General features: G+C 38.2%; 4 protein-coding genes and 1 non-coding gene across 7 annotated transcripts; 3 read left to right on the forward strand and 2 right to left on the reverse strand.

Moving 5' to 3' along the window:
- Positions 1–10007: 10007 nt before the first annotated feature.
- TRNAA-UGC (transfer RNA alanine (anticodon UGC)) lies at positions 10008–10079 on the forward strand. Its single transcript has one exon. It is a non-coding gene; the product is annotated as a tRNA-Ala (tRNA).
- A 1610-nt stretch (positions 10080–11689) lies between these two features.
- On the reverse strand, positions 11690–27861 carry LOC143856751 (uncharacterized). 3 transcript variants are annotated; one of them, XM_077367026.1, is made up of 15 exons: positions 27708–27861; positions 25898–26096; positions 25760–25820; positions 24095–25601; positions 23952–23983; positions 22555–22687; positions 21646–21743; positions 21188–21232; positions 20336–20441; positions 18143–18269; positions 17849–17964; positions 17075–17151; positions 15199–15333; positions 14401–14469; positions 11690–12166 (listed from the first exon to the last, which is right to left on the reverse strand). In XM_077367026.1, the coding sequence occupies exons 2-15, from the start codon at positions 26038–26040 to the stop codon at positions 11894–11896; spliced, it is 2922 nt and encodes a 973-aa protein (XP_077223141.1). In that variant the 5' UTR covers positions 26041–26096; positions 27708–27861; the 3' UTR covers positions 11690–11893. The 3 variants fall into 3 exon arrangements, with proteins under 3 accessions (XP_077223141.1, XP_077223156.1, XP_077223149.1); XM_077367041.1 differs by having other exon boundaries at positions 25898–26041; positions 27708–27844; XM_077367034.1 differs by having other exon boundaries at positions 25898–26046; positions 27708–27839.
- An 18446-nt stretch (positions 27862–46307) lies between these two features.
- LOC143856774 (triose phosphate/phosphate translocator, chloroplastic-like) lies at positions 46308–53795 on the forward strand. Its single transcript, XM_077367047.1, has 12 exons — positions 46308–47060; positions 47159–47230; positions 47758–47823; positions 48010–48088; positions 48190–48310; positions 49707–49802; positions 49947–50059; positions 50908–50985; positions 51097–51213; positions 51424–51523; positions 52350–52450; positions 53513–53795. The coding sequence occupies exons 1-12, from the start codon at positions 46807–46809 to the stop codon at positions 53537–53539; spliced, it is 1224 nt and encodes a 407-aa protein (XP_077223162.1). The 5' UTR covers positions 46308–46806; the 3' UTR covers positions 53540–53795.
- Positions 53796–55660: 1865 nt separating this feature from the next.
- Positions 55661–63276, reverse strand: LOC143856782 (uncharacterized). Its single transcript, XM_077367058.1, has 8 exons — positions 62885–63276; positions 62699–62783; positions 61680–61721; positions 58073–58241; positions 57244–57296; positions 56791–57024; positions 56032–56078; positions 55661–55920 (listed from the first exon to the last, which is right to left on the reverse strand). Exons 1-8 carry the CDS (start codon positions 63190–63192, stop codon positions 55866–55868), a joined length of 993 nt encoding a protein of 330 aa, XP_077223173.1. The 5' UTR covers positions 63193–63276; the 3' UTR covers positions 55661–55865.
- Positions 63277–65642: 2366 nt separating this feature from the next.
- On the forward strand, positions 65643–78787 carry LOC143856787 (asterix-like protein). The gene is made up of 3 exons (XM_077367070.1): positions 65643–65846; positions 71810–71910; positions 78539–78787. The coding sequence occupies exons 1-3, from the start codon at positions 65694–65696 to the stop codon at positions 78600–78602; spliced, it is 318 nt and encodes a 105-aa protein (XP_077223185.1). The 5' UTR covers positions 65643–65693; the 3' UTR covers positions 78603–78787.
- Positions 78788–109624: the final 30837 nt, after the last annotated feature.

The raw sequence follows: 109624 nt of genomic DNA on the forward strand, positions 1-109624 counted from the left end.
AGCTCAGAGAAGAAGAAATTGACTCAAATCTTTTCAACAGAGAGAGAAGAAGATTCAAAAGCAAGATTAGAGGTGATAATTGTAGACTTTTGCTTAATCAGGTAATCTTTCTTCCTCCAATTTCTTGGTTCAATGATGCTATTGCTTGCATTTTCTATGTTTGAGATAGACAGACAACTTGCTTTTGGTATTTTGAGTATTCTTGAATAAAATAAAATAAAAATAAAAAGGCTGTCATATGTTTGATGATGGAAATTTTAGGATTTTTGAAATTCATGTCTTTTTCTTAGAGGAATAACGATTTTACAGAGAATGTAGTAAAATTTTAAGGATTTGGGAAATCTTGGCTGCTATAATAGAGAAGCTTTGTTGAAATTCACATGTTTTGGTAGACGCACATGTCCAGTTTAGTTTTCCATCTTTTATGTGCACTGTTTATGATAGTATTACTCTTTTGGAAATAATTGAAAGTGATTACTGTAGAAATTGTCTCATTAGAAGCTTAGAGTTGTTGTCTCACGGGTTTTTATACTCTACAGTTGTGACTTTTGTTTGGTTCAAAGCACCTAGCCGCTATTCTACAGGTGTATGCCCTATACCATTGTGATTTTTTTTTCTGGATAAAAACACCTAACTGCTGTTCTATAGGTGTGTACATTATCAATCATGATCTTTGTTTGGTTAAAAACATATAGTTGTTGTCCTACAACCCGTCACATTTTTTTATAGTGACAACCCTCACACTCATGATAATAACAGCCCCTAACCAATTTTAATATTGGTAGCCATTACTTCACTTTCTTTCTCCAGTAATTTTTTTTTATGTTTATGGTCATGTTTTGCCATGTCTGAAGTAAAATGATGATATTTCTTTGAGTATTACATTAGTTTTGAATGCGAAGTTGTTATATGAGGTAGTTCTGTCCATAGAATCTTGTAAGCTGCTCTAAGAAGCCAATTAAAGAAGAAAATACAAGCTGAGATTTTGCAATTATCAAAATTTGGTAACGCTAACCATGTCTTGATGATTACACAATCTCAGTTTCTGTTTCTTTCTAAATGGTTTGTAAAGGTTTTTTTTTAGAGCTGGAATAACCTCTTTACAAATGCTAAATAGTAGAAGCAAGTTATTGCAATTGGTAATATATAATGGTATTTGTATTAGTGGTCATAGGAGATTGAGAGGATGTTAGTCTTACACAATTTTGCAGAAAGCCATTTCCCAGCCCACTTTTGTAGGAGAGAACAATCATCTTAGATGAATTAAATGAAAAGGACAAAATCTGCTATGAAGTGGCTGTTATTGCCTACAAAAATGAGCCACGAAACGGCCTTCCACAAAATTGCCTAGCAAATCCCATTTCCACCTTTTTGTTGGAGTTATGTTTACCATTCAGTATCCATCATAGTGGGCCTTCCTCTTCTCTTTGGAAACTCAATTTGTACTCATCCAAGTCAAAATCTATAAGTTGCCATTGAATTTAATGTAGGACAAATATTCTAGTTCTATTTCCTGAGTACAGGAAGTGACTTAGAATAGACCTTGGATAATAAAATGCCTAGTTCTATTGAATCTAGTTCAAGGTCATGTTTTTTTTTATTTTTATCGAGGTTTTAAATAATAGTTTAGCATTGATCATTACCAATTTCTGTTCACTTTTCATGGTCTTATAATTGCCCCATGACATGAATTTGGATGGGCCCATAGTAGTTGTAGGATAAAAGAAGTGATTGCATTAGCACAATTAATCTACTAATGTTGGCCTGTTATGTGTTGATTATTACAAATGCAAAATCTTTTCCACTGCTCTTGTGAATGTTTGACAGAACAACAAAAAGAATACAATTGTTGGATCATTTTTCTAAGTTACTTAAAGTCTAAAATGATTGATGTAGCAAGTAGAAAAGGGTAATATTAGTTATTTGACAAGGGCTTTTCCTTATTTATTCCTTTGATAAATGGTGTCATTGTGAATTCATTTGATGGAGTCAAGTGAAATACAGTACTTGGTTGATTCGCATGAATCTTGAAAAATAAAATATTTCCGAAAAAAGATTATTGGTTGTTAAATGATAAGATGGACTTTTGGTGCTAGCTTGCTTAAATTTTGAAATTTAATGTAATTTAAGGATGTCTGTGGAATTAAAATCCTTGAATTAAACCTATTGTTTTTGTGGTTACTAGTTGATAAGTTTTCAATGAATTTGTTTATGAATTTTTCTGATTACTATAGAGATAAAGCTTGACTTCAATGTTATATTATAAGTGTCTATCCTCATTGCTAGGGCTATGAAGGAGTCATCCCGAGCCCATTATTTTAGAGGACTTGCATAGTCCTAGTAGTGTTTTCCCTTCTAATCTTTTCTTCATTTTATGAGACTGTTTAAGTCTTTCAGGTTTCTTTCCTTTATCATTTCAAGCCCATCTTTAGGGGACTCGCTCAATCCAAGTAGCATTCCCCTGTTTTGTTTAGTAGGCCTACCCAACCTACCCAGTCTCATTCTCTTGCTAAACCTCCTCTTTGTGCGTCGTTTAGTTTTGGGAGAACACCTTACTCGGCTTGGCAACATACCCCTACCCTTATGGGTATTGGGTTGCACATTTGTTGCACCCTAGGGCTAGGTAGCTGTCCGGCCCGGCTGGGTGTTTTTCCTTTGCCAAATATGCACAGGGTCTTTTTTTCCCTTATTACTTGTGAGCTTTATTTTGGTTTGATAGTCCACTAGCATAGGAATCCGTCCTTAGTCTAGAGAGTCAGTCCTCTTGTTCAGGAATCAAATTCTATCATCATAGGGGTTAGGATTTTATCCAACCTTTCATCAGATCATGTTCTTCTATCCGCTCTTGCAAGGTATAGGATGCTGTCCAACCCTTGCAGAGTCGTGTTTCTGTTCATTCCCCCGCAAAGCATAGGATGCTGTAGGATGCTGTCCGACCTTTGCGGGATATCAGGAGTCTGTTCTCCCCTTATGATGATAGGATTCAGTCCTCTCGTGTCAAAAACATCAAAAACATCTAAAAAACCAAAAATCTCAAAAATCTTGAGTCATTAGGAGAGTAGTTAGGAATTCTGTTCCGAACTACGTTGGCTTGATCCCTTTCAACAGGGTACGTAGTGCAGCTTGGGATTTTTATCCCAAGTTCAGCCAAACCTTTAAAAAATAAACATTTCAAACATTCAAAAAAATACAAAAATATTCAAACCTTTTTCAAAAAGATCTTCCCCTAGGGTTAGGAGTTTGTCCTGGATATTTGGGGTATTTTAGAGTTAGGGGGCTGTCTTGATTCATATTGATATGGTGTGTCCTGTCGTGTGAGTGTCCCTAGAGTTATGAGGCCTTGAGTCGATCGGTTAGACATTTAGTCGAACTGATGGCTAGACTAGGAAGCATATAGTCAGCCCGTGGTTTTCTTTAGGATGCACAGCTTAGTTACACATAGGATGTAGGGCCCACCTGCATTAGTTTAAGGCTAACCAACTTGCATTAGTTAGGGCATATAGAGAGTCCTAAAAACTACAATTAACTTGAATTTAAGCAATCGTTCAAAAAGCTTTAAAAATTAGTCGAGTATAGTGGATCGAGTCTAGGATAGCAGTTCTATATGGTTAGGCATTGTAGTTAGAATAGGCCATCGAACTACGTTGACTCCGATTCTTCCCGAGGCCGGGATACGTAGAGCAGCTAGGATGGACGGCCATCTTGGTCCGAGTTAAGTCGCATTAGAGTTAGGATTTGTCTTGTCCTGTCATATATATGATTGATTTGGGTTTTATGTTTTGATGTGTCTTCTTACTTTCTTGTACTGATACTATACCTTTAGCTGTAGCTTGCATGTGTATGTCCACCAGAACTTAGACACCCATTATGCATGTCACTCATAACCTAGCTTTGCTTAGGTGACACATTTTTCATTTCATTTTGTGTATGCTTATTTCTTTATCCTCAGGAAATGCATGCTTAGGTAGACGATTCCTGAGAATTGTTCCTATTTCATATGATTTTTACCCAAAATTCTTTGGATTTAATAATAAATGGCATAAGAGACCAAATGCTTGCACTCGGACGAATTGGATGCGCTTTTCGGACCTTCTCCATTCGTAATCAGGCACGAACCCATTCATTTCTGGTTATCCATGGTATACAGAGCATTTTTTTTTTAGGGATCCATGGCCGTATACCATGGATGGCGACTCTGAGTTTTATTTTTGTTTCGAGAGTTCCTTGGTAGAGCTCTCCTTCACGTGTGGATGATCCAAGAGGCCGCTGGGGGCTCGTTCCCTCACCTCTCTCCCGGATCGGGGTCCACAATATCGAATTTGTCATAAGAGAGGGGATGCAAATATGAAGTAGGGGGTTGCATTTTGCTTTTGACAGGGTAGGGGCAGTGGAGGGGAGGGCAGTGGCGGACCCAGAATTTATGCATAAGGGGGCAAGTTATATACATAAGGCTGGCCCAATTGAGTTGGGCCTATTAAGGAGTTTGGCCAATTCAACAGGAGCAACAGATGCCCCCTTATGTTACATTTAACTCCACCCCTCACGGAGGGTGTTGTTCCTGCTAAGATGGAATACAAGGAGTGTAGAGATCAAGATCAGGGGAGGGCATGAGTATCTAGTGAAAGAGGGGTACAATACAATTATCAATTTCTAGGGATGGCTGGGTTGGTGTTTTGAGTTTGCTTGGAACAATATTGTAATGAAAGTCAGTCACATCAAACCTTTCCATCATTTGATCACTCCCCCAAATTCCTTCCCACACAAAGCTGCAATGTCCTCTGCGTGATCGACTGCAGACAAATATGATCACAGAAGTCTTGGTCGATGTTCGTGACGAATGATTTGCTATGATACCATGAAAATGTCTAGGAATTATAAGAAAATAGGAAGAAAACCAGATACATTCCGGGGTGCTTCTGCACTATATGTATGGAGAAATTTTACAAGTAGTTCTCATGAAATACATTATTAACATGTAAGGATGTCAATTTTGGATCGGGCTAGGAAGCTCGCTCGAGCTCGGCTCGAATCCTTAACGAGCCGAGCCGAGCCGAGCCGGCTCACCAGGTTCGTTAAGCTTAACGAGCTGAGCCTGATTTAGGCCAGGCTCGGCTCGGCTCGTTAAGGCTCGTTAAGAATTTAATATATTTAAATATATATATTATATATTAATATACACACTAAAAGGGTTGTCCAGGGAGTGTGAAAGGGGGAGGCAAAATATGTCACTTCATTTTAGGAACCCCATTTGTTACTTGGACCACCCCCCATAGTGTAAAAAAAGTAGTGAAATTACACTATATAGGGCTGTCCAGGGAAGATGAGGGGTGTGAACTTAAGATAACCCAAGCTCGGTGGCTCGCGAGCCGAGCCGAGCCCGAGCCTGAGCCTGGTTCGAGCCCGAGCCAAGCTTTTGAGCTTAACGAGCCGAGCCGAGCCTGGCCAAGCTCGGCTCGGCTCGGCTCGTTTACACCCCTATGTGCTCAACTCATTGTAACTACTTGTGTTTGATGGCCAGGCTCGGCTCGGCTCGGCTCGTTTACACCCCTATGTGCTCTACTCATTGTAACTACTTGTGTTTGAAATTCAAAATAACTTCGTAAATCTACCACGATAATGATCCAACAATCGGATTCTAGATCTGATCCAAGACATTCTAACAAGCAGATTTTTGGCGCACAACCTATTTCCGTGTGGCCCAACAAATGAATGGTTTGGATCATCTCATAAGGTGGGTTGTACCATACTTTTTGAAAAACTACTAGACTATACTCCCACACACCATATCAAAACTCTTCTCTCAACATACCTCAAGATAACTATCATTCACTCACAATGATACTGGAAATGAGGCTTGATATTATGTGTAGGCGTGAAGTCCGGCAATTTCAAAAAGTACAGTGGGCCCACTTCATAGGATGATCCAAACCGCTCTTTTGTTGGTCTACAAAGTAAATTGAATGCACTTCAAAAATCATCTACACGGGATGATCCTAACTCTCCGATCCGTAGAGTGACTGCACATTATAGAAACCGCTATAGATCGGATGGTTAGGATCTTATGGAAATGTTTAACCGGTTACAACCTATTTACGTTTTAATCCAACAAGTGAATGGCTTAGATCAACCTATGAAGTGGGGCCCACTGTACTTTTTGAAAAATACTGGACTTCATTCCCACACACACCATAGAAAATCTCTTTGGAATGGGCACCATTGATAATAGGGAAAATGACCAAATGAAAGGGCTTTCTACTGACTATGACATTTGAAGAGGGGAGACTTGGAAATAACCAATATACAGTGATGGTGACTGGTTTGCATGGGTTTAGGACAAAAATACCCTCATTTTTAAAATACCGTCACCTCTCTCTCTCATGGGATGATCCCAACCATCAATTAGAGGGCCACAATTCCTCTCTTTCTCTCTCATGGGATGATCCCAACAGTCCATTAGAGGGCCACAATGCCCCCTCTCTCTCTCTCTCTCTCTCTCTCTCTCTCTCTCTCTCTCTCTCTCTCTCTTGTGGGATGATCCCAACCGTCCATTAGAGGGCCCCAATGCCCCCCTCTCTCTCTCATGGGATGATCCCAACCGTCCATTAAAGGGCCGCAATGCCCCCTCTCTCTCATGGGATGATCCCAACCATCAATTAAAGGGCCACAATTCATCTCTCTTTCTCTCTCATGGGATGATCCCAACAGTTCCATTAGAGGGCCACAATGCCCTCCCTCTCTCTCTCGTGGGATGATCCCAACCGTCCATTAGAGGGCCCCAATGCCCCCCCTCTCTCTCTCTCTCTCGGGATGATCCCAACCGTCCATTAGAGGGCCCCAATGCCCCCTCTCTCTCTCTCTCTCTCTCGGGATGATCCCAACCGTCCATTAAAGGGCCACAATGTCCCCTCTCTCTCTCATGGGATGATCCCAACCATCTATTATAGGGCCACAATGCCCCTCTCTCTCATGGGATGATCCCAACCGTCCATTAGAGGGCCACAATGCCCTCTTTCTCTCATGGGATGATCCCAACCGTTCATTAGAGGGTCACAATGCCCCGCAGGTTCGTGCACCTCTCTCCGGTATCCTCTAAACCACTGCTTACACTGTATAAGCAACTTATAAACACTCTAAACAACTGTTTACCCTATATAAACCACTTGTAAATACTCTAAACCACTGCTTACCCCTATATAAACCAGTGCTTACACTGTATAAACAACTTATAAACACTCTAAACTACTATTTACCCTATATGAACCACTTGTAAAAACTCTAAATCACTGCTTACCCCTATATAAACCACTTACAAACACTATAAACCATTGCTTACACTGTATAAACAACTTATAAACACTCTAAACCACTGTTAAGCCTATATAAACCACTTATAAACACTATAAACCACTGTTAGGCTTATATAAACAACTTATAAACACTCTAAACCGCTGCTAGGCTTACATGAACCACTTATAAACACTCTAACACAGTGCTTACACTGTATAAACAACTTATAAACACTCTAAACAACTGTTTACCCTATATAAACCACTTGTAAATACTCTAAACTACTGCTTACCCCTATATAAACCACTGCTTATACTGTATAAACAACTTATAAACACTCTAAACCACTGTTAAGCCTATATAAACCAGTTATAAACAATCTAAACCACTGTTAGGCTTATATAAACAACTTATAAATACTCTAAACCATTGTTTACCATATATTATACACTTATAAATCCTCTAAACCACTGCTACGATTATATAAAATACTTATGAGCGTTGTAAACCACTGTTTACCCTGTATTAACCATGTATAAACACTCTAAACCACTGATAAGCCTATATAAAAAACTTATAAACACTCTAAATCACTAATAGGCTTAGATAAACCACTGTTTACCCTATATAAACGAGTTGTAAACACTCTAAACCACTGATAAGCCTATATAAACCACTTATAAATACTATAAACTACTTCTTACCATGTATAAACACTCTAAACCACTGATAAACCTATATAAACCACTTATAAACACTCTAAATCATTGATACGCTTATATAAACCACTGTTTACCCTATATAAACCAATTGTAAACACTCTAAACCACTTATAAACCTATATAAACCACTTATAAACACTATAAACTACTTCTTACCCTGTATAAACCATGTATACACACTCTAAACCACTAATAAGCCAATATAAACCACTTATAAACACTCTAAACCACTGATAGTCTTAGATAAACCATTGTTTACCCTATATAAACGAGTTGTAAACACTCTAAACCACTGATAAGCCTATATAAACCACTTATAAACATTATAAACTACTTCTTACCCTGTATAAACCATGTATAAACACTCTAAACCACTGATAAGCCTATATAAACCACTTATAAACACTCTAAATCACTGATAGGCTTATATAAACCACTGTTTACCTTATATAAACGAGTTGTAAACACTCTAAACCATTGATAAGCCTGTATAAACCACTTATAAACACTATAAACTACTGCTTACCCTCTATAAATCACTTATAAACACTTTAAACCATTGTTAATCCTTATAAACCAATTACAAACACTCTAAACCACTAATAAACCTTAGTAAACCACTACTTAGGATTATAAACCACTACTGAGGATTCTTAACCAAAAAAGCTATATAAACCACTTATAAACACCCACTTCAGTAGTGGTTTATCATAGTGAAATAGTAGTTTAACTTAAGAAATTAGTGGTTTACAGTAAAATAACAATGATTATAAAGTGGAAAACAGTAGTTTAACATGGAAAACTTTCATTCAAGTTTATAAACATGCCTTATAATTGAAAGAGAAGGGAGAGGGCTAGAAATACACACATTTCCATTGAATGATGGCTTTGTGCAATGGAATGGTGGTTTCTAGTGAAGATTTTTGCGATTTCGGAATCTAATAACGTTTTTTTGCAATAGTTGTTGTAAATGGAGGCATTTTCCAATGCAAAGAAGGGTTAGGGAGGCTTTGACATCTAAAAATGAGGTTTTCAGCAATAGAATGGAGCTTTTGGCATCTAACAATGGAGGTTTTTGGGTTTCAAAAATGGAGGTTTTTGGGTTTTTCATACATATGTAGGTGGGAGGAAGAAGAAGAAGAGAGAAAAAGGTGGGTTTTGGGATTTGTATTCTAAATGTAATCATTTCAAAAAGGTGATTTGATAGGGAGAGAGAGAGAGAGAGAGAGAATCAAGGGCATTTTAGTCATATGCACTCTTGATTGGTGATTTACAAAACACCCCTCTTCAAATGTCATAGTCAGAAGAAACCCCTTCTATTTGGTCATTTTCCCTTGATAATATGAATTACTTGCAAATTAAAAGCATTTCTTCTATATAAGATCTGAAATAGGATCGATTCGTATTGGCTCTGGTTCACTTAGAAAACTTTATTAGAGGAAATTGGCAAACAAAGAGGGTAAAATAGATTTGTGATCAGTGATCAATTTCTAGGGATCTAAACTATGCATTGAAGATATTCTTCATTGGACAATCCTAATCATTCACACTTTCACTTCTCTTTACACTAGAGGGGTTGTCAAGAGTAACGGGAAGGGGTTATGTTTGTTTAATGGGAATTGCTAGCGTCCATCGCAAAAGGCATTTCGCGGCTGGTCTGTCGCATGTCAGACCAGCCACCTCATGAATGAAGACAACATCTTTTGTCACCATTAACAAGGTGGCTGGGGGGTTATGTTTGTTTAATGGGAATTGCTAGCATCCATCACAAAAGGCATTTCGCGGCTCGTCGGTCGCATGTCAGACCAGCCCCCTCGTGAATGAAGACAACAGCTTTTGTCCCCATTCACGAGGTGGCTGGTCTAACGTGCAATAGACCAGCCGCGAAATGCCTTTTGCGATGGACCCTAGCAAATCCCTTGTTTAATAATTAGGGATTTGTCTTTCTGCGAATTTCCCGAATTAATAATAATAATAAAAATGACATTTCTAATAAATGGGGATGTAGCTCAAATGGTAGAGCGCCCGCTTTGCATGCGGGAGGTACAGGGTTCGATCCCCGCATCTCCACTTCGTTCTTTTTTGTTGGTAAATCTTTATAAGGGAGATGGTTTTTTCACCCTACTGTAGGATTATGCGCCCCGTCTTAACGTGAGTTGTGGGCAGACTTAATAAGGAGATGATATTTTCACCCTAGTGTAGGATTATGCGCCCCTTTTTAACTTGAGTTGTGGGCAGACTTGATAATGGATGGTTTAGATGAAGCCAGATCACATTAAGTTGCCCTAAACGAGGATTCAGTAGGAAAGTTTGTATTACGTTACATTAATCAAGACTTGGTATTATGTACGTTTTAGGGTTTGTGAAAATGAATGGTCTGGATCAAGCCCATCACATCAAGATGGGTAAATAATATATTCACCGGTTTTTTTACTTGAGACATCCCGCCTAGTATAAAAGAGTAGTTATAACTCATAAATACTCTAGTAGTCTAGTGGGGCTGTCCCAAGTTAAAAAGGGGGGGAAATGTATCACTTCCCTTAATAAATATAAGAAAAATTGAGTGTCTGTAATGGGGCCCATGTACTTGAGAGTACAATACCATGGAGCCCAAATTATTGGATGATCCACACCATTCATTTATTGGTCGTTCGTTAGTGGCTCAGTACTGATTTTTGAAAATCACTTTTGAGTCTGATAATCAGTTTTGGACTCGATCGGTTCTCAAAATCCAAAACAAACTGGGCATCTGGGCGTTAATTCAGAGCCAAATAATCGATTTTGGACTAAACTCCGATTCTTCAAACAGGGCCTAAACTCTTTTTACCACTACTATATCATTATTGATTAAGGATTTTTGCTAGAGAAGGCCCTAATCTATGGAAATATCTCCTAATTAATCATTGAATAGTCTACGCCAGAATCTAGTTCTCTTCATGCTAGATATTTATCAAGGATAGAGGACCCTGAACCCTAAATTTACTGAAAACATACAAGGGTGTGAATCACAATGATACTCATTGAGTAAAAAAACTAATACTCAAATCAGAAATCAGTTATTTTTTATTTAATTTCTAATAAGATAAGAGTTCAGGTTGAGTAGTCAAAGCTAGGGCTGCAAATGAGCCGAGCCGAGCCAAGCGTTGGGGTGTTCGGGCTCGACTAGTTTAGTTTTTATAAAGGCTCGTGTTCGGCTCAGCTAGTTTAGTTTTCGAAAAAGCTCGGCTCGGCTCAGCTCAGCTCGTTAAGTGGAACGAACCGAGCTTAAGCTCAGCTCGTCTCAAGAATGATAAAAACATACATCTGTGGGATTTAAACCCAAGCCCCCTCTAAATCCAGAGCCTTAACCACTCGGCCAAACTTTCATTTATGATAAACAACCCACATTCTTTTATTTTATATATAAAAAACATTCATAATCCAAGCTTTAAAGCTCGGCTCGGCTCGTTTATGAACCGAGCCTAAAAAGCTCGCGAGCTTTTCCGAGCCGAACTATACAAAGCTCAAGTTCGGCTCATTTATTTGGCGAGCCTAATTTTTGGGCTCAGGTTCGGCTCGTTTAGTAAACAAACGAGCCAGAGCCGAGCTTTTAACGAGCCGAACCCAAACATGTTCGCTAGCCGGCTCGGTTCATTTGCAGCCCTAGTCAAAGCCCATCCAAACTGAGTCACTCGACCGAGTTCTGAGTCCAACAACAAGTTAATTTTTACAATTACTTCAAGTAATACAGCTTTTTCATGTACATATGTAATACACTGCAAGAACATAATACAAGATATATAACCAAGTGTACATTGCAGGGGGGCAGACCCAACACTGATCTCTATTACATAGATAAAATTTTTATCAGTTTTATTAAAATGGTTCCTGAAGGGTTAAAAAACTTACTGTCTCAACCACAACTGATAATCAGATCCCCTATCAACAAACTTCTGCCATGTCCCATCCAACTGAATCTCTTTGGAAGGGTTCCAGTCTAAGTGCCCAAGCTTCATTACAAGGCAATCGCCAATTTGTGCAACGTAGCCGTTGGTATTTGCGTGGTATATCTTGACAGAGCTCCGACAATGGATTCCGGCACGCCTTCGAGCCTCAATCAACTCCGTTATGGTGTCACGCAGGCCAAAATCATAGAAATGATCGTAGAATATCACAGGCTGCAAAATGCAAGAGCTTTGATATCGTTAGGAATAAATGATTTTGCAAAACTAATATGCAAGCGAAATTGAGTTCCAGACAAATTTCTGATAACCTCCTAATTTTGGGTGAGTATATATATATATAGGATCACGAGCTAGAAACTGATGGTGTTGGATCATCTTCAAATAACAATGAATAAGTGTCCTCACCAGAGATCAAAATTTGCTTTTCAGAATGATAGATAATTTTATTAAGGAGAAAGGGGAGGATCCCAGGGGAAAACCCCACGACAGGGATGGTTAATACAAAGGCAAACACATGATTCAGGAATCAGATCACGATTCCTGAATCATGTGTGACCCCGCACGAGCTAACCTATACAAGTAGCTAACCTTCTCACATGCTAGAAAGTGATCGGAAAGTGAGCTGCTCGGTCTCGAAGCTCGTCAATCATATGAGCAAATCTTCACGGATAAGGATGGTTCCCATCCATCTACCTGATGACATTAAGGGAATCTCCCTCAACCGCTTTACATGTTTATACGAGTTTTGGTTTGTTGCATAGCTTCTCATGTTTACAAAGAAACAAATCAAACAACTGAAGTTTGGGTGAGGACTGCTTTGTATACAATTGGTTGTAGAATATTACAGGCTACAAAGTGCAAGAAATTTGATATCGTTAGAAAGGAGTGATTTTGCAAATCTGAAATACAAGCTGATTGAGTTCCAAACAATTTCACAATGATCTCCCTGAGTTGGGTGAGCAGTGTTTATATGTATATATGAGAGTTTTGAATGTTTATATGTTTACATGAGAGTTTTAATATGTTGCACGGCATCTCATATTCACAAATGAACATATCAAGAGCTGAAGAAACTTGTTTATTTGGGTAACAATTATGTTCAGAACTACTGATGTACTGGAAATTCGGATTGTGAAACCAAAAGAGAACTTAAGGTTATTATCGTTTTTACAATATCAACAAAAATACAAATACTGGAATAAAACTTCAATTACTTTTTTACCTTCACTGATTTGTGGATAAATTAAGTGAATTTGAAAAATTCATATGATGACCAGATCAAATTTAATCCTAAGATTATTATGCTCTTGTAACATGAAAATATAAATTCAAAAATCAAATTAGTCTGAATTTGACAGTGCTTGCACATTCACAAAGAAGCAAATCAAAAGCGGATAAACTTCTAATTTGGGTAACAGTTGTTCAGAGATACCAGACCCAGCAATGGCGGGAGCCTCGTGCACTGGGCCGCCCGTTTTTTTTTTAGTTGTTCAGAGATACCAATGTCCTGAAAACTTTAAATGTAAATTTATATGATGACTAGTTGTTTTGCTACATTAAGTAAACGTCCACTTCATTATAAAAAAATGGAAATGATATATTCGCCCCCTTTTCTTCCCCGGTCCACCTCCTGGTAGTGTAAAAGGAGGACTTTTAAATATGGGATATGCTAGCGTCCATCGCAAAAGGCATTTCGCAGATGGTCTGTCACATGTCAGAGCAGCCACCTCGAGAATGAAGAAAAAATATGCTGAAAAGTGAGCCCGTGTGGCTGCTCTGACATGAGGCAAACCAAGGTTTAAAATTTCGATTTCGGTACCGGTTTCAGACTTCCAAAAAACCGAAATTTCGTACTCAAGTTCGAAATTCCGGTCAGAAATTTCGAAATTTCTGCTGAAATTTTGTTACATTTTTTTTATTTTTAAAAAAAGGCATTTTCTTGAAATTTTGGACCGAAATTCCGATGGCGAAATTTCTAATTTCGCCAAATTTCGGTTTCGGTTCCCTCCGAGGATGATTTCGGTCGGAATTTAAAATCATGAGGCAGAGACACAGATGGACGCTAGCAAATCCCTTTAAAAACACTAGGGTAGCCTAGGGAAGAAAAAGGGGTGAATATATCACTTCCCTAAAAAATATAAGCATCCAGACCAATTAGAAATAGGGAAAAAGGTCATCTCTAGCATGCTCTGTACAAATGGGTCATCTCTAGCTTGCTCTGTACAAATTTTTATTTACCATTCACTCCAATAGAGAAAATTAACCTGTAAGGCAATTAAGAGTAAGTGAAACATGATAGTAAACCATACAACTTAGAAGGTTTTCATAAAATAATTTAGTTGCCATTGGATTATCAAATTGTTAGATTTGGATCAGATATTGGGTACGATTGGCATGCTTAGGTATTGAAGATAAACATATATAAAGAATAAAGGGCGTTGGATTACCGTTCCGGGATGTGTGAGAATGTATGCATACCCTTGCGGAAGCTTATCCCTTGGAAATGGCCAATGACCCTGAAATTAAAATAAAGAAAGATTTGGAAATGAATTCAATATTAATTTGTCCAAGCTATTTCAGATGATGTAAACATTATTCTAGATTTTTTTGGGCTACAAAACAAGTAATGTTGGAGCTCTAATAGTTTATATTCCTCGAGACTGCATTTTGTATAAAATGTTGGAGAATACTAATAATTAGAAGCTTTTCCATCTCCATCTCAATTGGATGGAGAGAGAGAGAGAGAGAGAGAGATAATGGGGGGGGGGGGGGGGGTTTGTTAGTGTCAGAACCATGGTTTTAAATTTCGACCGAAATCCAACACCACCGACACCGAAACCACACAAAACCGAACTGGTCATTTATTTCGGCCGAAATTTCAGTTTTTCCGAAATTTGACATAAAAAATCTGTTTTTTAAAATATTAATTTAATATTTCACCGAAATTTAATAATGAATAAAAAAAAAAAATTGTACCAGATTTCGACCGAAATTTCGAAATTTCAAGGTCCGAAACCTGTACCGAAACTGAAATTTTAAACCTTGGTCAGAACTCATCTTTCACCTATTTTCAATGCCACCAATGTTTAACAAACTCCCTTTCCTTTTTTCATTTGCCTTTTTTTTCCTATTTTTCTTGAATATTGAATTAAAAATATAAAATGACTAATATGTCATATTGGCAAGTTGGACATTAATATAATCTAAACCATACATATACAAAATATATACATAAGCAGGCATACCTGAGTAGACCCTGTATCATGGTTCTCTAAAAATGTGACAGCGCGTGAGGGCCACCATCCCATCACTCCTGTTGGTTTACCCTGTGGATCTATCAACCTCCAATATTGGTCATGCAAAGCAGAATGCAGAATGCCCTGCACAAGAATAGTTACTAAACTTTTGGATTCATAAAAAAATATAACTACCAACTAACATGAAATTTATATCACGCCAATTGTGTACCAAAAATCAGCCAATGTTGCTATGTGCTACCAAAAGATGACTGATACTTTTTCTTGATGGGTTTTATTTGTAGCCATCTTAACAACCGTCAGATATATTTTCGGTCATCAGAGCTCATGGACATATGCGCATGTTAGATGCTTTCAGGATCTTTAGAGTTCTTGGATATATAAGCATGATAGATTGCTTTCAAGATGTGACCCCTAATTATAGTTGAAAGAACAAAATAAACCAAAAAAGATCTTGTAATGCAGACAACTGGGTAAATGTCAATCATGGACATGGAGTGAAGATGAATGAAGGTGGAAGTCTACTCCTGCAAATCGCTATGCAAACCCAAGAGCACCAATGATTGGATTCGACACAACATTTTATGTTCATGAGCATGATGAACAAGGTCCAATCGCCATAACATTTGGGCTTTCTGATTGTTTATTTTATTGAGAATTAGGTAATCTCAAGTTGAATTTAGGAGAAGTTTTAGTAGGAGTTCTGATGGAGGTTCATTTGTAATTACTATTTAACTATTTTGAAGATTTCTGTTTGAAATTGGGCTAAGTTCTAGTGTAAGTGAATAAATGTCTTGAATTTATCTTTTACAGTTTATTTCTGTTTACTTTGGATAAACTAGTTGTACAAACAGGTAAGGCCCCATTCCATCGGTTTTTTTCTCTTCTCTAATCCTATGTTTCTGGAATTTATCTTTCCCTGCAGGCCTGTATAATGGAACCCAATAACATAGGTAGAAGCTACTAAAGAAAGCTAGATACAAATGGTACAGATTTAGGAGTTCAGAAAAGAATTTAGGAAATTTGGAGCAACAGAGGGCCATGACACTTTATTCTTGAAACATATATTTTTATATCTAAAGTCAATTAATGAGTTCATCTAGAAGGAATATACTTTCTCCATGTTAAATGCATATATGTCTATACTTCTTCCCTCAGGGCATAACCTTGTAATCCTAACGTTATACTTTGGTATTCTCATGGAGTTAAACAAATTATGTATTTTGTCATTTTATTCTTTCGCATCTACAACCTACTCTTCTATTTCATATAAGTCTAGACAACTATAATGGCATAGATCAGGATAGAATCCATATAGAAAGTACCAAAACAAAATTCGAGATGATTATTGTTCCGTAGGGATTTGTATACTGTGGATCATTTTTGAAAGCCTAGACAGGCCTTAGAAATCAAAAGTTAATTTCCAAGTCGACTTGGAAAGCCAATGAAAAGCATATCGAGTTTTATAAAAATGCTGTCCAAGCCAATAATTCACTTGACCTATTTTTACAAAAAACAGACAGTACTCAGGACCCAACCAACCCCCAAGTCAACTACATCGTGTTCTTAGTAAATCAGTGAGATTTCGACATTGCTATGAAGATAATTGTAAGTCCTGTGCTTTTGACATCCCATACATTTCCCTACAAAACTTTGAGCAGGAATGGAGGTCTATCCACCACACCTATTAGTACAGTAGTAAAATTTTTACGTTTTCAACTTAGTAATAATAATATGATCAAATTAGTCAAAGTGGAGAATGAATGAATGATGAGCATTCCAAATTATTTTGGCATAAGAGTTCAATAATCTCTGTTCTGCGTGTCTTAGTCCCAAGAAAATGTAGATAGCCCAGAAAAAGTACCTTTGACGTTACATCAAATGCAGAGGAAGTACCACCAGTGGCATTGATCCAATCGACAATTCGCTGGCGATGAGCATCTAAGTAGGCAAACGAGTTTAGAGTATCAAGCAAGATGTATTCTCTGGCTCCACATGAAATGGAAACAATAGCATGGGAAAAACAAGCATCTTATGGATCAATTGAAGTTTAAAATCCCAGATGTCAGTTGATTTTTCAGCGGTTGACAAAACAATTCCAGACCTAGATCGTATATAATATATTTTAGAGTATAATTTGAACACAGTTTTGGATAATTGAAAATTTGAAACTGCCCGAGACTTCAATATAGTTGTATATGTATGTAGTGAGATTGAGATAAAAAGAATGAAATAAAAAGAGACGGAAAAATATACTTTTTATAATTTTATTTCTGTTTCAGGGTGAAAATTTTCAGTCAAGATTCCAATATTTTGGCCAAAATTTAACAGAGGGAAACCAACCATTGAAAACAACCAGCAAATTGTCAATGTGACGTGTCGTTAGTAAAAAACGATGCTAGTCCATAGTTGTTCCATGATAAAAGATGCAAGAAATTAGTGTAACCACAACTAAAGATTGATTTTGGGCCCTATTACATTGCAGAAGGCCATTTTGATATTATTACAATACTCAAAAGAATAAACACGCTGAAAAAAGAAACCCCAAAATAATAAAGGAACAAACAACCCACGGGTGAAAACTTGAAGATCAAGAATTATAAAAGTCAAGCTTCATTCATCAAACTAAAGTAGACACCTTGGTTGTAACACATATTTCCTCCTTCATATGCCAAACTATCCCAATATTCTCCAATGCAAAATGCAGGATTTGAAGCTTCAATATATTCTTTTACATATCCACCTGAGAAGCCTCTGCAAATAATAAAAAGGTACTAATATATTCCAGTAACGATTTAAGGAAAAGTTGGGAAAACATATAACTGGTGCCTAAACATTTAAACAATGAAGATGACAACGACGCTCAAGGGAAATGCATAAAATAAAAGAATCTAGAATCTAAATTTTAAGAAAATCCAAAAAACTTTCTCACTTTACAAAGTCAAGGCGCCATCCATCAAAACCAATATCATTCCGAAGCCAGTTTAACCACTCTTTGATATCTCTTCGTACGAACTGTTGGGAGTGATCAATGTTTGGTGCTGCATGAAAGATATCCCCTGCACATATAATAGAAATACAAATTTATAGCCAAAACTAAGAATATTCATTTCTAAATACATTTAAATGTCCTTGAAATACTATGAATTAGAATGAGAGAAATGTCTCATGTTTTGTAAATATTAATTACATAAGATGACCGAATACAACTTGCCAGCATTCGTTTCAATGGATTTTCAAATTAATAGGAATAAAATTCAAGCTTAGATAAGTTTAAAGAAAGCCAGCACAACTTTTCTTGAGTTCTACAGAAGGAATATTCCACATTGATTTCCCATCAATCTCAAAACATCATATTGGAAAGAACAGGTCCAAAAATGTAAAACAGGGGTGAAAGAATAACTAAGAGAACCAGTTTTCATCCACTCATGCAATGGCTCCTACAGTTATATTAGTATATAATTATCCGACAACTTACATTGATGCACAGATCACAGCAATTACAAAAGGATAGAATATCGAGTTATCAACATTAAATGACAATGGGGTTGAGCCTCTAGCTGAATTGGTTAAGGCTTTGTTCTTCAACCTAGAGGTCGGAAGTTCAATCCCAGCTTACCTACCAAAAAACGTTAAATGACGAGGATCAAATGCTTCAACAATTGCACCTGCTATTCTCTTAAGGTCATTGATACCTCAGCCTCTATTACTGTATCATGATTATTAAGTCATATATGAGAAGAAAAATTGGAAGTCATTAATTCCAAATTGAAAAGCACAGCATAAACTTCAATTAGTAGATGAAGAAGCAGAAGTTTAGGTTTGATATTATAATGGGGAGGAATGATAGACTGAAGGGCGCCCTTGCAAAAACCAGATACAAGCACGCCCACATTGGTCCATAGCAAGAAAGTGCATTTATTTGGGCACACAAAAAATATGGAAATGACGTTGACAACTGTAACCATAAATACACCTTGCTTATAACAACCAATAGGAGCACCCTTGTAGCTGGTTTTTTGCGAGGGCGCCCAACAGTCAATCATTCCTCTATAATGGGCACTTTCAAAGTACAGTGGATTAATGCAGTTTGAGACGAGGACACTGAACTCTTTGTTTGAAATTACTATTATTCAGTCTGACATATAAAACTTGCCAATTATATCTCTTCCAAGTTTCAAAGGGTCAGAAGAGATGAACTTCTCTTATCTAAAATCAAACTAAAAGGAGGGACCAGATGAAAGAAGTAAAATGAGACCAGCTGGAAATTACATGAAATTTGATTTGTCAGTGCAATTCCCCAGTGATATCATGGGTGCTACAGAGAATCTCCTCTGTGGGCATAGCAAAGAGAGGAATTCTGGTGGTGGTGGGGGGGTGACATTCATGAGCGAAAGGAGGATGATGTTAAGGACATTGCAGTTAATAGATTACCAATTTGGTATTTTCTGAACAGAGCTTGGATACTTCATTTTATTGGTCCAAGCCAAATATTCTCACACATTAAGAAACATGTAGCGTATCCAATAATACAAGAGAATATTAGCAAGTGCATTCCATTGATGATTTCAACAATAGTCATACAGCATAAAAACTATAAAATTGGGGATAGATTGATAGAATTTATGGGTCCTGATCATATAAAGATGAAACTCAAGCAATAATTCCAGAGACTAAGATAAAATATTGACCACCATGGTTAACAATGAAGATGAAACTCCAGAAATAATTCAGATGCAAAGAATAAATTTACCACCATGGTCATCATTTTTGTTTTTCTTAAGTGACTAAAAAGAAAGAAGATAGCCACTTAAAGAATATAAAATGTCAAGAAATAATATCAGCAGTCCCTTGTTTGGATATTTTCTTTTCTGCTAGGTAACGGATAGAATGAAAATTGAACCCACAACCTTCACAAGATCAGTAAATGACTTAGCCACCATACTACTTGTTTTGATATAGACAGCCCTCTCTTTATTTTATATGGATCTGATTGGCTGTTGATAGCATCTTGGGAAGTATAACAGCTAAAGGTAAGTGTAAGATAAAGAGAGAGATTCCAATATCAAAACAAGGCACTGTGGATATCTGCTCCAAAAATTGCCATATCAGATATGTTGCATACCATTTGAAGGATTCCCACGACCCTGGAAGTTCGGATCATCACAAACAATTGCTTCAGGTCCCCATGCAAGCTTGCCACCGAAAATATTCCAGACCCCATTTGGACTCTGGAATCAGTTCAATGAATTGTGATGAGTTATGACCTCCAAAAAATTTGGATCCATTTAAAGATGAAATTGATACTAAATTACATGCAAATAAATAAATGAGGAGTCCTTAAAAGAGAGAAGATAGTATTTTATGGATGAGAATAGGCCATAAAGATACCTAGCTAATATTAAATTCTCTAATACAAATCGGCAATGGTTGTGACAGTGGCAGCAATTATACTGTAATAAGAATCGTTTCATGATTATATTTTTGTACTTTTTTTCATGATCTTGATGGGAAAGTAGGATCACCCAATGGTAATGATTTTTAGGCATTGAACCATCTAAAATGAGGTCTATCACGTGAATGGATTAGATCAATCATGGTCAGCCCCAAATGTATGAATGAAATTAGGAACCACGGTAACACAATGCATCCAGGATGCGTGGGATAAATCGCATGGGAATGATGATTCCATCACCTGTCTCAGCATTTCCATCCCATTCATTTTTGTCATTTCAAGAAAATGACTTTATTTTGGGACAAAGGCTTAGTTGAGTGGAGTGGAAATATCATTTCCCTTTATACATACATACAAACATACATACATGATACATACGTACATATACATGTTTACATGAGCATTTTTAATTCGAAACATCATAAGATTTAGTACAAAACAAATGAATATGATATTTTTGAGTAGTACAGAGTAATGGTCTAGCTAGTGCCCATAATCATGGAATGAATGTAAAAAGCACACCTTCTTTTGTGCACATCGATGATTTAGCACAACATCTCCAAGGGCCTGTGGAAATGTACAATAAATTTAGAATGCCAGAATGTGCTTAGGAAAAATCATAAATTTCTCAAATACTAACAAGAGAATTTGATAGTCATAAGGGACATCTGCATAGAACAAAGCATACCGACCAAATCAGCACTACCAAAATCAATGGGCATAGTTTGGCCTTTAACACTTTGAGATTTAATATATGTTAATACAAATGTAAGATGGAATTTGATATGCAAATTGTTGTGTTAGCTCTGAAGAGTTAAATATTTAATCGTCAATTAGGAGAAATGAGGAAGAAGCTCCGGGAGAAAAAGAACCAAATATCGACATTCCAAAATTTCACCATAAATGTGCAATTAATAACCATCCATGCCTCCATTCTAAAATGCATATTAAACATGGAAAAATGAAGTTTGTAAAAGTACCAGAAGATCTTGAACATGCATTTCCTCTATACAATGTCTTAGATCTTCCTTAGAACCATAAGCTGAGTTTAGGTTGTAGAGATCAGAAGGCATATAACCTGCATCAAATTCCATAAAATGATTAATCAACTGGATAATTGTATCAATAACAACAAGACTTGCAACAATCTGTAACGGATTGAAAAACTTAGTAACTTGCATGCTTACATCAAAGAGCTCATCCAGAACACAAGCACAAAAAACAATGCACAGATATATGTCATTATCCCTCGCACATTCGGCTTCCTAAACTGCCCACGTACTGGCCGACAAGTTTTCTTTTTTTTTCTTTTCTTTGTGCGTGTGCGTGTGTGTGTGTGTGTGTGTGTGAGAGAGAGACAAGGCACCCCAAGAGGGCAAAGGGGAAAAAACAGACGTGAAAAACCCAAAAAACAAAGAAAATTGCAGAAGGCATCCGAAGAGGAGCAAAACAAAAAACAAACATGAAAAACCCAAAAACAAAGAAAACAGCAGCAATCCTTAACCATATATCCGCCATCTAGTCCAAAGGCTTGAACTAGAAAATGCAAGGGGTATGGAGTTAATGATAACTAGATCCTCCCTCTCCATCTCTTCTTTAGCCAATTTATCTACGAACTCGTTTGTCTATCTCGGAATATGAAGAATTTTTGGATTAAGAATGAGACAAAGATCTAGTATCTTCACAATAATATTGGCTAATTTCCATGGACCCACAGCTTTTCTATTCACCCATGAGATTACATTAGATTGTTGCCTTAAATAATTAAATGTCCTCCTAGTGAGAAAGCAAAAATTCTCAATTAACTAGGAAGAGCTCTTGCTAGAAGATGGACATTCATTTTGTAACAGCCGATTGAAATTGGAACGATTGAAAACCATAGAACAAACCTTGAGGGGCAACAGATTGTGTTGGAGGTGGAAGCCAAACTGCTGTTATCCCACACTGAGATAAATCAGTAGCTTTAGAAGCTATCTCTAGGTACCAACTCTTTCTCCAGCTTTCCCAATTAAAACCTTGAAACTTCACGTCAGAGTCAAGATATTAAATATCAGTGAAAAGTGAAAGGTTCCACATTAAAATCTAATCATTTAGGATGAATTATCCTCATAAGTATAGTACATCCACATGTAACAGAACTAAATATAGTAAAAAATTGCTGAGAGAGAAAATTCATTATGCATGATTGCCATGTAAATTCAAATCCAGAGCCTCCCTTCCCAGTTCCTCGGAAATGTAACCTCCACATAATTTCAATACCTGTCTCGTATCTTTTAACCGGGTATGCAACCTTTGAAATTCCACATGATTACAAAATTATAAAAGCTTATAAGAAATTTGACATGTTGATCTTAAATGCTTAATGATGTGCATTGAAGCAGAGACATCTAGAAGTACATAGTCAATTGAAATACAATCCAAGTCATAACCACGAATATGCACATATCTTCCCCATACAAGGTGAAACTAAAGCTCCCAATCCCCAAGTTTTCTGTGATTGAATTCCTTTTTCTAGATGAGCTGGTATTAGTTGTTAAGGAAACACACATCAGGAGATTTGGCATAGCACATGCAAAAGTCACAAACATTAACAATGCAAATGAATTTCAAGATGTTTATGACACAGAAATGGCATCTAATGTGCCATGGCAATACCATGTACAGCCTGTAAAATCTTGTAAAATGATATATCATGAAAAGAGAGAGAAGCGAAGAGTAAAGAAAATCGTGGGGAAGAGTTGTATGAGATCCGCATTCATATCATAAAAGAGCTACTACAGTGACTTATACACATAAATAGACAAGGACCAAAATATCCTTAAACGAGCAGTTCTAACTCTACGCCTCAAGCTGAAAGATTCCCTCAAAGATTCTCAACTTGTCAATCAAATGGACAGTGTAACTTTGAGTTAATGGAGTCATGCACAGGCACATAAAATTGGACACAGCCACTGTTTGTGGAAAGCATACATCCTATGTCCCAAGTAACATGAACAATTATCATAACATCAAAACAAGTTCTTAAGTAAAATGAATAAATTGCAGAGGAATATACCTGAAAACTTCATCAATATGTTTATATTGCATGTGATTTTCAATTCAAATGCAATATTGAAAATAAAAAAGAAGTATTATCCCTCTGTAACTTCAAAATCTTAAACGGTAACCAAGTTCAATTTCAGGAATAAAGATTGATTGCTTTTGATATTTAGTTTAAAATCAATAATGAAAAAGCAAAAGAAATATTACACCTTCTGAGCTTTAAACTCTTACAAGGAATACTAACCACAATCTCACGTCCTGTGCCGGTGCCGGGCTCTGCATTGAAGTCCATGAAAATTTGTATGGTTTAATTCAATAATCTTGTTTAGCAGATGCATCTTAATAAGAAAGTAAGCATGGGTTGTTTCTTGGTGCAAGCAAACTAACCTAATTTTGTATGTTCCGGAGTCCTTTGCCATTGTATAGTTTTCCGCTGCAAAGCACGTTCTAAAGTCTTCCGTTTCTTCTCTATGATCTCTTTCTCGAATACATGCTCAACAAGCATATCACCCTCCTTGGGCTTTTCTTGAGCAATAGACCATACTTCATCTGGTTTTGGCAAACTCAAAGAAACAGATTTCACTGCCAAAGCTTCAGAAACATCAATTTTCCTAGGAGGAAACTTCGGACAGACGGTTCTAATTCTGCGCGCCATCCATTCAGGTATCTCACGTCGAGGACCATCGGTCAGTAGTTTCCACTTTTGCGAATCATCATCGGTCAAAAGATCTATTCTCCCTCCACTAACCAAATAATTCTCTTCATTGTCTCCTTCCCCAAGTGTTCTTTCCCCCTGCAAAAGTGACTCCGCTACCTCCGCTCTCTGTCTCCAAACCTTTGAAGCATTTTCAGAGGCATTTAATGATCTCTGAAGAGCAGCACATCTCCTCGTGTAGGCTACATCTTTCAAGCGCGCAGTTTCTTTGGCCGCGTCCACAGCAGCCATAACACTCTCTAATTCAACCTTAAAAGCCTTGGTGGCAGCTTTTTCCCTTCTTGCTGCTTCCTTTTTCATTTTCTCCATCAATGACTTGGTTTCCTCTTCCATCTGTAATGATTTTTTCTGGGTTGTCCCTTGAAATTCAAGGAGATTTCTCTCGGCATCCCGGGCATGAAGTTCAGATGCCTCTGCTTGTGCACGTACGTGTTCCAATTCTGACTTCAATCTCTCCACCTCAGTTTTTGTAAGCAATAATTGAGATTCTAGATTCGTAACATTACATTGTAATTTGATATTATCAGATTGAACAGCAGCAATCTCATCAACCAAGTTAATCCCATCAGAGAGAATTACTGAAGTTTTTTTCGCACGATCACTTGCTTGTTCCGCTGCAGCCAAAGCCTTTTGTATTGTATCTTTTGACTGTTCAACAATAGAAAGTAGAGTACCCTCCGTAGTATTTCTTACTTGTTCTTCAATGTGATAAGCTGCCTCTGCAGCCGAAGTTTCTGCAGATGAAACTCTAAGCTGTGCATCTTCTAATATGTGAGAGGTTGCTTGCTGGAAAGCAATTTCCGCCAATTTCTCCACTTGCACTGCAAATTCGATGGCATCCTGTTTTGCAAGAACCAATTTGGATTCTAAAGAGAATTTCTCTCCGAGTGACTCTTGTAGCTTGCGATGAAACATGGATTTAGCTTCCTCGAGTTCTGCAATGGCTAACTCCTTATCATGCTTAATTGTAGAAGCATACTCCCGTTGTTTTGCTTCTGACCAAGCCAGCTCTTCAAGTAGCTGATCTCTCTCTTTCTCGATTGCTTCTTGTCTAGTTCTCACCTCCACCAAAGCAGTTCTTGTTGCAGAAAGTTCATCACGGATTGTCTCAAAAGTGTTTCCCGACGAAAAAGCATCCCCTCCTTCAATGGACTCTGTGAAAGTGTCGTTGGAATCTCCCTGTCATCACAATTCAAGATCAACTTTAAAACCTTTAGTTGCCGCCGGATTTAAAATGCAATTTAACTTTACCTAACAATAAATTACTCTAAAATAATAGTGCATCCACATATGTAATATGAGAAGAAAAACAAGGAATATATTTATTTCATCAATACCCTGCTCGCATGCACCGATATTTTGATAAAACCATGACTGTGCTCAATGGATGAACATTTCCTGCAAGAATTCCACGTCAGAATAAACTTCAGGGACTTGAGAAAAGAAAAATAAATGAATTAAGTTCTTGAAGCTACCTCTTGTTCCTGTAAGTACTTCTAAAGGCTAGAGGGGGCCATCTAAGACAGTCACGGGAACTATGGAGCCGGTTTTTGCCAGAAAGAATGGCATGATGTGGAAGACAATGCAGCGGCGCATCAGGCAAGACAATGATGGACATTCTTCCCTTCCAAGCAATTACAACTCTGTTATCTTGATAGGTGATATTTCATTTATCTAAAACAATCAGAGATACGAGGGATGCGTTTCAGAGGGGCTTCCAAAAACAAGAGTGATAAAAAACCTGGATTAAAGTAAAAATGAAGAAAAAAAAGAAAAGAAAGAAGCTTCTAGCCCCAAAAGGTTTTTTCTTTACTAATGAACCACTTTAGTATCCTTCAACAGACATTCACAAAACACATTTTTCTCAGTTCTACTTCCATTTCTTGACATGGACCCATCAAGTGATAAGAGACCCATCTATTGCATTTGACATTCTAAGCTCAATTCCACAAATGCATCACTTTTTAGATGATTACTGGCAAGTTTCAAGGAAAACAATGATTAAAGAGAATGAAGTTTGGAGGGGCAGAATGCCACAAATATCCCAACATGGGTCCACTTACATTACATTGATTTGATGAAACAAGCATATATTTCTGATCCTCAATTGTGTCCAAAAGAGTCCAGATACAACAGACACTTATATTCTCACTTAAAATGTCCAAGCAATAGAAATCAGAGATTAAAATGAACATCAAGTATGATGCAAAGTGAAGTATTGCCATAAAAGCAAAAATATACAGAATACACGCAATCCAGCACATAAGCACAGATTATACGACCTAAAAAGATTCCCCCAAAACATCAATGTGCAAATCAGAACTCCTGATAGAAACTTGCTGTTGATCCACACTAAATTATTCATTGAATGGCAAAATATCATGGGAAAAGTAACAGCAATCCCTTGTTTTACTAATACACTCCTTTCTTCAATTTACACTTTTATAATTACCTGCTATGGCTTTACAATTTCCAAACCCACAAAGTAGGCACTAATGGTCTTATATCAAAATTTCTCTCCTATGAATTGTAAGCTTTAACCTCAGCTAGGCAATCCCACATCCAAAGATGTTTTAAACTGGGCTTCTAACCATTCCACGATTCAAATGGAGTTTTTGGAACTGCCTTACTAGGAACCTTATTCAATGCATACATAGCTATCTTTAAAGCTTCAAATTTATGGAAGATAAGAGTAACTTATCCTACTTCTAACCATGTCCATTAAAGTACGGTTCTTTCTTTCTGCCATACCATTTTGTTATGGTGCAACCAGCATGGAATACTGGGCAACAACGCCCTCTTCCTTAAGGAAGTCCCTAAATGGCGCTGGACTCTATCCTAATTCAATATTATCCTCCTCTATAAGATCTAATGATCTTAATTTTCATTCCAGATTGTCTCTCTACTTCTGCTTTGTATTCTTTAAAATGGATACAAAAATTTTAAAATTTTGAGCAGCGCCATCGCGAATATCTAGTTCTTACATAAAACATGTATACTAGAATTAAAACCCAGCAGAAAGAAATATAAATATAAATAATATTGGAAGAGAAAAACTTGGAAAAGACTCCAAAATATACTAAAAAATGAGATGGATTTCAATTGGGCTAAAATAAAATTAGAAAACAGTAAGAAATATCAGAAGACATGGAGAATATAAGAGATCTAATACTAAGAAGAAAAGCAGGAATTAAAATGGTGGAATTGAATAAAACTGCCAAAAAAACGACATGAATGAAGAAATTCAATGTTGGAATTAAGAAAATTTAATGTGGGAAAGCTTACCTCAATCTGTGGATCAGATTATGAAGTTCAAATTTTTAAGGAAATTGATTGAGTTTTTTTTTCCTTCTTCTTCTTCCTTGGATTGGAAGATTTCTCTGATCTCTTATAAGAACTGTTCCTCAACTTGAAAATGGAACAGGAGCGTTGCAAGAGGAATTTTATACAGATAGAATTACAAAAATAACCTTAGTCACGTGTAAACTTTTAAATTTATCCAGATGAAAGGACAAAATTATCCTCCACTAATATAAAATTGCCCAAGTTAAAGGCTATGGTTTATGGAAATGAGCTTTTATATGGTGTAAAGAGTAAAGACCATAGGATGGCTTACAGCCTTACACCATAGGATGTTTGGATCATTTGATAAGGCCCCCGTTGTCACTGTGTGCACCATGTTAAAACAAATTTATTAGACACTCAACTAGAAGAGAGGAGTTCCATTATCAGACATAGGAATGCGAATATTGATTAAAGGATATACCTGATTTGAGATGAGCTGACCCGTCTGGGTCACTAAATTAGTGACCCGTTGAAACTTGACCCGGCCCGTACGGGTCCCATCAAAACTGGGCTGGGCGGGGTGTACCAGCAGGTGCCCATAAAAACTGAGGAATCATGTTTAGGCCCTATAAAAGAAGTTTTCACTTTGAAAGCTAATAGAAGAAGACAAAGTGTCACATCAATGTCGAAAACTAGAAACGTTTGGGCATGTGAAGAGCTGACAAATCTCACGGCAACTTTGATTACTGCACTCATCATTAATTAATCAACGAGATTGTTAGAAAATCATCCTATAGTGTGGGTATAAAAACAGCAAAAAAAAAAAAAAAACAAAAAAACTGGGTGAACCATGGGTCCACCCGTCCCACGCGAGTGGGGTTTGGGTCAGGTCATTTGTGACCTAGCCCGTATGGGTTGAGTGAAACCAGGCCCGGCCCACCCGTTTGCCAGCTCTATTGCTCGCTACTAACCATGTGGGATATCTTGGGCCCACCATCACATGGCGCATAATCACAGCCCTTGATCTTGTAATAGACCATCAGAGACTCTGGAATCCTAAACAAGGCTTGACGGATCAAGGGTGTAGGATCATCCAATCAAAGTGTTCTTAACGACATTTGGCCGGAGTTATGGTCTCCATTCAGATCAACGGATCCAATCACGTAGACGAGGCAAAAATAGGCAAATAGCTTAACACTAACAATCATGTCTTTTGAAAATTTTCTGTTTTTTATTGGGAAAATGACCAAATAGAAGGGATTTCTACTGACTATGACATTTGAAGAGGGGTGTTTTGTAAACCACCAATCAAGAGTGCATATGACTAAAATGCCCTTGATTCTCTCTCTCTCTCTCCCCCTATCAAATCACCTTTTTGAAATGATTACATTTAGAATACAAATCCCAAAACCCACCTTTTTCTCTCTTCTTCTTCTTCCTCCCACCTACGTACGTATGAAAAATCCAAAAACCTCCATTGTTAGATGCCAAAAGCTCAATTCTATTGAAAACCTCATTTTTAGATGTCAAAGCCTCTCTAACCCTTCATTGCATTGAAAAACGCCTCCATTTACAACAACTATTGCAAAAAAACGTTATTAGATTTCAAAATCACAAAAATCTTCATTAGAAACCATCATTCCATTGCACAAAGCCTCCATTCAATGGAAATGTGTGTATTTCTAGCCCTCCCTTATCTTTCAATTATAAGACATGTTTATAAACTTGAATGAAAGTTTTCCATGTTAAACTACTGTTTTCCACTTTATAATCATTGTTATTTTACTATAAACCACTAATTTCTTAAGTTAAACTACTATTTCACTACGATAAACCACTACTGAAGTGGGTGTTTATAAGTGGTTTATATAGCTTCTTTGGTTAAGAATCCTCAGTAGTGGTTTATAATCATAAGTAGTGGTTTATTAAGGCTTACCAGTGGTTTAGAGTTTTTATAATTGGTTTATAAGGATTAACAATGGTTTAAAGTGTTTATAAGTGATTTATACAGGGTGAGCAGTAGTTTATAGTGTTTATAAGTGGTTTATACAAGCTTATCAGTGGTTTAGAGTGTTTACAACTGGTTTATATAGGGTAAACAGTGGTTTATATAAGCCTATCAGTGATTTAGAGTGTTTATAAGTGGTTTATATAGGCTTATCAGTGGTTTAGAGTGTTTATACATGGTTTATACATGGTAAGAAGTAGTTTATAGTGTTTATAAGTGATTTATATAGGCTTATAAGTGGTTTAGAGTGTTTACAACTCGTTTATATATGGTAAACAGTGGTTTATCTAAGACTATCAGTGGTTTAGAGTGTTTATAAGTGGTTTATATTGGCTTATTAGTAGTTTAGAGTGTTTATACATGGTTTATACAGGGTAAGAAGTAGTTTATAGTGTTTATAAGTGGTTTATATAGGCTTAGCAATGGTTTAGAGTGTTTACAACTGGTTTATATAGGGTAAACAGTGGTTTATATAAGCGTATCAATGATTTAGAGTGTTTATAAGTGGTTTATATAGGTTTATCAGTGGTTTAGAGTGTTTATACATGGTTTATACAGGGTAAGAAGTAGTTTATAGTGTTTATAAGTGGTTTATATAGGCTTATCAGCGGTTTATATAGGCTTATCAGTGGTTTATAGTGTTTACAAGTGGTTTATATAGGGTAAACAGTGGTTTATCTAAGCCTATAAGTGGTTTAGAGTGTTTATAAGTGGTTTATATAGGCTTATCAGTGGTTTATAGGTTTATACATGGTTTATACAGGGTAAACAATGGTTTAGAGTGTTCATAAGTATTTTATATAAGCCTGACAGTGGTTTAGAGGATTTATAAGTGTATAATATATGGTAAACAATGGTTTAAAGTGTTTATAAGTTGTTTATATAAGCCTAACAGTGGTTTAGATTGTTTATAACTGGTTTATATAGTCTTAACAGTGGTTTAGAGTGTTTATAAGTTGTTTATACAGTATAAGCAGTGGTTTATATAGGGGTAAGCAGTAGTTTAAAGTATTTACAAGTGGTTTATATAGGGTAAACAGTTGTTTAGAGTGTTTATAAGTTGTTTATACAGTGTAAGCACTGGGTTAGAGTGTTTATAAGTGATTCATGTAAGCCTAGCAGTGGTTTAGAGTGTTTATAAGTTGTTTATATAAGCCTAACAGTGGTTTATAGCGTTTATAAGTGGTTTATATAGGCTTAACAGTGGTTTAGAGTGTTTATAAGTTGTTTATACAGTGTAAGCAATGATTTAGTGTTTGTAAGTGGTTTATATAGGGGTAAGCAGTGGTTTAGAGTTTTTACAAGTGGTTCATATAGAGTAAACAGTGGTTTAGAGTGTTTATAATTTGTTTATACAGTGTGAGCAATGGTTTATATAGGGGTAAGCAGTGGTTTAGAGTATTTACAAGTGGTTTATATAGGGTAAACAGTTGTTTAGAGTGTTTATAAGTTGTTTATACAGTGTAAGCAGTGGTTTAGAGTGTTTATAAATGGTTCATGTAAGCTTAAGAGCAGTTTAGAGTGTTTATAAGTGGTTTATATAGGGTAAGCAGTGGTTTGGAGTATTTACAAGTGGTTTATATAGGGTAAACAATGGTTTAGAGTGTTTATAAGTGTTTTATATAAACCTACGAGTGGTTTAGTGTATTTACAAGTGTTTAATATAGGGTAATCAGGGGCTTAAAGTGTTTATAAGTGGTTTATATAAGCCTATCAGTGGTTTAGAGTGTTTATAAGTGGTTTATATAGACTTAGCAGTGGTTTTAGAGTGTTTATAAGTTGTTTATTTAGGATTCCCAATGGTTTAAACAACTGAGAGGGAGAGACTACCAACCTGTGAGAGGAGGTTCATTCAGAATCAGAGGATACCGGAGAGAGGTACACGAACCTGCGGGGCATTGTGACCCTCTAATGGACGGTTGTGATCATCCCATGAGAGAAAGAGGGCATTGTGGCCCTCTAATGGACGATTGTGATCATCCCATGAGAGAAAGAGGGCATTGTGGCCCTCTAATGGACAGTTGGGATCATCCCATGAGAGAGAAAGGGGCATTGTGGCCCTCTAATGGAAGGTTGTGATCATCCCGTGAGAGAGAGGGGGGCATTGTGGCCCTTTAATGGACGGTTGGAATCATCCCATGAGAGAGAGAGGGGGGCATTGGGGCCCTCTAATGGACGGTTGGGATCATCCCATGAGAGAGAGAGGGGCATTGTGGCCCTCTAATGGAAGGTTGGGATCATCCCATGAGAGAGAGGGGGCATTGTGGCCCTTTAATGAACGGTTGGGATCATCCCATGAGAGAGAGAGGGGCATTGTGGCCCTCTAATGGAAGGTTGGGATCATCCCATGAGAGAGAGGGGGCATTGTGGCCCTTTAATGGACGGTTGGGATCATCCCACGAGAGAGAGAGGGGGCATTGTGGCCCTCTAATGGACTGTTGGGATCATCCCATGAGAGAGAAAGAGAGAGGAATTGTGGCCCTCTAATTGATGGTTGAGATCATCCCATGAGAGAGAGAGAGAGAGGTGACGGTATTTTAAAAATGAGGGTATTTTTGTCCTAAACCCTTGCAAACCAGTCACCATCACTCTAGATTGGTTATTTCCAAGTCTCCCCTCTTCAAATGTCATAGTCAGTAGAAAGCCCTTTCATTTGGTCATTTCCCCTTTTTTATTTTATGAAGAAACAATAATAAACAAAGCAATGTGAAAAAGATGGTATAAGTTACTGAGGTAGAGGGTATTTTGGTCAGAATGAAGATGAGCTTGAGATCAGAAACGTCTGAACGTGACGTTTATTTTTTAAAATAGGGGTATTTGGGTCATTTGGCTTGATTCATTGACGTTTGACCCTTAGTTTTTTTTTGCCTAGATTCACGATTCACGAGATCTGACTTTCTTTGCTCGCTTTTGGCCAAAAGGTTCCGCTCAAAAGGTGAATGAAAAGTATGGATTTAGGGTCCCACATGCGGACACGTTCCTGCAATCGAGACCGTTGAATTTATAGAACGAGTCGATCAATGCCGATCGGACATCACATGCAACCACATCATTAGTTGATAACTTACCCATTGGGATCAAAGCATGTATATGTGCTAATGGCCCTTTGTTTCAAGAAGAAGTCTAGACTGAAGGGAGCCCCTGCAAAAAAGAGGTGAAAGGACTCTCCCGAAGTCTAGACTGAAGGGAGCCCCTGCAAAAAAGAGGTGAAAGGACTCCTATTGGCTAATAGGAGAGTCCTTTCACCTCTTTTTTGTAGGGCTAATGGCCCTTTGTTTCAAGAAGAAGTCTAGACTGAAGGGAGCCCCTGCAAAAAAGAGGTGAAAGGACTCTCCCGAAGTCTAGACTGAAGGGAGCCCCTGCAAAAAAGAGGTGAAAGGACTCTCCTATTGGCTAATAGGAGAGTCCTTTCACCTCTTTTTTGTAGGGGCTCCCTTCAGTCTAGACTTCCTCTTGTTTCAAAAGATAGAAGCAACAGTTATTTTTGAACGATTTGAAGTTCAAAATTCAAAATGAAAGTTAGCAATTACATCAAATTCTCTCTCAAAGATACGAGGAAGTTACAAGCGGTTACAAATGAAAGCTATAAAAAGTAACATTTAGTAGTTGTGGTTTTCCGATCAAGAAATGGATTCATCGTCTCTCCGATGAGCATTTCTCTTTGATTCTCTATCCTTCGCACTGGCACTTGTTTGTGTTATTTTACTAAGAAGTTAATCGGATTCCTCATTTACATTTTCTATATCAACATTAATAGTAATCACTATGGGCTTGGGTCATTTAAAAGTCCTTTTGTGGAAAAAGTGATGTTCCTCTCTTCTTCTTAGTCACCTGAAATCCAATCACAGTGGACGGAATGTGATTAGCCCTAGAATTGAATTTTGGATCTTTTAATTCACAAAATGGCATACATGCTCATTCTTCACAAAATCACACACACGAATCAACCAATCGGTCATCAACTCGGGTAATCAAGCACCAAACAGAAGGAAAATGTGCCTTTCTGAAATCACTGGGGATTAGGCAGCAGGCTATTGCATGATTATGTACGTTGGGATCCAGCCTCCTTAGATAGACATCAAATCCTAGGGGTTGGAAATTCATATCTAAGTAGAATTAGAGTTTTAGAGCAATTATTTAAAATCTATTATAGACTGAGATCAATGGTTGGGATTGAAAATTGAGTTTTTGGTGATAAACTTTGAACAAGTTCTATCACATTGCTTAGCCTGAAGGATGCATGAATAAAAAAAAGAATTGGATTGAAACTCGTCCTTTTTTTATTTAATTGTATGCCTATTCAAAACTCTAAATTTTCTCTACTTGATCGATAATCGTGTCACATATCAGTTGGCCATGGTTTCTACTGAGTTTCCTAAGGACTCAAAGGTTTTATGGGGACTCTCAGGGTCTCTCTGGTTGCACAATTTCTGGGGGTTTACTAGGTGTTTTAGCTGGTCTCGTGGTGTCACATCATCTAGTGGTGGTGTTTGGTTGCATGTTTAAATTCGAACTAGTGGCGACTACCATAGTCTTGGGATTTAGCACTTTTTCTCTTTCTCTCTCCTCTCTTCTCTCCCTACAGTGGTAATGACACCCCTACTATCCTCTTTAGTTTGGTAAATGACAATGCGCCAAAACTACTTCAATTAACAACCAGAGACTACTTACGACTATCTTACGAGGATAATACAATTATACAGGGAGATTACTTCACTGCTATTACACCTGTCGACTACAAGTTCTAATTCACTACTACTCTACGAGGTAACTATGTGCAACCAAACTGACCCGTGGAGAATTATTTCTTGCGGACTGGGCTTATATTCTTCTTTCATCATTTCTTGTCACATGGATTCATATCTGCACTAGCCACTTTTGATAACGGCACTATTCTCTTTGTTTAATTGGTACAATTCTCAAAATGCTATCAATATCATGCATTAGCCTTTTCCATAATAATTGAGTTGTAAAAGCTGTGGGCTCTGGGATGTCCCCTTGTCCGTATGTTGCAGGTTGGGAGTTGGCTTCCAACCAACTTTCGTTTTTATAGAAGAGAGGACAAAAGGAAAAGCACTTTTAACACGGTTAGTGATGTTGGCGCTACCGTGTTTTGATAAATGCACTAATTCACCTTGTCTTTTCTTTTTTTAATCGGCAAGTTGAGTTAGTGCAATTATATAAACATGGTAGTGCGAATACCAGAATGGAAAATAAAACTATAGTGTGAAATGACCAGAATACCCTTGCATAAGGGTTAAAATCTTGAACAATAGATATGCCACAAACGTAGTTACCCTATTAAAAAAAGTGTTTTAACGTGTGCCGTTTAAAACTTTTACAACGAATAAAACTCCATTTTTTTTCTTTCATGCAAACGTTTTAAAAACATTTTTTTTTTCCAACTTTTCAAATTTTACCCCAACCATATTTTGTAAATGACAAAAATTCTAAACTCATTTTCTGGTGTTTCTGTTTCTCTTACTACGTTTTTTGAACCAATGCTGTATTAAACTCGAATTTTTGCCGTCCTGTTTTTTTGCCGAATCACGTTTTACTAACTATGGTCACAAAAGCTATCCCCGCCGGCCCAAGTCAAATAATGCCGAATTGAAACTTTCCGCCTTGCCATTACGAGGTAGGCAGGTTCCATTTCTTTCGAAATCTACGGAGGTAAAATTTACAAAATTAGGATTTTTCAGAGTAAATTTTTACCCTGAAAAATTTATCATTGTTTCTTGGCACACCGTAAAATCGAACGTAAAATTTTCATTGTGTTTCTTTCAACACAGATTTCATACTAAAACTTTCCGCCTGGCCATTACAAGCTAGAGACAGAGCCCGCGGAAGGTGGTTTGCCGGCCGCCGAAAATTGATCCAAAATATGAAAACTTTTACGGTTTTCAAAAAGGAAAACACTTTGAAAACAGGATTCCGTTTTGGAAATAAAAAAAGGCATGATGTGACCGTTGATTTGACTTTTATGGGGATTTGAGCTCCCTTCTTTTGTCATCTGGTGGACGTGGCTCCAATAGATGATGCCCGTTTTTTTCCCCAAAACTGAATCCCGTTTTCCTACCAGTGCTCTTTCAAAAATTATAGTCTCTACCATATTTTATCGAAAAAAAAAAAAAAACTGCATTTATGTGCGAACATCATATAAAACCTCAGAAAGCCTAAGAGCATGTGCATGTCATGTGTACATAATTAAATCAGTTGAAGGGGGAGGGCAATCACAAGTCTAGCCTAGTGCAATTGGTCTCGCTATAATTAGATGATCTTAGAATATTGATCAACTAAAATGTAGACTCATTCTTGTCATGGCCGGCAAAAAAAGAAAAGAAATGTAGATTCTGAGAAGCCCATCAAAACAAGGAAAACCCGTTGTCCACTAAATCAAGCAAGGGTCTTGATTACACATGTACACTATTAGGGATCCATGTTTGATCTTTAAGATCATGTCTTGACAATGATCGCTTAGGGTGGGTTAGTCGCGTGGGATTGTCGGTCACTCTGGGATTGGTTAGGACTATTGGTCATTCTAAGAAAGTCCAGCGGATTGCTGGTGTAAGAACCGGTAAAATATATATATATATATATATATGTTACATACAAATAAATAAATAAATAAAAAATGGCCTCATAGGTGGGTAATCATCGGCCATTACTCATTTTTCCCCGAGTTAATCGGGCATGAAGACATCTGGCATAATGGGGCATACGCGATTCGAACCCAACCCTAAGCTAGGATTGAACGGCTTCCTACCACTAAGCCACCGCCCCAGATGTCAACTAAAAAGGCTTAGATATTTACATATATTAAAAATTACCAATAGTCACTATTCGTAATTACTATTCACAACAGTCACTATGCAAGATTACTATGCAGAAATACTATGCAAGTTCACTATTGAGATGCACTATTTAAAACTACTATTCACAGTAGGACCCACCGAGTACTATTCACAAGCGGGTCCCACCAAAAGTGGGTCCCACATCAGCGGACCCCACACGGGTCCCACCAAAAGCGGGTCCCACACAAGCGGGTCCTACCACCAGCGGGTCCCACAACAAGCAGGACTCACAAATAAGGAGTAGTTGTTGAAGACGGTACGTAACATATTATTTTATTATTATTTTTTGATAATAATTGAAGACGTAGGTGAAAATAATAATTAACTAAAAATTAATTATTATTTTATTCGAGAATAGTCGAAATCGGTATCTATAAATAGAGGTTCAGAGGCAGAAGAAAAAAAATAAAGAAAGAGAAGGAAAAAGAGAGAAAGGAGAAGGAAAAGGAAATCCACTTCCTCAAGGTAAATCTTTCAATAGTTAAAGTATTTCTTTTATATGCAAGTTTTATTTGAACGGTGAAATGCTAGCATAGTAACCGTAAAGTAAATGGTTGATTCTACCACCTACGTAAAGCATGCATAAGAGGCGATAACTCGCTATAGATTATGCAAGTTTTACCATCTTATTTGAACGGTGAAATGCAAGCATAGTAACCGTAAAGTAAATGGTTGGTTCTACCACCTATGTAAATATCCACCTATGTAAATCAGGGTAAAGCATGCATAAGAGGCGATAACTCACTATAGATTATGCAAGTTTTACCATCTTATTTGAACGGTGAAATGCAAGCATAGTAACCGTAAAGTAAATGGTTGGTTCTACCACCTATGTAAATATCCACCTATGTAAATCAGGATAAAGCATGCATAAGAGGCGATAACTCGCTATAGATTATGCAAGTTTTACCATCTTATTTGAACGGTGAAATGCAAGCATAGTAACCGTAAGTAAACTTTCATCACAGAAAGGCAAACTGCTAAGCATAGGCGAACTGCTAAGCATAGTAGCCAAGAAATAAACTAAATCAAAGAATGGTAACCTGCTGAGCATAGTAACATGTGGGGTCCACATGTATAGTAACATGTGGGGTCCACATGAATAGTAACATGTGGGGTCCATATGAATAGTGCATGCTGGGCCCATGATCTTAAAACATGAATTTGATACAAATTAGAATATATTTACAGGTTATCCACTCCAAGGTGTAAGCTCAAACAAACCTGTGACCGAAAAGCTATATGTAAGGGTTTCAAGGGTTTCTTATCCATTGATTCTCTTTTATGTAAGGGTTGCCTATCTATTGATTCTCTTTTGCTGAAGTAAGGGTTTCAAGGGTTTCTTATCCATTGATTCTCTTTTATGTAAGGGTTGCCTATCTATTGATTCTCTTTTGCTGAAGTAAGGGTTTCAAGGGTTTCTTATCCATTGATTCTCTTTTATGTAAGGGTTGCCTATCTATTGATTCTCTTTTGCTGAAGTAAGGGTTTCAAGGGTTTCTTATCCATTGATTCTCTTTTATGTAAGGGTTGCCTATCTATTGATTCTCTTTTGTGTAAGGGTTGCCTATCTATTGATTCTCTTTTGCTGATGTAAGGGTTTTCTTCCCCGAAACTTGTTTCAATGAGATATGTTTATGTTTAGGGTTTATCTTGTGATACTCTAATTCTGAATATGGACTGAGTTATGATATGATGACGGATGGACGCGTTATAGTCCTCCATGTGCACGTGGGTAAAGACGACTCTAGAGAGTGTAAATCTAAAGGATTATGAACCGAGATATGGCTATGAATGAAAGCATCTATGCTTAATGAAGTCTATATATCTTGATATCAAGTTCTGAAAGTTTTCTCTATACGTTTGGAAAGCATGTTGTGCTTATGCTTTCTTTCCATGTTTATAATGTGAGATGTCCTATCTGCAAGATATCATGTTCTTATGAGCTTGACAATTCTACATCACTTGTTGTTTATACCCTACTGGGCTATTTGAGCTCACCCCCTTTTTCCCTTGTTTTATGGTTCCAAACCCCAGGTGAAGTATAGATGGAAGATGGGGAATGCTAGAGTTGAATGCAGAACTGTTCTAACGGACATTTATGTTTTAAATGTGTATCAACTATGTCTTGAATTACGATGTAAAAAGTTAGACCTAATTTCTGTAAATCCTCTAAATGTATTTGAGATCTTGGGAATAATGAAAGTTTTTTAGAAAGATGATGTCATATTCTTCTACGCACCGAGTTGGTATTTTCAAGAAAAAACCGGGGCGTTACAGCTGGTCACTCTGGGAATGCGTAGGACTCCTCAGACAGGGACTTCAGCAGGGATTTCAGAGTGATCGAGGCTTTCAAGTTTTGCGTTAGTTGCAAAGAAATATGGATTGTTAAGTCCGAAAAAAAATTACATTCTAATTTTTCACCATTACTATAGGGAGTTTGTGGGCCCCAATTGGGGACCCAAACAAATAAATATTGGCCCTACTAAAATGGGTCCAAAACCATTTGAAGTCATGGCATATTTAAATTTCATTTGCCGAGGAAAAAAAATAAAATTTATTTTGGATAATCAAAGGAAATGCTCATGAGTTGCGTTCTGGAGTCTTATTCCTCGAAGTGAATAGCTGTTTTTATCTGGAACATTTGATCTATGTTGAATAGCCCAACATTTATATAAATCTTTTGCTGAATTTTATTTTTACCTGGAAAAACTTTTACCTAAAAGTTGAAATAGCAATTTGGTTTTTGATTTTTTTTTTTTTGCGGAAAACATTTTTTAGGAAAAAAATTTAATGTAACCAACTATTATATATTATAAAATATAGTATATTACTAATAATGTATTTGGTATTATAAATTATATTATAATATAATATAATATAAATTATATTATATTATATTATATATTTTGAAGGGAGAAATCAAAATTTTGAGATTTGTGCAAGTTCCCTCCATTAATTTGAAGGGAAAAATCAAAGTCTTGAAAGTTGTGCAAAGTTCCCTCCATCTTTTTCATTTGGAATCTTTTCAAATGCTTTGATGGGAATTATTTGAAATTTGGTGAATCCCACATGGAGATTTAGGATTCAAACTCCTTCACTCCTTCATCTATAAATAGGAGATAGTTTCACTCATCTCATTTAAGTTCTTTGGAGCTCTTTCTCTTTGAGAGAGCACCATGAAAGAACTTCAAGTAATAATAATTATTAATATATATATAGAAGAAGAAGAAGAAGGAAGAAGAAGAAGCAGAATAAATAAAAAGACGGTTAAGGCCTAAACAAAGGAGTTTAAATTTTAAATGCTGAAACAGTTTTCTGTTAAACGACTATATTTGAAGAGTTGTGCCTCTTCTTTAGAAGGGTGCAAGTTTCTTCGTGAGAGGGTGCCTTTGCACCGACTCTGAGTCTCTTCGGAAGGGTGTCTTTCAACCTATTCGAAGTCTTTAAAAAGGGACTCAATCAGAGTTTGTAAAGATCTTCTTCTTCTGCCGTTCTCTTCTCACTATCATATTAGTTTAAAGTTTTCTGAGTGGGTTCTGATTCGTTAGAATACAGGAAGTGCAGTCCTGTTAAAATTCTTAGTGTTGGGCATTGTATCCTGGAGATAGAATTTCAAGAGTCCATCTGCATCTATACGTGAAAAATTACTATCTTAAAGATAGCTTCCTGGAAGTGCCTTACCCAACTATTTATACTATTTTGTTTTCTGCATTTTGTTCTTATTTTCTACAACACCAACAACATGCCATTGGTAAAATTCAGTGGACCAATGGCGCCATCTGACCATTTATCATATCCTAATTTCCATGTCCTGAAAATAGCCAAATCAATGGTACCATATGTGTAATCTAAGCATCTGGCACCCATGTTTGATATTTTCACCAACTCAATTTCTGTAACCCTAATCCCAAACCTAATAGAGAGTGAACCTTAATTCCAAACCAAATAGAATTGAATGTTTTGCATGAAGAGGGGGAGAGAAAGATGTAAAATGAGCATTGATGAATGCCAGAGAGAGAGAGAGAGAGAGAGAGAGAGAGAGAGAGAGAGAGAGAGAGAAGGGAGAGGCTAAGGTTGAGGGAGATTAGAAGAACCGAGGGAGAGAAAGGAGAGGCTAGGGTTGAGGGAAGATGGGAAGAAGCAAACTCACGCATGCCCGAGAACTCTCAAGTTCCACCCTCTTAAACGGAATTTGCTTCTCGCCCTTTTTGTGAAGCACGTGGAATTTGGGGGACTTTTTACCCTAAAATCCTCCCCGCCCGACTAACACCACACTTGAAAGTGGAGGGGAGAAATCTTCTTCGACTAAGGGGGTATTCTCCAAGTCCAACGGAGTGCGCCAAAGTTGCGAACAACTAACCCCCCCCCCACGCTACCTAAAAAGGGATTTGCAGGGCAAGTTCGGAGAAAGCGATTTCGTGACTCACTTGTGATGAATTAACTGACTAAGACAAATTTTGCTAAAAAATCATCCTGTGGCTGTTCTCTCCTGCAAAAGTGGCTGCGAAATGGCTTTATGCAAAATTGCCTAGCTAATCCCACTTAAAATTAATCATTTAACTGGAAACTCATTAATTTGAGGAATGCTAAATTGAAGGGGGTCCTTGAAAAAACCCACCGCAACGGCGCCCAATTTGATCCACGTCATCCAACCTCATTTAGCATCCCTTTAATGTCATATTTTTTAGTGTCCTTGTAAATATAGGTGACATGGATCCAATGGGGTGTTACGGTTGGTTTTTTGTAGGGGTGTCAATGGACCCAGACGGTCCAATGGATAGTCGGAATCCGAACCTTAATAGATAGGATCTAGGCACATTAGAAGGATCCATGGACATATTTTGGATCCTCTTTATAAGATCCGAAAATTTTCATATCGTGATCAAGAAATGGCAAAGAAATCCAATGGATAGTCACAATCCGAAGTCCTTTTACTAAAATGCTTTCAAAATATTTCTGATAATAAGTCTTAAAGGAGGGGTGTTTTCATAAAAATGAAGTAAATATTGCTAAGCTTATGACTTTCCACTTCCCTGCTTTTCCATACATATTTTTCTCTTCCTTTTCTTAATCCGTTTTTCTTTCTGTAAACTTGCCACTCACCCTCAACAGGGATTAGTTACCTGAAAGTTTCATGGTCACGTACCCTCGAACATTGGAGTTCTTTTCAAGAATAAATTCATAGTCTTCATCAAAATCATGTGTTGTTATTAGATATAGTGACTAATTCTTTTCTGAATTGAGGAAGTTTTAGAGTTCATTTCAAATGAAGCTAAGTCTTTTTGTTGTTTTGTAAGTAGGACACTCCGATGGACAGTCCGATTTGAAATGGATCGTGACCGGGACATAAGAAGTAGGATCCGAAGAACATTCCGAATCCGATCCGACCGATAAGGTATTTGAATGGATCATGACTAAGACATAGGTGGATCCAATCCGAAGTGGATCCGTTGACACCCCTAGTTCTTTGTAAGGGCGCCCTTCAATTTTGCATTCCTTCATTACATTTAGGGCATGTGTTGGGTATCATGAAATTTGTTCGACTGAGTGAGGAGAGGGCAAGAAAAGCCTGAAAAAATAAGAAACAAAAACTCTGATTGTTGGGGGTAAAATCAGGTGACTTGTGAGATGGTGAAACGTGGGCGAGGGACCCACAGAGAAATAAAGCAATCAGGCCGCCTCGCAGGTCTCACCGAGTGACTCCAACCATCCGGCCTTGCGAGCCAGAGAGCAAGCCCTTGACTGAGTGGAAACCCTCGGTGGGGGTAGGAACCTGTCACTGTCTTCTATCAAGTCACCGACATATCGCCACCTTGCAACACGTCTGACCCCCATCATCTGCCAACTCGTTGACACATGCTGTCTCTTGGGGCTGTACAAGGCTCCCGTTGCCCGCCAAATCAGTGGCGCACACCGACCCAGAGAACATGTCCGATCATCCGTATGCCCAAGGAAATGACACCGCCAAAAGCCTCCAATCATCTTCACTCCTTGGACCTGCCATCCTTGGTTGGATGTACAACACACTGCCTTTTGGTCGCTTGAAGTCCCATCATCCTTCTTCCTACTGGATCATCAACATTGGATGACTGTACCACACGTCTCATGGTCGCATGAAGTCTAATCACCTATCGTTTTACTATCCGACCAGCTCTAGCCAATCAAATAGCCAAACTCCAACGCCCATACTAGTGATTACATTGGCGCCACGTGCCATCGCATCTCTGGCCCGCGAACATGGAACCTCCACCTATAAAAGGGAACTCCCAACTCCATTTCAAAGGTAATGCACAAACCGCCAGTGCTTAGCTCTCATTTTGTTGCATTGGTCTGACTTGAGTGTCGAAGGGTTCCTCCGGAGTTCCAACTCTGAGTGTCCCTAACCATTTAACAGTAAACGCAGGTGACAGGCCAAGACAACCTCCCTTTCAACCAAACCCAGACAGGATGGCAAGACCCATTTCTACGCAACAACCCTTCATACACTTGGCCGGATTTGAGCAGTGTTACTGCTCAAAATACGGTCGACTTTTTCTTTTTTCTTTAGCCACTTCCCATGCTCAACTCATGGGGTACCCTCTCAACTCTCTCCTCCCACCCGCCCTACTCCTATCTCAGCACTTGTAAAAACTAATTTATCATGAAAAACAAAATTCTTGGCTGCCAGACATGGCCTTAAGCTCTCTAATCTGTTTTCTTTATTTTCACCTCGTAAAAACTTAGCTACAAAAGCACGTTTTTTTTTGTTTTTTTTTTTTGCATTAAACATATTCCCAGATACACGTAGGACTGTCAATCGGGATGGGCAAGCTCGAAGCCCTCCCGTACTGCCCGCTAAAAGCCCGCCCATAATTAAAATGAGAACAAGCCAAACCAAGCTTGGTCAAAAATTGAAGCCCGAACTCTAATTTGGGCTGAGCTTGATCAAGGGTCGTCCAGCCCGTTATAGGCCCGGGCCCGATAATATGTTTACTATATAATTTTTCAAGATTTTTTATGCCCTTAAAAATCAGTAGATATTAATTAAATAGGTTACTTAAAGATTAATATCCTATAGGCTATAGTTCGACATTAAATAGGTTTTTTTTCTTTCTTTATTTTGCCCCTCTTCAGCCCACTCCATATGAACGGTTTGGATCATCATATCCTATAGGCTATAGTTCGACCTCAGATTTATTAAATGAATAAGACAAAATCTGGCAAAAAATCAATTGGTGTAGCTTTTCTCACATGCCAAAGCCAACATGTTTAATGGCTTTCTATGAAATTGGCTTTTCTGTGCTTGGCTTAGTCTTTTCTCGTGCAGAAAATAAGAGGTGATGGGCAAGTCCGAACTCGGCCCGAAGCCCGTTGTGGAGTTTGGGCAAGCAAATTTCTAATTTAGTCAAGCCCGAACTCGGCCCGAAGCCCGTTGTATAGACATGGGCTGAGCTTGAGCACCTCAAGCCCGCCCAAGCTCGGCCTGATTGACAGTCCTAGATACACGTGTCGTTTCTTGTATAATATGAGCCGCTCGTGTTATCATTAATTAATGATGATCTAATTAAAAAAATAACTAAAGCTACAAGGTTTTTTATTAAATGAGGTTAATAGCTTTTCATGACAACTAGGAGAGAACTCTCTACAAGTGCCTCCAAAATAGTATCATCGTAATCTCCTCCCTCTATCCTAACCGTTTTCACACCCATCCAAAAGAGGAAAAACCAACATCTTATATGAATGAAGATGACTTCAAAGTTAGGTATATGATGATGTCTTTGGTCAGTTATTGCTATGCACCTCAAACATATTAAATTCTAAAGAAAATAGCTAATGGGTATGCTTCAAAACACTATTGCCACCCATAAATTCAGGCATTTCCAAACAATAAGATTTTTCTTATTTGATTTTCCTTGTGCATGTAGGATAAGATGACATGCGTAGCATGCCTAGTTTTAGTTTTAAGGGTGGCAATATCAACCCCCTATCTATTCAAGTGCTTTATCAGCTTTTTTCTAGAGTTAATTTTTTTCTTATTGTAATGAGTTGTGTCCTTATCACTTTATGCAGTATCAAAAAGCTCTTCCAAAGTTCCAATGGATCATTATTGAAAAAAGAAAAAAAATCTATGGTTTGGTGGGGTTGATTTTTTCTTAGAAAACATGAAATCTTTTTTATTTTTTCTGGGAAAACTTTTCATGCAAAATGATTTACCCAGACACTGGAAAACTCATTTTTTTATAAAATTTTTTGTTCCAAGATTTTTTTTTTTTTTTTTACCGTTGATCCAAATAGAGTAAATGAAAGACCACCCATTTGTATCCTTTGCAACTTGTACATGAAATATGCAAAATGCTCCTCGCTTGGCATTTCTAATTTAAACCCATTTTAATCTTGTAAAAGAGTAATGGAAACCTTAATATTAATCTGGGATTTTTTTATTTTTTTTTGGTGACGTAGGGTGTCCCCACCCCCTTTGGAAGCAGGACTATTCCCTACAGATGCGCCCAATAGCCCAGTAAACCACACGCATCGGGTAAGCCCGGGTGGGATTCGATCACACATCTCCAGAAACCTGAGACTTATGCCAAAGAGCCACACCCGTCCGGGCTCTATTAATCTGGGATTTGCTAGGCAATTTTGTGGAAAGCCATTTTACGGCTCACTAAATGAATGAGACAAATCCGCTAAAAAGTGAGCTTGTGGGGTATCTCTCTTAATTTGCCATTAATGATAACTAGCCTTTATTCTTTTCGTTTATTAATGTAACATTTGAAGTGTGAAACAATGCTAAATGCTAAACACAAGACTACATAAGTTGGTAGATGTGATTATTAATAGGGTTTCGCTAACACTTGTTAAGCACCATTGAATTACCCTTGGGATCTTGAATTAACACTTACTTTTAGGATTAAATCTCAAAACATGTGTAGAAAGTCTAAAAGTATGTGTAAATTCCACTTCCCAAAGGCAATTAAATGATGCTTAACAAGTACCCTACTCCTTAGCAAAACCATACTAATTATGGGAAGAGGGTTGCTACAAAAAGGGGGATCCCCTGCTGAAAAAACTTAGGGGTATTTTTGTAAAATTGATCAATAATGCTTAATTTAGTAATTTTTTAAAAAATGCCAAGGACAAGGTGTGGACCATAAAACCCTTTTCTAGTGTAACGGCTAGGATCATTTGCTAAGAATGGTGGCGCACCAGATCGACACAAGTAAAAGAATTGTGAAGGGTGCGAGTGTCGGTAGCAATGTAAATAAATGGCGGGAGATTAGGAAAAAGACAGAAACCCATCTGAATTAAAGATTCTGGTCTCCATTAAGACAATCATATTCCCCTTTCTATCTTCGTTACCTTTTGAATAATGATAAATTCGCACCCCCTGTGGGATAATTCGCACCCCTGTAAAAGTGGGAATGCGGCAGAGATTAACGCTTTTTAACGTTTAAAACGGTGCTAAACTGCTAATTATCCTAGGGGTGCGAATTATCCTATAGTGAGTGCGAATTTATCATCGCACTTTCTTTTTAGCTCAAATACATGAATAATACATTCTTAAAGGACAATGATCTTTTCACCCCCTGTAGGATTATACGCCCCCCTTATCACGTGATTTGACGTCAAAAAGTGTTAAAGTCTGCCACAATGCACGTGACAAGTTGGGCGGATAATCCTACAAGGGGGCGAAAAAATCATATCCCTTTCTTAAAATACAAACAGCATATAAAATGATTCCACGCTAAAATAGAAACCTCTCTCTCTCTCTCACTCTCTGCAACTTATACACCATTACAGCTTTATAGAAGCTCATTGCATTGAATTTCTAGGGTTTCGTCACTTGCATCAAGAGATCGCAGGTTTTTTTTTACTATTTTTCGGTTCTTTGAAGCTCGATTCTTGAATTATCGAGCTTGATTCTTGAATTCTTGAGTGAATTTTCGAGATCAGAGCTTGAAACTCTAATCCTTTGTAGGATTTTGTTTTTCTCTGAAATTTCAAGCTTTTTCTTGATTTCTCAAAGCTCGATTTCTGAATTCTAGGCTTTTTCACGATCATAACAGTTTTAGTCTCAGAATCTCTCTCTCTCTCTCTCTCTCTCTCTCTCTCTCTCTCTCTCTCTCTCTCTCTCTCTAGAATTCTAGGTTTTTTCTCCCGAAATCTATAGCTTCTTTGCTCGATTTCTGGATTTCTCGTTTTTATTTCATTTTTTAACCTTTTGACTCTCTCTCTCTCTCTCTCTGGTTTGGAGATGGCTTCAATTGGATTATCTTCGCTCTATTTATGTTCCCCCAAACCTCATCCAAAAGTTCTCCATCAGAAGAATCGTCCAATCTTATCTCGATTTTCGCCCCTAGCCTTTTCCCCTCTGCCGGAAAATCACACCTTTTCCGGTAATGTTTTGAGATTTTCCGGCTTGAATCCGGTCTCAAGGCGACACCGCTCTGTTGATTTTCCAATAGTTTCCGCCTCTGCCTCTGCCTCTGCTGATGCTGATAGTGAAGGGTTAGAAAATCCCCTTTCTTCTTTTTCTTCTAATTTTATTTATTTTTTTGAGTTTTTTTTTAAATTATTAGTTGAGTAACTGTTTGGATGATTTGCAGGCTTACCAAGCCTTCTAAGAGTTTTGCAGCAAAGTATCCGGCACTGATCACCGGTGGATTTTTCTTCTTGTGGTAAATAATATTGTCTCTGTTTAAGGTTTTAGATGTCAGTATTGGGTCACCACCCAAACCGAAATCATGTAATACCTTGACAAAAATTTCTTTTTTTTTTTAATTTCCCCTGAAATGTATAAAATTTCGGTGGAAACATTAAGCACACGTTTGGCTAGCATGAAAATTTTGTAAAAAGGGGAATTTTGGCAAAATTTCTCCAAAATCTTGTAAATAATGGATTTCGGGCAAAATGTTTCGGTTTCCACTGAAGTTATATGTAACCTATACATGCATATATGTGACAATGAACATGTATCAGCATGTGTATGCATGTGGGCCTGCTTTATGAATGTGTACTATGTATGTCTTAAGCATGCATGTCTTCCTGTACATGTGTGTAAGAACATAAAGGAATAATGCGATATATATGTTTGAATGTGTATGAATTTCCTCCTATGTATATATGTATGTGCTCTCTGATTCTGTTGTCATTGCTAGAATACGGCATGTGAATTTTGCTTTACTGATCCTCCTTCTGTTCACAGGTATTTCTTGAATGTAATTTTCAATATACTCAACAAGAAGGTCTATAATTATTTCCCATATCCATAGTAAGTCCTCCATCTAAATTATTCTTAAACCATCTTTGGGATTTTCTAGTTCATGTGAATGAATAATTCAGCTAAGGACTGTTACTGCTTCCATGTTTCTTTCTTTCTTGGCTTCAGTCTGTCAACTATATAAAATGGACTGTTATGGGTAAAACTATTATGAACACGGTTTATTCTTTTTTTCAGTTTTGTTTCTGTTGTCCATCTCCTGGTTGGAGTGGTATATTGCCTAGTTTCTTGGGCTGTTGGTTTACCAAAACGTGCAGTAAGTTTCAGCTTCAGAATTTTCTTCTGTTAGCCCCTGCACAGCTTAAGATGCATTAGCTTATAACTTGTCTTAATAGTTTCTCGTTTTAATGTGAGTAGCCACTTGATAAGGATTTGCTGGTACTCCTCACTCCAGTGGCATTTTGTCATGCACTCGGGCATGTGATGTCAAATGTTTCATTTGCGGCTGTTGCGGTGTCTTTTACGCACACCATCAAAGGTAAGTGTCCTTGTGCAGTCGGTCAGTTTCATATTTAATCTTTAAAAAAAAAAAAAAAATTGATATCCCAATAGATCTGTTGGAGCGTGCCTTTACACTTTATTTTCTATACTATACTTGAAAGAAATATATGCAGATTATCTTGTGTTAGTTCATAGCGAAAATGAAAGGAATTCAATTGTCTTAGAAAGGAATATCTTCCAAACTAGCAATTGACTTTTTTAGCTCACAATCAACAAAACTTTTGGTTTCAATTTTTTGTTCAAACTGGAAAATAGTTTCTTTGTAGATTTCAATATATATTTCCCCACCCAAACTTTCATTTCCACCTAAAGAATGGGACAAACCTGTCTTTTTGGGTATACTACCTCTTCCCAAGTCTCACTTGAACACTTGATCAAATATTATTTTTGTATCCATTTGTGCGAGTTTTTCTTTGCTGCGATTGGAAGATATTGTCCCATGGATATGCTGCTGGGAGTTACTTGCATATTGCATCTTGGCTTGGTCTGTTTCGTCCCATTTCAGATAGTATACTGGAGAAATTTCGTTCTTAGGAGTGTTGGGTACTTTGCATTGGTGTTATAGGACTTTGATTTCTTTTCAGGTTTTCTGATTTTTTTTTTCATCTTTAAGATATTCTATGCACTGTATAAATAGATTTGTCTCTGCAAGATATTTTATTTCTAGTGAGCAAGTAAAATCTTTTCAAAGGTTTTTTTTTTCTTGAAAAGTAAGTTGTTCAAAGATTTATCTCAGACTAGTTTCTCCCATTCAGTATGTACCAAGGTTCATAAGAAGCATGCTTTCTACTAGTAATCACCAAGTAACATACTAACATCTGAGATTCTCCATGCTACACCTTCATTGAAATATGCTAACGACATGCTTCAAGCATTATATGAAGGCACTCCATGATTTAACAATTTCAACCTGGTTATCAAGCCAACTAATTATAACTTAATCTCGTTAACTATTCCCAAAAAAAAAAAAAAAACAGTTTCAAGCTGGAATCAATTCTCAAGTTTTGAAAATCCAAACTCAGTTAATCATATGGGTTCCAACTTGACGGTCATGGGTATTATTATTTTGTTGGTTATTTCCAGAAAATGCTTTTAGAGACGGTTGTTTATCAGTTTGTTGCTGTTGCAATTCACATTATAGATTGGCTATATTAGAAATTTCTTTTGAAAAAACCAGATGTCTTTGTGCATCTGCTTTGTGTGATGGGCCCAATTGCACATGCATCTAACCTACCATGCTAGGTCCTTTACTTTGAGGATTGCATGCATATGCTCACTGATTTTGTGGATGGGAAAGTGCTAATTCCTATCAACTCTCTATGCTAAATTACTCTTCCCATTGAACTAATCATTATCTTGATGCTCTTAAATAGCCCTGGAGCCTTTCTTCAATGCTGCCGCTTCTCAATTTGTTTTGGGTCACCAAATTCCAGTAGCTCTGTGGTTGTCGTTGGCCCCTGTTGTTTTTGGTAAGTCGTGGGTAATTTTCCTTTTCATATATATTTGGTTCATTTACTTACTTTTGTTTCCATTTTATTTTAAATGAACATTAGAATCATATACATGGACACCACATTTTATTTTCTGATTTCTTCTTTGGCTTTGGATTCTAGGTGTATGTATGGCTTCATTGACTGAACTTTCATTCAACTGGACCGGTTTCATCAGTGCAATGATTTCAAATATTGCTTTTACATACAGAAGCATCTATTCAAAGAAAGCCATGGTATGAGTGTTTCGATGGCATTCACCATATTTGCAACACTAAGCTCAGTGCTTGCTGGCAGGCTCCAGCAAACTAATTGGCCTGGTCCCTGCAAGCAGGAGGTCTTGCAGAACTTGTGTGGTGTTTATTTGAATGACTATCCTTATAATCCTCTAGGTTTTATGTCATTAACATTTCCCCAGTGATTTTTCCAGATCCATTTTTCCTATTTTTACATGTCCTACAGCCCTCTTATCCACAGCAAGCCCCTATACCCCGGTGATCAAGTAATATCTAATACTTTATATCAAGAAAAACCACAAGTTTGTGTATTTTTGGTCTTATGGGAAATCAGCATAACTGTCGATCTTTACATGCACACACACATATGTAAATAGTAATACATAGCATATACAACCAGATAAGTTATTTTTTTATACACGCATATGAAACTAAAATACTAAATATAAATTACTACGTTAATCAAGCAGATGCCTGTTTTGTGATGTAGTAGTCTCTGTGGTACCTCCTCGGTCCGCACTTTAAGTGCATCTTTTTTTCACATTTGAATATATTCTCTTACGATTCCAAAATATAAATAGATAAATAATAAAAAACAAAAAAATATCAAGCAGGTGCCTAGCTTAAACTGGCAAGTTGAGCTTAGTATTGCAAAGAATGATATCTTCTTCATTCTCTTACGATTCCAAAAAATAAATAAATAAATAATAAAAAACAAAAAAATATCAAGCAGGTGCCTAGCTTAAACTGGCAAGTTGAGCTTAGTATTGCAAAGAATGATATCTTCTTCCTGTACCTACTGGTTCCTAGCATGTTTAACCATTTTTTTTCTTTTCATATTTCAACAGACTGACATGGACAGCACAAATGTTTATGCTTATATTTCAATAATTGCCCTCCTTTTTTGCATACCGCCTGCAATAATTGTAAGTTGGATTGCTATTTATAGCCGTTATTTGGAAGTTTGGAACTGTTTTTTCTTTAATTGGATTTTCTTTTGAGGGATTGATACCGTAGCTTGTTGAATTTCCTTCCAGATTGAGGGGCCAAAGTTAATGCAGTATGGTTTTGTCGATGCAATTGCTAAAGTTGGTCTTAATAAGTTCATCTCGGATCTGTTTTGGATAGGGATGTTTTACCATCTGTACAATCAGGTAATTGACATGCTTCACCTCTATGCCATACTCAGTATTCTCTTCTGATTGGTTTTCAGCAATAGTGTGAAGACTTGGTGATCTTCAGATTGGTTTCTAGAGTTTCTTATGCTGATATGTTGGTCACTCTTCTGCCTCCACTTTTCCGTTTATTAGATCACATTATTGTAGCTTCAATTTTCACCACTATTTATGATTTTGCTGTTGCAGATTGCCACAAACACTTTAGAACGAGTGGCACCCCTTACCCATGCTGTAGGAAATGTGTTGAAGCGAGTATTTGTGATTGGATTCTCCATCGTGGTGTTTGGTAATTCTTGATGCCTATCCCTTTTCCGAATTATGTATATCTGCAGACATCTTCAATTCTTTCACTTGGAAATTTTGAATCCCTTTTATGTTTATTGTTTGGTTTAAATATATAAATATTTTGTACAAGCAAAATGGGTGAGCACACTTTAACGATATAACCTTGAAAACTTGTGAATTTACTGACCTAATTTAACATCCATTAACCATCATTACATTCTTATTTATGTACAAACAGGTAAAGAACAACTAATTTTCAACTTAAGTTGTCAAGTGGCTGAGCCTGAACTATCCTTGGAAATGTACGGCGTGGACAGATATGTCCCCTTTTCTATTGGCTCACACTCGTAACAATCATGACATAAAAAGGGACAAGTTCTAGAGTTTCCTGAGGAGGAACTGAAAGGGTTCCGCTGTAAGAGATTCTATGAAGTAGTAGGCAAATAAGGTAGCTTATGCGTCATAGTTTAGTAATAATGTCACACAAAAATGGCGGCCACTTTCAATGTCTTTGGTCCCCAAATGGATCACATGTTATTGGCAATTTGTTGAGACTAATCTCAAGTAAACACATTTGCCAGGTTTATGCTTGATGTGTCTTAGATATTTGATTCTGGTAGACATAATGAACTATATAGCTAATATCTGTTTGAAAACTATAGCTTGTATTATTTCTATCCTGTGATTTCTGTACATTTCTAGATATAGTTTTCTTTGACAAGGATTCCATGTTTTCTGTTCTCGTACAGTACTTTTGAATGTCACATGTGATAAAGAATATATGCTATGAGTTTTTCTTTTCTGTTCTAATTTGCAAAGTTATGCAGGCAATAGGATCTCCATGCAGACTGGCATTGGCACGGTCATAGCAATAATTGGTGTAGCGATCTATTCTCTAATCAAGGCAAACATGGAAGAAAAAAAACGGGTAAGATTCTGTTGACTTGATTCTGCTTATTTTTAATTCCTAAAAAAAGGGGCACATACCATGCCTATGAGATTTTTATCTTGTTTGGTTAATATAGCAATTTCTGCTGTTACATGTATGCGAAAAATCCTTATGTGGTTTGGCTTTAGTCACCATGCAAACACGTACTTAAAAAACTAGACTGGAAAATTCGACCATACTTGGCAGGTTGAACAATTTGGTAATTTGGATTACCCACAAAACTGCTTCAGTGCTTTAGGGTGTTTCTCTTTTAATTTCTTTTATATTTAATCCTACTTTTTGAATTTAAGGGATGGTGTGGTAGAATCAGTGATAGTTTAAATTTTTCTAATTTCTAATGCATTAATTTTACTTAAAATATTTTATGATGTTTATCTATAATATTCCAACATGATACATCAATTGCGAACATAACTTTTCCCATCATTTCCTTTTCGAATCAGTTTAACCTATGATTTGGCCGACACTTTGAATTTATTGCCGACACCCGTGTCCACATTTGTCGACACTCCTATTGACACTATTAAATGTACTGCTAGAAGTGTCGATAACTTTACATGCATGTACGTGTATGAGTGTGCTACTATTCCTATATTTTTAGGGGTTGACGTGCCATATACCCCGTATCCATGTCAAAACTCGGGACACGAATTTGTGTCCACAAATCATGATTATATGTAATTCACGTGTCCCCGTTTCTAAATTTTGGGAGTTTCCCGTGTCAGACACTCCATGTCCGTGTCGACACACGACACTCATGTCCCTGTCCACAAACCATAGAGTTTAACCAATCTGTAACCCCAATTCAATCCTGTTTTGGAGAAACCATCTTGCCTAGTTGGCCTCCAATCTGTTTTTTTAGTCACTGATCCAAACACAACCTCCATGGTACTGAATTTCTCATTTTTTTTTACTTAGTTGATGAAAGATGCTCTAACCAATAAGATATCTGGCCTTTCTAATTGGGTGCAGAAATGTAATTGCATTGTTACTCTATAATTAGTGATTTGCTTACACATGTTTCTATCTTAATGCTTTCAGAAAGCTGCCGCTGCTGCTGCGTCATGATGCGAAAATCTCCAACTTGTTGACTGATTTTGTTCTCCCTTTCAATTGAGGGTAATAAGAAGAGGTATGATTCCATGGAATCTGTGAATTAGGGTTCATTTGAATTGCGGTTGTTTTTGTAAACTTCATTGCCTAAGTCATTTAAAACCTTTCATGGATATTCAAATGAGAATGCTCTTAAGAGGGAAGACAGGAAAGTTAAAAGTTGACTCACCATGCTTACTTGGAGTGAGTCTCTTCATCTTTTTCAGTAGTATTTCTGAGTATATGCTTGTTTGATTGGTTCTTGCTAAAGGAATAAATGCTTTAGTAGGGTGCGATCCAGACTGTCCATATGACGTCTTATGGTGAATCTCCAATGGCCGTAAGATCACGCAAATCAGATAACCCTATAAAATTATATTAGGGCCCGTTTGGATACCTCATATTTTGTATTTCGATTGGAATTGAGTTTTGAATACAAAATGAATAGATCCGCAAGCTCATGTTGAGGGAGACAGAGAGGGAAGGGGGTACTTCCTAGTGGAGGGGAGAGGTTGAGGAGCAAAGAGGGTGAAGGAAACTGCCCGATCTGTGGATTTCCAATTACTTATTTCCACAGCATATTTGGAAATCTGATTTTTTTTCACTGTCAGTCGGCGATTTGGAAATCAAAGGATTTGATCTGCAAATGTGAGAAATCCAAATCAAAATCTTTTCAGCATCCAAACGGGCCCTTATTGGATATTGGATTTTCCATTTGGCATTATTTTTGGGTCAATAGAGATTCAACATAGGACCTATCAGATGGTGGTTCAGATCAACCAAATGTGGGCCCATTACAATAAGGACATTTTCTGTTCATCGGGCACATCGATCAGGTGGAATGATTCGTTGAGTTTCTTTCGACGTAAAATGGGTGTAAAACCAAATTTACCTCCATTTTTTCACTTAAAAATGGCGTAAATTTTGATTTACGTCCATTTTATGTCAAAAGTGGAATACCCAAACGTGGTCGAGGCGTGACAGAAAAGAAAAGAAAAGAAATGAAATGGAGGTAAAAACACAGTCAGATATTCTAATCCTATAAAGGTGGAAAATGTGTATGGATCTTGGTTATTTCTCCAATTGAATCCCAGCTTACGAACTCAAAAATAAAATGAGCTACAATATGCACACCATAAAAATGGGTGTAAATTTAAGCTCAGACCCACTTGAACCAACCCGAGATAGCATTCCCTCAACCCTAACCCGACCCAACTCGAGCCTCAGGTTGAGGATGGGCAAAACTTACCCAACCCGCCTCTAATGCTCTCTACCCTTGCCCAACCCGTCTAACCTGTTTTTTCCACATCAGGTCGGGTTGGGCCAAAAAATAAAATAAGAAACAACATAACCCTAAGAAATCATGATAAAAGTAGAGGAGGGGAGAGTTGGGCCTGTAGTTCAATAGTTGATGCTTTGTTTCTCAACCTTGAGGTCGCAGGTTCAATCCCAACTTACCTACCTAAGAGGAAAGCCAAATCACACGTAAAGCAAGCCACTTGAAAAAATTGTTCTTGGCATCCATTTTGGGCCTTAATTTTAATAATGACACTCATTTTAGGCACAATTTTCTAGAAAAAGCTTGAAAAAAAAGTTTTACAAAATTTCTTGCTCTTCCATTGAATTGCAAATGAAAAAAGCAAAACTAGAACCACATCAGTCCAACGGTCCATGTTTTAACTATAGGAAGCTTAATTTATGATAATATCTCCCTAAATAAGCCATAACAGTATCACTTTCTTCTAAATTGTGGAGACAAAAAAAAAATTTAAGGAAAAAAATTTCACAAGTAATATTTTTCCTGCAATCCAAAGAAGCCCAACAAAATATCCCCACTTCCACCTCACTTCACTTCGCCTCAACTCCACTCCATTTCACTTCCACTCTAATTTCACTTCACTTCGCCTCATCTTATGTTCTAATTTAAGGAAATCACAACCAAATAGAACATAAGATGCTGTTCATCCATTGATCATGATCATTAAGAATATTCCCTACTTGAAAGTTGAAAGGAAGAACAAAAATACACTGTTTTTTTTTTTTTTGTGTATAACTTCCATCCAGGAAGAGTACAGCACAAATGCAAATGCAAAGTGATAATAGAAAAACTTTCAATAAATTACCAATAGCTTTTTACATAGCAAAGATAAACATGGCAACATAAAAAAATATTACAACTACTATCTTCCTCTTCTCTCATTCCCCTTTTGTTAACACTTAAGTTAACACTCAGTAGGAATAAGACACGACTTCCTCCTAATTCATTTTATTATTTTGATTTGTTTTTTGTTGAAAGGCAGCTTTATGAAAGGCTGACATGCATTTCTTCCCCAACAATGCTAAAGATTTGATCAACCCTGAAAAAACACTGGAAAATTTAGTCTGAAAAAAATAGATTACAAGAAAATGAATTAACATGAAATCTTTTCATAACAAATATTATGCAATACGATTTGTCCATTTTTTACCTGTACGTGTCGACATTCGCTTCCACAAGCCACGCTGTTAAATACACCTGCAGGCCGAATCAATCTTGAAGTTGAATTTTTTTATTTTTTTATTTAGGTAAGGTAACAATTTTATTGCAATGAAAGACTATTACAGCGGAGGGATAAGGTGTCCCACTAGTGTAACAGATTACATAAAGACCAACTACAGAACCGAGTGCCCCCAGCCAAAAAAGAAGACTGCAAAACCCTCTAGATGATCCTTGACTCAAAAACGTGATGATAGCATCTCTATCCGGAAAAATCTTATAGTTAAATTTATATAAACAAAAAAGAATGCAATTCAATTATTTGTATAACTATATGAGCTGAGCTAATCCAAATCCTACAACTGTAATAGCAACTAAGAATTCATGGACCCAAACACCCAATTTGATACAGCAAAAATCATAATGTGTGACCTTTCTTTAATGTTAAGGTAACTTCATTAGAACAGAAATAAAAGATTACAAAGGAGGCGAGATTGCCCCACATACAAAGAATCACTAATCACTCCCCTTTTGCATGACAGTCTGTACAAAGAATCACTAATCACTCCCCTTTTGCGTGACAGTCTCTATCCATTTTTAAAACTGACATACATATCCGTCTACATGTCACATAGGTTGCAATGGAAACAACAAGAGAAGTAGAGAAGAAAGGCCCGATGCCTGGGAGGAATTCAAAAGCATCTGCATACAAGGTATGGAACACTAGCATAAAGGCAAGTTTAGGCCATACCTGCAAAACCTCACGGTCTGGAGGATGCTTAGATTGCCCAGTCATAGAATTATCAAATTCCCAACCATTTATCCTTGGAGGGAGTGGCTCGCAAGTTTCTTCAGAATATAGCTCACTGATACTCAAGTCACCGAATTCTCCTGGATAAAGCTCATCTGCCCAACTTAATCTATTGGTTTGTCCTTTTGGAGTTTCTTCACAACTGATGGACAGTAGCTCAACCACAAGCAATCGCTGCTCATGCCAACCAATATCCCAGACAATAAACAAACAAGAATTACCAAACAGAGAAAGTTAAGTAGTTTCTAGAAAATAAAAATGGAATTATCTCAAAGTTATGCATGGATGATATAGCTGTAGGCCAGAGACTCTCCAGAAAAAGTCTTAAAGGAACGGCCATATAGGCAAATGGAAAGAGTAGTACTATGAAAAAACAAAGAATAAAGTTGTTACCTTCAAACTTAGCTCTAAGACAAACATTTGTGCAAGCTCTTGGGCCAAATTTTCTGAGATTGTTTAAAAATAAAAAACATCACTATATAGGCAATTGATAAAAATTTGAAAAAAACCCAAATTGTAAGGGAAAACATTTTTCAAGATATCATTAAGTAGCCTCTACATGTAACAGGATATTTTCAGGCATTGAAGGAAATGAATGAATGAAACTGCAAAATCATTTTTTTTTTTTTGGGTAGGCGCAAATCAAAAGTTAGTTGGAACACATTTACAAGAGGACGATTTCTGAAACAAGAAAAGTACTGCAAGTATATAAAGAGAGAAGAGGAAGCAAACTCAAATTCATAGTTAAAATGCCATGTTTTCAAAGATGCACATGTAATACAGGAAATATGAGGTTGTATAGTAAATTGGGTAGCCACATTACTTCTAAAATTATTGATCCATATCGAGTGATAAGCAAAATAGATTTGCATGATCAAGTATTGGAGAACTGAAATCAAGTTTTGGAGAACTAAAATCAAGCTCTCTACGCATACCAACAATCTATCCGTAAGTAATTCTGTTAACTTATAAGAAAATTTATTGAAAAGAGAAAGAACATACAGATAATGATTTAATGTGGACATAAAATCCCAAATAAAAAAATGTATTTATGAACAAGAGATGAGATATATGCATCAGATATAATGCTAATACAAATTAGAAACCTTAAAATAGGGTCCTGCATTATTCTCTCAGATGTAATTTCAGACTTCAAAGTTTCCCATTAGCTAGAACTTATAATGCATTAGGGAAGTGAATTTGCAAGGATAGAAATGCATACCAAAGCATGCGATTGACAAAGACGAGAAAACTGGAACTCCACCACCATCACCAGTGTCCTTGCTATCCCCAGGATGACTACAAAATTGTACAAGCGGACTACCAGCCGCTCCTTTAAGAAAACACCGCATAGAGCCGGATGTACTGATCATATCAGAAACAACACCTACCTGTAGATAAAATCCATGAGAAAAGATTTTGAATGGATTATTATCATTAGAAATGCATCTGAAGATGCATGCACTGTTTGGATGCTTAAGCATTCTTTAGGGAAGTAAAATCTATGGAAGGGGGCAGGATTTTGGATACCATGTAAACCTTGGTAAAGCCATGTGCTTTATTCTATTTGGATGCGAGTTAACCAGGAGAGAGAGAGAGAGAGAGAGAGAGAGAGAGAGAGAGAGAGAGAGAGAGAGAGGAGTATTACATAGAAATCTCTTCTTTTTTGGGATATTTCATATGTAAATGCTAGTGATGCCACGTCACTAGACATGCAATTATTGCTGATGTTTCTTCTCTGGTAATCTCTAAGGATTTGGTGTTACATTGGCAAACAAACACCACCAAGTAATCCAAATAGTGCATTTTTTTTTTTTTTGCTTAGGGATTGGTTAAGCATTTTTTTCCCCTACCAAGTTGAAGGGAAAGTTTTATAGGACAGCTGTAAGGCCAGCCATGCTGTATGGCTCAGAATGTTGGGCCACCAAGAAGCAGCATGTGCATAAGATGAGTGTAGCGGAGATGCGAATGCTTAGATAGATGTGCGGCCACGCAAGGTTAGATGGAATTAAAAATGAAGACATTCGTAAAAAGGTGGGGGTGGCACCAATTGAGGAGAAGATGAGAGAGCACCGCTTGAGATGGTTTGGACATATCCAACGTAGGCCCTTTGGATGCTCCGATGAGAAGAGGCGACTCATGCCAAATGGATGGAGTAAAAAGAGGTAGGGGCAGACCGAAAACAACTTGGGTAGAAACAATGAGGAAAGACTTGATAGCTAGGAACATAACAAAGAACATGACCTTGGATAGGATAGGATGGAAGAAAATGATGAACATAGAAGAACCAAAGTAGAGCCGCGTAGATTCCTTCCTTCTTCATGAAATTTTTCTAGCTCTGTTTGGTTGCCGGGTTTTTTTTGGTTCCTGGGATTTATGTGGGAGAAAAAAAATCCCAGGAAATTGGTGGGAAAAAAAAAGTCCTAGAAGTATCCCGGTAAAATAAAAATCCCATGTTTGGTTGATTGGACTATGGTGGGGAAAAAAAAACTTTGTTTGGTTGCTTGAACTGTTGGGAAGAAAAAAATCCTTCTCAAACTTATTTTTGGTTCCTGGGATTATTTTGGGATGGGATGAAAAGGCAATCATTACAAAAGTGGGATTAAAAAATTCACCACCCAAGCAATCATTACAAGAGTGGGATTAAAAAAAACCTAGCCAGTTAAATTTTTGTCCCAGGAAGTTTTAGTAAAATTTTGGTCCCATCCCATGTTTGGTTGCCTTTTAGCACTAGGTTTTTTTTAATTGTGGTGCACAATTTCGTGGAATGTGGGTAGTGGTTATGATCGATTCGATAGAAAAGAAGGGGTCGTGGGGCCCCTCGCGCGCCCTTATTAGTATGTCGCGCCTTCCACTCTTGTAATGATTGCTTGTGTGGTGAATTTTTTAATTCCACTTTTGTAATGATTGCCTTTTCATCCCATACCAAAATAATCCCAGGAACAAAAATAAACCCAGGAACCAAAAATAAGCTTGAGAAGAATTTTTTTCTTCCCAACAGTTCAAGCAACCAAACAAAGTTTTTTTTTTCCCAGCATAGTCCGGTCAACCAAACATGGGATTTTTATTTTATCAGGATACTTCTAGGACTTTTTTTTCTCCCACCAATCTCCTGGGATTTTTTTTCTCCCACATAAATCCCAGGAACCAAAAAAAACCCGGCAACCAAACAGAGCAGGATTCATTTAGCCGACCCCAACTAGTTTGGGACTGTTAACTTACCAACTTCTCCAAAAGCTTAAGCTGTTGGAGAAAGGCGTTATTATCTTCTATTCTTTAACACTCCCCCGCACGTGTGGCCCACTTGGCAAACACGTGGCACATGTGGTCCCACTTTGGGCTGACCATCGCATTTGGATTTTGCTATCCGGGAGGTTTGAACTCGAGACCTTTGGCTATGATACCATGTTAACTTACCAACTTCTCCAAAAGCTTAAGCTGTTGGAGAAAGGCGTTATTTATCTTTTATACTTTAACAAGGACAAAGGCTTTGTTGAGTTGAGTTGAGTTGAGGGATTGCTTGAGGATCCCTTGCATGTGGCATCCAAACAGAGCCATAATGGTTAGGAAACTCAGAAATATATGCACAACGGCATATAATAATTCTCAAGAAGTATAGCAACAAACAATTTGGGTGCTTAATCTACAACTGAAATGAAATTCATTACTTCCATGCAAGGCCATAATTACATTAAATACAGATCACATCTGCCTTTTCTGGTATAGAGAATAACCATTCTCTTTTAGTATTACTCATAGTTTCCAGGGTGGGAAACCGATAGAGGGAAAACGAGAAACTAGAAAACAATAAAAAATCGTACGAGACGTTAACGTCTTAAGAAACACATTAGAAACGTTTCAGAAACGAAAAAGAAACGTTAATGAAAAAGCATGTGAAACACAAGGAAAACAAGAAATATATGGTTTTGTAGATTTAAATTTTGTTAAGTTTAAATTTCTATTTCCCCGCAATGGAAGGAGCCTCGTGCACTGGGCCGCCTTTTTTTTAATTTCTATTTGGATATTTCTTACTTTTAGTTTTTATCACGGTATACACTGTTGTTTTCCTTTTTAATATCTATTCCACAATTATTTTGTGTGTTTTTAAAAAAAATTCATTTTCGTAAGTTTCACATATATTTTCCACACGTTTCACATATGTTTTCTAAAGGTTTTCCATACGTTTCTCAGATGTTTCATATAAGTTTCTTATATGTTTCTCATGCATTTCGGAAACGAGTTTCCCACCTGCCTAAGGAGTTCTGGCTACTATGGTATTGCTAATGCACAGGAATGTATAAAAAATGAAATATTAAATGTATGAACATTATTTAAAAACTAAGAAGAGAGAAGTATCGATTGCAGTTGATTGCAACTCAACGGCTGAATTGCTGACATCATCGGTAAAGGTTTATTTAGGCCCTTGAATTGACAATGCCATATCCACTTACAATACTATAACGATTTCTTTCCCAATTTTCAATAGGTATCTGAGATCAAACACATGAACTCAATCAGTGATAAGAGAACCACTAAATTATCTCCTGGTTCAACCCTTGGATCAGATTTTATTACTGATAAAAATGTAAATCTGCAGTTAGATATGTCCTGGCTACAAGTAATCCATCATTTGTCTCTCACAGAAACCAGAAAAAAGAACATATAATAAGCACCGCCATTTATCTCTTGGTTTTTTATTTTAGCTAATCATACAAGGATTGATTACAATCACATAATAACATTCTAAGATTTTGTTACCTTTGAAAATGTCCTATACAGTCAAATCCGCAAATTACGTTATGACAGCCCCTGGCATGTGAAAAACGTACCGTATCCTTGTAAGAAGATAAAAGGTTGCTCCGATAAAGCTCCTAAGCCACAACAAATCGACAAGTAAATACAATGTTAGAAATAAAATATGGAAGTGAATTCTGAGAATATCTAGCACTGATAAATAACTGCCTGTGTGGGAATTTGCTAATGCATTTTAAAAGTTGATTTGGTCAACCTTGCCATGTGACACAACCTACATATGTTTGCTCTAATGAAATACAAAAATGCACACAAATAATAATTGAAAGCAACCAAAGTATAATAATATACAAATTCGACCATGTTCCAAATAAGATGCAACAAAAGAAAAAAGAACATCAAGTAAATGTGATGATTTACATGGTAAGGTTGGGAATCAACTCAAAGCCTCGAACTTTGTAATATAAAAAAAATTCCATTTTTTAGGGACTCGAGTTAGATCCTAAACTATTTATAAGATATTCAAATTGCATGGTAGGTTTTGACAGAAAGTCATAAATGAATTATAAAGTCACTCAGAAATGGGATGCACCATTGGGGTTTGTGATTCAAGTTTAAGAATGAAGACATTCGTAAAAGGGTGGGGGTGGCACCAATTGAGGAGAAGATGAGAGAGCACCGCTTAAGATGGTTTGGACATATCCAACGTAGGCCTTTGGATGCTCCAGTGAAAAGAAGTGACTCATGCCAAGTTGATGGAGTAAAAGGAGGTAGGGGCAGACCGAAAACAATTTGGGTATAAACAGTGAAGAAAGACTTGAGGGCTAGGAAGAGAACATGACCTTGGATAGGAGAGAATGGAAGAAAATTATCCATGTAGATTTTTTAATGATTTCCACCGAAATCACTGAAATTTCCACAGAAATTCCCTGAAATTTTAAATTTCGGTGGAAATCTTATGAAAACCAAAACTTTAGCTTTTTTTTTTACATAATTTTGGCCGAAACTTCCTACACCGAAACCGACATTTAAATCCTCGCTACGAAGTAAATATGTGCAACCAAATTAACTCTTAAAAATAAAGAAAAAAATGTACCTGCTGCCGCGCCAATTTCTGACAAGCTCTCCTTCTGATATCAGGCATTTCGCTTAGAACACCCAAATTCATCCCTGGCATGTATCTAATTCAACAAACCCTAATTTCATACCCAAAATCGTGCCCTAAATTCAAAAAAAAAAACAGAAATTGAATGATGCTGAGATCCATCGATTTTTTGTTTACCTCTGTGAGAGGTGAGAATTGACGATTGACGTGGCGTGAGATCTACCGTTGGATGATGCTGAGATCCATCGATCTTTGTGGGAGAGGAATTTGGACCATTGATTTCTGAGGTTCCGCTGAGCAGCAGGCTTCCATAGCCGAGATGCAGGAGTTACAGAACTAGGGCTAGGGTTAGGGTTTCGAAGAAGATCTGATTCTTCTGTTTGGGAAGAAAGTGATGGTGAGCTAGGGTTAGGGTTTTGAAGAAGCTGTTGTTCTTTCTCTTGGGAGGATGGAGAGGGAGGAGAAAGAGAATTTAGGGTTTGCATCGTCGCCTTTTGGCGCCTTTCCTCTTCTTTCGAAGAAGCCCAACAGGCTTTTAATTGGATCGATTAGAAGCTTATAATTGTCCAATAAAAACACTACTCAATTCCCCCCTAAACGGATAAAATCGCCCCTGTGACGGTTTATCTGAGAATAGTTCACTGCTTGAGGATAAATTCAGCCCCTTTAACATTTTTCTTTGCCTTTATAACTTAACGCTTTTTAACGTCAATTCACCTTAAGGGTGCGAATTATCCTATACATACATTGCCCTGTTTTCAGCAGGATTTTGCTAGGCAATTTTTGGGGAAAGCCATTTCGAGGCTCACTTTCGCAGGAGAGAACTGCCACACATGCTCACTTTTCATCTAATTCATCTGAGGTGGCTGTTATCTCCCGCAAAAGTAAGCTGCAAAATTGTTTTCGGTGAAATTGCCCAGCAAATCCCTGTACTAGTGAGGACTTGAGATATGTCAATGGGCTTGGTTCCGTAACAGGTTTGATACACCGAATTTAGCAAAACTTCATTTTAAACAGGGTCAACGTACTTCTTTTTTTCCCCATTTTATTAGTTAGGGGTGCAACTCGGGTCGGGTTCAACTCAAAAAAAAAAACACGGACCTGATGATGTTTGTGTTGGGTCGGGGGTCGGGGTTGGGCTGACCCGACCTTCATCAAGATCCAATGATTGTAGAAACAATTTTTTGTTTTTACCTTTTTTCAATATTTTTTAGAACATAGAAACCTAAAGGGGAAAGATATCACCATAATTGAGTCAACCAACTCAACCCCGGTCCGAATTGGGAAATCGGGTTGGGTTCGGATTAGGTTCGAGTTGAGATTTTAATTTTATGTGTTAGGTTGGGTTAGCCTTCATCGGGTTGAGAGTCGGGTATGACGGTTTATTAATTTTCGGGTTAGGTTTGGGTTGGCTTCAACCCCACGCCACTCGATCCTAGTTGCACCCATTTTTAATACTTCTTTTAAGCTTTTAGAGATACAGAGGAAAAAAAATCCGTTATAAACACTTTTAAAATGTGTTTTTTGGTCTAACTGTACAACTTTGCCCCACTATATTTTGTAAATGGATAAAATCCCCCCTTTAACAGTTTATGTGAGAATGGTTCACTGCTTGAGGATAAATTCACCCTCTTTAATGTTTTTCTTTGCCTTTAAAACTTAACAGATAACGGTTAAAGGGAGATTTTATCCGTCAGAGAGGGGGAAATATCATTTCCCAATTTTAAACGCATTTTTTTTGTGCTTCCGTTTTTAACCGATAACGTGTTAAACTAGACATTTTCGTGTCCCGTATTTTTACCGAATCACATTTTGCTAACTATAGGTGGCAGAGTCCGGCCCGAAAAATAATAATCCATTCGGACTCAATTAGCACATGGATCTGATCCGTTTACACCGTGAGATTAGAGTAATTATTGACCATTTGGAGTTCCAAGATTGAATGACTAAACGACGGGCCCCACAAGTTTCAACACTTCTGCTTTATATTTATCCGGGCTTAAATGACTTAATTTTAAGTCATAAAGTGCAAAATAAAAGAAGGAAACTACTATGTGTTTTGCGGTACTCGTTAAGGTGCATTGGGAAAGGAATTTTACAAATATTTGATAAAAATACTCAAAACATCTGTAAAATTCTCAAACGTTGTGAAAAATGATCGAAAAATTACTTTCCCAATGCAACTTAACAAGTGCCCTAAGCAAAACCCAACTACTATGTTACATAACAAACTTAATCACTTTAATAAAAAATAATTAATCAATATGTCGGAAAATATTATTTTGCCATGTTATTCAAGAATTATTTAAGAATTTTATAATATACCTATAAGAGTCGGGCCGGTTTCAGGTTTTTTCTTCAAACCCAACCCGTATCTTGGGTCGGGTTTTTCAAACTGAAACCCTACCCAACTCAACCCAAGATCCAATGACCCAGGACTAGGGGTGTAAACGAGCCGAGCTGAGCCGAGCTTGGCCAGGCTCGGCTCGGCTCGGTCAGGCTTGGCCAGGCTCGCGAGCCTTACCGAGCTTTTTTTCACACCCCTCATCTTCCCCCTTTTACTCCCTAGACAACCCTTTTAGTGTATATATTAATATATCATATATATATATATATTTAAATATATTAAATTCTGAACGAGCCTTAACGAGCCGAGCGGAGCCGAGCCTGGCCTAAATCGGGCTCGGCTCGTTAAGCTTAACGAGCCTGGAGAGCCGGCTCGTTAAGGATTCGAGCCGAGCTCGAGCGAGCTTCCGAGCCCGAGCCAAAATTGACACCCTTACTCAGGACTTCTAAACAAGACCCAGGTTATTTTTGGGGTCGAGTTGACCTGGGTCGGTTAAAAAATCGACCCACTGCCAACCCTAATTGTGTGGCCCGTACAGTACATTTTGAAAAATACTGGACTATTCAGCCCCACACCATATAAAAACCCCATATTTTTCATACGAGAGAAGATCAGAGAGAGAGAGAGAGAGAGAGAGATATGGCTTCTCACCATTCTTCATCTACAAATGATCCAAGGCAACCATCAACGGCAAAACCCTATGTTCCTCCAACTATAGCTCCTCAGGATCTCCCTATCGATTACTCGGGTTTCATTGCTATTGTATTCGGAATCTCCGGTGTCATGTTCAGGGTCAGTATCTTGCTTCAAATCCCCCCTTTTTATCCCCCTTTCTCTTCACTCAAACAATTTTTTAGGGTTTTTTTTTTTTTTTTCACGATTGCTGATCTAGGTTAGTTGTTTGCATCTGGTTGCCAAATTTCCACCCGGATCTACAGATCTGTGCGTTTTGATGATACTTGCAATTAATTGCTATTGGATTAGTGTACAATTAGATCCCATAAAGAGTACCCTTTTTCTGAATTTGAGAATTGATTGATGATTATGTTCTTTCAGACGTTTTTTTATTCTGTAATTATTGTTCAAGGACCTGTTTTTCGTCCTTTCTGGGTTCAATGATTATACTGTGGTTGATTTTGAATATATTCTAGTGGGAATGCGTTGTGTGTGGGTTTTCTCCTGATTTCTATTTTTTGTGTGGAGGAGGTCTGGCTGCCTCGAATCAACCCATCCCCCGCCGCCCCCGCCCCCCCCCCCCCCCCCCCCCCCCCCCAACCTTTTTTTTTTCTTTGTTTATGTGTGTTTCGGCCAATTAGACACATAACAAGTGGTATGGTCGATCCTGTGACATGGTTACGTCTAGAGAAATTTTGGATTCCATTCATGATGATTTTCGCAAGATGAAAGTAGTTGTTTCGAAATTGATGGAAGGAGAATGACAATTTGCAGAAGGCTTGAACAAAATCAGCATTTTGATCGAGGAGATGCACAAAGATGAAGGAAAGTTAAATCTTGAAAATATGGATCTTATAGTGGAGAAAAATGCGAGAATTGTTGCCGACAAAGATAATTTTGTTGAACACCATGCCAAGGATCTTCTTGATTTTGTTGAACCTTTCAATTATTCCATCACTCGTATGTGTTGTTAGTTGTTTATGATGGGTCTTGTAAGTGGGCAAGTAGATTGATGATGTGTATTATGTGTGTTTTTTTTTTGATAAGGTAACGGAACTTTATTAAAAATTAAATCGCGATAGTAGGGGACAAGCCGTCCCTGAAATCACCGCGAGTTTACAAGATCTTCCGAGGAATGGAGTGAAACTACAATATTTAATCACCCACCAGGGACGCATCCCCAATGATGGTTACATCTCGGCCTGCTCCAGCCTTTGCCAATGCATCAGCGATCGAGTTTGCTGACCACCGTCTATGGATAAGTCTCCGTCTATGGATTAGCTGTGGTTGGATGGAACGGACCAGGTCTCTAATATCATCAATCTTGGTTGCCAGCCGCCAAGGTCCGCACCGCAGATTCATGGAAATGTAGGAGAAGTTTACAACCAAATGAAACTTTGTTTTAGGAGACTCATGGTTCCTCTTGAATTGAACCTTTAGGAGGTCCAGTTGCGTTGAATCAACCCTTACCCTCTTTTTTTCTTTGTTTATTTGTGTTATGGCCAATTAGGCATATAACAGTTTGTAGTTTCCAATTCTGTGTCTCTGCTATTTGATTATATTGAAGTTCATCACGAGCATTAATAAACTTCAATAATTATATTGTGGTTGATTTTGATTTTTGCTTGTCGGAATGGGTTGTATGTCAGTTTTCTCCTGATTTATAGTTTGTGTTTATAGGATATTTTCAATAAAGCTCTAATTATATTGTGGTTGATTTTGTTTTTTGCTCGTGGGAATGGGTTGTGTTTTTTTCTCCTGATTTCTACTTTGTGTTAGTAGGATCTTGGCAAACATTGGAAAACATTATTCGTTTGGACCACTTTCCTACCAACCAAACACGACAGACAATGGCAGAGAACGGTGAAAAGGATAACATTTCTAAACTATGCTCGGCATTTGGAAGAAAAAAAAATTCCATGGAAGAACTTTTTGGATGGAAAAATATTATATATATATATTTCCCAGCACATTAAAGGAGGATTTCTTATATTTAATGTGGAATCTCGCAAAGATGTGTGTGTGTGTGTGGGGGGGGGGGGATCTTTTTGCGATGTGAAGGGTCTAGTTTATTGGTTGAATCTTTTTGCAGAGTGAATGTTCTACTTTATTGCAATTTCAGATTCAGGGAGAGTTTCTTTGACCGGGATATGTAAGAAGTTACATCCTTTCTTTCTAGAATTATCCCTATCTTTATAAAACGTAGGGGGGAGAAAAGAGTTTGGAAATAGATCCTCACTATATATCACTTTTGCAATTGATGGAAGATTATAGTTAAGCATTGCACACTTTGTCTTTTCGACGCCAAGTTTGTTGACTGACTTCTTCTTCATTGCCGATTTATTCGTGATTTGTGCCACCTTGTCTTTGGTCTCTTTGGAGTTTCTTGGGTTCTCCGTCTTCACCCTGATCACATCATCATATTGCTGATCATATCGATTGTGGAGTTTTGCCCCTCTGCCCACTATAGGTAGGACTTTGTGGATCCTATTCCTAGGTATCACATTTTGGATCGTATGGAAGAAAAGGAATATGGGATTTTTTAACACTCAAAGGTGTGCGAAGTATACAGAGACAAATCTTCTCGATAGTAGTTCGAAGGGCATTGGTCCTCTATGTTCAGTGGAATTTCGGTGACATCGATCCATACCTCTTGGGAGGTGATTTGGTAGAGCAACATTCGCTCGTAAAACCCTAATCTCAGATGGACCCTTTCACCTATTAGGAGGTTGAAACTCCCCCTCATCATCATGGGCTCCCCCAAGTCGACTTCCTTTTCCTTTGGCCGCATTCCATGTTTTCCCGCTGCATTCCGCATTTTGCCCTACAGACTCAATAAAAACTCCATTCCACATTTTGCCGCTGCGTTCCGCGTTTTGCCCTACAGACTCAATAAAAACTCCTTTGACTCTCCCAAGTACTTGACTGCGTCGTCAGCTAGGATTTTCTTCGACCGCGTTTTGACCCGCATCCGTATCTTGAAACACTGGTTGAAGCTGAACTTTGATGGTTCGAGTATGGGCTATGATTTGTGGACACATGGATTTTTGAGCATAGAGCCGTGTCGACATGTTCTTAGACACGTTTAGAGTTAAGCTCCTGGAATCTTTTCCTTTTCCTGTGCCTGAGCCCTGCTGCTTGCAACATTGACTATTGCCCGTGCCTGCTATCCGTGCTGCTGCGTGCAACCTGCTGCGTTGATTGTTGATGCACCACCTTGTTTTAATAATGGCACTTCTCACTCTATTGAACGGTTCTAGCTGGTTGTTAGCAGCTATTCGAGAACTCTTACAACCTTTAGGGAGGAGTGAATATATCCAAGGTAGGCCTGATTGCTCTTGAGCAAATTTAGGATGATGATAATTTTCCAATAGACCATTAACAAGGGCTTGCTAATTTTAGAATTTTTTTGATCATGATATTCCAAAATAGGTTACATGTATAAATATTTATTTTGAGAACTTTCTAAAGCTCAAGTCCATTAGCTGTTTCAAATGTTTCTTTGATTTTCATTGTATGTGCATATGTGGCCATGTCCTTGTTTCTAGTTGGGCCCTGGTGTCTAAATTTTAAGGGGTTGCCATGTCCGACACTCTGTGTCCATGTTGACACCCGACACTCGTGTCTGTACCCACGAATCATAGAGTATGGGTAATGCAAGCTTGGCAGGCATTGGAGGACTGTTGAGAATGCGGACAAAGAGGTAATTTGGGCTTTTTTTCAGGCTCAATTGGTGATAATGATGTTATTGAGGCGGAGGCCATGACACTTCTTTGTGGATTCTGATGTAGGAACATCTGACATCATTGAGGAACTCACAGATGAATAGCAAAAGAAGATGGACCATCAGAAAGCCTTGAGGAGATCACAGAGGCTCTGACTGGTGGATGTATATTGGACTGCCTAAATTTATGAATCTAGTGGCTGTTTTGATGGCACTGTTATGGTTTAAGGAGGTAAATTGATAGGTCTCGACTATAAATTAGAGTGGTGTATGGGTAAATAAAGAGGCTGAAATATTTGTATTTGGGCTGAAACTTTGGTAGGTTTTAGGAGAAGGCTTGGGTTCAAGGAAGTGCTGGATTTCGGATGATGGAAGAGGGTATTAAGGGACTGGTTGTGGGCTGCAAGTGAGATGGAGAAGGAAGGGTTGTTGGCTGCTACTTAATGGGTTTCGATGGGCTGAAATATAGGGAGAAGAAGGGGCTGTTGGGATTGAAATCAAACCCAAACTTTGATAGCAGCAGGTGGCTGAATTTATACCCAATTTTGGGCCCATCTGAGACCAGAAAAAGTATTTTAAGAAGTAGTTTGAATTAGTAGAGGCGGTAAAGCTACCTATTTTTCTGCGAATGCATGCTGCTACTAAAGATTTCTACTACATTTTAAAGCTATATATGTTTCTGGACATAGACGTGCTTTTAGTTAGTATTTTTTCAAGTGAATGGAAAGAGTGCCTTGTATTGCTCAAGAACTCTTATAACTCTTGAAGCTATGGATTTTAGAAGTGGTTTGCAAATAAGGAGCTCACCCCTATATCTAGGCTCCCTATTTCACACCCGTGGTCTTAGTCATGCCACATGGAAATCATCGAATAAACTTCTAGACTTACTAGCATACTCTACACTTGTATTTACAAAGGATCTATAGGTATTATTTAGAAACTCCTACACATCTCTATAAGAATCTACGTGCTTCTAGCTTTCTTAGGAGTCCACTACACAATTCTAGACTTTTTGATGTTCTTCACTCTTCCATGTTTGCCTTAACCCTCATGGATACCTATAAGCATGGTTTTAAATTTCGGTCGGCTAAAATTTCTGAGTTCACGAAATCCCGGATTTTTGGGATGAAATTTCGATCGAAATTACTGAAATTTTGGTAATTTCGTTCGAAATTTTTTAACGGAATAAAAAAGTATTATTTTATTATATATTTCGACGGAATCCCTGAAATTAACAAAATTTCGAATGAAATTTGGTAAATTTCGGGAATTTCAATTTCGGTACCATTTCATTTCGTTCCTCACCGAAATTCGTTTCGGTCCGAAATTTCGGATTTCGGTCGAAATTTAAAACCATGCCTATAAGTGGGGATCAAGTGAGACCAGTTGTTTATGTGGCAAGTTACCAATGGCTCAATTTAAAAAAAGAAAAAGTGAGACCAGTTGTCACCCCTTGACATCTAGCTTCTTATACTGGTTTATTTCTGGTCATTAGCTTGTGTATGGATGCATTTTTGTACATCTTTTGCCTTTAAGAACATAACAGAGAACAAGACCTTGGATAGGATCCTAGGAGAGAATGGAAGAAAATGATCCATGTAGACAAACCCAACTAGTGTCAGGATTAGACTCGGTCAATTTGAGCCGGGTAGAGCCTTTCACCTTCTTCATGAAAATTTTCTAAAGGATTCATTAGCCGACCCCAACTAGTTTGGGACAAAGGCTTAGTTGAGTTGAGTTGAGTTGAGTTGTATGCCTTTAAGAACTAAATTAATGTCATACATGTTTATTTTCAATATCATTATGTATCTCTATGGACATTTCACCTTCTTGGGTTTCTAGACTTCAGATTGTGACAGCTCATATCCATATTTGACCTTGAAATTTGTATCCATGTCTATGTAGTACTTAGGCCATGTTCGGCAACCATGATAAATTTAGTTTCTCAACTGGTGAGAGAGGGGTGGGGCAGGTGGGAGGAGGAGAGATTCAAGAGGGCATGGATGAGTAGAGGGTGAGAAATGCCTATAAAACAAGGAAAACATCAAATCATATTTTGAGTGGAGCTTTTGTTTCCTTGTTTTTTAGGCACATCTCACCCTCTACTCAATCTTGCCCTCTCAAATCTTTCCTCCTCCCACCCGCCCTACCCCTCTCTCACCACCTGAGAAAATAAATTTATCATGAAAAAAAATTCATGGCTTCCAAACATGGCCTTAAAGTTGAGAACAGCGGGGTTTTTGGCATTGAAGCTTTTCCATCCAAAAAAGTAACAAAATATTCATTTTGACAAGAGGCTCACTGTATATGAAACTGTATATCTTTCTTTACATGTTGTACACTCGTTTTTTTGCAGTACAAGCTTAGCTCATGGCTCGCCATAATTTTCTGTGCTCAATCGTTGGCAAACATGAAGAATGTGGAAAATGATCTGAAACAGATATCCATGGCCATGATGTAAGTAAAGCTTCACGAGCTTTGGTTCTTACATCTTCATAGCTTTGTTCCTAACTTTTCCCATCAACCAATTCTGTTCATATTTATTGTTTTTTTCTCATACTTGATTTATAGATTCTTATACATCAAAATTTAAGATGCTATATTAATTTTTTCCGCATATGTGTTTTGTTAGGGCGTGCTTCAACTTTCAACTCTTTAATTGATCTTGTAGATACATGTTGAGTTCTTATCCATGTCATGTTTAGACTTTAGAGCCATTTTATGACCCAGAAGTGCAATGATTCCTGGAAACCTTTATGGCTTTTTGATTGGTTTCGAGATGTTTGGTCATTTCATGTTTTAAAATTATCACCACTTTCTTTCTTTTTCATTTAGAAAAAGTTCAATTAGTATTATCTTGAAATTCCATTCTATAATTTTCATGTATGGAATATCATATTTAAGCGAGCTCTTGATGCTAACTATAATGCTTTGTTCTTAGCTTTTCTCATCTACCAATTCTATTTACATTTATTGATTTTTCTCCTACTTGATTTTTTTTCTTGAAAATGGTAGCCAATTTATTTAAAGAGGATACCGTGATGGTTAAAATACAAAATAGGAAAGAAAATACAACATCACTCACCAAGCTACAATAAACGATGATCAAGGCGGAAGAGAGTCGAAGAAAGCTAAGGATTCATTGGATACTCCATCCCTAGCTAAACTATTCGCCACTTAATTAGCAGATCGCCGAACATGCTGGAACACTACTGTAAAGGAGCTCACCCAATCAAACATTTTGTCAAACAACCTGTCAAATCTCTAGGGTGGTTTTTTTGAGATCTATTGAACCATCGAATGACATTCAATGGATCGCCTTCTACCACCACATTATTGTGACGGTTTTTCATTACTGTTAACTTACGAACTTCTCCAAAAGCTAGAGCCAAAGGGCTTGAGTTCAAACCTCCCGGGTAGCAAAATCCACATGCGATGGTTGGCCCAAAGTGGGACCACATGTGCCACATGTTTGCCAAGTGGGCCACACTTGCGGGGGACTGTTAAAGTATAAAAGATAAATAACGCCCTTCTCCAACAGCTTAAGCTTTTAGAGAAAGGCGTTATTTATCTTTTATACTTTTAACACTTCCCCTCACGTGTGGCCCACTTGGCAATAACGTGGCACATGTGGTCCCACTTTGGGCCAACCATCGCATGTGGATTTTTTTTTGGCACATGTGGTCCTGCTTTTGGAGAAGTTGGTAAGTTAACAATTACTAACTCCAAGCCTTGATTTATTGCATGCACCTCCGCTTCCGTAGCATCCGCCACCGCAATACGCCTCGCCATAGGTCCAAAGAACCTCTCCAAGTGCATTTCTTAAAACACCCCCAACTCCAGCTAGACCGGGATTCCTCAAGCTAGAGCCATCAAAGTTAAGCTTAAGGGAACCAGGAGGAGGGGGTTCCCATTCTTGGATAATTATATATTTAATCTCTACACTATAGCAAACTTCCCTCCACCTTTCCCATAGATCATAGGCAGACCCAAATTTGAACCGAGGAAGGGATTTTACCCATGATATTGCTAGAGCTATCACTTGATCAAATAAGAAATAGGAGCTCTTGGATTTTCCTTTGAATACCCTAGCATTTCTCTCCTTCCATAGCACCCATAATATTGCTAGGAAGTAAACTTTCCATAAAACTTTAGCTTTTTCCTTCCGCGGATTAGCCGACCATCCCACAAGGAGATCTAAGAGCAATTCAGGAAACACCCAACAAAAGCCAAATCTGCTTATCAATTTACTCCAAATATCTCTAGTGACTTTGTAATGGATGAATAAGTGATTAACTGATACGCCCACTTCGAGGCATAAAGCGATAATAAGAATCTCCCTCTTTCTAAGAAAATCCATGGTCAGAATTCTTTCCCTTAGCGCTGCCCATCCAAAAGTGCAAATTCTAGGAGGAGCCTGTATAGTCCACACTCTAGCTACCTTGGAGGACACTAGATTAGTCACGATGATAAAAAGACTTAACTGAGAATTCGCAATATAATCCAAATTCCTATAGATCAAATTTTAAGATAGGAGGAACTTCTTCGACTGCGAGCCATGTGATGCCACTGTCTTTCTCAATAGAATCAACTCAATTTATATAAAATGTGAGGGAAAGGATAAAGAGTTTGACATTGGAATCCGGGGGTGGGGGTGGGGGAGGGTACTTTCACAGTCAAATTTTCTCTAATCATTTGGCTGGCTGCGAGGCATTGGAATCCGGGAGCCTCATGCACTGGGCTGCCCTTTTTTTTTTAATTTGGTCATGAGGGCCATGAGGCATATTCTTTCCCTGCTCGGTTAATCTGGAAAATCAAATCCCCATCGAGGATCAATGCCTTATGCTGGTCTGCATGCCTTAATAAGATTCTTACTACGAATCATCTTAGAAATAAACCGAAGATTGTCGCCAATCATTGCGCCAAATGTCTTACTGATGCTGATTCAATTGATCATCTCCTTCACTGCCGCTTTACTCAAGATGTGTGGTACTCTGTCTTCGGTCTCTTTGGAGTGTTTGGTTATCCTTGGTCACATTGCTAATCATATTGAGTCGTAAAGTTTTGCTCCTTGACCCCTTAGAGGTATGACATTGTGGAGCCTATGTCTAGCTACCACTATGTGGCCTGTTTGGAAGGAGAGGAATATGAGATTGTTCAAAGTTACATCCAAAGGTGTGCGAAGTTTATAGAAAATTTTTTCCCCGTAGTTGTTCAGTGGACATTGATCCTCCCTATGTTCAGTCTATTCTTGGTGACTCCATGCCATAGAGCTTGGGAGGTGATCAAGTTGAGCAATTCTTCACTCGGAGGGCCCTTAACCCAGGTGGACCCCTCCATCGCCCAGGAGGTTGAAGCCGAACTTTGATGGTTCGAGTTTGGGTAACCTTGGTCCGACAGGTATTGCCGAACTTATGAGAAACACAGATAGCGAGATGATATGGGCTTTTTCGAACCCAATAGGTGAGAAGGATGCTACTCAGGCTGAGGTCTTGACGGCTTGGTGCTTCTTAGGGGCACTCGATTTGCTCCGCGGGAGCAAATGCTCCATTTGATTTTTCTTTTTTCTTTTAAAAAAAAGGCATGCTACATTTGATCATCGAGGGACATTCCCTAAATGCGATTAGATGTGTGAGATGAAACCCCACACCCTTGGCGCTTAACATATGCCATAAGGGGATTTCAGATTCTTTGTAGCGACTTGATCCAGAGATATGTTATATTTGGAGATAGCAAATTCGGAGGTAGATGCTTTAGCGTGATCGGGAGTTGGTAGAGAGGAGATAGTCCTTTTTGACTATCTACACCACCTTGAGTGTGTTTAGCCCAGCGGTAGATTTTTTCGTCGAGCATCTTTGGTTCGCTTTTACGTTGTCTCTTTTTTGTTCTTTTCTTTCTGTTTTCTTCTCCTCTTTCTTGTGACTTTGTTTGTGCCTTTAGACCACTTCGGTCTTTGGATTTTGTTTTTTTAATACAATATTCGCCATTCAAAAAATATATTGTTTTATGCATCTAGTGTCATATTTAATCAAACTCTTGATGCAGACTATACTGCTTCATTCTGGCAGTTCAAAATAGCAAGGGACAACCGTTAAGCTCATTCTGCTCTGTGAGCATGTGGGAGTTCTCTGTGCTCCATGTCTTTTTAAGTGACATTGGCAGAGAGTGGGACAGGAGCAGATTCCGGTGCAGGAATAGGGATGCAACATTTCTCAAAAAGTTCATTTAGGGAGAGTACTCTATGTAGCATTTAGCGAGAGTACTCTCTGTAGCCTTAAAAATGTGAAACATACATATTATATATCTAATTTCAATATGAGTTGTGGTGCGCTTAAGTTTGTATAACGCCTCCCATTCATTTGAATGTTTGGGTCCCTCTGGGTCCCGCTAAAGCGCACCAATGGGAGGCGTTATTACAACTTAAGCGCACCACAAAAATGGTGCGCTTAAGCGCACCAATACTTTTCTCTTTCAATAAAAACATTCATATTATATAAATTTCAAAAATGTTAAACAAATATTCATATTATATAAATTTAAGAAATTAGCTTACTTTATGACTGTCTCATGGAAACTCAAGAGTATCTGAGTACAGGAATCCTAAATTTATAAATAACACAAACTAATTGAGATAAAAGGTGGTTTTATTGGTAGTTGTTGGTAAGGGCAAGCAGAAGTTGACAAGTGTGGACTAGTTTCAGGAGCCAGTGCAGCACCTTGAATAGAAGATTTCTGCTACTTAGACTTCAATGTATGTTATTGCTTTCTTCCATTTTTGAGATAATCAGTAGTGATGCGGGTGATTAAGAGGGAAGACGAAGAAAGTAGAACACAAGAACACCACCAATAGAAGAAGGAAACGGGAGCAATGTTCAACCAAATTGATATATTATCAATAATATAAGTTTATCCAAAATCCCCCAACTCCATCTCATACAACAGAATTATATGAACTCTTACATTGGAATCTCTACACGACATTGACCACTGCAATTGTAAAACCCTCCAACTTACTAGACTTGCTTAAAGAAACAAAACTTACTAGACACACTTAATAGACTTAGTTAATGAAACTCAGCTTACTAGACACTAATTAATGAAGCACAACTTACCTGCCCAGGCAAAGCTCCATATTTCTCTATAAAGCCACTTCCCCAACTAGGCTTTGTTGACTTCTTTCAATCTCATAATGCCCAAGCCACGCCCACTCTTTGATCTTCAAGTTTAATGAGGGTATTCGGTTTAGGGTGTATTCTAGGGATATAATCAAATTCTGGAAGGATAAATGGTGTGGTGACGAGCCCCTTAGCACCATTTTTCCTGATCTATTTGCTGTGTCGAAGAAGAGGGAGGTATGGTTGAAGGACTGCATTGCTTGAGGGGAACCTGGCATCTCTTGGGATTTGCATTTTGGAAGAAATTTTTTCGATAGGGAACTTGAGAGGATAGCGTAGCTCTTGGAGATAGTGGAAAATTAGTTCATTATAAGCTCGACATCCTTACATATAGCCAAAGTGTGGAGTTTTCTGGCACCCGCTAGGGTGCACGCTTTCTGTTGGGCTGCTTCCCTAGACAAAATTTTGACTGCAATCATCTGTGAAGCCGCCAAATGTTAATAGTGAACCACAGCACATTGTGTATTTTGAAGCCGGGAAACGGTGGAGCACTTGTTATTACACTGCGAGGTTCTAGGGAGGTTTGGAGAATTCTATGCAGGTTTGGCATTTCTTGGGCTTTCCCAACTAGGGGTGCAAACTTGGGCGGGCTCAACCGGAACCCGACGGGTTCAACCAGGAAAAAAGTCGGGTTGGGTTGTGTTTGGGTCGGGTTCGGGTTGAGGGCTTGGGCAACCCGACCCGAGTCAACCCGACATTTTTAATAATTTTTTTTAGTTTTTAAGCTTAAAATCTCGGGTTGGGTCGGGTTGGCAAAAAGGGTTCCTCGGGTCGGGTTGGGTTGAAACTCGTCGGGTTGGTACTTGTGTCGGGTTGGGTTCGGATTGTGCAAATGGTTGGTCGGATCGGGTTTGGGTTGGCCTCAACCCGACCCGACCCGAGTTGCACCCCTATTCCCAACTCGCTTGGACCTTCTCTTGGATGCATGATCATTCGTCCCATGGAAGAAGAGAGGTAAAGTTTTATGGAATGTGCCATTCCTAGCGACGATTTGGACCTTGTGGAAAGAAAGAAACGCCAGAATCTTTAAGGCTGTAGCCAAACTCCCGCAGTTCATTTTCACCAAGGCGATTGCTTTGACTATATCTTGGGTCAAGGTTCTACCCTCTTTTAGATTTGTTTCTGCATATGACCTTTGGTACAGTTGGAAGGAGGTCTGTCTAGGTGGTGCTCGGCCTGAGCAAGTGATTCCAAGTTGGCCTCCTCCCCCTGTTCCTTAAGCTAAATGTTGATGGATCTAGCTTTGGAAATCCCGGACCTACAGGGGTGGGCGTTCTTCTTAGAGACACGGATGATGTTACGCTTTGGGCCTTCTCAGAACCTTTAGGGATTGCTGATTCTAATGAAGCAGAGGTCAGGTGGTTCTTCAGGGCATTAAGTTGATTGAGCGGTCCGACTTGGCAAGGGATCAGGGAGACTCCCTCAATGTGATTAGATGGTTAAAATGAAGCTGTTCGCATGCTTGGAGATTTGCGAGATGGTTTGACCAGATTATGGACCGAGTAAGTGAATCCGGAGTATCTTTCCATCATGTGAAAAGATCGGCCAATTGGGAGGCAGACAAATTAGCCAGGGAAGGAGTAGCTAGAAGGGAGTTGAAACTTTTTGACTTTCTTCCCCCCATGATAGGAGTTGTTTGTAGAAGCTAATCTATCGGTGGTGATTACTCAATTTTGCTTCTTAAAATTATATGTCTCTTTCTGCTTAAATGGATTTCTTCTGTAGTCCATACCTTGATCAATCAATAGGTCTAAATTGGAATCGGTAATCAAAATATCCTTTTGATTCTGCATTTTTTTTCTCTAATATTTGAAAGCTCTGACATTTTCTTGGCTGTGGTTAGAAAATTTATGATGGCAATATTTACAAATTACAATTTCCTTGTTTTTAATTCTTGAAACTTTTATCAGGTTCGCCATTATGGGATTGGTGACAAACTACATGGGACATCGACCAGGTTCGACACAAAGCTAGGAAGTAAAGAAACTGTAATGGTATCAACTAGATGTTTTTTATTTATATTATGATAGCAAATAATTATCAGTAGTTAAGCGTTTTCAGTAAAACAAAATGCGATTGTTATATTGGGAGATGTTCTTGAACTCTGCCATTGCCATTTTCTTTTAGGCAGTCTATGTTTTATCAGATTCTTTGTCTAATTTATCTGCGTCCAATTTTCATCGAACTAATGGCTTAGATATGGCAGAGAAACCTTGGGCTAGTCAATTTGCTGCATCTATGGACATGGAAATGGAATACAAAATCAAATAAATAAACGCTTATGCCATGTTTGGCAATCAAGATTTTTTTCAATGGAATATTTGTTTACTCAATGGTGAGGGGAGGGCTGGATAGGGAGAGATCAAGGAGCAGTGAGCAAGGAGAGGGTGACGAAAGGCTGAAAAACAAGAAAAAAGAAAGCTCTACCCAAGATATGATTTATTTTTACCTTGTTTTTTAGCTATTTCTCACCCTCAACTCACCCATGCCCTCTCAAGCCTCCCCTTTTCCCACCCTTATACCTCCGCCATCATGATTTATTTTTTCCATGTTTTTTTAGCTATTTCTTACCCTCTACTCACCCGTGCCCTCTCAAGTATCCTCTCCTCACCACATGATTCACTAATATTCCAACAAATGAAAAAAATTCATGGTTGAAAAAATATTCCATGGAATATTTGTAGAGCCAGTTGTGAGGGATGCATGGGTGAGGAGAGACTTTAGAGGATGGGTGCAAGAAGAGCATGAAAAGCTCCTAGAAAACAGGATAAATTCCCAATTTTAAGTAGAGTATTTTTTCCTTAATTTATTTTTAGTGATTTATTATTCTCTCTCCACTACTGCACTCTCAAGCCTCTCTCCCCTCAGCCTCTCTCTTACAAGCCCATCTTTTACAACTGGGTTAACAAATATTCTATGGAATAATTTTTCATGGTTGCCAAACAGGCAGCTAGTGTGGTTGTAATACTATGATATGTGATTCAAATCCTATGGATCAGACATTCAAAGAAAACAATTCACTGTTCAACTTGAAATCCTAATTGACAAATTTGCGCATAAATCCTACAAATCTCTCAAAGATGGTTGGAAGTGAGCTTATCGTTAAATTTGTTTAATGTAATGGAGGAATAATAAGATAATCACCAAATGGCTTTCGCCCGTGCATCAAGTTAAATTTTGATGGGAGCTCTTGGGTATTTGGGTTCATTGGTGTTAGTGGTATCATTAGAAATGCAGGTGGGAGATTGTGTTGGCTTAATCCTGATTCGTGCATCAAGTTAAATTTTGATGGGAGCTCTTGGGTATTTGGGTTCATTGGTGTTAGTGGTATCATTAGAAATGCAGGTGGGAGATAGTGTTGGCCTAATCCTGATTCGTGCATCAAGTTAAATTTTGATGGGAGCTCTTGGGTATTTGGGTTCATTGGTGTTAGTGGTATCATTAGAAATGCAGGTGGGAGATTGTATTGGCCTAATCCTGATTCGTGCATCAAGTTAAATTTTGATGGGAGCTCTTGGGTATTTGGGTTCATTGGTGTTAGTGGTATCATTAGAAATGCAGGTGGGAGATAGTGTTGGCCTAATCCTGATTCGTGCATCAAGTTAAATTTTGATGGGAGCTCTTGGGTATTTGGGTTCATTGGTGTTAGTGGTATCATTAGAAATGCAGGTGGGAGATTGTGTTGGCCTAATCCTGATTCGTGCATCAAGTTAAATTTTGATGGGAGCTCTTGGGTATTTGGGTTCATTGGTGTTAGTGGTATCATTAGAAATGCAGGTGGGAGATTGTGTTGGCCTAATCCTGATTCGTGCATCAAGTTAAATTTTGATGGGAGCTCTTGGGTGTTTGGGTTCATTGGTGTTAGTGGTATCATTAGAAATGCCGGTGGGAGATTGTGTTGTAGTTTGACCGAAGCCAAGGCCATGGCTCTTTTGAGCATTTAGTGTATCACAAACCACATCTATTGGGGGGTTTCTATGGGTAGAAGGTGATTCTTTGAATATGATCAATTTTATGTGAGAGTGACCATCTTTGGAGATTGGCCCAAGTCTTAAACAAGATTTTTGATATGGGAAATTACAGTTAAAATGATCGATTTAGGGTTTCATAAAAATATTAGTAAAACAAAGATCACAAAAGATTTTAGGTGGGTTGGCAGTATTGCCTGAGGTCACCTGTAGAATGATCAAAGACCTTCGGCGAAGATTACAAAGTTTAATCAAAGGATTACAACCAAGACCATGTATAATCCCTACATAAGAAGTTTCACCCAAACATAGAATCTCACGATTTTTGCATTAAGAATTACGAAAAGACTAACTATGCTTTGGTAGTATCCTCTCCATCTCCTGCCTTACAACAAGGGACCTTAGGGGGCCCATATTGTAGTACTAGGGGCTATATGAGTATACATGGGATAGAGTTCGAGATAAAAATAGGGCGATGATATTTTTACCCCCCCTGGAGTACGCATGCGCCCCCTTATAACATGATTTGAAGTCAAAATGTGTTAAAGTTGCCCTCTGTTCACGTCAAATCACCTAATAAGGGGGGGGCGCTTGCGTACTGCGGGGGGGGGGGGGGGGGGGGGGGTGAAAATATCATCTCCCTGTGAATATTACAGAAATGATAACTACCTTATTTGGATAAGATCATATTTTGATCAATCACTTACAAAAGTGGAAAATAAAGAGAACCCTTAGTTGTACCTTAAATATCACATGCCTTTGGTGCCACGCATTCCTCCTTTGGCCTCTTCCTAGTTGTACTTTAAACGTTACGGGTACTTCCACATGGGCTACTCAGTCAGGGGAAGCCTGGGACCAACACCGTGTGGGTCGCCTCACAATGCTGTATTGATAGGTACCTAACCGATACACCCAAAGCCTTAGGAATAATAGGACGCCTTAGGGTAGGCCCTTAAACCATGTGGGACTGTTAACATTCCACCACACTCCTCAGATCACTCTGTGACGATTTTCACTCTGGTTGTTCTCTAAGTGATACTTTTCACAGGTCGCCTCTTTCGTGAGTCAAACACAAGACGAAAGAGTCAAACACAAGACTTTGTATTTGCTTTCATACCGAATGTTAGGTACCTAATCAATACACTAAAAGCCCTCCAACTAATGAAACACATTAGATTAGGCCTTTAAACCACGTAGGACCATAATACGTGCTATGAAAACTAGACCATATTATGAGGTCGTATGCTAGAATCTTTTTGCTTGTCCTCATGGTTTTAAATTTTGACCGAAATCCGAAATTTTGGAATTCGGTCGAGATCGAAACCAAAATCTGGTATACCCGAAATGGTATAAAATTTTGGACAAAATTTCAGGAATTTCATCAAAAAATCTCGATTTTATTCATTATTTAATATTTTTCAGAAATTTTGGTAATTTCGGCTGAAATTTTTGTATGAGATAAAATATTATTTTAATTCATTTAGGCTGAAATCTCGAAATTTCGGCTGAAATTTTGGTTTCGGTCAGGACCAAAACTGAAATTTGAAACCATGCTTGTGAAACCATGCTCGGTGGGTATGAATTGTCTCCATTGATAAAAAATAAAATAAAGGGAGATTTTTTTTTCCTTGCACTCAAGTAGAGTCACACCAGTAAAGTAATATAGGAAAATACTAGAAAGGAAGGTCACTTATGTACTCCTCCCATAAAAAAAATGCTTATTTGGTCTTCATGTGAACCTAGGCCTTATGTAGGGTTCGGCCAAGAAAAGCTAAACAGTTAATTTTTGTAGGCTTTTATCACCTGGCCCTTTATAAACGGACAAGACCATATGGGTTGTCTTGATCGGTACCTAACCGATACACCCAAAGCCTTAGGAATAATAGGACGCCTTAGCGTAGGCTCTTAAACCATGTGGGACTGTAACATTCTGCCACACTCCTCAACTCACTCTGGGACGGTTTTCACTCTGGTTGTTCTCTAAGTGAGAACCTTTTCGTAGGTTGCCTCTTTCGTGACTCAAACACGAGACGTTGTATTGGCTCTGATGCCAAATGTTAGGTACCTAATCAGTACACTAAAAGCCCTACAACTAATGGAACACATTCGATTAGACCATTAAACCACTTAAGACTATAATACGTGCTATGAAAACTAGACCATATTATGAGGTCGCGCACTAGAATCTTTTTGCTTGTCCTATGGTTTTAAATTTCAACCGAAATCTGAAATTTTGGGATTCGGTCGAGACCGAAATAGAAATCGGGTATGCCCGAAACGGTACAAAATTTCAAACCAAATTTCATTCGACATTTAAGGAATTCCACCAAAAAATCTCGATTATTCATTATTTAATATTTTCCTGAAATTTTGGTATTTTCGGTTGAAATTTGAATGAGATAAAATATTATTTTAATTCATTTTGTCGGAGGCTAAAATTCCAAAAATTTCGGCCAAAATTTTGATTTCCGTGAGGACAAAAACGCATTCCGAAACCGAAATTTGAAACCATGCTTGTCCTTACATATCACATGTTCTCTCACATGAGCCACTTTGTACGACGGACACTCCTTTAATTGGTGTTAGTGGTATCATTAGAAATGCAGGTGGGAGATTGTGTTGGCCTAATCCTGATTCCTGCATCAAGTTAAATTTTGATGGGAGCTCTTGGGTATTTGGGTTCATTGGTGTTAGTGGTATCATTAGAAATGCAGGTGGGAGATAGTGTTGGCCTAATCCTGATTCCTGCATCAAGTTAAATTTTGATGGGAGCTCTTGGGTATTTGGGTTCATTGGTGTTAGTGGTATCATTAGAAATGCCGGTGGGAGATTGTGTTGGCCTAATCCTGATTCGTGCATCAAGTTAAATTTTGATGGGAGCTCTTGGGTATTTGGGTTCATTGGTGTTAGTGGTATCATTAGAAATGCAGGTGGGAGATTGTGTTGGCCTAATCCTGATTCGTGCATCAAGTTAAATTTTGATGGGAGCTCTTGGGTATTTGGGTTCATTGGTGTTAGTGGTATCATTAGAAATGCAGGTGGGAGATAGTGTTGGCCTAATCCTGATTCGTGCATCAAGTTAAATTTTGATGGGAGCTCTTGGGTATTTGGGTTCATTGGTGTTAGTGGTATCATTAGAAATGCAGGTGGGAGATTGTGTTGGCCTAATCCTGATTCGTGCATCAAGTTAAATTTTGATGGGAGCTCTTGGGTATTTGGGTTCATTGGTGTTAGTGGTATCATTAGAAATGCAGGTGGGAGATTGTGTTGGCCTAATCCTGATTCGTGCATCAAGTTAAATTTTGATGGGAGCTCTTGGGTATTTGGGTTCATTGGTGTTAGTGGTATCATTAGAAATGCCGGTGGGAGATTGTGTTGGCCTAATCCTGATTCGTGCATCAAGTTTAATTTTGATGGGAGCTCTTGGGTATTTGGGTTCATTGGTGTTAGTGGTATCATTAGAAATGCAGGTGGGAGATTGTGCTGGCCTAATCCTGATTCGTGCATCAAGTTAAATTTTGATGGGAGCTCTTGGGTATTTGGGTTCATTGGTGTTAGTGGTATCATTAGAAATGCCGGTGGGAGATTGTGTTGGCCTAATCATGATTCGTGCATCAAGTTAAATTTTGATGGGAGCTCTTGGGTATTTGGGTTCATTGGTGTTAGTGGTATCATTAGAAATGCAGGTGGGAGATTGTGCTGGCCTAATCCTGATTCGTGCATCAAGTTAAATTTTGATGGGAGCTCTTGGGTGTTTGGGTTCATTGGTGTTAGTGGTATGATTAGAAATGCCGGTGGGAGATTGTGTTGGCCTAATCCTGGCAATCAGGATTTTTGCTAGTTTGACCGAAGCCAAGGCCATGGCTCTTTTGAGCATTTAGCGTATCATAAACCACATCTATTGGGGGGTCTCTATGGGTAGAAGGTGATTCTTTGAATATGATCAATTTTATGTGAGAGTGACCATCTTTGGAGATTGGCCCAAGTCTTAAACAAGATTTTTGATATGGGAAATTACAGTTAAAATGATGGATTTAGGGTTTGATAAAAATATTAGTAAAACAAAGATCACAAAAGATTTTAGGTGGGTTGGCAGTATTGCCTGAGGTCACCTGTAGAATGATCAAAGACCTTCGGCGAAGATTACGAAGTTTCATCAAAGGATTAAAACCAAGACCTTGTATAATCCCTTCATAAGAAGTTTCACCCAAACATAGAATCTTACGATTTTTGCATTAAGCATTACGAAAAGACTAACTATGCTTTGGTAGTATCCTCTCCATCTGCTGCCTTACAACAAGGGACCTTAGGGGGGCCATATTGTAGTACTAGGGGCTATATGAGTATACATGGGATAGAGTTCGAGATATAAATAAGGTGATGATATTTTTACCCCCCTAGAGTACGCATGCGCCCCCTTATAACATGATTTGACGTCAAAATGTGTTAAAGTTGCCCTCTGTTCACGTCAAATCACCTTATAAGGGGGGTGCTTGCGTACTGCAGGGGGGGTGAAAATATCATCTCCCTGAATATTACAGAAATGATAACTCCCTTATTTGGATAAGATCATATTTTGATCAGTCACTTACAAAAGTGGAAAATAAAGAGAACCCTTAGTTGTACCTTAAATATCACATGCCTTTGGTGCCACGCATTCCTCCTTTCGCCTCTTCCTAGTTGTGCTTTAAACGTCACGGGTACTTCCACATGGGCTACTCAGTCAGGGGAAGCCTGGGACCAACACCGTGTGGGTCGCCTCACAATGCTGTATTGATAGGTACCTAACCGATACACCCAAAGCCTTAGGAATAATAGGACGCCTTAGGGTAGGCTCTTAAACCATGTGGGACTGTTAACATTCCACCACGCTCCTCAGATCACTCTGTGACGATTTTCACTCTGGTTGTTCTCCAAGTGATACTTTTCATAGGTCACCTCTTTCGTGAGTCAAACACAAGACTTTGAATTGGCTCTGATACCAAATGTTAGGTACCTAATCAGTACACTAAATGCCCTACAACTAATGAAACACATTAGATTAGGCCTTTAAACCACGTAGGACCATAATACGTGCTATGAAAACTAGACCATATTATGAGGTCGTATGCTAGAATCTTTTTGCTTGTCCTCATGGTTTTAAATTTCGACCGAAATCCGAAATTTTGGAATTCGGTTGAGATCGAAACCAAAATCTGGTATACCCAAAATTGTACAAAATTTCGGACAAAATTTCAGGAATTTCATAAAAAAATCTCGATTTTATTCATTATTTAATATTTTTCAGAAATTTTGGTTTCGGTTAGGACCAAAACTGAAATTTGAAACCATGCTTGTGAAACCATGCTTGGTGGGTATGAATTGTCTCCATTGATAAAAATAAAAATAAAGGGACAAATTAACGCTCAAGGATTCTCGGGAGGTTTTTTTTTCCTTGCACTCAAGTAGAGTTACACCAGTAAAGTAATATAGGAAAATACTAAAAAGGAAAGTCACTTATGCACTCCTCCCATAAAAAAAAAATGCTTATTTGGTCTTCATGTGAACCTAGGCCTTATGTAGGGTTCGGCCAAGAAAAGCTAAACAGTTAATTTTTGTAGGCTTTATTCACCTGGCCCTTTATAAATGGACAAGACCATATGGGCTGTCTTGATAGGTACCTAACCGATACACCCAAAGCCTTAGGAATAATAGGACGCCTTAGGGTAGGCTCTTAAACCATGTGGGACTGTAACATTCTGCCACACTCCTCAACTCACTCTGGGACGGTTTTCACTCTGGTTGTTCTCTAAGTGAGAACCTTTTCATAGGTTGCCTCTTTCGTGACTCAAACACGAGACGTTGTATTGGCTCTGATGCCAAATGTTAGGTACCTAATCAGTACACTAAAAGCCTTACAACTAATGGAACACATTCGATTAGGCCTTTAAACCACTTAGGACTATAATACGTGCTATGAAAACTAGACCATATTATGAGGTCGCGTACTAGAATCTTTTTGCTTGTCCTATGGTTTTAAATTTCAACCGAAATCTGAAATTTTGGGATTCGGTCGAGACCAAAATCGAAATCGGGTATGCCCGAAACGGTACAAAATTTCAAACCAAATTTCGTCCGACATTTAAGGAATTCCACCAAAAAATCTCGATTTTATTCATTATTTAATATTTTCCTGAAATTTTGTATGAGATAAAATATTATTTTAATTCATTCCGTCCGAGGCTAAAATTCCAAAAATTTTGGCCAAAATTTTGATTTCCGTGAGGACCGAAACGCATTCCGAAACCAAAATTTGAAACATGCTTGCCCTTACATATCACATGTTCTCTCACATGAGCCACTTTGTACGACGGCCACTCCTTTCCTTTAATGGGAGTATCTGAATTGTTTTTGGTGGGTATGAATTGTCTCCATTGATCAAAAAAGACAAATTAACGCTCAAGGATTCTCGGGAAGTATTTTTTTCCTTGCACTCAAGCTGAGTTACACCAGTAAAGTAATGTAGGAAAATACTAAAAAAGAAAGTCACTTTTACACTCCTTCCTAAAATGTGCTTATTTGGTCTTCATGTGAACCTAAACCTTATGAAAGGTTCGGCCAAGAAAAGCTAAACAGTTAGGGGCCGTTTGGATATGAAGATTTTAGAATCCAGGATTTAGTTTGAAAACAGTGTAAAATACGGTCCTGATCAGGCTGTTGGTATGCTGTCCTGGCAGTGTTTCTTGGATTTTAAGTAAGAAAACAAGGTTTTAGAAATCTCTCATGTATCATGCGATTTCTAAAACCTGGAAACATGGGACGATCGCCAGCTCTCTTGCTGTCTGAAAGAAGGGCTAGAAATCAGAAAACGACGGCTGCTTTCTTTCAAAATAATCTCCGTGAGATGGATCCTGGCACATGGTCTTAAACATTTTGGTGTTCCGACGATTTAGATACATAAAAAATGTTTCATGCATTTTGACAATCCTAACCACTGGTTGCTGTTTTAAATTTCTCGGCCGTCCATTTTACATCCCACAATAATAGCGGCTGAGATCACCCAATGAATAGGAATTATGTTCTTACGATGAGGAGATTTCATATGTGAGTGCACGTGAAGTCCAGTATTTTCAGAAAGTACAGTGGGACCCACTTCATAGGATGATCAAAACCCTTCATTTGTTGGCCTGCAAATGAACGGTTTAGATCACTCTGTAAAGTGGGCCCCACTGTACTTCTGGAAAATACTGGACTTCACGCGCACACTGCTCAAAACACAATCAAACAAATCCTAGCCGTTGGTTCGACAGACTCAATTATTACAAGTAGCTTTAGATCACAGCGTCTCTTGCCAGTCGCCATGGGCACACCACATGTCCTAGTTGTACCCGGGGCAAGGCCATGTCTTACCCCACAATAATAACGGTTAGGATCGCCTAATGAAGACGAATTTTGTTCTAAAGATGAGTGTTAAGATGAGATGAGGAGATTTTATATGTTGAGTGGGCGTGAATTCATGTATTTTTTAGAAATTATAGTGGAGCCCACTTCAAAGGATGATCTAAATCCTTCATTTGTTGGGCCACAACAAATGGGATGATCCATAGCATATTTACGTTGTCGCCCAACAAATGAACTGTTTAGATCATCTGTGAAGTGGCCCCACTTCACTTTTTGAAAAATACTGGACTTCACGCGCATTCACCATATAAAATCTCTACACAATGAAACAAATGCTAGCCGTTGGTTCTTCATAATACAGTTATATAAGTAGCTTGAGAGGGTGAATTCTTACACATGAGATCGAAACCGCCTGCGCCATGGGCACACCACATGTTCTAGCCTTGCCATTCCCAGTGCAAGGCCATGTCATACCCCCTATGTCTTTCGATCGAATCCGCCTGCGCCATGGGCACAATCGAACAAATCCTAGCAGTTGGTTCGTCTAGTTTCGATCTCGGACGGGTTACCGATCGAGGATGATCGGATAACCTCCGCAAGCTATCCCACTCTTTGGCCATGCCTGGCTATCTTGAGGACTTGATCGGAAAGATCAATGGATCTGATGATGATAAGTTAACTTGAATAATTGCCGATGGGGTGGGCGTTCGGGGTCGCCGATAAAATGGGAATTCGGAAAGCTCCATTTTGCCCTGTGGCGGCGGCATTCTATGCGTTGAAACTTCACATTCCGAAGCTTATTGAGTGCTAAACTGATTATTGGAATCAAATTTAAATGTAATTTTGGGTCGAATAATCAGTTTGGCGCTCGGCAATCGGTTGTCATAATCTTAAACGAAATAGAGCCTAATTATGTTCATATTTTGAATCCAAAATTAATTATTTGACTAAAAATTAAATACAATTTCGAGTCTAATAATCAGTTTTGAACTCAAAATCAATTACCGAGGTCCAAAACGAAGAGGGCCTAATGCAATTTTTAGTCCAAAAATCTGTTTTGACTCAAAATAGATTTCTGAAATCCAAAACGAGCAGCACCTAAGTACAATTTTGAGTCCAATAATCTGTTTTGGGCTCAAAATCAATTCCCAAAACCCAAAAAAGAACAAAATATACAATGACCAAAATTTAAAACGCCTCTAAGCTCAAAAAGTGTTAAAAGAATGTTCATATGGACAAAGAGGCCTCAAATTGATCCCAACCGCTAGTAATTATTGACATTTGTAGTCCTTTATCTTGTGCATGGGATTTTCACTTGGGATATGACTAAGAGCATCTGGGTCAGCTTATGATGCTTTCCAAGATCAACTGTCTAGATCTCACATACACGGCCCCTTACGCCAGGATTCTTTGAGAGAAAAAGAATAAATACATGCTACAAATATTTGCACTACCATGTTTTGATAATGAGAAAAACTCAGCTTGTCTTTTATGATTTAACTAGCTGTTATTTTAATCTCAAAAAGTTCTTAGCAGCCATTTAAAAAAGAAAAGACAAGCTGAGTTTGTCACATTAATTATTGAAACGTGGGGGTGCAAATGCCAGTAGTGTTAGTAGTTAGGTTACATTAGGATTATCAGATATTTCTATTTTATTCTATGTTTATCCCTTCAGTGTTATGTATAAACTATTGACGCTCGATCCCGCATCCGCACCCGCACCCTACATCCCTTCCTGACTCAGCTTCTTTCTAGCATCCCTTAGTAAGAGCATCTGAGATAGCCAAGGTGGGAGTTCTCAATTGCCGTATCAGCGGCTACAAATTCATTCTATAGAACTGAAGATCATGCAGAATTTCGTTATCTGGTAGGAGCGTACCAGGACCGTCATCTGTCGGTTGGGTCTAGGAACTGGAACTAAATAGCGCAATGCCACTAAATACAACTTTCTGATAGTTCGTCTTCTTCCGCAAGATCCGATCATTGCAGATCTGATCATTAGATTATTTAGGGTGGAGATTGAAAACAAAAGATTAAGACAAATGTTGCATATCCATTCGTTGGATTGCCACTCTAAATTTATAATGAATAGGGTGTTCTATACATGGAAGAGTACAGCATGTCATATCTCATGACAGTAGGATTTCATGATTACAATCAATCAATATAAGGAAGAATATAAAATACAAAGAATGAATAAAATATTCTCTTTCCCAACATGGCATTAATCGGAAAGGCATTCATTCTTTGGCTAGTCAAGGGTGACATCATCAATCCTTACTTATTATGTTGAAGATATCTTCCTTCTTGGGCTGCTGCAGAATGGAAGATTTCATGATTCAGCATGATGTCATGATGCCTTGACTATATAGAAGGTATGTCATGGTTATCTTGAATGAGATACGTTAACACCCTCCCGCAAGTTGGACGGGGCGGTAGAGACGTTCAGCTTGTCACGTAGCCATTGAAACCGTTTGATGGGCAAACCCTTTGTAAAACTATCGGCTAGTTGATTGGCACTATTGACGAAAAGCACTCTAAGAGCCCCACGAGCAGCCCGCTCTCTAACAAGTGATAATCAACTTCGATATGCTTGGTTCGGGCATGTAAGACAGGATTGGCAACAAGATAAGTAGCACTCACATTGTCACAGTATAATAGCAGAGGGTGCTTGATAAAAAGACCTATGTCACGCAGTAGATATTGCAACCAACATAAATCGGCAGTAGTAGTGGCAAGAGCTCGGTATTCCGCCTCCGCTGACGAACGGGAGACAGTGGGCTGTTCACGAGAGCTCCAAAGTATGAGATTAGGACCAAGATAGATACAACTACCGGATGTAGAGTGACGATTATCAGGACATCCTGCCCAATCAGCATCAGAATAAGCAATCAAGGCCGTAGAGGGAGAGGCCCGAAAGAAAAGTCCATGACCAATAGTACCCTTAAGATAACACAAGATGTGCTTAACTGCGTCCATGTGTGATGTGGTTGGTTGATGCATAAACTAGCAGACCTGATTTACTGCGTAAGAAAGATCAGGTCGGGTCATGGTTAAATATTGTAATGCACCGACAATGCTGCGATATGTGGTAGGATCTGGGAGAAGTTCCCCTTCCAATGTTGTAGACACCCTCATTTTGCTACACTTTAACCAACAATTACCTAATATATTGATCCGTAGAATTTCATTGGTAAAATATGCATCCTCAAATTTTCTGAAAAATCAAAATGATAAAGAGATGTACCTGGTGAGATGATTAGATCCGAAAAATTGAAAAATACCCTGATTGGTGAATTTAGTGTGTTAAATCCATGTGAGAGCCTCTCTATCATGGATTTATATGTTTTATGTCATTATGTCTCGATCTGACTTTACAGATCTTCAATCGGGACAAAATAAGCTAGGAGCACTTCACAGCCCGGGACCTGATTCCATTCCGAGACCCGATTTCTGTAAATCGTTAGACCAAGGGCAGATCTTGACCCGGGTGTCTTTTCTTACCAAGAATTTGTGATCATTTAGTCAAAATAAGATCGATCAAGGTTAATCTCAAATTCAGATTAAGCACTGTGTCACTTAATTGAGCAAAAACCCAATGAAAAATCACGGATCAAAGTGGGTGAACAAGAGCCGTTGAAATAATTTAACCAAATTATCAACAACGATGCTTTCAGTACTTTAATTGTTGACAAAATTCATATTTCAAAGGTTAGGATCATTCATAAAAAATTGATCAAGTTGGTTGGACCAATCGAATCGTCAATTTGATCAACGGTTGGAAAAACGATTCGCTGTTAAAAACCGACGGCTCGTATTGGTCAAAAATTCTGAAAATAATATTTCTATGGCAATATTGGGCGTAAATGAAAGAGGAAAAATCAACGATTTTAATGGCGAAAGAATTATCGAAATCGGACTTCAAAATCTCCTGAAAACCGCATTTTTCGATTTTTACATTCAAAATATTTGAAAATTCTTTTACAAGATTCTAGGAGATTTGGAGGCATCATCTCGTCCATTCTTTCGATCGAAATTGATCTCAACCACCCAATCTTATTCCATATCATTGGAAAGATTTCAGGATATTTGGAGACCCGATCTCGCCCGTTCTTTCGATCACATAGAGATTGCAGTTAATCGCAACCATCCAAATCGTTGCCATTCTCTACAAAGGCAACCAAATTGGACATTTCCTTTGCCTTGAAATTTGCTTCCAAAATCTGCAAAGAGTCCAAGGACAAATGGCATCATCTTGGACCTTGAATTGTTCATAAATCTTTAGTACTTGATCCTGGCCGCATAAGTGCCTGCCATTTTGAACATAACCATAGCTTAAATGGAAGATGCCAAAGAAGAGGGAGAATATTCTAGAAAAATCCGATCTTGGCCATTCTTTCCCCTTCCTTTTTCCATCACTCAATCTCCACCCTACACCTCTAGGCCCTAAAGATGGCAACCTGGCTCATCCCTCACCTATAAATACCCATGCTCTCTTCTTTCGAAAAAGAGAAAAAAAGAGGAAGAAGACTCAAAGAAAACTACTAGAGAAATCCTCCATATCCCCGCCTTCAAATCTTGTCATATTCAAAGGATACCCAAAATCTCCATCACAGATAGGTGCACTATTCTCAGATTTTTCCAGGATTATTTGATATTTTTTTATGTATTTTTGCACGATTTTTAGCATTTAATTGAATTTAATTCAATATTATATGTGTGTGCTCAAAATCACAATCTACATGAGTGTTTCAATTCCGATTCGTCCCGAAATTTAATACACTGATCTATTTAAATAGACTAAAATAACCATCGGATTGGATCGGACATTGAATCAAAGGATTTCGAAAATTTGAGTGATGAGTGGAATTTTATTTAAAATAATGGCTGAGAAATTACAAAATTTGAAAAAATAGCCATCTCAGGATGATCTATTTTTCAGAATTTTAAAATTTTTTTGTGTTCATCATATCAGAACAAGATTAAAGGACGTTGTCCGGAGTCGTAATTTTCTCGAAAATCGTGTTTTAAAAATGGAAAACTCTTCAAAAATATCTTTTCGACGAAGAAAAATAAAATATATACTAAACAGATTCCAAAAATAATAAAATTTTGTGGAAAAATAATATGATGCTGATACATTGTACCTTGAATTTTTGAGAATTTTTGAATTTTGTTTGGTATATTATTTTATGCTTTCTTTGAACATTATCAGATTTTGTGAGACTTTTTACTGACATCAGATCATCATTAAAATTCACAAAATTTTTACAGTAGTCTTATATTTCATTTTTATTGCTTCTGTAAATTTTTCAATTTATTTGGATCTTGTTCCTATGGGATGTAGTGTTAATTCATAATCTGGTCTGAAAATTGAAAAATCCAAAATTGATAGTAAATAGTTTTGAAAATTCATGAAAATCTTACAGCATGCTAGTTTTACTTATATCTTACTACTGTAAAAATTTCAATGAATTTAGATTTCCATTTCTAGTAGTTTCTATGTTATTTTTGCATTCTGGTCTCGTTATTGTTAAATCAAAATTAATTATGAGCTGAATGTAAAAATATGCAAAAATCTTCCAGTAAGCTACATCCCATCATGTCTTGCTGCTGTAGAAGTTTCAATTCATTTCGAATTCATTTGCAATAATTTCACTTGTAAAATCACTCATATGGTTTAAAATTGATAAAATCCATTGAAAATTCGAAATTAATTAAAAATCATCATAAAGTTTATAAAGAACCTTGAATTTTTGTCACATATTAATTCTTAAATCCATTGAAATAGAAATTTTAGGATCTTTAGATTTCCCTGGAAAAATGGCCAGTGCATCCATAATTGTATCCCTATTGCACTCGATCTTTGACAATTTGAACATTTAAGCTATAGCATGTTGTTGGCTCCGAGGTTACTGTCCACGAAAATCCTGAGATATGCCAGGCAATAAGATGCTATAACTTAAGTATTAAATTGCACAAGGAAAGAGCGCACGATTCCCTTCCTTGGATGTTATTCTAGGCCGAAATTAGTGAACCCTAGAGCCATTGGTAATCCTTAAATGTCCAGAAACTGAAAATCCTTGAAATCTGAAATTCATTAACTTCAAGAACTTGAATCGATTTGTCTCGAGTCTTTCGGAACCATTGGATTATGGTTTCCGATATAAGAACCATTAGAGCCCAATTTAGGAACACTGGTGTCAGGTCGTGTCCTAGGTTTTAGGGAGTCTTAGGTTTTAGAGAGTCCTAGAGTTAGGAGTCCAGCCTCATCACGGACGCTTGCTATGGATAGCAACCGTACCATAGGTCTAGTTACACTAGTCACCCAATCTTTCCCTAGGACAAGCCTAGTAAACTAGGATGTAGGCTAACCTGCATTAGTCTAAGGAACAACTTGCATTTAGATAAGAATCATATAGAATGTTAGATGAAATCCTAGGATAATAAAATCCTCAACTTGAATTAAATAACTCCTCTTAAAACTGTTGAAACAGTCAAATCAGTCTAGGTCGGTGTCTTAGTTGAGTTAGGCATAAGTAGCTTAGCTTAGGTGCACCGAACTACGTCGACTCTGATCCCAGTGAGGCTTGGGTACGTAGGCAGCTTGGATGTCTGATGGCATACCAACCGCGAGTCGGCTCCACAACAAATTGTGGGGTTTTGTATATTAATTTGCTTGTACATGCTTAATTAAATTATTTAGGATTTTCTATGAAATTAGAATTTTAGGAGAACTTTCACTTAGATTGAATCCAGACAAATTAAGAAATCAAGATACACATTTAGGATTCACATTGAAATTAGATCATAGGATGCATGTCACATAGCTAGCACATTAATAAAGAGTTGAATAAGCCATTTAAAATGAATTTAAAAGAGTTAACTTTTGGAATTGAAGACCGATTATCGGGCAGGAATGGTGCATGTGGTGGATAACTCCCCATACCCTCCATTCTTGTAACCAGGTAGCGAGTCTAGATTTCTGGTTAATCATGGGTCCTAGATCCCACATCTAGGTGGCGACTCTGTCAGTCTCTTTTGTGTGGAATTCAGATTGCCTTAGTGATCCCAAGTTCACATAAAAGCCGAATTAAAATCAATAATTAAAATGCACACGCCAATCGTGTGGGTACGAGAGACCAAGGGAGTACGTGGCGGCTCGCGCCCCACCCCCTCTCGCGGGATCGGGTCCCACAAATGCTGATAGTTTAGTTCCTGAGGCCATAGGTGTTGCAACTCGTTTAGCACCAAGCATTGAAGTTCGTTGTAGAAGATCCAATGCATATTTCTTTTGGGACAGCACAAGTGTAGAGGGAGAGCGGGTGACCTCCATCCCAAGAAAGAAGTGTAGAGAGCCCAGATCTTTCCTATCGAAGTTTAAGGCCAAGAAGTTTATCAAAGTGGTGATACCTGTAGTCATTACTCGTGATGATCATATCATCAACATATAGAAGTAAGAAGATGCAGCCAGTCGATGTATGTCTAATGAATAGAGAAGGATCAGAGCGACTACAAAAAAATCCATGCTCACACAAAATTGAGCTGAAACGTTAGAACCAAGCCCGTGGGGCCTGTTTTAGGCCATAGATTGCTTTTCGTAGGCGGCATATATAATCAGGGTGTATGGAGTCGACAAATCCTGGCGGTTGTTGCATATAGACCTCTTCTTGAAGGGTTCCATGGAGAAATGCATTACGTACATCGAGTTGACAGAGTGACCATTGGTGGGAGCATGCAAGTGCAAGGATTAGGCGAATGGTGGGAGCCTTAACCACCGGACTGAAAGTATCCTTAAAATCTAATCCATGCTGTTGGTGAAATCCCTTTGCCACTAAGCGAGCTTTGTATCGTTCCACAGAACCGTCAGCATTGCATTTGGTTTTGTAAACCCATTTACATCCGACAAGATTGGCCAGTTTGGTGGGGGAACAAGAACCCATGTTTGATTCTTTATTAGGGCATTGAATTCATCTTGCATAACTAAATGCCAATGGGAATCTTTAACAGCTTGTGAGAAACAAGTGGGATCGGTGGAAGGGGAAAGTAGAGATGTGAAGCAAAGTGGAATAGGATGCTTGGTAGCAAGGAAAGCCTTAGGTTTTCTAATTCCATCTTTCAATCTTGTTATCATTGGGTGAGTGGAATCGTGGGAAGGTGGAGCCAGTCCAGTGGGAGGTTCAGGTGGGGGATCAGGAAGGGAGGCATTGGGCAGACCTTCTTGATCTGCAGTGGGGAGAGGTTCAGAGGGAACCACCTGAGACAATGAGTCGAAGGAAGCAGAATCAATGGGTGATAATGAAGGACCTGTGGCGGGCACAGGGTTGGATGGAGAGGATGGACTATGGAGTGGGCCAAGTGGTGGAAACCATTGAAGAACAGTGGTGTTGTTGGTTGGTGGAATGGACGAGGAGAAAGGAACTGAAAAGGGAAATTTAGTTTCATCAAAAGCAACATGACGGGATATATACAGGCGCCCAGTTGTGGGATCAAGCACTTGTATCCTTTGTGGTGAGCCCCATAACCAAGGAAGATACATTGGCGAGTTTTAAAATCCATCTTAGTTTTGTTATAGGGAACAAGGTAGGGATAACAAGCACACCCGAACGTACGAAGATGATCATATGAGGGTGGTTTGCCAAAAAGTTTCTCATAGGGAGAAATTCCTCCAAGAACTGAAGTTGGTAACCGATTGATGAGATAGACACTAGCTTGGAATGCTTTGACCCAAAAGGACTGTGGGAGGTTGGCTTGATGCAACAAGGTAAGTCCCATTTCTACAATGTGACGATGTTTGCGCTCAGCCACACCATTTTTTGGGGTGTGTAAGGACAAGACATTCGATGAGCAATGCCAAAAGAGTCTAGAAAAGAAGTGAAAATTTTCCCAGTGTACTCCCCTCCACCATCAGACTGAAAAGCTCGTATTGGCTTTTTGAGAGCGAGTTCAACATTTCATTTGAAATGAATAAAGCATTTAAGTACATCACTTTTATGGACTAAAGGGTATAGCCAAGTGAAACGAGACATATCATCAACAAGAACCATGTAAAATCGAAAACCATCATTAGATACGGTAGGTACCGGACCCCATAAGTCCGAGTGTATGAGTTCAAGTGCATCATGAGAAATAGAAGTAGATAATGACATTTTTCCAGCAAGACAATGAGAACAAAGTTCATTATTCGTCAAAGAACTAGTAAGAGAAATGCTACTACGGTTGACTAGTGAATTAAGAATACGAAAATGAGGATGTCCCAATCGCATGTGCCAAACATCTCCTGAAACACGACGTCCATGGAAAGCAGAATGATCCAGTGAGTGTGGAATGCCATTGGGCTGAATTGGGTAGAGGCCTCCATTATTCGGTCCGGCGTGCAGAAGTCTCCCCGTTGCTCGGTCCTTTATTGTGAATCCATCAGAATGGAATGTAAAAACACAATTGAGATCACGTGCCAGTTGCGCAACCGAGAGAAGGTTCTTTTTAATAGCAGGAACATGTAAAACATTATGCAAGGGAATAGTACAGAGAAGTGTTTGAAGTTGCACCATACCAGTATGAGTAATGGGAAAAGAAGTACCATTACCGACAATGATATGATCAGAGCCGTAATAGTTAGAGTGAGGAGCCATGTTGTTGAGATCGGCTGTCATGTGGTTGGTGGCCCCAGTATCGGGGTACCGTTGTTGGTCACCAGAATGAAGACTCATGGCGGCAAAGGATTGAAGAAGATCATCAGGCTGATAGGACTGGTTGAAACGATTGTAGCAGTGGAGGGCCTCGTGACCACGCTTGCGACATATTTGGCAAGTAAGAGGAGATGTTTGATTGGTTGAGTTATGTGGTGCTGCTCCCAAAATGCCATTCTTGACAAGTGGTGGGGTTGGAGTGGGATGGATGTTGGAACGACCACGGCCGCGTCCGCGGCCTCGACCACGATTGTTATTTGCACTAAAGGCGGTGTTCTGAGCGTGGACTAAGGAGTGTTGTTGGGCATGCTCGAGGCATTGTTCATGATGCAACAACAAGGAGTGAAGTTCAGAAAAAGAGATGGGATTAGTTCTTACGGAGATAGCAGTGGTGAAGGATTCATAGTCCGATCCAAGACCGTTAAGAGCGTAAAGGATTAAATCAGTATCCAGTACAGGTTGACGGATAAGAGCAAGAGCATCGGCAATTGCCTTCAACTGTTGGAGATATTCGGTGATAGTGGAGGATCCTTTGCGAGCAGACTGAAGTTGGTAACGAAGGCTCATTGTAGACACCCCATTTTGACCGAATCCCTTTACCTTTTGTTTTTGGTTAGAAGGCCTATTAGATTAGTGTTTAGAGTCCTGATTCTTGTCCTAGGGTAGTTTAAGGTCCCGCGTAGGTCCCTGCAAGGTTTCATAGAAATCCGGTGAAAAATGCTTAGTAAGATGAACCAAGGTATTGTAGTAGTAAAAAAAAAAAAGGTGTGAAATATCGAAGTAGGGGAGTGCCAATGCCAATTTCCTTATAAAAGAGTAGTCATAATACATTAAGAGAGAGGGGGTTGTCTAAGCAATACAAGGAGGTGAATCACCTTAAAGGTGGTTGTTCAGGGAAGTAAGGGAGACCAAATATGTTAGCAGGGGGGTTGTCCATTGGAAAAAAGGAGGTAAATATATCATTTGTATATAAAAAGGGGTGTGAATCAGCCCGTTTTTATCGCAACATATTCGTGCGCCCATCAATTTTGGTGTGCCCATCATTTGGGGTAGTGCCAATATTGATGACCATATATGGATATATAAAAAAATCAACAAAAAAATGGAGGGAGGATCCAATTTTCGCTGGGAATTTGGAGAGGAAGAGAGAGGAAAATCCCAAATTCTCAAAACCCAAATCCTAGCTGCGTACTTCTTCTTCTCCGATCGAATCTTGCCTGAGCTCCGGCGAGTTCTGATAAACTCCGGCCAGCTTCTAGCATTATCTCTGTGGCTTTTGCTTTCAATCGGTGTTAGATATTTTTGGCTTTAGAATCCGTTTTTCCCTGCTTCAAACCTTGTTTCCCCTTATTGAAACCCTAGACATTCCCCATTCTTGTTTAAGAAATCTGAGAGAGAGAATCCAAGAAACCCTAGCTCGTTTTCCTTTTTCTCCAATTCAGATCTGCCTAATCTCTGGTCGAATTCTGGCCATTGGCCATGAGATCTGGTGGCCTTCTTTTAGTCGTTATTATCATCTTCTTCTTTCATCAAGATCTGTTTTCTAAGCTAGAAACCCTAACCTTGAACCCTAACTCCTTCGAAACTTTAGATCCATACCTCCAAATTTTGTTTTCTTTGTTAGAAATCTTTTGATTCATGATTTTCTTCACTCTAAACCTAGATATGCTATTATCCTTCGAATAGTTCTCAGATTTGTTTGTAGCCACTAGATCGTTACTCTATAGCAAAATCAAGGGTCGGATGTGTTCTTGAAATCAAAGTTAGCATCTAGATGGATCGACAAAGTCAGTGAATTTCGGCAGTTCTTGAGAAGAACAGAAGAAAGAGAAACGATAGAAAAGGTATATATATATATATATATATATATGAGTTAAGTGAAGCTACACATATGTGTAGCTAACTTAGCTACACCGACGGCTTAAAATATAGTGGGCCCACATTCTTTGGGTGATCCAAACCATTCATTTGATAGGCCCTCACATTGACAGGGTGTGCCCAAAAAATCAGCTCCATCGGATGATCCCAACCCTTCAAACTATGGAGGCAAAAATGGACAGATTTGTGAAGGCTTTTACACGTCCATTTTTACCTCCACAAATCGTAGGGTTGGGATGATCCTATGGATTTGATTTTTTGGCCACACCCTATCTATGTGAGGGTCCATCAAATGAATGGTTTGCATCACCGAAACAATGTGGGGCCCATTGTATTTTAAGGCGTCGGTGTAGCTAAGTTAGCTACACGTATGTGTAGCTACACTTTTCTCATATATATATATATATATATATATATATATATATATATATATATATATATATATATATATATATATATATATATATATATATGAGGAAAGTGAAGCTACACCGCCGGCTTAAAATACAATGGGCCCACATTGTTTGGGAGATGCAAACCATTCATTTAATGGGCCCTCACATAGATAAGGTCTGCCCCAGAAACCATTCCTCTCTCTCTCTCTCTCTCTCTTCATATATATATATGAAGAGAGGGAGAGAGGAAAGTGAAGCTACACCGCCGGTGTAGCTAACTTAGCTACACCGCCGGCTTAAAATACAATGGGGCCCACATTGTTTTGGTGATCCAAACCATTCATTTGATTGGCCCTCACATAGATAGGGTGTCCACCAAAAATCAGCTCCACAGGATCATCCCAACCCTACGATTTGTGGAGGCAAAAATGAACGTGTAAAAACCTTCACGAATTTGTCCATTTTTGCCTCCACAGTTTGAAGGGTTGGGATGATCCTATGGAGCTGATTTTTGGTGGACACCCTATCTATGCGAGGGCCAATCAAATGAATGGTTTGGATCACCAAAACAATGTGGGCCCATTGTTTTTTAAGCCGGCGGTGTAGCTTCACTTTCCTATATATATAAAACATTTTCCTTTTGAAATGTTACTTAATCTCTTCATTTTTACATTTAAAAAAATATATATTATGATGATTTTCTGCGATTTATGTTAATTTCTGTTTGATGATGTTGTGATGTTGCTCGTTAATTTCATTTTTAGTTTCGGTGTGTGATCAAATTTCAGTTCGGCATATTGTACTTTGGCTCTATTAGATTTTATAGGTTTTCATGATGTGTTGTTATTGCCTTGTTTAGAGTCATATAGTTTTCCATGATTTCTTAACAGTTTTCCCTCTCAGTGCATTTGGTGATATGTTAGTGGAGGATTTTTCATAATCTGTCGATGTATTTTTGTTTGGAATTGTAGTGATTCCTCATGCATACAGATTTTGATGTCTATAAAGAAATTGATTTCGAGATAATTCCTTTTATTCACTCTTTGTTTGGAATGCCCCAACTACGGCCTAAGTCTTAGTTTACATTGTTGAATCAGTTGAAAATGATAGTATTTGATACCTTAATGTCTGTTTAATAGAAAAACTATTTTGTGGAATTCTTTGGTTGTCATATGGTTATATAACTATATAGGTGCTTTGTATTTTATTTTTCAAAAGAAAATGTACAAGTTCCATACTTATGCTTTGTATAATAATTGAGAGTACGGCTCATGTTTAATGGGAGAGCCTTCATTTTTCTTCTGAATGAAATCAGAAAAAGAAAAAAAAAGGGGAATGGGCGACGGGGAATGGGCGACTTTGTCATTACACTCTACTTATTTTTACACAGTTAAGTTCAGAACCTATTTCCCATAGTTCAATTACCCCACCGATTGAAGCTGAAACCCTTATTATTTGATTGATCATTGTATCTGTGTGGTGAGGGTTTATAGCCAGGTTGGCTATTTCTTGTAGAAAGGGCAAAGGGCTGTTGTAAAATGGGTTTTGATTCGACCATGAATGACATCATTTGTGTCATCTAAATAGCCATGAGAATTGAGATATTTTTTTTTTGAAGTTTGGTAGTTACATTCTATTTTCCAGCACTATTTGATGAGGATAATGACATTATATTTGGTTGTCTTATTGTGTTTTGAGAATAGCTTACCCACTCTATGTCACTTGCACAGGTTTAGATTAATTTCTCTTGTTTGAATGATATCCTTGTGACTCAATATTTTCTGGTATTTATTTCTAGTCATTCAGGGAGCACCTATTATATTTCTCAAAAATCTCACTCCATGTAAGCAAAGATTTAATGGTAGTTGGTTCATATAGGGTCCTCATTTTTGTAAACTGCTGCAATGTATATTTCAATTACAATTCAGCCCTGTTTTGGACACAGTTCAGTTCATCAATTTTGCCCTGTTTTGGTGTGGGTTCAGCACATTTTCTACACAATAGATCAGCCCCAATGTTTAGCATAATTCTGTCAATGCTTCAGCCCCACTGTTAGCACAAATCAGCCCATAATTCAGCCCCTGTTTTATGCATTATTAACCTATAGTTCAGTCCCTGTTTTGTATAATGCACAATCAGCTTGTAGAGCAGCATATATATATGTATGTCTATGTGAATCTATATGTGTGTGAGTACATGTGAGAATGTATGTGAATATATATGTGTGCGAGAGTGTATCGATGTATATGTGTGTGTATTCGTGCGTGAAACTCAATCTGTATGTGTCATGCTCTGTTTGTATTAAATCAGCACATATCTTTGTGATCCAACTCATGCTCTATGTGTGTGGAATTAGCCCATTTAATTGTAGTTCAGACCATCTCCTCTGTTTGTTACTGCTTGAGAATATATCCCAATTATTTAGATCACACACCATTGATTGGTTTGCAATTCATTAATGTATACCATTGTATAGTGGCTGAATGAACTAAATTTGATCATATTTATATGAGCTGATTTATCAATCCTGGAATTGCACCTCTATCTCTTGTGGACGATATCAGTGCTATCATTTTTTTTTTACTCAAGTTGCTTGTGGTTGTATCATTAAGAAAAATCAAGAGTCCATATAAAGCAGTGGTCTGAATCTCATGCTTTTGTATTGAGTGTTTGAACTGTGCATGTGCAATTTTGATTTTGTCACACTCTTAGTATTTTTATTTTTTTTAAAGAGAAAATATTTTGAAATTTAGCTCCTATTAAAAGGTGCTGAACTGTACATGTATTACCCTCACACTTAGGTAGAGGGATGCTGATGGTCACAGGTATTAGCTTTGAATATATTTCCTCCCACTGAAAAATTAGACATTGCCTTGTAGCCCAAATTCATTTGTTTTTAATACACATAACCTACTTATTTTATTTCTTGCTGATATTTATGAAAAAGAGTTCAGAATGATCAGGTTTTACATGCAAACATCTTGTTTGATTTATCTTTTAGTGTACTTGAAATAATATCCAATCGGTAATATCTTAAAAGATGCCAATTTAATTATGCTTTGGTAGATGTATGGTCTATTTGATCTTTCTTGTTGATGCGTGCATTGCTTGTTGTGTTTTTAGGGATAGTTATTCGTTATTCCTAGTGTCGTATGGTTATGGCGCCTAATTGATTTAGAATGTGAAAGAAAGTGATGTTGGGTCAACTATGCTTTGATTTTGCATGTTGGAGCTTGAGTTTTCCCTAGTGATTGATTTATAACAATTTGTGAGATCTGTTGTAGTATTTGGAGGTTTATAGAAGTACCAAAATTTATCAATAGTAGTCTTCTTCTTGTGTGGCTTATAGGGGTTGCCAGAAAGTGATTGAATATCTTAAAGAATAACAATAAGATGAAGGTCTTAATAGAGGGATGCATTATAGCTATTCCCGTGTTCAATTCAATCGTATTTTAATACTTGCTTAACCTCAATTTATTTTGATAGTTAGTATGACTTGATAAAATTTGGCAAAATAAATGAACTTTCAATTTAGTCTATATTAGCATTCATCATTGCGAGGGCGATGAAGGCGTTAGCCCAAGCCCATCCTTAGGGGACTTGCTTAGTCCTAGTAGCACTCCCCTCTTTTATTTTAGTAGGCTAGCCCAGTCTTTCAAATATTTTAGACATTAGTTTTTCCCTCATTGCACGGGCAATGAAAGAGTCATCTAGAGCCCCATTAGGAGACACACTCTGTCTCATTAAGGTGATTTTCCTTTGGAGACATGCCTTGTCGTTTTAGAACCTATCCCTTAGGGAGCCCATTTTAGCTTTGTAGAAAATTAACCCATAGGAGACATACACTGTCTCATTAGAGTTTAGTTGTACCCTTGAGGAGACAAGCCCTGTCTCACTAGAAAGTCGCTTATAGGAGGCTTGCCTAACTGCGTTTATAGAGCACCCTCTAACTTGTACTCTTTATTAATTGCAGACCGACTTGGTCTGTTAGTTGCCTTAGCCCTTCTTAATCGTTGTAAGGGCGATGATAGGGATACTTGGAGCCCTCCTTTGTGTCTAGGAGACTTGCCTAGTCTCATTAGCACCCTCTTTTTAATAGTGATATTATTAGAGAGTCTTTGACTCAGTCATCCTTTATGTGGTATTATTAGAGAGTCTTTGACTCGTTTGTCTTTCTTTAGCGATATTATTAGAAAGTCTTTGACTCATTTATCTTTTGGTGGTATTATTAGAGAGTCTTTGACTCATTCGTCCTTTTGATAGCGTTATTAGGGAGTCTTTGACTCATTCCCCCTTCTCTTTTAGTTGCGATATTAGAGAGTCTCTGACTCACTTACCCCCCTTCTTTAGTATTTTTAGTTAGGAGTTTCTCCTTAGTATTGTCGTCGCTCTTCTTTGATAGGGACTAGCACAGTCTCATTAGAGCTTTACCTTTTGGGATCTTAGATCATTTCATTATCTTTGACATTAGCTTACCTGGTTTAGGGGTTTCCCCTGTTAGCCCTAGGGTTGGCCCTAGGGTGTTGCTTTGTGTTCCCTTAGGTCTTTGACCAAAAGGGTGAAAACATTTGGAATCTTAAAATCACAAAAATATTAGAAATTTGAAACCCAAAAACAATTGAAATATCTTAAAATTCAAAATCATGTTAAAACATTTAAAAATCCCAAAACATTGAAATATCTTAAAATTCAAAAACAGTTGAAAAATATCAAAATCCTTTAGTCATTTGAAATACTTTAAAGTTTTAGAGAGAGTTCGTTTCGAACTACGTTGGCTTGATCCTCTTCCACGAGGTACGTAGTGCAGCTTGGGATCTGTATCCCAAGTCCAGCTAAACTTTGTAAATAAGAAACCTTTTCAAACCTTTTGAAAGCATAAAAATCTTCTAAATTTTATTTTCGAAAATATCTTCCTCTAGAGTTAGGACTTTGTCCTAGGTAGAGAGTTTTAGAGTTAGGGGTTTCTCCTTGATGTATTGCTTGTTTGTTGTGTGCTTGTTTTAGAGTTAGGGTTTTGTCCTAGAGTTATAGGAACGCCTCCGTCCGGTCAGTTGGTGATTCATATCACCGACTGATGACTAGGTCTAGGATGCGTTAGTGATCCCATTGTTTTCCTCAGGATACACAGCCTAGTTACACATAGGTTGTAGGAACCACCTGCATTAGCTTAGGGCTAACCTGCATTTAGTTAGGGCATATAGGGTGTCCTAAAATTCACAATTCATTGAAATCTAAATGATCGCTCATGAAGCTTTAATAACTAGTCTGGCCTTTTTGACCTGACCCCCAATTTCCTCCAATTTCCCAAAGTCGAATAAATTTTCGGAATCAGGTAAAATTCCCGAAGCCTGAGTCCTGAAACCAAATCCTGAGTCCCCAAAATCAAACTTTCAAGTTCCTGAAACCGATTCCCGAAATGCTCTGAAAGCTGAGCTCCGAAGTTTCTAAAATTTGAGGTCCAATGGCAAAAGAACATGAAAATCCGAAATTGCCCGTTTGAAAATTATTTTTCAAAATATGCTGGAAGCCTAAGTGATCCCGAAACCCCACTGATATCCTCCGTTCAATTACTCCAGCTTTTCCTTGCATTTTTCCCTGAATTTACGAAAATTTGCACAATACCCTTGAGTTCTTGGTGGTGGCATCCCCCTATTTGAACCCCCGGGCTCCATGAATATCGGCACAGTCATATTTTGATATTTTCACTAGCCCGGCTTGTTTTGGGATTTAAAGAATTATCAAATGGTTTTTACATCTTTCCAAAGTACTCCACAAGTGAGAAAAGACAAGCCGGGAGAGTGTAATTATCAAAATATGGACGTGTCAATATCATATCCTTGGAAAAATAACTAGGGGAAAATAATTTGCCTTTTCCCCTTTCTTGCTTAGACCACCCCCCTGTAGCGCATAAAATATGTTAAGGAGGGCTGTCTGAGCAAGAAAGAATAGTCAGATGTATTTTTTTAGAAATGGGGTGAATTAGCAAAGAAAGGGTGCACATTGATAAGAAGAAAAGGCAAGTAGGGCCTAATGGTAGGAGGGTAAAATCACCTTACCCTAGGGATAAAAAATGAACAAGTGTACGGCCATGATGGAGAGCTCATGCCTAAGGTTCTAGACCTTTCTACAAAAAGAGATGATCCAAGGCATTAAAGGGAGAGTAGATGGTTAGGATGAAGATTAGGGATTTAACCCTAAGTATAAAATCTTGAGAGCTTGTGAGAGGGGGGAGGGAGGCCCGATCATCTTTTTGTTAGAGAGGAGGAGAGCTACAGGAGAAAAGGGTTTTCTTCCCATTTTCATCAAAACAATAGAGAGAGAGAGAGAGAGCTTCCTTCCCCAGAGAAGAGAAGAGAGATAGCAGAGAAAGAGGGAGGGAGAATCGGCTCCAGCTTCATCTTCCCCAACCTCCATCTTCGACCGGCAACCTCCTCTTTTCCTGCCATTTCTTCTCCTTCACCTCCATCTCCGCCCTTGCCACTAAACCCCTTCCTAATTTCATCAAACCCACTTGGATTCTCCTCCATTTTCAGCCACCACCACCCTATCCCCTGTTTCTGCCCTCAATCCAACCCATTGCTAACCCGAATCCGACCCTACCACCACCATTTCCTTTATCTTCTCCGGGCATCTGGCCGGAATCCGGCCAAAGCCCCCCAAAAAATCCGACCCAAACCCACTTCATCTCATCTTCCATCTCCACCTCCTAGCCATCCACCTCTGTAATTTCGCTCGAACCCTCCTCCATAGAAACCCATTTCATTTTCTTGACCAATCCATTTTCAACTTCACCCTCACCTCTGCATTTCTTCTTCCACCAACAGCCACCTCTTCAAATCCGGTCACCATCATTTTCTTCTTCACATTCCCTTAAACCCATCTCATTTTCACGACCAATTACAGCCATAAATCCAACCCCAATCTGGAATTTGTCAAACCCATTTCATTTTAACCTCTCCCATTTCTGATTTTTTACAAACCCATTTCACCACCCATCTCCACTAACAACTCCTCCATCCTCAGCCTCCATAAACACCTCTAACATCATCATCTTCCTCATTCCCTTGTCATGTTCGACATCTCCGGCAACCTCAATTCCGGCTGAAATCCGCGGCCCTCTACCTCGCAGCTCGGATTCAAGAAGAGGATAGTAATATCTTCTTACTGTAAGTTGATCCAAACTCAAATCCATGCCTTTTTTTTTATCTTATTCAAGTAAATGGCTGCTTCATAGGTTTTATATCCAATAGGGTGTGATGGGTTTTTCTTTTAGAGTCACATGTTGCTGCTACTTGTAAATTTTCTATGGCTTAGCTGATGAGTGCACTTAATTCTTTTTTATATCAGCGTAGTAGTTTTTCTCATAGTTTTGGAGATTGAAATGGGTTCTATGGATGAGCAGTAACATGGATGGAGATGAGTTTGGTATGGATATCGAAACAGGGGAGTGGCCATACTTATAACTCATTCCAGTAGTATTGGCATTGTCTGAATAAACCATCCATGCTAGTCTCTGCCATCTTCATCATTCCTTTTAGTTTCTTTTGGGAATCTTAATGGCATCAGTTAGGACTTGTTAGTCATAGAAGGCAAGATTAATTTGTGCAATTCCAATACAGGGTTACAATGATGTCAGTTCTTTAAGGTAAAGAGAACTGATATTGGGGCTATTATATTGTGAAGATGGCCCTGTTTGGTGTATCACACCATTGAAATCAATTCTAATTGTGAGGGTAGTTCTGGACAGGTGACATGCCTCCAATGTAATTGGTATCTCAATGGAAGTGTGTACAACTGAGTTAGCAGCCTTCATTGAGACATCATAGTGTAAATGGTGGTGATCAACTTGGATCTTGGTGTTGCCATGTTTTGATAATTACATAGCTTAATCTGCCTTTTTGATGGTTTCGAGAGAGCCTTTTGAAAACTGCATTTTGGCAGTTCGCTATACATTAGGAGAGGAGGTGCTTGGGTAGATTTTTTAAAAAAAAAGGCTAAAACCATATCTCTGTTCAGCACAATTTGTTTGTTAGTTGCACGATGGTTGATCCATTCTTAGGGTCGAGACAGCTTCGTTCCCTATGATGCAAGTCGATCAGAATAATTAATCTGCTCAGCTTCGTTCCCTGTAGAACAAGCTGATCAAAAGAGCTAATCCCTCCTCCCATCTCTGCTCTTCCTTCAAATTTTGCTCTGATATTCAGAATTTCAAGGATATCCCTGACCTACACCTGCATTAGTGATCCTCATAGGCTTCTTAGAATCTTCCTTGTCCGTTGGGTTCGTTCATTTCAGTTCTCTTGAGATTACTTTCTCTGGGTTTCCGTGATTTCTTTCCGCCTAGGGATTCCACCGACTTTTGGGAACATTTCAGGCGGGTTAAGGCGATGACGGAATGTTTCTTGAGCCAACCCCTTGCCCTTCCTATCATCTTCTCCGTCTTAGAGTCTTCACAGGGCTCGAGGGGTTTCCTTTCTTACCTTCTTTCGGGACTACTCTCTTCACGTTCCTTGGAATACTCTATGCATCTCGGGATTCCATCGATTTTGGGAACACATCGTCGGGTTAAGGCGACGACGGACAGAAACCTCCAGAGCCAAAACCCCCTTTCAATCAAAGGGATAAAACAATAAAAATCTAAAAACATCAAAAAGAACAAAACTGTTTTTTTCGAAAAAGCTGTTTCGAACTACGTTGGCTTGATCCCTTTCCACAAGGTACGTAGGTAGCTTGGGTTCACCCAAGTTCAGTTAAACCTTTTTAATAAATATTTTCAAACCTTTAAAAAACAAAAAAAACTAAAAAATGGGCAAGGGTGGTGATTGCCAGGTCACTCGGAGCCCTCTTTTCATTCCATTTCCGGTTTCGATCGTGGTTTTTTGGTTTTCATCAGTTTTCCGACATTTTATCGGGTTTTGGGACGGGCGATGACGTAGCGTGACCCCTTCACAGGGATTGTCCTCGCTGAGCTCAACGATAGGCCATGATGATCGCGAGACTTGTCTGATCTGCAGCAGATTAGGATCGCTGGGCTTGATTCCATTTGAATCGCCCTCTGAGCCTATCGTGTGTTCCATTTTCTTTCCCCTGGCATTTTTGGTCATCGTATACCTTTGATTTTCTGATTCCTTTATTTTCTTACATCTTGTTAGATCACTGTGGGTTTGTCTTTGGTTTATTATGAATTACTTTTTTTAGTTTGTTTACTGTTCTAGCATGTGATTGATTGCCATTTTCTCAGTCTTATCTCTTGCATAGGCTCGCATGCTAGTGTGTTTACTTTACTACTTTGGTTGCTTAGCTATAGCGTTTATTCATTCGTCTTATCTTGATTATCTGTCTAGCTATAGCTCTTTATTGCTTTCCTTATCTCATTATATCTGTCATTATCTGTTTAGTTATAGCAATGCGTGCGATTGTTTACTACTTTCTTAGATGTGATGAGTTAGGATTAGAAGCGATGAACTAGGATTTGTTAGCTTTTTTTGCCCATCCCCGGGTCATGCATGCTTAGATAGACGTTTTCTTGGGGATGATTGTTCCCATTTCACATGATTTTCGCCCAAAATTCTTCAAAGTTAATTAGAACTGGCATAAGAGACCATGTGCTTGCACTTGGGCAAATTGGGGTGCTCTTCAGATCTTCCTCATTCGTCACCAGGCACGGACCTTTTGTATCTCTGGTT

This window comes from Tasmannia lanceolata, unplaced genomic scaffold, assembly GCF_043159265.1.
Source record: "Tasmannia lanceolata isolate RefF3 unplaced genomic scaffold, GAP_Taslan_0.1 ptg000003l, whole genome shotgun sequence".
Classification (NCBI taxonomy): domain Eukaryota; kingdom Viridiplantae; phylum Streptophyta; class Magnoliopsida; order Canellales; family Winteraceae; genus Tasmannia; species Tasmannia lanceolata.

Bases quoted from the DNA above. Each gene is read 5' to 3' on its own strand.
- LOC143856751 (XM_077367026.1), bottom strand. From the start codon at position 26,040: ATGTCCATCATTGTCTTGCCTGATGCGCCGCTGCATTGTCTTCCACAT. The intron at 20,442-21,187 runs GTGTGCTTTTTA...AACTGATTCCAG, and splicing joins ATCGATGTGCACAAAAGAAG to AGTCCAAATGGGGTCTGGAA. The intron at 18,270-20,335 runs GTATGCAACATA...TTATATGTGCAG, and splicing joins TCGTGGGAATCCTTCAAATG to GGGATATCTTTCATGCAGCA.
- LOC143856774 (XM_077367047.1), top strand. From the start codon at position 46,807: ATGGCTTCAATTGGATTATCTTCGCTCTATTTATGTTCCCCCAAACCT. The intron at 47,061-47,158 runs GTTAGAAAATCC...GATGATTTGCAG, and splicing joins GCTGATGCTGATAGTGAAGG to GCTTACCAAGCCTTCTAAGA. The intron at 52,451-53,512 runs GTAAGATTCTGT...TAATGCTTTCAG, and splicing joins ACATGGAAGAAAAAAAACGG to AAAGCTGCCGCTGCTGCTGC.
- LOC143856782 (XM_077367058.1), bottom strand. From the start codon at position 63,192: ATGCAAACCCTAAATTCTCTTTCTCCTCCCTCTCCATCCTCCCAAGAG. The intron at 62,784-62,884 runs GTAAACAAAAAA...TTGTTGAATTAG, and splicing joins AATTCTCACCTCTCACAGAG to ATACATGCCAGGGATGAATT. The intron at 57,297-58,072 runs GTATGCATTTCT...AAACAATCTCAG, and splicing joins TTTGTCAATCGCATGCTTTG to AAAATTTGGCCCAAGAGCTT.
- LOC143856787 (XM_077367070.1), top strand. From the start codon at position 65,694: ATGGCTTCTCACCATTCTTCATCTACAAATGATCCAAGGCAACCATCA. The intron at 65,847-71,809 runs GTCAGTATCTTG...GTTTTTTTGCAG, and splicing joins TCTCCGGTGTCATGTTCAGG to TACAAGCTTAGCTCATGGCT. The intron at 71,911-78,538 runs GTAAGTAAAGCT...AACTTTTATCAG, and splicing joins CAGATATCCATGGCCATGAT to GTTCGCCATTATGGGATTGG.